The sequence below is a fragment of the Sphaerodactylus townsendi genome, linkage group LG03 (genome assembly GCF_021028975.2).
Source record: "Sphaerodactylus townsendi isolate TG3544 linkage group LG03, MPM_Stown_v2.3, whole genome shotgun sequence".
Classification (NCBI taxonomy): Eukaryota; Metazoa; Chordata; class Lepidosauria; order Squamata; family Sphaerodactylidae; genus Sphaerodactylus; species Sphaerodactylus townsendi.
This window is the reverse complement of record NC_059427.1, coordinates 132,743,480-132,879,012: the sequence shown is the minus strand read 5'-3', so window position 1 is coordinate 132,879,012 and position 135,533 is coordinate 132,743,480. Positions and strand designations below refer to the sequence as shown.

Sequence of the window (135,533 nt, the reverse complement as noted above, 5' to 3'; positions counted from 1 at the left end):
CCCAATCTTCCACATGAAGCCTGCGGAACTTGCTCAGCCCCAGGCGACCTCACAAGATGTGGGAGGGAAAGGGAAAGTAATTGTAAGCTGCTTTGAGATTCCTTACAGGAGAGAAAAGTGGGATATAAAACCCAATTTTTCTTTGTCTTCCTATTCTAAGTTGTCAATTCTGCTGCAAAAAAAGTTTAAAAGTTGCTCAGATTTTAAGAGCTAGCTTATACCATTAGGTCTGCACTGTAAAAGGTAGAAGCTAACATGGTTATTCATAACCTAATGAAAGAAATAAAAATTAGAGTGCTTCCTCAGCCAAATGGCTCATCATATTATTCTGACAAAGGAAGCTTAGACTTTACTAAAATTCAGTCAATGTTGTGTTTTATATTGAAATACTTCATGAACGTATTAAAAGTCTGCTCTGGCTCCCATTAAAGGTCTGTGTCCAGGCAAAAGAAAAAAACACCACATTTTTAATGAAACTCTCACTACAGTCAAGTTTCCCTAGAGACAGTATGTTTAATTCAAACATTTCTGAAATAACAGAAATGCCTGCCTTTGTAAAGGATGTTCATCATTTCTGAAGCTATTTCTTTAATCAGATGCGGCAGAACTCATCTACATTTAAATGAAACCTCTTTGGCATGATCAGCCGTCCATATGACTGCTTGAGGAGCTGTGGGGAAAGCTTTATTTACATAAAAACAATGCATGCCATCTCCAAAGAAAGTCAGCAGCTACTTCAAATCATAAGAACAAGCAAACACCCCCCAAAGGAAAAGTGAGAAAGATGCAACAGGTGGCAGACTGTGGGCACACACCTTAGCTATCTATATTTGTTATTTTTATATTAAAATGGGAACTCTAAACCAATCTCTCTATATGGGTTTCCTGTTTCAGATTAACACTTTCTGAAACAAATTTCAATGTCGCCAGTATCGTACTTATGAATAAATGTGCTGCCCTCCTGTCATTACCAACCCCCAAGACAGCATGCAACAATCCAGAGATCACATTCACATTCATCAGACAGGTTCCTGGTATGGCGGCGCTTCCATGCCCCCCAGCTGCCTGTGCTCACAGCTGCCCTGAGCCCTCAGTCCCTTTCCCCACCGGTTATCAGGCAGTGCACAACTAGGAGTGTTGCCACTGTGACTGCCAAAAGCACCACCACCATTTATCACCTGCACAACCTTCCCCAGCAGCACCCTGCAGTCCATGACACCAAGAACATGGGAGGCAGAGTGCTCATAGGTGGATAGGAGGAAGGCCCAGTACAAACACGTTGGCCCCAGTACACACGTATCCTCAAATAGCAATAATATTAAAATTAATAATAGCAGTTCAAAGCTTAAACTCAGCTCTACTACTAAGTGATTTTGAGCATAATTTGAGCAACAGCTTTCCCCTCAACTTTTTTTCTATGATCATCTTTGGAGTGAAAACTGAGGCCCCTTCCGCACATGCAGAATAATGCACTTTCATTGCACTTTGCAGCTGGATTTTACTGTGTGAAATAGCAAAATCCACTTGCAAACAAATGTGAAAGTGGATTGAAAGTGCATTATTCTGCATGTGCAGAAGGGGCCTCAGTAAAAAAAATAATATCTTTGAACAACTACAGTGGGGTTTGCTCTTGTTCCTAAGGAAGCACATCTATGATTAAGAAGAAAACCCAGGTGACTTCTGGGAAAGCTGAAGTCCAGAAAACTCTGAAAAGTCTGTCATCCTGTGTATCCTCACTTAGGAGCAAATCTTTATAGAAAACGATGGGACTTTGAGTAAACATTATCCAGGTTGGGTTATAAAATTGAGGTTTTCACACCATTCTGCTACCATTTGTTCACTGGATGTGTTTCAGCACAACATTTTCAAAAATAACTGAGCAGCAAATCCATGCAAGTTTGTATGTATTCCTTATTTTTCCTCCAATGGGATCTGTGAATCATAATACAGGATGATCCTGATACCAAGCATGATACCATGCAATGGTCAAAAGTCAGAGCTATAGATAAAGAAATTCCACAAATAAAATATTCTTCACTTCAGCCCTTCCCTCTCCAATAGGAAGATAATAATACGAACCTACTTTATAGGGCTGTCTGTCCCTAAAGTTGATAAGAGCCGTTTGCATAGCACGGCTCTTTTGTGCCCATCAAGCGCTTCCTGGGAAAGGTAAAGCGCGCATTCCCAGGGAGCCGATTCGCTTTACTGAAAGCGGCTCGTTGCTCCCCTCCCAGAGCGTCAGGCGCCTGAAAAAAGCTGTGCTTCAACTAAAGCGGTGATGAAGCCGAACCTTTTTTCGAGACCGAGTGCCCAAAATTGCAACCCAAAACCACTTATTTATGCATAGAAGTGCCAACATGGCGAATTCAACCTCAATACTGAGGTTTTGGTTTAGAAAAAAATGGTTTGCTCTGATGCGAAACTTTTACTTTCGGGGAGTAAGCGGTGAAGCAACCCGTATAGCGCTTGAACAGATGAATCATGACCCTAGGAGGGTTTTGCTCAGAAACAAGACTAGCTTAGGTATGGCCAATGGCGTGGGGGGCCCACTTTCCGCTCCCCACATGACAAACTCTGTGCCGTGTGCCCGCCCAGAGAGGGCTCTGAGTGCCACCTCACACAGCACCGATGCCATAAGGTTTCACCACTGCATATGAATCCCTGCTTCATTTTAGTAACCATCAAAATGGGACTCTTCCACCAAAGGTGCGATGCTCTTATCTTTGAACTGGCTATTTAGTGGCGGTACTCTATAGTTCTCAGCAAGCGTAATATGTTACAGGGGATTTCCCACCAGGGAATTTGTGCCATTGAATGTAAAAAGCGTCTCCGACTCACCGTGTCCCCATCGTCGGCCTGCTGGCCGTCAAAGCCCCGCCCACGCTGTCCTCCGACCCCTGGGTGCGGGAGGGCGGGCCGGCAATTCGAACTGTAATCCGGGTGGCTGAAGGCTGTCTAACGAAGGAAGGGCGGGGAGCATTAATGATATTGCCGTTGTCACCGCGACGGGTTGCTTTTTTATGCAAAGCATGGCGCCACAGGAAGAGTAGCATGCATTCCAGGGAGCCGATTCGCCGAAGCGCTGCTTAGCTGAGAAGCAGCAAGCGCCGACCTGGCGTTCCCCTCTCCCAGAGGCGTCGCTGGCATACTATTTCTAACTTTTAAAGGGTTGTTTTCCACTTAGCACAGCACCTGTTCCGGCCGGCCGGTCGCGGGAACAGCTTACCGCCCGAAGGGAACTATTACGCTGTTTCCTTCCCGTCCGGAAACGGTTAGGTGCCACCACGCTGTCCCCATCATTGACCTGCTGGCCGTCAAAGCCCGCCCGCTGTCCTCCAGGCCCGCTGGAGGTGTGGACGCAGAACATGGCCACGGGTGAAGCCGGCGGCCAGCAAAGGCCGACGGCGGGGACACGGGTGAGTCGGTTTTGAAGCGTGACTCCATCGCGGAGCAAGCTTCTTCTGCCGTCCTTGACCTCTCCTGAGGCTGCCGCTTGCGTCGTCTCTTGCAAGGGATCGACCTATTCACGCCTCCACGCCGGCAGAATTCTTGCCGGCGTGGAGGCCTTACAAAATAAGTGATTTCTCTGTGGGGATTTTGCTGTGTATAGGCAGCAGAATACTTGGGGGAGGGGGGCACCTTCACACAACATTGTGCTCTTTCCAAGCATGACTTGAGGGACTCACAGAGCTTTCCTCTTTAAGACAAAGCGAAGGAAAACTCTTCTATGACTTGAAAGGAAAACACTGGAGTGGTACAAGCAGAGTCTGTATGTGAAAGCTGTGCCAGCTATCAATCCAGGCAGAAACACAGAGGGGTTCCAGTATCCCCCATAACATTATTTATTTGTCTTTTATTCTGGTTCACTTTTTAACCCTTTAATCACAGCTCAGCTGTGAAAGAAAGGTGGGCAGCTGGGAGGGGCATGCAGTTAGTCACTTTGACATTTTTGCATTCTGCATGGGTGGCAACAATAGCGCAGAGGCCATCTGTGCCCTGCTTGCTGCTGTGTCTAGAGTGGGATGCTATTTCATGCTCTAGTGTAGCATTACATATGTGAAGCATTCTGAACACTCAAAAGTGGTACATACAGATGATTATGATTTTCAGGATGTTTCAGTGCAAGGAGCTTTATTCACCTCTTACTGAGGTTTCCATAAATGCTGAAGTCAACTGTTTACAGTGTGGTTCTCAACCTTCCTAATGCCGCGACCCTTTAACACAGTTCCTCATGTTGTGGTGACCCCCAACCATAACATTTATCCATTTTACAGATGGAGAACACTGATGCAGAGAGTCTTAGGAGACCCCTGTGAAAGGGTCGTTTGACCCCCAAAGGGACCCACAGGTTGAGAACAATCTGCTAGGAGGGGGTTATGCAAAATCTGACATATTTTGTGCCATCAATCTGGACAAAAGTCTCATTACTACTTTTTTGGACCCCTGCCCATTTGTCCTTCATTATTATAGCCTTTTTGTTTTTAATCGTAGCATTTTGCTTACCTTGTTGTTCACAGCCCTGGCCTTGTCACCACTGAAACTGTAACACTGGTGTCCCCTCTTCCTGTCTTGTAACTCCAATGTCACATGACTTTCTGTCACATGCTTACAGCTCAGTGGGTTCTGGGCCAAAAAAAGACCACTGCCCTAGACATCTCTTTCATTACAGCTGGGATCCAAAAATTCTGCTGAACAAGGAGTCATCGCCAGTTCCATTCTACTCTTGAAAAACTGCTCCAGAGAACTTGTGGGCAATTCAGGGCAATCTTGGAAAGGAGATGTGAGGTGGGCTGCAAAGGGGGAAGATATCAGTTGGGTGCCCTTTGCTTGCAAAGCAGGATGTTTGGATACAAGCTGCTCTCTTTAAGTGGAATGGCTGCTTCCTGGTAAGTTCTGGAGCCCCAGCCATCCACCTCAGTTTGGCATCTTAAGGCTGCTCCCTTTTTTAGAAGAACTGCATCAAATGTATCAGCAGGTGTTCAACTATATTTGTAGTATTTATGAAAAAAAAATCCCAGGATGCAATTCCAGAAGAGGAAGCACATCTTATGAAAACCACACCAATATTCATTTTGACAGATTAGCCAGGACCAAAGCAAAGGAAAATACAGCTCAACTGGCAGCATGCTAAGAAATACAAATGTGGCCATTTGCAGCACATCATGCTAGCAGCCAACTCAGCAGTTTAAAAAACACAGGTAGATGTGTTGATCCATTGGGGTGGGGTGGGGATGGGGGCTCCCAACAATGCAATGGCAAACCACCTAGCTTCTTACTTTCTTTAAAAGCTTCTTACTTTATTTAAAATAATATAAATCCAGCTGGGTTAGGGAGTTAAGGAACTGAGGGAAAAGAAGATCGATGAGTTTTGTACCCAGGATTTTAACTTAATTTCCTAACATATAACTCAAAAGTCACACATTGGCTTTTCCCTCAGTTCCTATGCATTTAAATTCTCTTGCTATGTGTTCACACTACCTATATGGACATATTTCTGGCCTAGCAAAACATTCCCTAAACATGTCGAATCTTCGCGTTATCAATCAAAGGACCCTAAGGGAACTGTGTGGGCATCAGGGAATATCTCTCACTAAAATTTGTCTTTGAGGATTGTCTTTTAACATAGTCAATTTGGACAAGTTTGATCCAGGTTCAAGCATGGACCAGGTTCAAGATTCAACAACCTCATATGTGTCACTTATGATTTAAGAGATGGTCTAATTGGTATTAGGGACAGTAGTTAGGCAACTTTCTAATGTTCTGAGATGAGCTTTGGTATTTTCAGGGGTAAAACAGAAAACCAATAAGGATTTTGCCTTAATGACAAATCGTGACCGGGCAGAGTTCTTGTCAATTTCCGTGTGCCTTTGCAGGAAGACCTTCAAAACTGGTAGAATCTAGAATTACTTGTATAGCAGATCTGGCCAAAATTTGTATGAGAGGGAAGATACCCTGAAAATGGTATTAAAATGGCTGCCGAACTGTACAGAGGGAGGGAAAAGGCATATGGTCTCTTCTTCTTTTTCAGGTTATCCTCTATCTTCTAGACAAGTGCTAAGTAAAATATCTCAGCCAGACTGCTTTTGTTAAGTCCAACTCATTTTTATTATTGCTGTTATGAAATTATTGTAATCTGGTGTTGTACACAGTTAGTGTTGTGGTGAGAAGAATCAACATTCAGGTAAGATGTGTTAAAATTTATTGAGATTTCTGTTGTGAGGCCATTTGTCCTCTTGGGTTGAGAGGAGATAGTGGAGAATTTCTGTTTTGGGGGCGTTCATCTTCTTGGGTTGAAAGGAACAACAGAGAATCTCACATTTAAAATATGAGAATTTAGTTGGGTCTTTTTGAGAGTTTATCCTCTTGGACTAAAGCATCTGTAATAAATGGGAAAGAATGAATTAATCTCATCTCACATTTTTCATTGTTGCATGAAATAAAAGTAGTTCAGTAATATTTGGATCGTGTCTGGTTCCTTTTTTAAAAACTTATTTCCATGGCATTTTTCTTCTTTTAAGAAAAGGATAAAAGATCTCTTGAAATTCAAAATTAGTCTGGGAGCTGACAGATTAACCCATCTTGCACCCCAGCAGGAAAGCTAACCAGGAAACCACACGGCGTGTTAGCAAAAGATGAGCAGGCTGTGTCCGCTTTTGACAAAATTGTCCTCTTCAGCAGCGCCTTCCTTACACACCACTTTCTAGCACACTACTGCTCTTCGATCCAGGCGGTGCAGCCACACCTTGCAGTGCGGTACCCGACCTGCAGCGGCAGCGGCAGCAAGAACAGCGGCAGCAAGAACAGCGCAGGATACAATTTTTAGTCATTCACAACGTCAAGCTCTCATATTCGTGAATCAGGTCAGAATTATAACCTTCACATTCAAATTGAAACAGAAGTCCAGTAACCCCTGCAGCCCTTTGCAGCTCCAACCAACCTCCCTCCGCCATTCTCTCGAGCGCCCTATGTAACCACTTCTGCTCCTAGGTGGCGCTGCGCTCGCCTACGCTACAACTGCTCCTGCGTACGGCAGAACGATCCCTCCCCCAGTTCCCGCCCTTTCCTTTGTCAACTGCTGAGAGAAACTGAAAGGAGGGGAGCTGTCATGCGCACTACGTACTTTCTCCACTGCCTTCTGGGGGCGGGTTTAACTGTAGTGGCTGCATTTCTCGCGCGATCTGGAAGATGGCGGCGTTCTGTGAGGAGTTCACGTTGTGTCTTTTGGCCGGTCCTGGGGGGTCCGCTCTCCCTCAGGGGCCGCTGGGCTTGGAGCCGGACGGGGACCGTGTGCTGCTCACTGACCGAAACAGGACTGTCACCCTGTACAAGGTAAAGAGGTGCTTGTGGCCCCGCTTCCCCCTCACCCCCCAGCCACACGAGGTCTTGTTCTGTGGTGCTGCTGCTGGCCCACTCGTGAAGTGAAAGCGAATGAGAAGAGCCAGATTCTTATAACGCGGGTGGGGGGAGATCCTGTACTCTGAGGAGCTTAAGTATCTTTTCTGCAATGACTTTTGTAGGCAGACCCAGTGCTGTTTTTGTCATTGCAATATATTAATCGCACGGCTTGCCGTTCTCAAATGTTTAAACAGCATTTATACAATACATTTTAAAACCAATTTAAAAAAAATCACCACCCAACAGTTAAGAAAAAACATACAATAACTAAAACAGTTGCATAAACAATATTGCCAGGGCATGATTTATAAAACAGGACAGAGAAAGGTAAGCTTTGCAGTCTCACATCTAGATTAATTATCCGCTTGACCAGTTTTCCTGCTACATTTAATTATTCCCAAACTTGCCCTTGTAAGAACGAAGAGGGCAGTCTTTTATGTGACTGACTGCTATTGCAGTATATTAACATATATTGTCAATATGTTCATAGAATCATAGAGTTGGAAGAGACCCCCAAGGGCCATCAAGTCCAACCCCCTGCAATGTAGGAACACATAATCAAAGCAATGTTAATAGTTCTCTTCACTTTTTAAACTCCATTTTCTCTACTTGTTCTCTATCCTGCCGCCATTATCAAGTAAAGCCTACCAGGCAGGGTTGTTGTGAAGTTGGAACAGAAAAGGAAAGAACCATGTATGTTATTTTGAGTTCCTCAGCAGAAGACAGTATTCAGGCTTTATTGTATCATGGTAAAACACATCATGTCATAATAGTTGATAGTTCTGCTTGTTTCTTTCCCCTTTAAGGTTTCTGACCAAAAACCCCTGGGTTGCTGGTCAGTCAAACAAGGCCAAACCATTACTTGTCCAGCTGTGTGCAATTTTGAGACAGGAGAATTTGTTCTTGTCCACGATGATAAGGTATGGAGTTGTTGTTTTAATTAATGTGACTGGTTTGCAAGAAATGCTAGATTGCATATTGTGCGCTACTTGCAACATATGTGACCTAATTGTACTAAATGTGTGAATGTATGTGATCATTTTTTTACCAAGTTTAATTAGTTTTACCAGGAATATAACGAACAGCTTTTTGTTTGTGTCCTAATCTCCTCTGTGCATTAGTCTCCAGCCATTCCAAAAAGTGATAGAAAATCTCATGATCTCAAAATCATGTGCTAGGAAGAGAAGGAGCCAGTTATTTATCAAATCTAGGACTCTGGGCAATCAGAAGCAAGAGTCATGACACCTTTGGTCTCTATGTATACTCGCTAGCTGCCGATTCTTCCAAAAGGCCGCACAAATGGGTGAGGGGCTCAAGAGGGTCTTGTGACGCAGCAGGTGAGGCTCTGTATCCCGCCTTAGGGCTGATTCCATTGGTACAAGAGCACTAATTCCATGGCTTTATCCATTTATAAGAAAGTCTGGAATAAGAAAAGTAGCTGATTTCTTCAGTATACATTTAGGAGTGAGCATGTGCCGTAATGCTGTATTTTAGACTTGTTCATGTTTTTATATACAGTATTGGTCAGGAAGCTCAGCACCATACAATCTAATGCAGCAATCATAAGTATTCTTAAACTAAACTTAACAGGATTATTTCCATATGCACAGAATTAGAATTGGACACTTGTGAAGCAATCCTAAGAACACTTTCCTAAAAGTAGGCTAACTTGAATAAACTTGAGTAAGATCCTGAGTAGACCTTCTTAGGATTGCTCTCTAAATTTTCCTTCCTACTGAAAGTGATTTTTTTCTTTTACATAAAAGTTAGTGCAAAAGGGCAAATATATGTTCTGTTGCTCACCGTCCTTGTCTGTCTTTAGCAAACTGGCAATACATTTGCTCTGATAGAGACCAAGACAGGATTTTTATTTCTTCTGTTTTACTGACATTGATTTGTTGCACTAGTGTTTGTAATTTTGACATGGGAAAACATTTTCAAATTAGGGAAACATGGCATAGATTTTTTTTAATAAAGGCATTTGTTTTTTGTGGATGTAAATCAGTAAAATTAATTTGGCTCAGAGGATTCTGGCAGCTATGTGGTTCTGTTGGTGTTATATTCTATGCAGCATATGAGCCTGCACATGTATATATACTCTGGCCAGTGATATGGGTTTTCTGAATTTAAATAAATCTATTAAATATTGAAATGTTATCAAAGCAAGACAAGTACACCATGTGCAAACCTGAATTTCCAGCCCAACATTTAGTATATCAGTGTAGTTGTTCAGGAGGATGATTTGGCTTAAAGCTTTGTTAACAGAATTGGGCGAGAATCTGGATCAGCCCATCCCTGTTTTGGAGGATTCCCAAACAGCTATACACTTGGCTGAAACAGAGAATCTAAAGTCTAGAACGAAATACATTGGAGTTAAGTATGAGATTGTACGGGAACTGGCACAAAATAGAACTATCAAACTTGTTTATGTTGAATCTGACCAAAACATTGCCGATGCATTGACTAAGCCTGTGTCAAGAGACAAATATTGTTTTCTGTTGGAACAGCTGAATGTAACCTCTGTAAATAATGTAAATACTGTCATTCCGTTTTTGGAAGGGGTGTCAGGTTCTGACAAAGTGTCAGACTAGATGAGCAGAATCTACATGACAAGTCCAACCTTGGACAAGTGCAGTGTGCAATAATAGTGCTTTGGGCAACTCTTTGAGCCGTGGGCAAACTGATAAGATGCCTGCACCTGATAGATAAATGTTTTGTATATATGTAGGAAAGAGAAAGCAAAAGAGTGTGCCTTGAAACACCTGTTGCCTGGCGGAGCACTTTTTTAGGAACCTTTAGCAGTTGACTGTGTGCTGTTCCTGGTTTGTATGCTACTGGGTGATCTACTCGAGTGAAACGCAACCGCTGGAAAAATTGTCTACACTCCTCGCGGTGTTAACACATAGAGCATAGAAACTAGCATGCTTCACATGAATCTAAACAAGCTGTGTTCAACCAAACTTTGAATGTTATTTTCAGCATATAAATTATTTCCCTTTTTTAAAATGGTACACTTTTTAAAAGGTTTTACAGGTATGGAAAGAAGATGACACTAACTTGGAAAAAGCGTTTAAAGCAACGGTAAGTGTTCATTACTATTAAACTGTAGAAGAGGACTTTTTGCCATATCACCTTGAGTAGCTGGTCTGTTAGACACTGCTTCATCTGTCTGAGTGCTTGTCATAGCTCTACCCTCTTCCTGTTCTTACCCTAAAAATCATGGGATCTTGTATCAATATGAAGTCAAGAAGATCAGTATTTTTGCTCATTCCTCTGCAAAGGGTCTACTTGTGCTTCTACATTGCTGTCACTACATTCTTTTTTAAGGCAAAAGGAAATCAGATGTTTTGTTTAGAGCCTGGTATAGTAGCAGCCAGGTTTAAGAGAGAGCCAGGACTAGAGGAAAATAATTTGTGTATAATGAAGCATAGAATCCAGCCCGGTATTTTCACTTTCAGTACTATTACCTAACCACAATTGTAATTTAAATGCTGTCCTAATCGAATTGGTGCAGAGTTTATGCAGCTATTTTATTTACTTATTTCACGTTTGTATCCTTCTCTTTTCAAAGAGGTGGAGAATTAATTGCATGAGATCTTCAATTGGTCTTCTGTCCAAATCTTGTTAGCGTCAGAATTAGAATAAAAGCACACTTATTGTGCTTTTATTAGTTCATGGAGCTGTGAGGTTGGATGGAGGAAAATATTTTTGCTGATTGTTACTAACATTTATTAGCAGGGGGTGGGGGTGATAACAGAGATCTTGGCTTTATTTCCATTTAAACTGCAATGTAGAGAACATAGAATAAGATACGAGGGGGTTTTATTGTGTTTTTGCAGTTTTCAGCAGATGTTTACTGGATACATTCAGTACCTCATGCTGAACCTCTGGTCCTGTTCAAGAATGGTACCATTAAAAGCTTGGATGTACTGCTAGCAGCACCTCAACAAGAAATTGAAAATGTTTTTTCAAATGAAGTGATTAGGTAAGTGCTATAGTTTGGACTAACTTCACAATTAAAAGATGAAGTGATAGAGGAGTCATTAATGCAGGTCACTTCAATCCTTGTACTGTTGTAGTGCTGTCTTTATTTCCTGTTCATCATGGCTAGTGAAACAAAACATTGCTTCATAGTACTTACAACCCTTAAAACCCGCAAATATTGCAAAATATAGAACTGGATCTTAACCCAAAGACAGGTAGAGAGTTCAAGGCTCTTTCCATCAGCCTGCCAGCTCCCACTTACCTTTCCTCAGGACTTATCCACTCTGTGAAAGAGGGAGGGATAATCTGTGAAATCCCAAACATTGGTCTGTTCCAATAAATTTGTACTTAAAATTGAATGTTTTATGTGTATGACTTACTGTAAGCTGCCTTGTGTGTTTTCAGATAAAAAAGACAGGATAAAAATGTTAACAAAGTTTTGATTGGATCCTACATAGGGGAAGTTGGGAGGCAGTCACAAATTCTGTTCTTCCCCGCCTGCCCTCTTCCCAGAAGCCCTTTTTAATACCTGTGTCAAGATCCCTAGGGCAGGGGTAGGGAACCTGCGGCTCTCCTGATGTTCAGGAACTACAATTCCCATCATCCCCTGTCAGCATGGCCAATTGGCCATGCTGGCAGGGGCTGATGGGAATTGTAGTTCCTGAACATCTGGAGAGCCGCAGGTTCCCTACCCCTGCCCTAGGGACACACCATCTTGCAGCACAGATGATTATACTGAGGTGGGAGAGGGAGTAAACGAAATGTTCCCTTTCTGCCACTCTTAGGCCAGTGAAATCTCTGGAGCTAATGGAAAAACTAGTAGCGGAATAATGGACTGGGGGTGTCTGATTGCTTCTTTTCCTTACGTTCCTCTATTCTACGTGACTTTTGCTCATATGGGACCCTGGATGTCTGGCATTTGCTTTTTGTGCTAGATGATGGGAAATGTATGGGGGGCAGACCTGTTTCTATGAGTACCCTGCAGTTGTACTTCATATAATCAAATGTGTCTTTGAATTGGCATTATTGCTTATACTGACATCTGAGGAGGGACTTTGAATTGATAAAATGTTTTGAGCTGTTGCTTTAAATAACATATTGAGCATTTTATTTGGCAGAATTGTACTTGTCTTCTACTAATTATCGTAAAATTGATTTTTAGGTGGAGTGAAGCTTTCACGGAAGTGGAAAAGCCTGTTGTTGTATTTATTACAGAGCAGGTGAGTGTTTTTATTTTTATTTATTTGATGTGATATCCTGCCCTCCCCGGTCAGAGGGTCAGGGTCAGGGCAACTAACACACATATTTTAAAACAATCATGTCATTTCATGCTAATAAATCAATATATTAAAATCCATATACAAAAATATACAGATGGGGATTTAACCCTACCATACATATATCAGTCGCACTCTCCCCATGATTCTGGATTTTATGGGTGAAAAAGGAGGGGGTGTAAATTCGGGGTGAAGATGTTGTAATTTGGGACCGCCATCTTCAGTTGTAGGCCCAGCAGAAAGCATCAGTTTTACAGACCCTGCAGAATTAACTGATGTTCTTTAGTGATGTCCACCAGGAGTGAGTTCCATAAAATAGGAGTCAGAGTCAAAAAGGCCCTGGCTCTGGTGGATCTTAGTTGAATGTCCTTGGGGCTGGGGACCACCAGTAGATTGCTGGAGGATGAAAGGGTCCTCCATGGATGATTTGGGGAGATACAATCCCAGGATACGATGGTACCAAACCACTCAACACCTTAAAGGTTAATATCAAAACTTTGAAAACGATCCAGAATTCAACTGAAAACCAGTGCAGCCAATAGATTACAGGTCTAACGTGCTCCCTCACTGGTATCCCAGCGAGTACTCTTGTGGCTGCGTTCCGTACCAGCTGCAATTTCTGGAGCAGCCTCAATGGTAGGCCAGCCTAGAGTGAGTTAGTAACCTGGAGGTGACCATTGCATGCATCCCTGTGGCCAGGTCTGTATGGAACAGATAGGGGGCCAACTGCCTGGCCTGACAAAGATGGAAAAAGGCTGTCCGGGCAGTCTGTGTGACGTGGGCCTCCATAGATAATGAGGGATCCAGGATCACACCCAGGCTCTTTATGGCAGAGGCAGGTGTTCAAGCCTCACCATGCAATATTGATAGTTGGAATCCACAGTCTGGCCCCCCTCATCTCAGCCACAGGACCTCCGCCTTCGATGGATTTAATGTCAGCCACCGTCTGCAAACACAGAGCCAAAGTATCGAGGGCAGTGGCCGATTGGTCCTCCTTCAACAGAAAAAAGCTGCATGTCATCAACATATAGTCCGCAGCTCTGGATCAGCTGAGACAGGGGCTACGTATAGATGTTAAATAATGTCAAGGAAAAGATTGTCCCCTGTGGCACTCCACATATCAGGGGATGTCGCTGGGATGCTGCCTCCCCCAGTGTTACCCACTGTCCTGGAAGAATGAGGTCCACCAGTTTAAGACTGTTCCCTGCACTCTGGTAACGGCAAGGTGGTGGGTCCAAAGTTCATTATCGACCATGTCAAATGCTGCAGTAAGATCTAAAAGCACCAGCAGTGCTGACCTGCCTCAGTCTAGCTGTTGATGGAGCTTGTCTATGATGGCAACTGGCACAGTCTTTGTCCCATGGCCACGGTGGAAACTGGACTGGAATGGTTCCAAGACTGATGTGTCATCCAAGAATACCTGCAGTTGGTCTGCAACCCACTCTGACATGACCTCTAGCAGTTTCAGCAGGGCCTCTACCAGCACACTTGGCAACTGGTACACCGGCAGAATGCTCACTCTTCATGGCATCCCATACCAGGCCCACACAATCTATACTGTAGATGGTTGGGATGGCGACTGACCTGAAGGAGAAACTGTCCTGGATGACCTTCCATACTTCCCCTCCCCCGGTCCTTTTTTCTTTGACTGGTGGAAGACCAAGAAACCTGGTGGGACACATTCTTTCAGGGCAACAGTTTCAACCTCCCAATTCCATATCTCAGTCACGCACGCCAGATCCATATTCTGGGCTACAAAATAACTCTTGTAGCATCATGGTCTTATTATTTATGGACCTGGCATTACACAGCACCAGTGTTGGAGAAGGGTGTACCCTCCCACACCCTCTACCATTGTCTACTCTCTCAGAGGTCAGAAGGGGGGGGGGGTGAACCTTACGGTATCTCATCCACCTTCTCTCATATGATCTCTTCCCACTACTATACTTCCCCCATTCCATGATCACTGGGTTTTAAACAGCCGTCTGACTTTGACATTGTAAGACAGTTTGCATTAAATGTTAATTGTTCAGATGATAGCAGAAGTCAATGGCCATTTGTGTGTCTTCTATGTCTCTTTGTGGAGACTGTTTAGAAGTAATTAGGAAATGGTTCTTTCTTGCAATAAGTTATGGCAAGGCCTTACTATCTGAATCTTCTATCTCACTTGCTTAAATCCATCTACAGTTAAATAAACTAAAGTTTTCTTAAGAGAGAGCAGTGATTTCTTCCACCATCACTGATGTAGCCCACTGAGTCCCTTGAATTTTTTGTTCCCGAATGGGTTGATTTTAGGGGAACTAGCAGAAATTGCTACCTGTTTTTTAAAAAGCTTCAGTGTCCTTAAATTGTGGGAATGTGGTTGTGTATGTGCTATATATAAACATATGAAGTAAGACTTTTTTTTCACGATTTCCTTGCTGATTAATGTTGTGCTGTGATTGCTTTTTCAATAAGTGCAAGTCAGATAAGCTGTCCTGTATTTACTATTACTTTTACTAATGTTGCTGTTAACCTTGGAAATATTAAATTTGATGTGTGATATTCATAACTGCTAATATCGAACTGCAGTGTCTTTTACATGTCCAGTTGTATGGAAAATGAAAAACTCTAGTTTTTATTCTCAGGATGTGAATTGCTTCATATATGTTCAACACTGTAATCCATATGTCCTTCACAAGTTTAAACTTGATCAAGCAGGCGACTCATCCCCTCCACTGAGTTTTGCAGCATATTTGAAAAACAAAATTGTCACAGTCCTGTGTTTGTGTAAGTATTGTAGTATATTTAACTGTTTAATGCACTTGAGCGTGGATGATCCTACTTTTACTCCCATGTTTTGCAATTAAGCTTTATAGTTGTGACAAACACTAATTAACTGGGCATCCAAAAATAATTCAGTTTTTTTAGTGAGTTTTGAATATCAGTCATAAAACTATTACGGGATGATGTTATCTGAGAATAGGACCAACCAGTATATCTCCTGTTGCTATAGAGTTCTTAGCTATTTAAAAACAAAGGCTGATTCCTCACCTGTCCTCTTGCATCCACCTGGCAAGTAGTGCCTTAGCCCTGACTCGGTGGGAATCTTTTGGCAGCTGAGCAGAGGCTTTGGGGAGGGGGGCCGTGACGCACTGGGTGCGCACTCCTGTGGAGGTGTGGCAGGGGCATTCTGGGGCGGGGCGGAGGATGCACTAGTTCGCTGGTTGTTTTTCCCCCTTGCTATGCCTCTGCCTCTGAGGATTGCATGAATATGCTAAGCAAGGAGTTTCCATTGAAGTGGCTGTTGGGTGTCTTGGTAGACCTATGCAGTGTAGAGAAAAGGGAAGAATGAAGCAAGGACAGGTGCCCATCTTTCTCCTGAAGGGAAACACTGTCTGTTGATCCAAATATATGTTGAAAATATTCTTTCTACCCATTCAGTAACATCATGAAATTTTTACAGATTCCAATGGATGTATCTATAAGATTCTGGTCCCACTACAACAGAGTGACTCTGAGGAACAGCATATTTTACCTAAGTCACTTCTGACTAGAATTCAACAATCTGGCACTATTTTTAAGCGTGCTTCAATTGCCATTCTTGATAAAGATCATATTGCGGTAACAGGATGTTTGGATTCCCCAGACAGAAAAGTTAATGGTAAGACAAATTGTTTCAGAGTTCAACTACTGGCCTAAAATGGCTAAATTTAATTAAGAACATAAGAACATAAGAACTAGCCTGCTGGATCAGACCAGAGTCCATCTAGTCCAGCATTCTGCTACTCGCAGTGGCCCACCAGGTGCCTTTGGGAGCTCACATGCAGGATGTGAAAGCAATGGCCTTCTGCTGCTGCTGCTGCTCCTGAGCACCAGGTCTGCTAAGGCATTTGCAATCTGAGATCAAGGAGGATCAAGATTGGTAGCCATAAATTGACTTCTCCTCCATAAATCTGTCCAAGCCCTTTTTAAAGCTATCCAGGTTAGTGGCCATCACCATCTCCTGTGGCAGCATATTCCAAACACCAATCACACGTTGCGTGAAGAAGTGTTTCCTTTTATTAGTTCTAATTCTTCCCCCCAGCATTTTCAATGAATGCCCCCTGGTTCTAGTATTGTGAGAAAGAGAGAAAAATTTCTCTCAACATTTTCTACCCCATGCATAATTTTATAGACTTCAATCATATCCCCCCTCAGACGTCCTAATTAGTTTACTCTAAGCAGGAGGGGAACATGTATTAGCTAGACTGACTTAAGCTAATGACAAAAACAAAAGATATTGGGGAAATAATGAACTTGTCAAGAATTACTTTAAGTTCTGCACCCCAGATTTTAAGTAATAGTAAGATTACTGTAAATGTGAACAATTAACGGAACAATTTTTCTCATGCTGACCAGGGTCAGCTTACAATTCCAAATGTAAATGAAATTAAAACAAAGGAAAAGAATGTGCACTAGTCTAAAACAAAAATCCCATTCAGAGATCTGGGTAAGTAGTAAGCCTGGGACCAAAGCATTCCTTGAAAGGAACTTTACAGGGTAAAAAAACCATTCAGTCATATGTAGGGATGGCTCTTGCTGCAAGTGAGATGAGGTCACAGGTGGTTCATTGCTTCTAAGGACTTCTGCTTTCTGTTAAGAGGTGCCTGCAGGATGTAGTAAGTGTTCAGTAAGGTAAGTACTGCTGTGCTGTTCAGTTTGACCCTGACTGCTGCAAGATTAGGAGAGAGACGCTCCTCACACCTGGCCTTGTTTGTGTGATGAAGTAAACATGAGCTCTTAGTCATTTAGTTGCTTTCTTGGCTTCAAGGAATATTTGATGGTGGTCAGCTAAATACCAATTGACCGTCTTTAGTGAATTGAAAGTGTACTCATTATAGACTGTAGAAAAATTAAGAGAAAGCAGAGAAAGAAAAAACATGTTGATTGCGTTCTGATAAATTTCATAAACATGCACAGTAGAGAAGAATTATGTAACTGAATGTTAATACAGAGGTTTATTGAGTCTGTTTTTGCATTCATATTACTAGCCTATGTAGCTAGTAGTTGTTAAAAACATATAGTGAATGCAGTAATTGTCGCAAGTTCATAACGTAATAACTATTCCTTTGTGTTGTTGGGTTTTTTTTATATACTGCCAAAATATTTAATACGTTTTAATTACTATCTGTGCATGGGCAAATAGCATGACTTTTGCACCTCTTATTTTCTTGTTTGTAGAATGTATTTCCTTATGGAATATGAAGTTTCAAACACTGCAGGATTCCAAAGAATTGCCACTGGGATCCACTGGACAGGTAGGCTTCCACTTTGTTTCTAGAGACATACTGAAATTTGCCATAGCTAGTTTACAATAGAAATACATATACAGATCATACAGGAGATTCAGTATTTTAAAAAAATATTTGGCCTGAAAAATAATTACCAATACTGTTGCAGGTAAGAGGATAATTTGCATTGATTTTGTGCTCACTGGATGTACTGGCTCCTCTTAGTGTTACATATTACCGTTTTCCTGTTTACAATTCTCCATCTCTTACTTTATCAGTTCAGCACTTTGATTAAAAAAAAACTCACCTGTGGTAGACCAAAAGAATGTCCAGTGTTGGACAGTCCACGCCTATACTAGTTCTCTGTTGCCTGCTTTAGGACACTGTCAGTAGTATGTATTTGTAGAGTAACATTTATTTCAGTCCTTTCTTTGCTCATTAAAATGAAGTTTCCTAGGTGCACTTGAGTTTTTATAAATTTCTGTGTTAATTAATGGTAGTGAGGATTAACTTTAAGGAGATACACTTGTTCATTGAACTATCTATAGGGCTTTTGAGGAGTAGTCTTTTTTAAAGATTATCTATGTGCTCACTTTTTATTCCTATGGGCATTCAAGTCATCTCACAATAACAATTATATAGCAGTAACATCCATTAAACATCAACTATTGCATCATAAAGAGTTAAATCATTAAAGTAGTAGATGTGCAGCCAGATGAATGGTGTTTTCATTTTACATAAAGTTAGGAAACTATGGAGGAGGATACTTCAGGCACTTAGCATGATAACCAGTGATCTTTATAAATATGTATGCGCTCACTTCTTTCAAAGAGCTATTATGACTTTCAGAATGCCTAATTCATGTCAGTGAGATAACTGAAGCTAAAGAATGAGAGAAGCTTCCTTTAAGAACTGGACAAAGTTTTGTAGCATCTTAGATTGCAGGTGAGGCTTCAGTGTGGATAAGGAACAGTTAATCAGATATCAGCTTGCTGACAGTGTATTCCATATTTTCTAGTGTTGGTGTTATGGAGACAGACTGTTTGTAATGCATGGGAAAGAATTAAAAGTAATCCTGTATAACTGTGAAACGTCATCCTTAGCTGCTGCTCTTGGGAAAATCAAGAGTACATCAACATCAGGTGAGAGCTTAACTGTGTAGTTTTAGTTCCACAGAATGGACTTAAATCTAAGAAAAGCTCTGTGTAAAACTAACAATGCAAAAGAATGTATCCTCATAGAAGGCATTTTTGTTTGACTTTTCAGTTTCAAAATAATGGTGCTGTAATATCCAGCAATAATTATTCAGTTGCTTTACAGCTCAATCCACTGGTCTCAGTCGGCTGGGAACAGTGCCGCTCAGAGTCACCACGCTGCCTGCGGAGGGTTTTCAGGCAGTGTGGGGAGGCAGCCAATGCCAGAAACTCCCCAGCCACATGAAAACCATTCATCATCCAAGATGGACTTACACCACCCTTTCAGGTGGCATAAGTTCAAGGACTACACCACAGGTGTTCCAGCTTCAAAGCCCAGTGGAAACTGATTAAAATTGGCTCTGCCCCCAGGAACACCCCAGAGTTCCCCCAGTCATGCCAGTGTCCTGGGCGCTGACACAGCTCTGTGGGTTGTGCTCTCTTCCAGGTCAGGTTCTGCCAAGATCTGCAGTGACCAGCCGCCTCCCAGTTTGTCCTCCCTGCTGGTGTAACTGCCAATTACACCAGTGGGATAGGCAAATGTGCTGGCACAGCCCCATGCCAGCTCCAAGAGCTCATTATCCCCCCCACGCACCCCACATTTCTGTATTCAGTATTTTCTTCCTGTTGATCTGTTTCCTTAAGGTGGATTCTATACAGTATATGTATAATGAGTTGCAGTTGTTATAAATAAATTTGTTTTCCCAAATTGTATGATGGTTTTGTCATTGCTTGTTCCATGAGCAAACTTAACTACATTATTCAGTGGTGGTAGATAAATTGATTTTTATAGCCAGTTGCTTTCTGTACTAGCTCCATTTAGTTAAATTTTTTTATTACTATTTAAATGAGGAGAAACTAGGAAAGTCTGGTTAGGATTAGAGGTTTTTATTGTGGTGATAAACAGAGTTTTTCCATACCAATTTATGTATCATTACACTTCTGTCATAGCTTTAATAAAGCTATGATAAGCGGTGGAGAGTTTAGGAATAGCAATAGTTTAAAAATATGGTCACCAGAACACAAAAACCAAAGCCTGAAAATTAGTCTGGATCCTAAATTTTTGGGCAGGGTTTTGGAGCCAAAGATAATTTGTCAAGGTGTGAACATTTGTGTTTTATGTACTTGGATTTTGATTTAGTCAGGGGTGAAAGATAAAGCGGATGTTAAAGCTTTATGAAATACCTCAGGTTTGAACTGAGATTTGGGTTTGACAAAGAAGTGAGGCCCCATGTATGGTGACTGTGTTGTGCAGTGATTAGAATATTTGGTCTATAAGATGGAAGACTAGAATTTAAATCTTGATTTTGCCATAAAATAATTGGGTTGCCCTGAGTCTTTCATCCTCTAAAAGATCACAGGGCTTTTATGAGGTTAAAATTGGGAATAGAGAACCATGTATTCTAGAATATAAACTCAAAAATCTTCTGGATATCTTACAATACAATTTAGCAGCGTGTTCCTGACGATGAACCAGAAAAAGTGCAGGACTCTGGGAGATATAGTCCAGACAGACTTTATTGCTAGTAATTTAAATATTTGGTAAAGACCATATTAATTGTTCATTTAATGATGACTATCTGTGTAGATTATCAGTATGTCTAGATACATAGTAAAATATCTAATCTCAGCATCACTGTACATATTGATTCTTAACTAGATCTAGGAGTATTATGGAAAATACTGCTCGCAGGCTACATAGCTTTTCCTGTGCATTATACATAGGATCCAACCCTGTTTTTATAATACGAGAAGCATGCAAATTGAACCAGGCAGGTAGTTTTCCTGAAAGAAAAGAACCTGGTTGGATGGCCTTGGTGAGTGAAAAAATTATCTCTCCCAAAGCCTGGAGATGGAATTCATGATAGTTTGCAAATCATGCTCCCTGGTATCAAATCCATAGTAAAACGTATACTTAGAGGCTGGTTGTGCTTGACTTACAATGCTCGATCTTGGAAGGGAGGCATTTTCCTCAGTGTCCCTTTATCCGCATATTAAAGCAGCCTTAGATTTACGTATGCAGATTCTGTCAGGGTAAAGTTCATTGTAACATATTTGTGCTAAATTCAGAATTCATTTTAAAGCGATTGCTCCATATTATATGTTTCTTGGTTAAAATAATGATTTAAAATCCTGGGGTTTTTGAATTTCTAAATATATTGAGATGGATCCCATAACTCCTTTTCACCAAGTAAAAAGTCTTATTTCAGATAAAGACGACTCACTTAGCAGACGTACAGTCCAACCCATTGATCTACCATTTAAAACTACACCTATCTGTCCTTCAATTTTTTAAAAAAAATTCTAGAATGTATGATTACTGCTCCTTCTTTCCAACTTTTCCTTCCTTATGTCAAGAACATAATCTTCTGGGAAAAGACTGAAAAAAATGAATTGTATCATTGTAAAAATCTTATATTGACATGTTTCTCCTCTTGGGAGGTGCATTCCCACCCCCCACCCCATTTAAAAGGAATATTTTGTTTTATATGTTTTCTTTTATTTACAGAAACAACGTCTCTGTCTGTAAACTGGAATATTCTTCAAGAAGATGGCCAATTATGTGTACAGCCAGATCAGCCTTTACCTGCCAAGGGTGCATCTAAGAGGCTTGTATGTTTCCATGCCTCTCTCTTTCTATAATGTTGTTTAATGAATATGTATTTAATATAAAGTATTTAACGTAAAGTGTACTATCACTATGTGTTCAAGCTGTGTAGCTCTGGGATTAAATCTATGTCATCTGAGAGATATAGGAGAATCCCAGCCAGGATCATTCTCCCCCATCTGCTTCCTGCTATATATCATCTATCAGCTTGGCCAAGGTCATCTCTGACCTTAAGACTGCCTGGCTGATACAAATCAATTTATTTAGAATATTCATACATTCTCCTTTCTCCTGAGGATCTCAGGACCCAACTTGGGTAATGATAGAATAGAATAATTTAATTAAAATATTAAAACACAACTAAAAGCATTAAATGCCATTCTAAAACATCTCATGCCCCCACGGGCAGGGAATTACCCCTTTGTCCAGACACTCTGTTTCATCCAAAAGTGGTTGGACCTGTCCATCCAACACTCTCTCAATTACTTTACTGGGAGGGGGGGGGGCTGTTATTAAAATTAGTTGAATTCATTGGCATCTTACTGCAAAACAGTCAGCAGGCAACCCTCCCCAAATGCAGAATTTATCATTAAGCTTATCTAATTGACCACTTGGCATGTATTAGTGTGTCCTTTGTTCTTGGCATTAGTGATCCTATTCAGTACTTGTGTAGAGAAAAGTTGCCAATTGATTTAGGCAACTTAATCTACTAGAAAAATCTCTACAACTAATTATAATCTAGTCAAGGTTATTGTTGAAAATTGGTTCACTTTGTTTGGTGGAAAGTATAGAACTTTATTTCTCTGGAAAATTCTTTCTTTGCAGTTGAGGTCAGGAAGGACCACAGGCGCAAAAACACAGCTGGAAAGCCTAACAGTGGAACAGCTTCTGTTAATTATAAAGGTAAATAGGAAAAATCCTTCGGAAAATTGAAAGGGAAATTTACTAGGAATCATTTTCCTAAGGGGGCACCTTCAGTTATTGTATTACCTATGTGGATGTGTATATTTGAATGAACAGAGGTGCTTCCCCTTGAATCTGTTGTTCAAGAGCCATAGTTTATGTAGTGTGCTAACAGTCTCTATTTCCTTCCTGGGGAAATGGCAAATTGTGTGTATTTAAGTTATGTGAGTTTTACCATTTCATATTGATTAGTATTGCAGCAGCTAGACATATTTTTATGGATAAATCTAGCACAGTTAGGTTCCCACTAAAATGCATAATTAAGCAGTATTCAGCATTACAAAGTAGATGATCTGTTCAGTTGGATCCAGTCAACTTTTCTGCTGGTTAAAAAGATACGAGGTATCCTCTTTGACCATCCAAAAAGGCTATGTTGAAAAATATGGGACTTGCATGTGACAGAAATGTTGAGTCTATGTCTTTCTTTAGGAGGTAGCCTGCAGAAGGTTGTCCCACTGGTTAACAGTTGGTGAAGATCCTTCTAGATTTCTAAACCGCTTGGGAAATATCCTCTTCTGTCAGTCAAGTAAGCATCTGTTACCTGTCATGGAAGGATCGATTAGGTCCTTCCTCAATAGGCAGTGGGGATCTTACCCAATGAACACTCTCTCTTCCCTCTACCCACAAAGAAGCAGGTTCTTGGCCGGGACAGAGTTTATTCAGAGACAGATAGCAGGGAATTACGTATGTTTTAAATTAATAGTCACTATGGCAGATCTTGGAAGGGCAGAAAGGCAGGATATGTATTCTGTAAATTCATCCTCAGAAGCAGCCCTCACACAGATTCCCAAATTGAGCCAGTGAGGCAGACAAAGGCACAGAGACTATATAGTACCTCAGGTGTCATGGATGATTGAAGGGTAAATAGCATGCTGGAGCAGGATATACCCTTCTGGATGAAGAGCTGACCCTTCTTATACCTTATCAATACCTTACCATGAACTGTATGGAGCCATTGTGCATCAGAATGACCATGCACAATTACATGTCCTGTACATATTGTAAGTGTCTTGGAGGAGATAAGACAGGCCTTCAGAAACTGTATTTCCTACTGTGCACATGATTTCTGGGCCTTGTTTTTATGCTGTCAGCTCTTCCATTGAGATAAGCCCCATACTCTCTGATGTCTGCAGCTTGTACCTCTGATAGAGAGAGCACATGCTTGTGCCTTCTGAGAGAGAAAGGCGTCTGCTGTCTTGAAAAGACAGAAAAAGAGTAAAGCTCAGATGGCTCCACTCTGGACAGTAGAAAAGGCCTGGAAAATGTGGGGTTCATTTTTATTTCAGTGTGTCCAAACACCATGTGGGATGGGGGCTGTAACATGGTGGGAAGCTGGGTGAGATTGAGTCCAGCCAGCTTTTATTTTTCAATCTTGTCAGGCCTCAGAAGCTAGGCAGGTTTGACCCGGGCAACTATCTGAATTGGAGACTCTTCCAAGGAATACCTGAGTTGTGATTCAGAGGCAGGCAATGGCAAACCACCTCTGACCGTTTCTATTTGTAACTAGTATTTAAAGCCTACTTGATTAAAAATGAGCTCATTAAGTACTTGCATTAAAATTATTAAAAGAAAGCTGCACATATCAAGTGTGAGGCCTTCATTGATGCATTCCATTTGGTGTGAAGGGAGGGAGGTGGAAATGATGGCCTTAAGATTGTAGTTTGGCTCTTATGCATCCATTCTCTTGCATCAGGGGAAGGCTGTTTATGTTAGAGGAAAGACCCTCCACCAACGTAACTACTCTATGGGATCCAGCCAAACCAGCATAATTTACATGTTCATAATTGATTTAAAACTCAGATAAATAGACTAAAATTTAATTAGGTGATAATCCTATCTTTTGATGGCACTATTGAATACTTTTTTTTTTCAGAATTCCTCTCTGGATGTAATTGAAGAGAAGCTGATGAACTTTTTGTCCAGTACTCAGATACCAGATTTCCACGTCTCTGTTGGAATCATCATATCGGCGCTCATAAACAGATGTGAAGCAGAGCCAGCATTTTATCCTGCTGATTGCCTTGTGCAACTGACCCAGATGCAAGGCCTGTCTTACAGGTGATTTCTAATCTTTCTTAACAAAATGTAAAGATCTTGCTTCAACATTTGATTAAACTGTTAATTCTGATGCTCCCAGGAACTTTTAAAAGATTTCTGTGAAAGAAAAAAAAAATAAGCCACTCACCTAAATTGATTGTTTCTTCTGTCTCAAAGCATATGTCCAGGCTTAATGACAGTTGCCTTGGAGAAAACAGATGTATGCCTGCTACAACTGTGTCTGCAGCAGTTTCCAGACATCCCTGAAGCAGTCACCTGTGCATGTCTGAGGACTTTCCTGAGGTACGTGTAATATAATTTTACCTACTCTTTAATTAATGATCATTCTCATAAGAAACACTTTCAGCTCCTTAAATATTTTCAGAGTCATTTGTAATAAAGGGGTCTTGAGAGAAGGCATGTTGTACTGAATATCTCATCACTTTGGAAAGTAGTTATCACAGGTAGAAATTATCGCATGCATTTGCTTTGCATTACTTATTTTTCTTTTGTTTCACAATTGTTGATAATACACATGGTTTCAAGTAGCACATGTCATTTCCCATGCAGGAAACTCATTCATTTTTATTTTATTTCATTTTTAAAATTTATGTTATTTATAGTCCACATTTCTCACTTGGACTCAAGGGGGAGTCCACAGAGTGAGTCAATACAAACAGGAGAGAACATTCAGTGAACAATGCGACAGGAATGAGGGTTATAAACCATCCAGAACTCCTCTTGTAGAAAGTGATAAAAGTGCTCTAAATTTCATAAAATATGTTATCACAGAGGGTCTTTTACATAAAATGGAAGTTGTGCTTGTCTGTAAGATCATCCTCTTAATTGAAATATCAATTTCAGGGTTTTCTTTTAAATGTCACATTAAACAAATATCATTTTTCCAACTGTTGAAATTTACATCCTTTTGCAGCATTAGTGATGACAGCCTTGAAGAAATGAATGTGAATATAGATTGTGTAGCCAGTTACATTGATCCCACACCCAACAGAAAGAAGCAAAACCAGTCTGAAGTGATACAGAATGGATTCAGTTCTGAACTCCTGGAGGAAAACAGCTGTGATACACAGTTAACACAGACATCTCATGCAGTGGAGCCAAGTAAATTGTGCCCTGTTGGACCACAGAAAGCCACATTACTGTATCCTTTTAACATGAATGAAACATTTTTCTCAATAAACTTAACCTTTTCCCAAAGTAAAAAATTGTTGTTTCTCAGAACCAAGTTCTGCCAATCTGATATTGTAGCTTGATTTCAAAGATTAATTTCTCCATTGGGCTGAGAATTAGAATCCTGGTTAATTACGAGACACATTTAAAAATAGTTTGACTTTTAATTATGTTGACTCCTTTATTGGCAGGATTAGGTAAAAATCTTGATATATGTTGATTCTTAACACAATTAATTTGAACCTTGTGCAGTAATGCCATTCTGCGTTCAGCATACAGTGAGACCTTTCTTTTGCCTCATTTGAAAGAACTATCAGCTGAGCAAGTAATTGTAAGTATATGGATTAAAAAATCAGTTTGTTTTTAAGTAGCTTTATTCTTGCTGTTAAAACATTTGCCATAAATATCCACTGAGCGTCATACAACTTTCTTAATATTAACATAGGAAAACTCAAATTTGGAAGCTGTGGCAGAAAAGAGACTTGGGATTATCTTTATCATCACTGCCCTTAAATGATAATGTAGATTCTTGCACTGATTTTGATGGCTGGAAAGCCTTCAGAAGCTTAACTTTTTCCTCCACCCAACATTCAGTTTTTGCAACATCCAGCCTGATGAGTAGTTCTGGTGACCTGGAGAGCTTGCACACTGTTCTGTGTCATTCAGACTGGTCCTTAATAAAAGATGTTCTTTGGACTGTGCTGAAGATAGGACATAAACACCTCATTTGAAGTTGATTTTTTCTTTGTTTCTAGTTATTTCTACAGTATTTGCAGTTCTTGTATATAAAATGCAGTGAACAAACTACTACAGACCTTCCTGGAATGTTTTGTCCAACTATAAATCAGGTGAGGAGAAAACACTTAAACTTGCTTTGTTAATCCATTCCAGTAATCAGTCTGTTTACAAATGTACCTATATGGAACTAGTTGTGTAGAGGCTTTGTTCTTCTTTTAACTGAAAGGATCCAATGTGTGCATTCTTCTGCATGTTCAGATTTCATCCCTACAAAATGGGTTGGAGGTGGTGACTTTCTTGCTTCATTAGTTCTGTGTGTCTAACTATACATGCTGCATTCTTCTGTGTGGTCTGTCCTGCATTCTGGTATATTCACATGACAGATAGTATCAGCTAACTTTCAACAGCCATGTGTGTTTAATTTTAGAATATCTTACATTTATAATTGTTGAATGCATTAGACATTTATAGCAAGAACTTAGTGTATGCTGGCTTTTTATTCTGTGCTATTGTTTTGTTTTTAAATATCTGTTCTGATGGCAATCTTAGAATTAACCACCAAACTATCATCTTTACATTGTGTTGCTCTTGATCATATGGTATTTGCAGTATCTGTAGGTTGTCTCATGAGTGCTATAGATTGTGCATGTTGATACTGCTACTTCTTATCGTAACTACTGAAATTTCCATTGTTATGATGAATGTGAGTGGGCAGGGAATATGTGAGAATCGGACATATAGAAACCTGAGGGTAATTGCATAGCATCTCTTATGCCCTTGGTGTATAGAAAACAATTGTTTTTTTATCTCCTTCCCTCTCTGGAAAGGTAGAGGGAGTATCTTTTAAAGTGTTTCAATACCATCTTTTTAGTCCGATAGGCCCACAAAACAGCTAGCAATAAATAAAGCACTATCATAAAATCATCAGGTAAAACACAAAGGGTTGGACCAAGTGATTTGTCAGTGGATGGATATAAATGTTCTCCTTGTTCACATACCTGACAGCAAAAAAGGTGATTCCTACGGTCATGGATCTGTGTAGATTAACATCCAAGCAAGTTGAAGGGAGTTGCTCTGTTTATGAGGCAGGACAAAATTGCCTCTCTTACCTTTTCTTTCAGCTTTCCAGGTGTTGAAATGGGCAGCTGAGGAGGAAGATCCATGATTACTGAATCCGTAGATTGGTGAATCCAGCCCATTAAGCCCATCCAGAAGACCTTATACTTGCACACACATGCACACACAGTGCTTGACAGAACAGCCACTATATAAAATATCAATTCATATAGTTCTCAAAAGTAGACTTGAGTACAGCAGTCTTAAATAATGGAAGAAAATACTTGGTAACAACGCTATAGAAATAATGTAGTTGGTGTCTTCTGTAAGACATTTATGCACTGTATGGTTTGTCATTTTTTCCAACTACATTTTCCAACTACATTTTTTCTTATGGACTGTTACTGACTTACTGAGTAAATCTGCCTGACGTTTAATTGAGATTTATTCAGTAAGTCAATAACAGTCCATAAGAAAAAAATATCTAATAAGCACAGTATAAATCAGTTCATTCAATATGAGGAGACATCTAGTGAGCAATATACTAGGATACTGAAATCTGAATTAGCATAGCAAATTAGACATGAATAGGGTGTGGATATAATGAAGATAAATGTTATTTACATCAGTAGAAAAAAGTCACGGAAGTATGAGAATTTCAAAATACATTTCCAGTTGAAGGCTGTGATTCTAAACTATCCAATCAGCTGCACTAAAATATAGATGTGCTGAAGATTCGGCCCACTGCTGTTTGGTTTCACTCAACAAATACTTGATGTAACACTCATTTCATTTTCAGATCATGGACTGGATGTGTCTGCTCCTAGATGCTCATTTTACAGTGGTTGTAATGCTTCCGGAAGCAAAAGGGCTGCTTTCTAGCCTGCACAAGTTTGTGAGAGCCCAAGTAAGTTTCTTTCCAGTATGTATGAGGTTTTATTGTTGTCATTGTATATGATACAAAACCCCACAATAGCAGTCATGTGGTACAGAGATTATGTTGGTATTTTTTTAAAGATGTACTTCATATGTTCTGTCAAGCAGTTCATATTGACTTGTAGTCAGTTTTGGAAAAACCGAAGTTTTGATCACTTGCTTCCTTTTTTAGATTCGTTTTTACTCTGAACTGAACAAGATTGAAGGAAGTCTGAAGGAATTACAGAAAATAAAAAACCCAAAAGATGTGGGCTTATATTCCATTGAAGTTTTAAAACTTGTTTGAACATGTCATATGTACTTCATAAAACTGTTTCCATGAATCTGTTCTACGGGTGTGTGTGTGTGTTTTTTTTGCACACAGTTTTGAGAACTCAGTTGAGGCTGCGGGATAGCTTGGTTGTTCTCCCTTATTTATGTAAATGAGAGCTTCTGTTATGGATTACTAGTAAGTCCCTGGAAATGAGTCTGGTTGCAATTTTTGCTAAAGCACGAGTACAGAAATTAATGTTCAAAGCTGTAAACAGTCTGGGACCTTCATATCTGCAGGACTGCCTCTCATCTTACATTCCCCAGAGCCCTTCATTCAGCAAGTAACAATTTAATGGTGGTCCCAGGAAGATATATGGCTGTCCTTTTCCAGCTTTGAACCCAGGCTGGTGGAATGGTCTATCAAATAAGACCTGAACCCTGTGGAACTTACTGCAATTTCACAGGGCCTGTAAGACAGAGCTGTTCCACCAGGCTTATTGTTGAAGGCCACAACAGTTCACCAACTATCTGATCCTCCCTCTCCCCTTTCCCCAACCCCTTCCCCATTTCCCTGTCATTTTCTTTCCCTCCATGTCTCCTTTTGAATTCAGTATTTGAATGTCTGGTTGGGGGGGGAGGGGTTGAGATGACTCATCCCCCCAAGTAGAATTGAATGGTGCCAAGATGCTATCAGAATTTAATGTTTATGTGGATTGTTCTAATGTTCATGTGGATGTTGTAAGCCTCCCTGAGCCTATATGGGAAAGGGTGGCCTAGAAGCTGAATAAAATAAACAAATAAACATAAGTTATATCAAAATGCTGTGATATACATGAGGCAGTGATCAAAGGAAATGTACTATTCTTTGAAACTGTTACCATTTATGGTTGCAGCACACATCAGTTCTGTAGATTTTTCTTCCAAGCTAATATAGTTCCAACTACAAACAACATGAACACAGTACAATAACAGATATGGGCTTGGATCCTATGGCTTCCCTCTGCTTACCCAACATAATCCTCTGTTGTGCAGCATTTTCCTCCAGTGCTTGATTCCTCCTGTTCATGGAAGACACAGCTTTTTGCATGATCAGAAACTACTTAGCACCAGTTCCCTACACTGCACAAAGAAAAGAAAGTAAAGAATCCAAGCCACTGTAAAAACCATCCTAAAGATTCTCAGTGGCAATCCATCTTAGAGGTAGAAATTGCAAAGCCCTAGCCTGTCTCCTGAGAAGAAAAATTGTGTGGCAGCAGACAACACATGTCCATAAGCGCTGCCCGGAGATATCTTCCATCAGGGTGAATTAGTTTTGGATGTCTGAATGCTCAAGATCGCTTAAAACAGGCTCATCACCTATTTAATCCACAAGTTATATTGTGCCAAAACACTATATATAAATAAAATGGAACCACTGAGCAGGTAATTGATATGATGAATCCAGAATAGCATCTAATACAATTAGTCCTGCATGTACTAATTTGTTTCATGAACCATCAGTGTGCCTTGGTTTGTATGTCAAATGCTTAACTCACAAAGTAATCAAGGATAGCAGGCAGGAGCTTAATATCCTAGCAGTTCGAACAGAAAACTGTTGCTAGGGGACTAATATAAGACCGGAAAAAATGACCTTTTCCTTGTCATTCATGCATTCTCACTATATCATGGGCATTAAAATACCTCAGCTTATTTGGGTAACATGCTGTGGTTCACCCCGTATGTCCCTGCACGGCCTCTCCGCTCAACGGAGGCTAATTTATTAGTGGTCCCTGGCCCCTCAATGATGCGGCTGGCCTCCACGCGGGCCAGGGCCTTTACGGCTCTGGCCCCGGCCTGGTGGAACACCCTTCCTCCGGCTGTCCGGGCCCTGCGGGACCTTAACGAGTTCCGCAGGGCCTGTAAAACGGAGTTGTTCCGCCGGGCCTTTGGAGGGACCAGCCGCTGAAATGGTGCCCCCGGATGCCCCAGTCGGCCTGTTATTTAGGCTACCATCTAATGTGGCTCGCCTCCCTCCCCTCCCCTCCTTTTCTTCTGGGAGAATTTTAATGAAATATGGGGCTGGTCGGACGCCTCCTATTATTATTACTATTAGTGTTTGTTACCGCTGTTTTAAAGATTTTAGTGACTTGTTTTACCATGTTTTTATGCTGTACACCGCCCAGAGCCCCTAGGGGATGGGGTGGTATAAAAGTTTAAAAAATAAATAAATAAAAATAAATAAGAACCAGTGCTGCCAAATGGGTGTTTGAACCACCCTACCAAGCAGTCTCTATTAGAAAAATGAGTTATGAGGGGACAACAGAAATTTCATGTGATTCCAGTTGTAGGAAGCACCCAGTTCTACAGCTTGGAAAAAGAAGTTATGGACAGGAATTGTATACCTCCCTCCCCTCACAGTTTTTTTTCATTTACTTTTTATTTCATTTATATCCCACTTTTCTCCCCAAAGTGGCCTATAAAAGCTTACCAGATTCTCCTGTCTGCCATTTTATCCTTACAGCTGTCCTGTGGTAGGTTAGGTTGAGTGTGTGTGACTGGCCCAGGGTCACCCAGCAAGCACAGCAAAGGTTCAAGTCTCACTGTGTGTTTAATACTGTGTGAGGGCAAGTTCTAGCCTAAACAGCACTAAAGTAAATGAAGATAGGGGAAAGGAGAAACCACCTAGAACTTGTATGAAGCAGATGAGCTCCTATTCCAAAGCAATAATTGAAGTTCTGAGAGAAGTGGCCAATTTCTTATTCCAAAAGGGTTCCATTGCCTTTGAAAGCTTCATGACTGAGAAGCGCGGAGGGGCCATGGCTTGGTGATAGAACATCTACTTTGAATGCAGAAGCTCCCAGGTTTAGTCCCTGGTATCTCCAATTAAAAGGATCATGTGATGTGAAAGATCTCCAGCCGAAATCCTGGAGAGCTGCTGCCCAGCAGAATAGTAATACTACTTTGATAGGCCAGTGATCTGACTCAGTATAATGCAACGTTCATGTTCTCACTGAAGCCTAGGCCAAGAATCAATTATGGTTACTGAACAACTATTCATCAAGCACATGCTCGAGGTGTGCAGCTTAGGCAAAAGAGCTGATAACCCACAGGGGGAAGAGCTACAACCATACTGCTACTTGGTGCTGCTGATATTGACTGTTGCATCACACATTATCTGCACTGCAATGGGAGCACAAAATGCTGTTGGAAGGCTGCTTGGAAGGAATACAGATATAGGAATGAGCTGCAGCCCGGCCAGGAGTCCCCAACTTTTCTGAGCCTGAGGGTACCTTTGGAATTCTGATAGTGTAGTGGGCATACCCACAGAATGGTTACCACGGGAGGCAGAACTAGTCATAAAATGGCTGCTGCAGCTTACCTACAGCCACAGTGAAGGTCTTTGTGCTGTAGTGGCTGCTATTGCTAAATTGTAATTTAAAAAAAAAAATATGCACAGCTACTGAAATCTCCAATGGTCAATCAGAAGGCTTGCTTGCCAATGACCCATTTGGTCCTTTGCAGTTTCTAAAAACTCTTGGTGTTTGTTTTCCCTAGTCTAGAGATGGTGTGTATTGTGTTCTGATAAGGTGACAAGCGTTTTCCTGTATGGCTTTCAATGTATCATCTAAACTGTGTTTGTATGCTTTACAAGGCTACACATGCTTTGTTTGCACAGCTGACACCCATAGCTAAGCACACATATATTTTGCATGCATTCTCCATTCCTCTGTGGCCATTCTCAGGAGACATGCTAGGGCTTTGCAATTTCTTTATAAAAACCAGCAATTGACATATTGCTGTAGCTTTATAACATAATAACTATTAGTACATTAGATCCTATGAATTTCCAGCTTCCATTTTTTAAAATCCACCTTTGTTATGGAAGCAGAAGGGAAAAGGCATATGTGGCAATCATCCTTAAAAGTCCTGCCTCTCCTCCAGGGCTCTTCACCAACCCTGATGATTTAGGCCTCATGCAAATCCAAATGATTGTCAGCCAATCAGAGCCCATGGAAACGCCACTGGATGGGAGCGGGTGAGGCAGCTTCAGCTTAAGAAGGGTAAAGAAAAATATTTTTCTTTTGGACAGGGATTTCATGGCTCTAGAAAGGAGTGTCAGCTTAGCCAGGCTTTTATTTGGCTCTTTAGTTAGGGTTTGGGTATCAGCTTAGGGAAGAAAGCATCCTGTTAAGAGCCCATCATTTCTATGTGGTGTATGTAGGCTGTGTGTTCAGGTGCTCTGTGAGAGAACAGAGCAGCTTTGAACCTGCTCAGGTAACCTGTCCAGAAAAAGGGAAACCAAATCTCCCTTCCAATTATTTACTTTATTTCAGAGCCAGCTTTACCTTATATATTTCAGTTATCCACATCTTTTACCTTATTAAATACTTTCTGTTAAATAAACCATTGTTGTTCATCTTCATCTATGTCTCGTTTGTCAAGTCAAAAATCTAAGAATCAGGGGTCTCTGTTTACTTCACAAATGAGTACTGCCTTGGTCTAGCTGGTTTCCAAATAAGAGACCTTTAGGAGCACATAGCTTACAGGCTACGTCTTTTTAATTTAAAGCTTGTGTCTCTATTTGTATTTGATTGTGGTTGGTTCGGGTATAAAGAATCCATAGGTGAGGCCAGAATGGGGGACCGGATCTTTTCAGTCCAGAAGGCAATTGCCTCGAGAGTCCTCCCCCCTTCCCCAATTCTCCCAATTGTCACTGCAGCATATCTCCACAGAAAAGGGCAAGGGAGTTCTTTTTAAATGAGAGCTGGGAATACAGATTATTTAGTATAATGATCTATCTACATCATTTTAGTCGTATGTGAACTACTGGTTTTTTAAAATGACTTCCAGTTAGGGGAATTGGCAGTTATGCTGGTGGCGAAGGGCTGCAGTAAGGAAAATGATGCTATCATGGTGGCTCTTGCAAAAATTTGCACCCGTTGTATAGATGCTCCCCCTGAAAAGCCCACTGCAGTATGGATGCCAAACCAGAACAAAATAACTGCATGGAACACTCTTTCCTCACTAGTGTGGCAGTTAAATTGGGCCTACAGACAGACCCACATCCAAGCTATAGAGCTCCATGCAGGAGTGCTGCTGATGTTCTCCATTGGAGTTATGTGGTCATGACTGAGCAGTGGCAGGCATTCCATTTCTCCCTGGACATCAGGGGGAGTTCATGATAGGTTTTTTCCCAATTATTATACTTGAGGGGTGCATAGGATCAGGACTAATCTGGTTGTCTGATGTGCTGCTCCATTTTTTGGTTAGTGGTCACTCTAAAATTTCTAGTTTCACCATTTAAGGAGTTGTTTCCAATCTAATAATTATTTGGCAGGTGTAAACTCAACAATGGGGCTAAACAGTTAATATTTTTCTTTAAAATAGTAGAAACAAAAGGAAAGGAATTGTAGATTCTTTCAGAACTTTTTGGTGACCTGGTATACATGTTATTTTTACAACTGAATAATTGTAAAAAATATCCAGAGTGGGCACTGACCTCTAGAAACTTGGGGCAGTTTTAGAGAACTTGTGGGTTTTGTTTAAATGAAGTGTCCCAAATTATAGGCTTGAACTTTGTTTCTAACTTGAGGTTTACAGCTGCTGCCTTTCTAACAGAGCAAGAGTCATGGTAAACTGACTTTTATGCAAGAAGTTTGGGTGTGGGAGAGAAGAACCATAGCAAGAAGGCTATAATCTTATAGAATCTGCCATATTTACAAAAAGTTTTTGTCACATTTTTGTCTGTAAAAGAATGGCACAATGATACCATATGTCTATACTCCTTCCTCTAAAAGATAAAAGTGCAGTCAGTAATGTTGTGGCGGAAGAGAAAGCAACATGCTTCCACAGTAGAAAATAGTCCCAAATGTAAGAGCATAAGTAAATTAAATAATCTCCAAAGCCATTTTGAAGGTCTGCAGTTTTTCCTTTGAAGCTTGAGAGGAGAGCAGAGAGGTGATGCAGCTGAAGAAAAATGGCAGTTTCCTTTGCCTGCATCCTTTGACTTTAATCAGCTTGCTAGATGGTCAGCTTGGAAACTGTGTTTCTCAAGATTTAAATTTGCTACTAAACTGAATGAAGAGGCAGGAGAGGTCCAGGTACACTCCTTAATTTATGCTATGGGACTCCAAGCAGAGCAGATTTACAACTCTACCTTTGCAGCAGAAGGAGGTAAGGCCGACAGACAGGTCTGCAGTTTTTCTGACCTAGTCCTGGAAAAATTTGAAGATTATTTTATGCCTAAATGCAACTTTATACATATGAGAGCTGTTTTCACCAGCAAAAACAGTTGCCTGCTGAATCTGCAGAAACTTACATAAGGTGGCCGCACAAAAAAGCAGAAGTGTGTGGTATTAGCAAAAGAGAAAATATCAGAGACAAATTAGTTGTGGGTATTCTAGATGCAAATCTGTCTCAAAAGCTTCAACTTAAAAGTGACCTTACTTTGGAAGTTGCAATTCAACTAACCAGGAACTCCAAACTGGTTAGAGCACAGGTCCAAGACCATAGTCCTCCAAAGAGACTTCAAGTTTTTAGTGAGCCAGTTAACCAACTGTATTGCAAGTCAAGCCAGATCCCTAAGTGTGCACTTGGGGGGGGGGGGGGAGCATGCACAGAGAACAAAGTGTCCTGCAAAAGTAGCAGAGTGCTACAAGTGTACATGAATGGGACATGAATGGGACATTTGGCTAGTGTCTGCTGCATTCAGGATGTAAGAGAGGTTGCATCTAAAGAGAGTACCTTTTTGGAACTAGTCAGCTGTTCCAGACCCATAACTGACCCATGAGTGGTTTTTTTGCAAATGTTTGGTTTGACTTTAAAATTCAAAATTAATAGTGGTGCTGACTTGAATGTGATTTCAGAGTCTGTTGACAGAAACTTCAAGAACCTTCCTCATATTTACCAAACCTCTCCATATTCTCAAACCTATGGAAAAACAAGTTGAGTTACAAGGATTATTTCCAGGCTCAAACCCAATTTCAAGGAAAAGCTACAGCTCCAAAGGCCACATGATCAAAACCTGATCCAATAACCTCCTAAGCAAAGGTACAACTGTTGCATCTAGATGATTTTCCCTTAGGATCTCAACAGGAATTGTGGACTTTACAAAATATCTTCTATCAAAATAAAGCTAAAAGACAACACTACAGCTTGTGCCATCAGCACTGCTAGATCCATATCAGTACCTCTACTTTCAAAAGTGAAAGCTGAACTGAGTAGAATGGTTTGTTGTGGAGTGATTGAACCAATCACAAAGACTACATTTTGGTGTGCTGTGATGGTGTCTGAAGCTAAAAAAGATGGTTCAGTGTATATCTGTGTTGACTTAAATCAACTGAACAAAGCTGTCAAGTGTGAACACTTTATCTTTCCAACCATAGACAACATCATTCCAAAATTAGCCAGTGCTCATATATTTTCAGTGCTGGATGCTGCGAGTGGATTTTGGCATATTTGCTTGGAACCAGAAAGTGCAAAAGTAACAACTTTTGTTAGTCCTTTTCATCAATATATATTTTACAGGTTGCCATTTGGAATTTTCAGTGCTCCAGAGTTATTCCAGAGAGAGATGATTCTCCTGTTACAGCACCTAGAAGGCTTGCCTATTTACATGGATGACATTTTGGTCTATGGCCATAAAGAAGAGCACAATGTTCAACTAATCCAAGTCCTTCACACCTTACAGAAGTCAGGTCTACAGTCGAACAAAGCCAAATCTCTCCTACACCAGAAGTCTCTCACCTATCTAGGACATCACATCAATGAACATGGTGTTAAACCTGACTTGAAGAAAATCCTAGACATGGATCCTCCCACTAACACTACAGAACTTACATACTTTTTAGGCAGGTTCTTGCCAAAATTGGATGAAGTCCTTTGTCTTTTGAGTGACCTGATATAGCCTGGCATTGGGGTGACATCAAGTCATTGCAAAAATAAAAGTACAGTTAACCAGTGCACCTGTTTTAGCATATTATTATTTCAATCTTCCTACTGTTGTCTGTGCTGATGCAAGCAGCTATGGCTTTGGTGGAATACTCCTTCAAGAGTGTGATGGTGAAATGAAACCAGTTGCATTTTGTTCTAGAACTCTCACTGATGCAGAAACTCAGTATGCTCAGATAGAAAAGGAATGTTTAGCAGTAGTTTGGACTTGTGAATGTTTTTCCAAATACTTATTTGGTTTGTCTTCTTTCCAACCCTTCACTGACCACAACCCCCTAGTACCTTTGATAAACAGCAGAGATTTAGATAAAGTTCCAATGAGATGTCACAGATTCCTTTTATGTCTGATGAGATTTAATCCTTCAGCAGATTACCATAGAAGAAAAACTCCAGTCATTTCTGCATGGACAAAATGACACTTCATAGAAAGACAGTTATGCAGTAACCTGGAAAAAAATTACAAGATTTACAAAGATAGTCCAAACAAAGATGGTCCCTTTCTGCACAGCAAATTCTGAGTGGGTTGCAGCCGGGATAAGTGAACTCCGCATAGCCCCAGGCCATTTGCATGGCTGGCTGTCCAATGGACAGTCAGTGCATTGGCTGGGGTGTGCACCTTCGTACGGAGGCATGTCTTTTATTTTTAAACCTACCTTCCACCAATGTGCAGCTACACAGACAGGCACACAGGCTCCCACAGAGCCTTACTGGATCCAGAAGTACCTGCATGGCTCCATAGATGGGAACTGGGAGGTACAAAAAACCCCAAGTGCAGCTGCATAACGCACCTCGCAGCCATGGCCGTTTGCTCGGCTACAGCTGCAAGGTGCGTTAAAACAAAAGAATTGCACATATTGCAATTCTTTAAAACCCAGGTTGGGGGAGGGGGGAAACCTGGAGCAGACTCGCTTTAGGAGTGGAATCCATGTGAAGTTCCCCCTAACCTGGGTTTTATCCCACCCTTAACCCATGTTTATTGGCCCGTACGGAAAGGGCCTAAGATTATCCTGGCTAGGAAAAATTGCTAGCATTATGTCGTAAACAGGCCCTCAGGAACCAGGGATAGTCCACACACAGGTTTTAGCAGGTTCAGATGTTAATGTGCACAGAGCAAGGAATCCAGACAAGATAAGAAATAAAAATAATAACCTGAAAACTAAAACACAATATTGCTGCCACAAGCTAGCTCATCTGCAGCCTCTCTTTTATAGCCAGCCTCTCATTCCCTTGTGCAATAACCTCTTGCAGCTGGGTTAGTCTGGCTCCTGAAAAGACTCTGTATCTACTCTAGCTTGCTCCATAGCTCTAACCTGCTGCGTCTCTTTTGTTGCAAGCTAGCACGCAGCCTCCTCCTATGTTGCTCCTGGGGCTCTGGTGACGGGGTGGGCGGGTGAGGGAGCTGTCACGGTCCCCTCTGGCTCTGTATCAAGGGGCTGAAGAGTCTCAAAGCTAAGCTCTTGCTGGAGAATCTCAGACCTTGGACCTGGCTGTGGATGCTCTGAATGATCTGCCTGGTCCTGCAGGAACTTCTGGGTGCTCAGTCTCTGCATCTACAGGAAGTGCCTGAGAATCTGGAACCAACACTGTCCCCTCTTCTCTATCTGAGTCTTCCTCTCAGGGATTCCCATTCAGACCAGGATGAGCCCTAACACATTAAAATGAATGTTTTGCCAAGGATGAATTTTTGGTTACAAATGCAGCCAATTTATATATAAGAAAAAACTTTAAATAAATGGCAAACTCAAATTAATAAATTATTTAGAGATGGAATTACGTATAAATTATAAGAGACAGGAAAATAGGAAATTTAGCTGTGCCTAATATTAAACTATACTACCAAGCTGCAGAACTTGTATGGACTTCTGGTTGGATTAAAAACCCAGATTAAAGAATTATAAAATCAGAAACAGCAAATTTAAATCAGGAATTTATTGAGGAAAAAAATCAGAGTTGATTAGAGTTGATTTGAAAAAACTCCCATCATCCCATGTAATAAGCAAAGGATTTTTTGGAATCTGGAAAAAAACAGCACAGGACTCAGTTCTTCACTCTCACCTTTAAAATCTCCCATGGAAGCATATAACGACAGAGAGATAAGAAATAATGATAATGCACTCAATAAAGAAATGATCAATATGCAAGGGAAAATTAAGTCATGGCAAGAGATAAATGACAAAGGAAAGATAATACAACGGCTGACATACTTTCGATTAACATTAAGACTCAATAGGGAATTAAAATCAAAAGGAGGAATAAAATGACAGAATTTGAAAAAGATTATATCACAAAAACATCTGTTGGGAAGGATCTATAAGATCCTGCTTAAATAAAAAACAGAAATGGAGCAAGTGAAAGTCTTCATGGTAAAATGGATGCAAAACTTACAAGATGAAATATCTTTCTAACAATTGGAAGTGTTATGGTCCAGAAATATCAAATTTACTACCTGTCAAACATTTAAAAGCAAACTGGTATGAGATGTTTTACATATGGTATGAAAGATATGGTGAAGATGAGTGAAAACAGCAACCGTCTTTTGCTGGAAATGTCAGGAAGAAGATGGATTGTTCTTTCATATGGGGTGGACTTGAAAAAAGTTAAGAAGTACTCAGTGGAAGTACATGCAAAAATATCGAAGAATTTATTTTTGCTGTCAAGACAATGTTATTGGGTATCCTTCCTGAGAATTTTCAAAATAAATTTAATGAACTATGTTTGTACTTGCTAATGGCTGCCAGAGTAATAGTAGCAACCAGCTGGAAAACCAAAAGAAGTTCAAATACAGAAATTTGGGAGGATAAGAGTATACTACAATGGCTAAATAAACTAATCTTGTAAACAGTTACTCAAAATAATTAAAACAATAATAATATTAATTGAGATCAAAATTAGAGGAACTGATTGAATAGGTTGATGTGTTACTAGATGAAATAAGGATAGAAGGTTCTCTTTTAAAATTGTATCATGTTTATATTTTAAGATCCATCCTGTTGTTGTATTGTTTGTATCTGGCTAGTTATTTTTCTATTTTCTATTCTATGTATGTACATGGATAAAATTAATTTTAAAATATTTTAAAAGACATTTTTTCCTGCACAGTGTTTGGTTTTGAAAATCTGGTGATACCACCCATACTTACATTTGCTTACATGTGTTCTTTATGTAAGGTTTGTAGTCAGTGTGAAAGTTGGAGGAGTAAATTGAATGGTTTGTAGATCTATGAGGGGGTCACATTGCTCAGTAACAAGAACCCTGAGCATGTCTATACAATATTCAGATAACACCATTATAGCTTCAGATAACACTAGTAAGCCATCCTTAACTTAGTCTTACCTCAGTAGTTGGATGCCATGGGGGCGGGATCAGGATAAAGAATTAAGTCATCTCAGTAGTACCATAACAGGGCACTATTAAGTTCCATAGCCAAATGAGGAGCTTCTTATTCATCTGTTTCTAAACTTTAGAAGAATATAGTGATAACACAATTGTCCTGTGCTGAGGTTCTGGTTGCTCATTCAGCTGTGAACTTATAACATGCCTGAGGGGGTATCTCTCTCCCTGTCTGGGGTAAATTGAGGTTAGGGGGAAAAAAGGTTGCTGCTCCCAGCTTAAAGAATTGTGTGTGAATGTGTGGGGGGTGATCAAAGTTTTTTCTCCAATCTTAGCAAGGTTTTTGTTCCTCCAAAGCAGAAAGAATCCTTGAAAGCTTAGAGCAACCTTGTGTAGGGGAATTAGGTTGGGGGTGCAAAGTTCATCCTGTGTATATCCAACCCCCAATGCTCAAGATATTAGTAGATGGCATTTAAAAGCTTGATCCAAATAATTTTCTTCCCCTTTCCTACTTGCTTCTGACCTTTTCACCCACCACCTTTAACTGCCCACAGTCTTCAGTTTTCCTTCCCCCTGTCATCTTCTCCCGGGAAAAACTCTGCTGTGCCATCCACCAGGCAAAGCTGAGCCCAGCAACATAGTGGACAACTGACAAGGACTTGTGAGAGGCATTTCACTTTCCTGTGCGCCCTCTCCTCACTCTGTTTTCTCCTCTCCTCCTCCAGTGGCAGCCCCTATATCCTTACCATTCCCTGTTTCCTTTTGTCTTTCCATCCCATCCACCTACCCACCTTTTATCTGCCTCATATATTCAGTTACATTTATTATTTACTTATTTTAACCCTGCCTTTCTGCACAATCAGGACTCCAAGCATTTCACATCATTGCTCCATTTTGCCCTTGCAATATCCATGTGACGTAAATTAGGCTAAGCGTGTGACTGGCCCAAGGACATTGAATGTGCTTCCACAATAGAGAGCAAATTCCAATCTTGGTCTCCCTGTACATACTCTATACAGTACATACACTGATTTTCTTGGAGGGGAGGGCTGTGGTTGAATAGTAGCAAGCAGCTGTGTCGCATAGAGTAGATCAAGTCCTGTGGTATCAAGTCACATAGTGATTAATGGTGGGGCTGTTACCGATGAGTCTTCCCACAAAGGCCAAAACAGCCCTGAAAAGAATCCTGCTCCCTCCCCACTGCCTTTTACTGACAGAAACCAAGGCTTGCAGGCTGGCAATACTGTTGTAGTTGACTAAATGACTACAACAGCCAATTATTTCTTAAAGCTACAGCTGCTAATTCTATTATCTTTGGAGAGTTTTAACTTGACTTTTGTTTTAGATTTCAGATTTTTCTTCAAACTTGGGGCTTTTCTTCAAGTGTGTAGAAAGATCTGTCCTCTGTGTCCCTGTCCCCAGTCTCATGATTTAAGTACCCACAGAAGGGGCATGTTGAGAAATATATATATCAATGATGGTAATAGTGAGCTAGAATTGAAAAGTAATAGCTTGCTTAGGGCTATGTGATGTGTTAATGATTTCATACTCTTATCTACTACATAATACAGATTCTTCAGAAAGTAAAACTACAGGCAATAATTGATTTCTTAGAGACTGAAGATTTTTATGTTACCAAGCCCCACAAACACATGAAAATATGTTCATATATCTCTTAACTTAAGACTACCTAAAGCATGTAATTGGAGACTTGGAAAATCTATATTATAATTCCAGATGTATAACGGGAAATTGTGGTTATAGTACAGGAATTTGCAGCTGGTAGAGCTAACATGTTTCACTTTGGGATACAAGGTGTATATGGCAGGCAGAAATTGTATGCCTGTGAAGGTTTCTAAATCAACTGAGTGACAAACTTGCACATGATAGAGCCCTTAACATTCTTAGTGTTGTTTTTATGTTGAAAAGAACAAAAAGTGTTATTATCTAAACAGTGCAGAGTAGAACAAAATGTTGTTCTCCTTAAGACCTTTTCCCCGTGCCTAAATAATATTATTAGTAATACAAGTATCTTTTTAAACCTTATTGGATAAATTCTTTGCCATGGGGCACATTATTTGACATAACATGGTAGAACTTTGTGAGATTGTGCAAGCAATTGTTTATATAATAACGTAATTTATTTCACACATGCATTCACAATTAAATGTCTATCACTGAAGATGCTGTTCATCATGATGTCTTAAGTGCAGTCTCTCATGGGAGTGTGACAGTGCAGGCTGGCCATAGAGATGTGACCAGAAAGCTTCTAGAAGCTTTAGAGCTCTTGAAGGGCTTTCCCACAGTTTCTCTGGAGCTGACAACCATCCAGTTTCCTGCCCAAATGGTCTTGTGAAAAGAGACAGGGAGAGCACTCCCTTCTCAGTTCACTCTTCACTGCTGTGGAGAAAAGACCTACTTTGCTGAGCACTTTCATCTCAGGATTTTTTCCCCCTTCACAATGTCTTTGTTTAAAAAGTGTTTCAAATGTGGCACAAAAGATGGCTCAGGATGATGAATGCCTCTTCTCTCTTAGGCTCATTCCACACATGCAGAATAATGCACTTTCAAACTGCTTTCAGTGCTCTTTGAAGCTGTGCGGAATGGCAAAATCCACTTGCAAACAGTTGTGAAAGTGGTTTGAAAATGCATCATTTTGCGTGTGCGGAATGGGCCTTAGTGAAACATGTCTCAGAAACATGCCCTTATTCTTGCCAGCTTTTCACTGCAAGGCCTTAGAGGCTATCCTGTGGGAAAAGTTTCTCACTTTGGCGACCAATCCCTCCACAAACTCTTCAAAAAGGACATGTACACCCTCAGGGTCTTCGGTCCCTATGATTTAATCTGGGCACTTGTCTGATGCAGCTTTACTATTCCATTGTGCACAAAGGAAGGAAAGTTCTTTTAAGGGTCAAAAGTAATACATGCAGGCATAATTTAAAAGCAAAGACATTGGTTTTCAAAATTTAAAATCTTATTAACAAATCTTCATAAATGTATATGACCAATCAATTTAAACGCATATGTTCTTTATTAGTTGGCAGTTCTAAGTCAAATGACAAACAATTAGAACATAATACATGAGCCCAGTATGCACATGAAATAGATATATATATTGCTGATTTGGGGAGGGGGTTTAAATAAATAGATACTTCACTGTACAGGGCATGAATATTCTTTGATCTTTTGGGCATGCATCTAAACAAGTTTTACCTTTTTGCAATATGGAATTTATGTATTGCATGTGATACCCTTCCTCGCTGGGGTTTTTTTTTACTTAGGGTATCATAAGGTTAGGACTGTACTTGCATTGGGACTGTATTTGTATTGTTATTGAAACTGATATGATTTTATTATGTAAATAGATTGTTGTGCTCGGAGTGCACTATGGCAGGGAAGAGCTGTATAAATTTATTAAACAAAGAAACAAAGTTCAAGAGAATATGCAGCAAGCTGAAAACAACATATTAAGACTGTAATCTTGGTGATGCGCAACTAGTTTTACATGTACAAATCTTGCAATATGCAACCAGCAAAGAAATATTTTGTACTGAGTTCCTTTAATATTCTTAACAGAAGGCGAGTATCTGAACATTCTGAAATGTGCTCCATAATTGCTTTGCATGTTTCACAGTGGGGTCTTGTTTTTGAAACCTGTTCTGAGAGTTCCTGGCTCAAATGAATCACTGTCTTCAGGAACGCACAATTAAGGCAAAAGTCTTTGGAGACATATGAAAAACTCCATGTGGGGTAGGGGATAGAACACACACACACACACACACACACACACACTTGTGTACCCCAACAACAAAGCTAACAATCAGTAGTCCCTGGTTCAAATCTCCCTTCTGTTGTAAACTACTCTGGCAAACCACACTCTCTCATCCTCATCCAACACACCACCTTTACAGTAGCAGGACTGTAACATTTATTTTAGTGGTGGGGAAAATAATACCTGTTTCACATACAGAAATGTGTATGGAGTTGCTTTAAACGCTTGGACAGGCTGTGCAAATGCAAAAATCTGTGCAAAAATCTCTGCACATACAGACTAGTATGATTACATTTTTAAAAAATGTGTTTGAATCCCTGCTTCTTGAGCTGGAAGGGGATGGGGGTTAGCTATGTTGCACAAAGGATAACTAGGGCTGGAGTGTGTTCCCAGAGGCCAGGGCCCTGTTTCGCTGCTGTGAATGTAAGGTGCTTAGGACAGTGCCTAGAGGTGATGATACCGATAGGACAGTGATGCCTGGTGCTGCACATAAAACCAGGCTCTATTCGAATTAGTATTAAAACCCCACCCCCCAGGAGCAGTTTTAATTTGCATGAATGTTAGGAAAATGATAGAATTGAGCACTAGCTTTTCATCTTCAGAACGAAAAGGATCCTGGAGGGGAAAAACGCTTTGTGGAATAAGTGTTTGTGGGAGGGGGTGGCCCTGTCGCTGCGGGTTAACAGGTGTCTGACGCCGATTGTGCGGGATGCTGCCTGAAAGGATGGCGAAGAGCCAACGGGCGCCAGGGCTGGAAGATGGCTCTCCGAAGCGGCGGCCGAGCCACAGCAACACGGGCCTCCAGCGCCCTCTAGCGGCGTTCCTCGGACCAAGCAGGCCGGTCACGTGAGGCGCTCAGGGCCTGCCGCCGCCGCCGCTTCCCCCAGTCAGAGCGGAGCGAGCCGAGGCAGAGACGAAGAAACAAGATGGCGGCCGGCGACGATCCGGAGCGGGACGCCGGCGATTCGGATTGAGCCCTCGGCCCTCGCTACTCGGCGGCGCCCCCTCCCTGGTCCAGAACTCTCACCGCGGGGCGGAGCTCCTCCGCGGCCGCCCGCCCGGAACCCGAGTGCCCTCGCTAGCCTCTCCCCACCCCTCTCCTCCCCCCCTCGGCCAGCGCCCAGCGATGCGGGGCCGGCGAGGCAGGCCGCCCAAGCACCAGCAGCCTGCGGCGGCCCCCGCGCGGGCGAGCACCCCGGCTCCACCCGCCCCACCGGGCCCCATCGGGGGGCTGAGGTCCCGGCTACGGGGCAGCAGCCGGGGCAGGTGGGCGGCCTCGGCCCAGGCGGCTGGGGCTGCGGGGCCCAGGCAGAAGGGGCTCGGCGGCGTCCAGGCCTCTGCTCCCTCCATCTCCTCCCCCAGGGGGGGCGGCAGGAGGAAGGGAGGCAGCAGCGGCAGCAGCACCCCTGGTGGGGGAGGCAGTAGTGGTCGGGGCCGGGGCAGGGCTGGAGCGGCGGCGGCGGCGGCGGCGGGGGGAGGAGGAGGCGGAGGCAGCCGGAGCAGCAGCGGCAGCCAAGGCAGGGCTGCCTCTTCCCGGCGGAGCGGCGGCAGCAGCAAAGTGGTGTACGATGATCATGAGAGTGAGGAGGAGGAGGAGGAGGACGAGAGCGCGGTGTCCGAAGAAGAGGAGGAAGGCGACCCGCAGGAGAAGCGCGACTCCGAAGAAGAGGCGGCGGCGGCGGTGCCCATGGAAGAGGACGACGACGACAACGACTCGGACTACCCCGAGGAGATGGAGGACGAGGACGATGCCAGCTATTGCACCGAGAGCAGCTTCAGGAGCCACAGCACCTACAGCAGCACCCCAGGTAAAGACGGGCAGGGTGTGTATCGTCTGGCTGCGAGTCGCAGGGGCGAGGGGCTGCGCGCCCGCTTCCCTCCGCCTGGGCAGAGGTGTGCCACCCTTGGCATCGGGAGGGAGAGAGAAAGGGATGTTTGTGGTTGTGGAGGGGAGCAAGTGGGAGCAGAGAGAGAGGGGCGAATAAATGAGGCGATGTCGACGCGCAGCAGCAGGGATGCTCGCCTCCAAGAGAAAAAAAAGGGGGGGGTGTTGCTCACAACCACGGAGAAATGAAAATGGAACAGGGTCCTCGCAGTGCAGTCCTGTGATACAGCAGGGGAGCATTCTGTCGAACTTGGAGGAAAATGATATTTAGAACAACAACAACAGAAGCAGCTTCCAACTACTTTGTTCGGAAGAATGGCTGTTAGCAGGTTGGGATTCCAGAAATAAGGGCTTGGGATGGTCATGCACAACTTTTTTTCCCCAAGCAGATCTACTTCGAGTGGAAATGGAGTTGTTACATTTTAATGAAAGTGCATTCGGTTAAACTGCTTTTTTGTGCTTTTGTAGTAATTTAAAAATCAAACAGATACCTTTTTCCTGCAACGTTTGTGTGAATTTCTTATTTTTTATTTCCAAGTTAACCACTTTTCTATAAAACACAATGTTAAAACGAGCCTTGTTTGTTGCCCATTTTGTTCCAGGGTGTTGCTGTGATTTTAAGAGTCAGAGCCTTTCTTAGTAATTTTAGGACATCTTTTGAGACAAGAAATGTAACTTAAGATCTTCAACTTTTTAGACATTGCTGTTGCTTGCCAGGTATAGGGTTTTAATTGTAGTATGATGTCTAATTTACCATTTAATAGAGAGCAAGATCTTTAATTTTAAAAATATAAACAGATTAATTTCTACTACATATTATTACATCTGATGCTGTGCTTAACTCTGCTGTGTAGATGTGAAAGCAAACATGTGGAAACTGTCATAATTAAGTGTTTAAGCAAACCGGTAAGTATCAGGATTGGGACCTAAATTTTGAGTGATTTTGGAGGAAAATAAAGTGGTGGTACACTTTCACATTTTACAGGATGTGCTTAATGTTACTGTAGCTGGGTGAAATTTACTGAAGAAGGAGCATTTCCTTGCTTGCATCATATCTTCAGAAGGCTTTTAATAGTTTTATGTGTTAACATTAATTGTGAGATTCACTGGGAAGTCTGTTATGGACTGGAGGTCATTGGCTGAGGGGAGAGTTTCATGAAGTTGAGTTTTCCTGCTAAGAGTTTCCTGCTGCTGTAATAAATTTGTATATGGAAGTAAAGCTTCTGTGGCTATAGTGCTATCCTTTCTGACTGTTTATTGTAGTTGACCTTTCATCATGCGTTTTTAAGTGCTGTTTTGTAGCACTAATAATATTTACTTGTATCTGTGTGCTTGAGTAGAATTTTATTCAGGAAGAGTCTCAGTTCAGCACCTTTAAAAAAACAAGTGTTTTGACTGTTGACTTTAGTGATGTTTTTCACTTGATTGTAATACAGTTTCAGTCCAAAATTTGCTTAGCTTATTATCATTTCTAGTGTTTTAGATCTGCAGCTTATTGGCACAACATCATTGATGGCATAAGCAACTAATAAGAGAGAACTTTCTTATATATAAAGCGATTGTGTCAGTATTGTTGTAAAGTTTATTCAAGAGCATGTCAGTATGGCTTAACTAACAGCTAGCTTTATGTTAGATTATTTTTGTGACTGATCCTTCTTTTCAACAAATGTGGTTAGGATTTTTAGTGTTTCAGTGGCCCACTAGTTGAGTGTGAATGAGTAGATATTGGTAATTCATTTCTGATTTCCCCTTCTGTTCCCTTCTTTTGGTTAATATTTTTGAGGTGTTGAAGTTCTGCGTGTTTTTGAGTGAAATAATTCATTGTCAGGAATTGAAGGATAGCAGATGTCTTCAACGATTGACTTTGGTCTCAGTTTTGATTATACTCGTAAATTGACGTGATTTACAGCGCAGTCCTGGGTTGGGGGAACTACTTGCTACAGTGTGAACTTGGCACTGGTGTAAATGCCACTTGTGCCAGTGCAGGGGCACTTATGCTGGTGCTGGGGAGCTGCGCAGGATTGCTTCTCTGGCACAGGAGCCTGTGCAAGTGTCAAAGGGTGCGTTCCCTGGGGGCAGGGACAGGTTTAGGTGCCTTCCTGAGTCCTTTTGGCTCGGGAACACCCCATTTGTTGGCACAAATGTAGGCCAGCAAAATCAGTTGTGCAGCATATTGATCTGCATATGCCACTTTCACAGGGGAAGGGGTAGTTCCTGGCCGTGGCACAGCAACCCTCTCCCTCATAACGGTATAGTTAGAAATATGCCGTATTAAAATATTTTATTTCGGTGTTAAAGGATCCAATATAGTTTCCAAGATTATTTTCTTATTGTGAGTCAAACACAGTAACTGACAATCCATATCGGTGTGCATGTAAAGCATGAGGAGAATTAATTTTGTTTAGTAAAAGTTTACATTGTTACACCGTTTACAAGGCACTGTACAAGAATGCCTTAGAATATGTGTTATGTTCCTCTAGCCATGGCATGTTGTCTGCAAGTGCTCCCCCCCCCCCCCCGCCTGCCTGCCTGCCTGCCTGCCTGCCTTTGCTTGCAAATCCACTTTCTTTCATTTTTGGTCTTAAACATGGTGAAGCACTGCATTAATATCAGCTGAGTGTTCCACCTTTGTCTGGGCTCAGGTTACCCTCAAATCCTTCTCAAATAGGTGACAGAAGCCTTGCTGATCTCTTCTGTTAGGCTATTCCAGAGACACAGGTCAGCTGCTGAGAAAATTTCAGCCCAAACCACAGCAAAGCTGTGAAGAGGAGACATAAATTTTGCTGGGAAAATTGTAGCTGCCACAAACTTGCAGTCACAGGCAGACCTGGGCAGTTATGGGAGAGCACAAGTGGTGGGATTCAGCAGGTTTGTACCACTTTGGCAGAACTGGTTGTTAAAATGGTGCTTGTAAACAGCCAGTTGTTAAATTATTTGAATCCCACCACTGGAGAGCACCAACACTTTAGCACATTGTTGGCAGTGCCCATATATATGCCCTACGTGACCGAAGCTAATCAGTGCACAGCAGCAGCAGCAGCAGCAGTAGCAACAGCATTCTTCCATGATGTCACTGTTCCCAGCCTCATGCACAAAACAGAGCAAGGGAGGGTACGAAGGTAAATACAGCATCTTCAGCTGTGATGTGAACTGGGATGCCCACTAAATGGGTCTCCTACTCTTCTGTAGATGCTGTTTCAGATCTTCTGCAAACAGACAGGCACACCCAAGGAAGGAAGGACGACCATTCTAACCATATCATTAGGCCACTTCCATAGCTCTTTTGTGAAAGAAATCTTTAGGGGAAAAACTTTTTGCATGGCGAAAAGAAAAGACTGTGATAAACAATAGAGCATCCAGCTCCACCTTCACAAAAGGCATCTCTGTCATCTCCATAGTAGCTTATTGGAGGAACGGCCACCTGTGGAAGACAGGACTTAGACTTTTGAATCCCATTAAGAGAAGAGGTGGGAATAAGGCAAAGCTCATTTTTTTGTTTCAGAGTAACCCTAACATCATTTGAAACATGTCAGATGAATTGGTTAGCTATTTCTCTTGCTCAAGCAAAATGTCCTTGCTGATTGAAAACTGTCTTTACACAATAATAACTGCTTACTATGAAGGCGTTTGCTATGGTAAAGGAGAGTTCATTTAGGTTTGATAAAGTAGTTCATATATTTCAATTTCCCCAACATTAGTTTCATTTGAGGTGGAATGTCATGGTTTCACAAATTTTACATCTTATATATATGTCGGCACCTAATAAAGTGCATAACACTGCACTGCCCCATGATCTCTTCCCTATTGAAAGTCTTCTTGCAAAGAACCAAACAAGTCACAAAGAGAGCTCTAAGTTTAGGAATGTCAGCAGACAGCAAATGGGCTTAAAGCATCTGCACATGGTTCTGATCCAGTTCCCTATCCCTCTTAGGGTTCCCACAGTATAGTATTCACCCACTGGGGTGGCTGGTGGTTACCCAGAATTATAGTTTTGTTCCCACTTTCATGTGTGCAGGACATTGTACTGACATTGTACTGACATCAGGAAGTTCTGTCCCCCTGTGTGGGCAATACTGCTAGCAATTGTTCAGGGAGGCAAGATTGTTCAGTCAATAGGCAGTAGCTCAATCAGTCAGTCCTTATTACAGTCATAGACCAGCATAAACCAGCACAAGGTAAATAAAATATAGTTAGAAGGATAAAATGTTTGTATAATATGTATCTAAAACAGTGATGGCGAGCCTTTTGGCCTTGGCATGTCAAAGATTCAGAAAATGCTAACTTGACTACCGGTATGTGACCTCCCCCCTCCAGTGAAACAATGCTTTACACATTATTTTATTTTTTTAAAAAAATACAGACCAATCATGCGTAGTGCTATGTATTATATAAAGAATAATCAAATAATTACAAAAATGACTCAAAGTGGGATAATAGTTGTTGGCGGGTCTTGGTGGACGCTGGTGTGTCACCCAAAACATTGTCGCATGTCACCTTTGACATGCATGTCATAGGTTTGCCATCACTGATCTAAGAATGTACTGGTAATAAATTGGAAACAAAAGGAAGTTTGGAAACATAAAACGATAGGATAAAAGCATATGTATTATATGCGGGAGCTGTGGCAATTCCGCAGGGCCTTCAAGACATTGCTATTCCACCACACCTTTGCATCTGACCAGCCGGATTGAGTACTATAGACCATCTATTTTGGCCTCTGGCGGGGTGGGTGAGGAGAAGATGGAAAGGTTTATTTATTTATACCATCGGTTTAATTTATAAATGTTCGCTTAGATTGTTTTTAACTGTTTAAATTGTTTTTAACTGTTTTATGGGAATGTTGTATTTATAAGTTTTATTGATTGTTGGTTGTGTTGTGACCCACCCTGAGCACTTCGGGGAATAGGCGGGCTATAAATTGAATAAATAAATGCAATAAAATAAAAGGGGAAAAACTTGAAAAACTATTAACAGGATTATAAAAACTATTAAAAAGGGAGGATATGCATAGGGGAGCAATAAAGTGGGTAAATACACAGTAGCTGTATATTGAAAGTTGGAGGGAGATGTGATAGATATTTGCACAGGTTGAACATGGAACTTTCTTCTGCTCAATTGTGTGGGATGCATCATCCTGGAATTCCCAGCTGGAAGAGTGGAGATGCCTGTTGTGTATTAATATTCTGAGGAATATACTGTAAGGATACTGAGACAAATAGTATGTTTGTTATCCTAGGCTGGTTGAGTAAACATGAAGTCGGAGTGGGGTAGCCCCTTTGCTTGCACTTTGTCATCTGACGTAAGGGTGTCATGATTGGGTTTTGTATACTACATAGGTGCGCTGTGATTGGCTGCAAAGTTAGTTGGAATCTTAGGCAGTGCCTGAAGGGGAGTTGCGCAGGGAATGTTTTTTGAGTGCTTGCAGATCTCTTCCTGTGCGTGTTCCTTTTTGCAGGAGCAGCACAACTGGAAGTGCAAGGCACTTACAAATCCATATAATTGTATCCTCAAACCAACTCTCAGTAAGACCCTTGGTGGCTTGAATTCAGAAAGCTTCTCATGTGAGCAGAAGGTTCTTCCACTTGTGCCAAAAGAGAGTTTCCTGTTTTCTACTGATTTTCCCCTTCAGCTCCAATTTCCTGTGGCCGTCCCTATGAACCTAAATGGACTCACTCACAAATCCTTAGAAATGATCTACGGAAAACATTAATTGCAACTTGGAAGCTGCCAAGCTTCTCTGTCGTCTTCACAACGACATCCATTTGTGGTTGCTAATTTTATGAAATAGTAAATCTTTAGGAAATGAAAAATTCCCACAAAAAATAAAGCATTAGAAAATCCCCCCACCCCCAGCATCTCTGTTTGCAGGGATATAGCATTGGAGAAGATCAAAGATAATATTATTCCTTTATATGCTCTATTTATATATGTGCACACAGTAGTCCCATTTCCTACAGTGAAACTAGGATTGACATTTGACCATAATAAAGGATTAATCAAATAATGGTCAGATATTTTAAAGCATTGCATTTTATTTCGAACATAAAAATATAAGTTAATCATGAAGGTTAAGTCTTACTTTAACTGTAATAAATTAATTGATAGTTATGCCCAATCAGTGAAATTAATTTAAAAAAATAGAATGATGTCGTCCATCCATGGGTTGGATCCAATAGATTAAGAAACTGAACTTTTGTGCAACTGGTGACCCACAGGATGTGTGACATGAGAAGTCTGCAGAGTGTGTTTATGGGACAGGGAATCCATAAAAATAAATTCCTTTTTGCTTGAAGAGCAAAGGTATTCTGCCAATTAGATACTCTCCCACCCACAACCCCTTGCCACTGGAAGTAGGTTGTTTTTTCTGACTCCAGTGGGGAGGGAGTGCCCACCACCCTCAGAAAGCAGGGCTAATAAGAAAGAGCAGGTTTCATTCTTTGTCAGGTTCTTAGGTTGTTTCTCCATATTCTTTTGCTTACTGCATCTGCCGTCTTTGTTCTGCAACAGAACACACCAAAATTGTGTCTTTTGTACTACTTTCACTTTCCATTTCGGTGACTCAGTGGTGGCAGCGGCCTCAGAAGCTTCCCCACTTTGCATCAGATCCTGCAGTGTCCTCTGCGGGGCAGATGGAGACAGTCCCCTGGCAGCAAGGCAAAAGGGCTCCAGAAGCTTGGGCCTCTTTTTGCCCTTTAGCAGTAGATATGCAACAGCAACCAACAAGCCTTGCAAGTGCCAAGAAGGGCAGTGGCATACATTTGCATTTTGATAGGAATACCAAAATGCAGTCTGAGGAGGCCCACAAACAGCACGGGGGGTCTCTCAGAGCAGGCAACAAGGTGGTGAGTAATCAGGAGGTGGGATCTTCCTGGAATGTTTCTAAATTAGAGGTTGGAGTGGCAGAAGCCCTCTCTGCCCCATAGAACTCTAGGCCTGGATGGAAAAAAATGTTAGTGGCCAGTGGAATCCCAGACAAAGGGAGGTTCCCCTTGGAGAGGTCCAGACAGACCCACCCACTCCCTCCCTCTTACGGTGCCTGGAAGCAACATTCTTCCCAGGCAGCACAGCCACCCAGGCCTACAAAAGCAGCCCTGAAAAGCCCAGCAGCCTCCTCATAAGCACCCTCATTGCCCTCAACTTTCAGATGAGGAGCAGTCTGCAATATGCCTTATATGGAGAGGGGGGAGTGGAATTGTCTGAAGGAGAGCCCCTTCCTGTGAAGCACTCCAAATGACTTTATCCCCTAGAAGAACTCCCCTTGCTGCTCCATAAAGCTCAAAAGCAGGGGTGTTGAACTCATTTGCTACAAGGGACAGCTATGACATAAATATGACTTGGTTGGGCTGGGACCGGGGTGGGGAGAGGGTAGCTGCCTTGGCTGCCGAGCTCACAGTAGGCTCATCAGCCCAGATCGGCAAAGGGGAGGGGTAGCTTTCCAGGACAGATTGAGAGCAGGATGAGGTTGGTGCCTGAACTGGCAAGTCTGTAACAGGCTCACCAGACCAGATTGGGAGCTGGGTGGGTGGGTTGCCTCAACTGATTTGGAAACCTGATAAGCCTTCTCAACAAACGGCATCCTTCTGCCTCTAAAGAGTTTAAGAGATTTCATCTCCCAAGGAGAGCAGTACATGATTGCAAAGGAAGAAGAATTGTATCAAGGGGACCTGATGGCTATGTTGGACTCCAGGGAGCTAGACTCAATTTTTCTGTTTCCAAGGTTCTTTACCACAGAAGAGTGGGCCCACCCCACTTTTGAAGGTTTCATGTTGGACATTCTTTTGAGCTTTATTCTTTTCTTCATAAGGTCACTTAACTAATGAAAAAGTCCCTATTGTGAACACACCTGTAGCTAGCTTGACATCAGGAGTACAGCTCTCCAAGAAGGGAAAAGGATACTTTTGGGACACTGCTGACTGCAAGAGCATTTCAGTGTGGCACCAATCCCAGAAAGCCGCCACTGGGAGGACAACTCCATAGGTTCTCCCAAGCCTGGATCCAGTCCAGATCAGTGGTGTTCAGTATGGCTGCCTGGTATGGCAAGACAAGTTCCTGATCTACCCAGTTTCCAGGTGTAGACCAGGATGCCACAAACATCAGATGCTGTTGATCATCTAATATACTGGGTCCAATAAGCCTGTGCCCCTACAGGAAAGATGCTGAGGTATTGACTCCATTTTTTAATAGTACCAAAAAGAGAGGGTATTGGAGGGCCATTTTGGATTTCAATTTTCTGATCAAGGACCTGCAGCACAGTAAATTCAAAATGGAGACCCTAAGAACCATCACTAAAATTCTACAGCCAAGGGAATATTCTCACATTAATAGATTTGTTGGAAGCATATCACCATGCCCCCATTTTTGTTTTATGGAACATCTTCAGGCTTTTATCCAAACCCACTAGGGTTAGGCTACAGTTACAATTAAAGAAAAGAAAAGAAATGAAGCAAAGTTACAGTATCTGTTAGAAACAAAATTCTGTTTGGCTATGCCTGTAGTTATAGGAGGTGGCTGGTAAGAAAGGAATTTTTTATGCCTCAGGATGTGTGTACTGTAGAGTTAGGGTACAAGCAGTTGTCATTCCTGGCCTTGCTGACAAATGACATGAAATTCTAAATGAATTCTAAATTCTAAATGAAAACCCTGACACTGGGGAATATAATCTTTTAGTAATAACTTTATCACTAAAATTCCTCAGATTATTTAATTCTAATAGATACAGTGGCCCTATACATTGTTCACCTCTACAAATACATAAATGAGAATTTGCCGTGGACTTTTCCCTCTTGATACTGAAATTTTAGAGATAAGAGCAAGACCTTCCAAATAGGGCATACTTAATCTGGAATCCAGATTAGTAAAATTCTGTGGTGCCCCGGCATTGTACTTTCTCCTTATGGTGGGATAGCTCTGTCTCGAAGTTCAATAATGGAAAGTTAGGGTTCTAAAATATAGGCAGAAAATTCATGAAGAACTGCACATTGCAGTATCACTTGGTTGTGGAGGAATATTTTAACAGTTCTTATTTCACATTTGTTGTATAATGTATGAGAAGCAATTGTAATTTCTTGGTGTCATTTGCAGTGGAAATTAAAGTTAAAGGCAAAACTGTGTGGTACGTTGAAGTTGAAATGAAATTATTGTACACAGATGTTAATTAGGGGTTTTAACAGTCTGTAATGTTTAGATTCTTGTGAAAATTGTGTATTTACAGCTAAATTCAGCAGTTATTGGAGATCACTGGAGGGAAAAAGTGGTTTACTATGCAGTTAACCCTTTTGTACAGAATGAGAAAAGATTCCAATAACTAGGTCTGTTTGGTTCCACTGGAAACCATTTGCTGCTAAACTGCTTCTGCTACCCTCCTCCATTCCCCATAGCAATCTTCTCAAGCTCTTTTTTTTTGTATCCAGAATAATTAATGCACAGTTAAGGTCTTTGTTCCTTTAAATGTGGAACAATTCACAATTATTCTAGAATGTGGAAGAATTTGGAAGATCCTACCATCATGAACATCACATATTTTGCTTATGTGGATAAATATCCTAATACGCAACACAACTAATAGTAAAGAAATGGAAAGCTTTTGTACATTCCTCATACCAATGCACCAGCTTTTTCCTATGACTTTTTCCCTTAGAATTTACACCTTTTTCCTGCTTGGGCTATATTCTAAAGTTTAACATTAGTATTTGTTTAATTAGGAAAGCAATTATGTTTCAAGCAATGATTAATTAAGATTGTTGAACCAACCACAATAGCAATTTTTGCAGGTGTTACATAAAGCAAGCAGTTTAAGAGAGAAGAATGGTCCATTATCCTGGATTGTATAGTGAAAAATATTCTGATTTTTCCAGAATGGCCAAAAAAAATAATCATCTGGCATTTGTCACTTTCATTTCCATTTTTTTAATCGCCTTGCTCTTTAGAAAAGAATTGTTTGGCTTCTTTAAGTAGCCAAATGACATTTATGAGCCTTCTTACGGCTGGTTTTCAAAATTTTACTGAAATCTGTTTATTAATTACTAGGTTAGGATATTACATTTTTTAATTTTAGGTATGAATTTTCTATTAGGAATATATAGGGAAGTGATGAAATAAACATGCTGATTTTAAAAATACATCTGTTACCTTTATCTTTCCTTTGGCATATTTACCTAATCTTGAAATACCTAAATCTTGGAGTGCTTTTTACTCGGACATGTTGCTGTGTACTCCCTTCAGCTGTCTTTGAAGGCCAATAAAGGAAGATTTCTTATGGGGGAGACACATAGAAACCATATAGACCATGTGCTTCACAAATCTCAGTATTATAAAAATATATGTACTAGTTTTATTTTGCCACTGTTTCACAGATTTCCAGGTCACACAGAACAATTTTATAGTTCCTTGGTGTTACAGATACTAATCCAGATATAACATACTGTGTTGGCAGGATTTGTACAGTAGAACTGGAAATACGCCATAGGATGGTCTGTACCATAAATCAGGCTTAATAAATGATATGGTTGTCTTAGGCCCCTTATTCATGGAATGCATACCTCAGGGCTCTTTGCTGAGCTTTCCAAAAACAATCCCCCCAAATGAAAGATCAGTTCCCTGGACCACACTCTGCTGAAGAAGGGGACCATGTCCTAGAACTGATATCCCCCCCCCCCAAAAAAAACCCCAAACCACATTCTTTCTGCTACTGTTGCTGCCAGTGTAGAGAGAGACTTGTTTCGATATTCCTTGGTATTTCAATATTCCTATATTAAATCAATCATTATTTCAATAGATCTAATATGGTACAAAAGGTTGAAGTTGAAATAATAATAAAGTTTTTAAAAGCCCTCCTGATCATCAGGGAAGGCAAAAGTAGAGTGGGGGAGGAGTGAACAAAAAACGCCTAAGCAAAGAATAACACAGGGTCATATGTTCCATCTTCCCTGCAAAGCAGGGGAAAAGGTTGCTCTCTGCCTGCTCTCACAAACAGCAGAGATTATGAGATCTGCTGCGCAGTGAGTGTGAGGAGTGGGGAAAGGCGTTCATAACAGAAGTTCTGCCCCAAAGAGAATCTCCCTTTAGTGCCGGGCAGAACACCAGTGTATAATCAACCCTTTTAGAGTATACTGTGATTTGATAGTGAGAGTCCTCTGTCTGACAATTTCATTATTCCCTTCTGGCTATCCCTTTTTTAGTTTTTGAGCTTTTTGTTTCCTTTTAACATGTTCCTATACTTTTCTGGTGTTCCATTTTTTTTATCCAGCAGATCCTTTTAGATATATCTTTATTGTTCTAATATATTTTATATTTTAATTGGCTGTATTTTATGTACCTTATGCTGGTCTGTGATTGTAAAGAAGACTGACTGTCTGTTACCTTATGTTTTAATAACAATTAATTCTTCTCTGTCTAGTTTTCACAAAGAATTTCCACAAAATTGTTAGTTTCAAATAGAATTTAAAATAAACACAGTTTTTTGGGAGTTTGGCTTGGGTGGAACCAGTGCAGAGGAGTTCTGCTTGCAACATAACAAGTGGAAGTTTGAATGTGAACTAGTGGATTTAACTATTGTTGTTTTTCATGAATGAAACCTTGCTTGTTTCTTTTGTTTACAGGGAGGAGGAGACAAAGAGTACATCGTCCACGTTCTCCAATACTGGAAGAAAAGGATATCCCTCCCCTTGACTTGCCTAAATCCTCAGAGGACTTAATGGTGCCTAGTGAGCATATAATGAATGTTATTGCCATCTATGAGGTACTGCGGAACTTTGGCACTGTTTTACGCTTGTCCCCTTTTCGTTTTGAGGACTTTTGTGCTGCTCTGGTGAGTCAGGAGCAGTGTACGCTTATGGCGGAAATGCATATAGTGCTTTTAAAAGCTGTTTTACGTGAAGAAGACACTTCAAATACTACATTTGGACCTGCTGACCTCAAAGATAGTGTAAATTCCACGTTGTATTTCATAGATGGGATGACATGGCCTGAGGTCCTGCGGGTGTATTGTGAGAGTGACAAGGAATATCATCATGTTCTTCCTTTTCAAGAGGCAGAGGACTACCCTTATGGACCTGTTGAGAATAAAATCAAAGTTCTGCAGTTTTTAGTGGATCAGTTTCTTACAACAAACATTGCACGTGAGGAATTGATGTCAGAAGGTGTAATACAATACGATGACCATTGTAGAGTTTGTCACAAACTGGGGGATTTGCTTTGCTGTGAGACTTGCTCAGCTGTGTACCACTTAGAGTGTGTGAAGCCACCTCTTGAAGAGGTACCAGAGGACGAATGGCAGTGCGAAGTTTGTGTAGCACACAAGGTGCCTGGTGTAACGGACTGTATTGCTGAAATCCAAAAAAATAAACCGTATATTCGACATGAACCTATTGGATATGACAGAAACAGACGGAAATACTGGTTCCTGAACAGGAGGATAGTTATGTAAGTAAATGTTACGGAAGCAGCATGTGTAATAGTAGTATATGCCTTTTAAACCTGATTTTTAAAAGACGTTAAGGAATGTTTTTGCTTTTCGAGTGTAGTCAAAATGTATTGTACATTTCCATGTAATATTTCCAAATTATAATTCGTTTCAGTAGGGAGAAATGTGTGTCAATAATCACAGTTGGAAAAAGCAGGTTTTCTTTGAATCACAGTCATACCAAAACAATTGAGATGAAACTATAAGGGCCCTGTAAAAACAACAAGTTTGTGCTATTTGCTTTTTGTGGGGGGATTTTTGACGTTGTTTATTTTAGTGAATGAGATTTCAATAGAATTATTTACCACCCATTTGTGTGAAGTGGGAGTTTGGTTGTCATAGTGACTATCCTTGTTGTATTCAGTATTTTTTGAAATTTTTTCCTTTCCATCTTGCACTGAACTCCTGAATGTAAACAGTTCAAATGCAGGCAATAACTTCTTGTAATTGCACCTGTCGTTATGGGGTGTTTGTATAAAACATTTGAGCTAGTGAGGAAATGCATTCCTTGTATCAGTGTTATTACAGAATCTTGAAAGTAAAAGCTTCATCTGAAAGCCATCCTCACAATCAAAGGACAATAGATGCTGTTCCCAGTTTTAATAAGATTTAACAGTAGTTCAACAGGCAGATCACTGGCCTTTTTTGGTAATTAAAATTTTAAAAGTATCTTATTTTAAGAGCACCTATTAAAACTGCAGTAATACTAATGGAAGGCACAAAGATAACCTTCGAAGTGTGGCAGTTTATGTAGTGAAAAACAACCACAGCAACAAAAAACAAGAACCAGCCACTTGACACAAGTAAAAGTCAAACCCTATGAGCCAGCATGCCAGCAGTGTACCTGCAGGTGGTATCAGATTGCCAGGGGCTGGTTCTTTCCTGTACGTAGGGTCATTAGTATATTTTTCAGTGTTAGTGATAGGAAACTTCTTGAAGCAAGTTAAATGCTTTATCAAGTGTACTCATTTTCACTTCTACACAGTTTCTGGTTTTTAGCAGCCCTTTTGTTCTTAAAGTATAAAATGAAATACAGCTGTAGTGTTGCCTTGTAGTCAGATCTTTGGTTAGAAGAAATGCAGCTCTGAATACATGGGCTTTCTGCTTTACTAGCTTTAGCCACAGTTGGCCCAGTTCAATGACTGGAATTATTTGGTGCAAGATCACAGAGTGGAGAATTTATGTAATTAGACATGACTTAGCTTAAACACAGGCAAACGAGGCTTGATGCTGTGTAAATGAGCCTCAAGTCTTGCATGCATCCTCCTAGATATCCTAGTTTTGCTTTTGGAGCCTAAGTAACAAACTGGTTTGCCGTTCCTCTCCAAACAACACTGGTGAATGGACTGATCAGGGTTTAAGATTCTGCTGTGAAAGAGAACTACGAAATGTAGTTTGCCAATAGCCAGAGATCATGAGAGGACGTGCAGAAGAAAGTGCAAGTCTGAAATTTGCAAGCTGTGGATTGACAATATTTCTGAAATATCTCAGAATGTGATTTGCCTTTCTAATGTGGTGTCTGAATTAATATCTAGAATTTGGGGACGTTGGAGTCAGGCTGGAGCATCATTGGAAATGTACTGTGCTCAAACTAGCCAGCTGTTTATTACAATAGACAGTTGGTTAAAGCTCAGGATTGGAATTCAGTGCTATAATATTACAGATTATATTTTCACAATTACAGTAATAAGGGCATAATAAAATGCAGTACTCACTTCCAGGAAAGCTACAGGAAAGTAAGCTCCTCATGCCAGTGTCACACTACATCTTGCAGCATGGTGGCAGAACCCTGCTATGCAGAGATGTAGCAGCAGACCAGAAGATAAAGCAGTTGGAGAGGGAGGCTGGATGTCATGTCAGGGAGAGTCCTGTCTATTCGATTCTGTGAGCCTTGAGGCTCCAGTATTTCTGGGACAATGGGCACAACTTGGATGTGTGCATGATGCATTGTGAGTATAATTTGTGTTCAGTGTCTTGTCGAAGGCTTTCACGGCCGGATTCAACTGGTTGTGCTGGGTTTTCTGGGCTGTGTGGCCATGGTCTGGTGGATCGTGCTCCTAACATTTCGCCTGCATCTGTGGCTGGCATCTTCAGAGGTGTATTACAGAGAGAAGTCTGTTACACACTGTGAAGATGCCAGCCACGGATGCAGGCGAAATGTTAGGAACAAGGTCCACCAGACCACGGCCACACAGCCCAGAAAACCCACCACAACCATAATTTGTGTTGTTCATATATTTGTAAGTAATGACACTTGGGTAAATTTAATTTATTTGACAGGTTATTAGACATATGGTTATTTTCTGTTTTGTTCTGTTGGTGGATTCTGTTCTGCTATTGAACAGTGATACATTTTCCAATGTTACCCTGTTTATTCCCTTCCGCCTTTGGCAAAGTTAGTGTGCGTTTTTAGGCTGTTAAAAACTTTCTAGACATCCACTGTTGTATATTCTTATCACCCAAATATTTATAGCCATTGTTTAAAAAAGAGAAGAGTCTAAAAGAATTAAAGGGTGGTGGGAGAGAGATAGTGTTTTAGCAAAAGTGCTTAAATTTAGTCAGAGTTTTTAAGGTTCTGTTTGGTTTAGGGTTTCCCGAGTATGTTGTTCTCAGTCAGAGTAGGATGGCATCTGTAACTGATGGGTTGGTCCTCCCATCAGTAGCAGAAGGCGGGGAGTAACTTAGTTCCCTCCAGTTTGCTTTTTTCTTTAATCAGAAAAGCAGCGTGTCTGCTGTGCTGTCAGGGCGAAACAATTCTCTAAACTTAACTTCCTTCTTACCAATCACTTTTCAGCCCCCCAGCTTATTTACCAAGTTTATGGTAACTTTAGTACCATGAGAACAAGGGACATTCATGTTCATCCCCATTTAGACAACCTGTTCATCAGGTTCCCCTAAAGAGATAGGACAGTGAGAAGTTTAGCCTATACAGTTCAGTCATGAATGTATCACAGCTTCATCATCAGTGTGGAAACTTGGGTGCTGTGTGGTTTCCGGGCTGTATGGCCGTGTTCTAGCAGCATTCTCTCCTGACGTTTCGCCTGCATCTGTGGCTGGCATCTTCAGAGGATCTGATGTTGGAAAAGCAATTGGAGTATATATCTGTCCAGGGTGTGTGGGGAGTGTCCAGGGTGGGTGGGGAAACCTTGTCTGTAAGTAACAAAGGCGGCAACCAGGTCAATAGTTGAGGGCATCTGAATAGAAGTATGAGTAACAATGAAGACTATAGCCTGGGAGTAACCCTGTAGATAGCAAGGTCAGTGTGGAAACTGTCACCAACTAGGTGACTCTAGCATCTAGGGTCTGTCATTAGATCAAGCAAAGGAAGGCTTTTCATTGTGCAGGACAGAAGATTAGATCAGCCCAGCAGGTAATGATCTCAAGAACATAAGATCTGGCTCAAATCCAGGTGTGTCTGACCACCTGCATAGATTCTGTTGCCTGGGTACCTGTGCATTTGAAACCCCTCAGTGGGCTGAGCTTCCCTTTCAAAGTGGCATTGCTCTCCAATTGATGGGTTACTGTGTCACCAACACATCATGGAATGGTCAGCTCTAGGTATTCCTCTACTAAGGAGCAATCCTGTTCAGATCAAGGAGATCTTCAAGATTGGCATGAATGCCAGCCTGCATGAATGGGAGGTTCAAGAGCCTGAATTCCCTTATGCAAGGGCTGTGTTCACAGGAGGGTGTGTTTCAACTGCTTGGAACTTCATCCCAAAAGCTAGAGTTCAGTACTTAAAGATTGACACAAGATTGACACTGTGATAGTGAAGGCCTGTATAAACAGACTAGGGTGGGGTGAGGTGGGATGACCAGATGCAGAGGCCCTACAGATGGAGAACTTGAACAGAGATTCAGCTGGCTCCACTCACAGGAGCGCAGACCAGCAGAGTCACCACCTACAGGCGCATTGATTAAGCTGACAGTGTTTGGAAAGGGCTCTCAAGATGATTTTCTGTAAAATCTGTAAAAATCTGCTTGAGACCTTTTCACCTCTGGAAAACTTAGCTGGCCAGGTTCTTCATCCATTTTAAGTGTACTAGAAAAATAAAATAAACCAATGCTCCTGTTGCTGGGATTCTTTACACTTTCATCAGAAGCATATGGAAACTGAGAGGTGAGCAAGCAGGCTTTGTGTGATGGCTGACTGCAAATGATAGCCCTGATTCTCGCAGCTAGTGGGCTTCTCAGCACAGAAGCCATGGATGTTTCGAATCTCTGCTGACCTGCTACGTCAGGGGCCAAGCCTGCAGGAGGTAATTCATCCTGTTGGTTTTTCACAAAACATCAATTTCAAGATCATACTATTTCATGTCGGAAAGCAGTTGCCAGATGATGTAAAAAGTGTAAGGCATCAGGTACAAATGCTACTCTTTCTCAGGTATTGTCATTCCTACAAGCTACATTAGATCAAGATCTGAGGCTCAGTAATCCAAGCAGGCATGTGGCTGCCTTGACCATTGTACTTCTTCCTGTGCAAGGTAGGGTGATATCAAGACACCCTATGTCATATATTACCTTTTAGGGCTTCTATTATGAAGTCTTCAGTGCGTCTTCATTTCTCTTCCTGAAGGTTATGTATAGTAATGTAAGTGTGGGGAAGTGGTGGTAATTCTGAAGGTGGTAACTTTGCAGGTACTTTTCTGGGAAATGTCTGTTTTGGGGGTTCTTTTCATCCAGTTGGGCTTCTGTCTGTTTCAAAAGAGAAAGTTCCAAACACATTCATTGTTTATAAGCTTTAGCAGTGTAGAATACATCTGTTAAGTGATCAGAGCCCTTGTTCATTGCCTTTCATCAATCCATAAAAAGCAGGAACATAATCCAAGGTTTAATTCACAGACAGTTATGGGAATATTTATTTTATTTTATTTTCTTCATTTGTGCCCTACCTTTCTCCCTAGTGGGGATCCAGTGCAGCGTACATCATTTTCTTCTCCATTTTATTCCTACAACACCTGTGTGGGGTAGTTGAGCTGAGCGTATGTGATTAGGCCATGGTTTCCCAGCAAACCTCTATGGCAGAATGCAGATTTGAATATGGGTCTCTAACCACTATACTACACTGGTTCTCTCACTGGAACACAATTAATTGACTTATGAAGCACAGTAGAAATAAACACCTGAGAGGGAATCATACTGTATTCAATAAAAAATGTAGCCACAATGGCAGCGTTCAAAACAATTGTTCCATGGAAGATGCAAGGTGGCTGCATGGGCTTCTGGTTTTCTCTTTGTGAGAAATTATAAATGGACGTCACCATCAGGGGTGATTCAGTTTTTGGTTATAGAGAATGTGTAGCAGGTACTGCAAAACGTTTTCTTTCTGGCAGCTAAATCCACCTGAAATCTGAATACAATGGTGAGTCAAGGAATTGTCCTCGGAGTTAAAATATAACATAAAAATTCCTACTGCATCCTCTTCCCATTGTGCTTTTTACCCGGGGGATCATTTTTCATTTTTCTTGACTGCAGGAATTAATTGGAATTTCACTCAGTTATTTTCATGGTGATGTTAGGTGGTCATTATATAAGTCAGCATGAAGTAGTGGTTAAGAGCAGTGGACTCTAATCTGGAGAACTGGGTTGGATTCCCCATTCCTCCACATGAGCAGTGGACTCTGCTCTGGTGAATCAGGTTTTCCCCCCCACTCCTACACATGAAGCCAGCTGGGTGACCTTCGACTAGTCACAGTTCTCTCAGAACTCTCTCAGCCCCACCTACCTCATACAATATCTGTTGTGGGTAGAGGAAGGGAAAGAGACAAAAGTGGGGTATAAATCCAAACTCTTCTTCTTCTTCTTTTTCTTATATCACTTTTCTCAGTTGAAGTTGTATATTTATTACAGAAGTTAATTATATCAAGTATATGAAGAAGGTAGGTCTTATTAAAGGAGTTCGTTGTATCAACAGTGTAAATCTCCAAACTGGAGGAGGGTAGCTGAAAGTTGCTCCCTGCCTCCTACATGGATCTTTTCTGCATTTCATATCCCTAGCAGTTTCATCCATTTCCAATCCTTGGAAAGACCCACATGAATGAGGGAGAATGGGAAATACATAAAGCTGGAAGTGATCCCAAAGGTCATCTAGTCCAACCCACTGTGTAGTTCAGGAAATTCACAACTACCCACCTCTGTCACCCAGTGACACCTGCTCTCTGTCCAGAATAAAGCATAAAACCTCCGGGATCCTTGGATCAATCTTGCCTGGAAGAAAATTCCTTCCTGACCCCAAAGCTGTGTTTGGCATTACCCTGGGCATATAAGTAAGGGCCCTAAGAGCTGCACACTGGCTCATCCTTTCTTGCTCTCCCTCTCACAATGTGCTTCAATTCATAGTGAGTTATAGAATCAGCATTGCTGTCAGGTGGCCTCTGCTTAAAAACCTCGAAAGAAGGAGCACCTACTACCTCCCAAGGAAGTCTGTTGCACTGAGGAACCACTCTGTCAGGAAGTACTTACTGATGTTTAGTGGAGAACTTTTTAAATTTAATTTCAACCTGTTAGTTCCGGTCTGATCTTCTGAGGCATCAGAAGACAACTTTGCTCCATCCTTGATATGACAGCTCTTTAAATATTTGAAGATGTCTATCACATCATCGGTCAATCGCCTCCAATCGGTCAAGCTAAACACATGAAGCTCACTCAAGCTTTCCTCATACTACTTGGTCTCCAACCCCCTCCTCATCTTTATTGACCCCCTTAGGACACATCCCAGTTTATCAATATGTTTCTTAAATTGTGATGTCCAAAACTGAACACAGTACTCCAAGTATTATCTGATCAGATTAGAATAAAGTGGCACTATCACTTTGTGTAATCTGGACACTATACTTCTCCCTCTGAGCGGACGACTTCTTATGGTGTTCACACCATCCAATTGGGGAGGCAGGACATGATTTTTTTCTCCTTCCTAATTGCGGTGAGACTGCCCATCTTTCCTTCGTTTTTTCCTGCCTAGTCAGGGGAGAGCAGCTCATTAGGTTGCCTGTGCTTTTCGTGGTTTTTTTCTGTATCTTTTCTACTTTCTTTTCATACTTACTACCCTTTCTAATACTTGTATAATCTACCCTGATCCAGACCTTTCTCTTTCACTTTTCATTCCCCTCCCTTCTCCCCCCCCCCAATCCCTGTGGATTTGGAGAACAGAGAACATCTCCATCCCTATCTTGATTATCTTCTTATCGCAATCTCTCCACCAATCCAAGTTGGACACCCAGAAGGTCCTGTGTTGCCTTCGGGAACATGGATTCCTGGTGAACCTCAAGAAGAGCTTCCTGAACCCAGTTCAAAGGTTGGAACTCTTGGAGGTCATCATAGACACCAGAGTGAAGAAGTTCTTACCAAGCAAAAGATTAAAAAGATCAATCAATTGTGATTATTCGGTCAAAGTGGTTCCATCATCTCTCTTGGGGCTTCTGATGGCCAACATAGATGCCAATCAATGGGGCAGGCTTCATTGCAGACCTCTACAACAACTGCTCAGACCTTACCAGGAGAAAATTTCCTGGAAGCTGAATTTCTCAAACACAGCTGAACTTGGTGGGCCAAATGTCTTGCAGGGCAAATCCTACTGCATTCAACCCCCCCATCAAAATGTTCACGGATACCAGTCTCTCTGACTGGAGAGCTGTGATCAAGGGAATACCGGTCCAGGGGCAATGTCTTCCAAGGAGACATCCCCACCCATCAACAGACTGGAGATGAGAGCCATTCATCTTGTTCTGCTGGCCTTCAGTTCCAGAATCAATCAATCCCATGTATTGGTGAGAACTGACAACATTGCCACAAAATGCCACGTAAACCACAAAGCGGGATCCAGGTCCTTGGCTTTACACAGGGTGGCTCTCAAGATACTTATGTGGGCAGAGAAGAATCTCCTCTCTATATGTGTGGACACATGCAGGGCTTGTACAACAAGTGGACTGGCTTAGTGGGACACATGTAGGGCTTGTACAACAAGTGGACTGGCTTAGCTGCCAGGACATCTAGAAAAGAGGGTGGGAACTAAAGAAGGCCCTTTTCAAATGGGTGACTTAGCAGATGGGACATCCCATCTGTTTATCAACCTGTTCATCTGTTCATCTCACCCTCCAATGCCCAATTCTTCACTTGATACTTCCATCCAACAGCCATTGCAACAGTTGCTCTAATGTCTCCTTGGCCACAGGAACTCTTGTATGCCTTTCCTCCCATGCCAGTACTACCCAATCTATTTTGCCATATCTGGAAGGAGCAAGCAGAAGTGATCGTAGTAGCTCCTTAATTGCCCCAACATCTGTGATTCTCAACCCTTCTCCAGATGTCAATGCAACCACCTCTGTGTCTTCCACTGAGCAGGGACATGTTACAACAAGGACCCATTCTGCATCCAAACCCAGATAGATTGACTTTAACTACATGGAGATTGAAAGGAGGACCTTGAGTAAAGGTGGTCTGAGTGAGGTAGTCACCAACACTATCCTAGCCTCTAGGAGGAAGTCTAAGGAATGGAATGTTAAGGAATGGAGGCGCAGAATTCTGTTCAAATTCTGCCCATAAAATGGAGATGACTGTACTGATGCCTCTTGCTGCTATCCTACCGCTCCATTGACAAAGTTTGAAGCTTTCTTCCAGTCGAAGCCACCTTCTTCCAACAGGTGGCTCTTCCTCCAATGAAAGACACACTTAAGTTGGAGGAAGACTCTTTGGATGATGGTAGATCCTGGCATGTTATAATGCCGTGGTGGCGAATTTTTGGCACTCCAGATGTTATGGACTACAATTCCCATCCGCCCCTTCCAGCATGGCCAATTGGGGCTGATGGGAATTGTAGTCCATAACATCTGGAGTGCCAAAGGTTTGCCACCACTGTTACAATGCTTCCTCCCAAGCTTTTTTGTTTTTTTAACATAAAGCTATTATAGCCCTGTTGCAGGAGATACATATACCAAATCTGCAATTCACATCTTAAATGTATGGGCAGAATTTCTATAGATTTAAAGGTGCAGACCTGTGGACCCAGAATGACATTTTTAAAGTGGCGTTATAGTAGAGCAAGGATGCTTACTATTTGAAAACGTCATGACCAAGCCCAGGGGTCTGTAACCTGCGGCTCTCCAGATGTTAATGGACTACAATTCCCATCAGCCCCTGCCAGCATGGCCATTTGGCTGTGCTGGCAGGGGCTGATGGGATTTGTAGTCCATTAACATCTGGAGAGCCGCAGGTTACAGACCCCTGACCTAGCCTATAGTATTGTTGGTTGTTGTGGGTTTTCCAGGCTGTGTGGCTGTGGTCTGATAGATCTTGTTCCTAACATTTCACCTGCATCTGTGGCTGGCATCTTCACAGTGTGTAACAGACTTCTCTCTGTAATACACCTCTGAAGATGCTAGCCACAGATGCAGGCGAAACGTTAGGAACAAGATCTAATTCAGACTGTGAACACCCACCACAACCAATTGAATCCAGCCATGAAAGCCTTCGACAATACATATAGCATTGCTGTTCTCCCTCTAATGGCATAATTGACTTCAGACAAATGAAAGGACTGTAGTATTATTAAATCTGGGTAAATCAATTGGAATCTTTTTGCAAGAACTCTTAAAAGGGGCATTAATCAATAACAGTTATACTTGAGGTAGACAAGGATACAAAAACAATATCGCTTAGGATGAGAAGAAACCATAACCTCAGTTTGGGCTTTGATTGAGGCTATCAGGTTTTTGAACAGTTCCTGTTCCACCATCTCACATTTCATATATACATTGTAATGCATCTGTTTGAGAATGGCTGCTGCTAAGTCTTTGATTTGAAAACCAGGGAGGTTTAAGTGTTTACTCACAGGTTTCTGAGGCCCGTTGCTCTTGGTTTGTTTGTTTGTTTTAGTCTTTTTCTCAAATATAGCTTTCTATGCCCAAAATACGCTGCTGATGGACATTTCCAATAAACTGTTGCATATGCAACATTGATAGGCAGTGGGAAGGGGTGAGCGGTCCTCTGATTATTGCTGATGTTGATAAATATGTTGATATGTTGATAAATATTGCTGATGTTGATAAAATATAGTTCTTTTCCATGGTCTTTTTCCTGGATGTGATTCCACCATAACATTGTTATTGCTGGTTAACTGCTTTAAATGCAGAGATTGACTGCATGCAACCTTTGGTTAACCTCCCACTGCAAACAAAACACTATTTACTTATTTACATTATTTATAGTTCACTTTTCTCAGTGAGATTCAAGGCAGATTATATAACATAAGTCAATTGGACTTAAAGGTTCACTTGGATTGTCTAGAAAGACTTTCATGGAACAGTTGAATAATAATATAAGGCAACTAGTGCAACTTCTTGGATCTGTTTGTGGAATTAAAATGTCAGATGAGGGTTGGGGCTGTGGTTCAGTGGTAGAGAATTTGCTTTCTATAAAGAAGGTCCTGATTTCAACCCACAGCATCTCCAATTAAATGAATCAGCCTGCAGGGTGATGTGAAAAACCTTGACTTGATACCCTGGATGGCAGCAACTAGTCAGAGTAGCCAATATCAATCTTAGTATACTAAGAGTGTGACTCGGTATAAGGCTATTTAATATATTCAGTATATTTGTGTATGTACCCTGGAAGCAGGTTTTGCAATGTAGTGATACTACTACATTCTATAGACAAGATACATTATGTTGGGTCTCCTGTGTCTATTTGCTTCTCTAGTTGGGGTATTTTTCTTGTACCCACAAAATTTAATGAAAACATTTAAGCCAGTGGCATTCACTCCATGTCTTATAGAGAGCCAAATCAGCAATTACCATCAACCATAATAGCTATGTTTACTTCCATTCCTAGCATGAGGCCTGGACCTTAGGATGGGCTTTCAACTTACCCATTCTTCCACTAGCAACTGTTTCAAGGTGGGAACTACCTGTCAACAGCCAAGCCCACTTTCCTGAAACTTGGCAAGTACCACAAGGGGGAACAGTGCTCAGGAGAACTGCATGTGGTTCCCAAGCCAATAAGAATCCGTGATAGCTCATGTACCAGTACAGATGCCACCATGTTGTTCACATCTCTCCTTCCCAACAAACTTTGAAATTAACATCTTCCAAAGGATAGGATCTTATCCATATACTAGATATACAAAATTGCTGAAATGTTCAAAGCTGGATGTCTTTACTACTTCTCATATTCTCCAAAAATGAAAATTGGGGGAAATTTTCAACATACGCAATACTTTTTGTACCAGATCAACATTATGTACAACTTGGTGGATTCACAGAATTGTACTGTTTGGTATATTTTTTAATTTAAAAGAAGGTATACTTCACTTTTACTCAAACTGTCATTTCCAGTGCCCAATGTTAGAAAAAAAGTAGCAAACTGCATCCTCAGGCATATAAATATAGTTGGATTTTAAAAAAATGACTGGTAAAGATGCCATTAACATTGTAGTAAAAGGAGAGTTTTTATAAATGTTTGGACTTAAAACAGTTTTGTTTCCAAAAGTCAATATTGCCCAAAAGCAAAAGAAAACGTGCAACAAACCCGTTTACCAGTGATGACTGTTAAGACTGGTATATGAAAACCACAATGTTGTTTTTCAGACTGTTTTCAGCTCTATGTGCATTACAGTATTTTGTATAACTCTTATAACTTGACAGCTAAAATACAGGAGCGTAGAAAAGTGGACACAGATCACCATTAGTGTGGCCATCCTTTCTAAATTCCTCAGGCAAATTTAATGACGAAAAGACATGATAGTTTTATACTGTTGAAGCCAATTTGCATTAAATTGTACGAGCGAGAATTGCAGGGAGTGAGGAGAAATAACTTGGCTCTTTAATTACATCATTCTCAATCTCATTGTATGCTGTTGTTTCGGCATTACTGTGCCCTGACCTGAGTAGCCCAGGCTAGCCTGATCTCATCAAATCTTGGAAGCTAAACAGGGTCAGCCCTGGTGAATGGGAGACTATCAAGGAACGCCAGGGTTGTTTAGAGAAAGGCAGTCTCTTGCCTTGAAAACCATATGGGGTTGTAATAAGTTGGCTGTGACTTGATGGCACTTTACACACATCCAATGTGTACTGTAAGAAAGTACGTATTGGGACAGAGATTAGGACATTATCCTGTTCTTTTTATTCAAATTATGTACTGCTGAGGGAAAATTGATACCAGCATTAACTGAGGGTTCCTTGCATAGTGTTTGTCTTCTTCAGTTTTGCGAATGCTCCAGAGAGTTCTATGAACAGAACAAATGCTCATACTAGCATTGCCATCCTAAACACATATCCTTCTAAGTCCGTTGATCTCAGTGGTGTAAATCTGCCTAAGAGGGCACTTTAAATGTGGTAATTAGACTCATTTCGCTAATGATTCATAATTCTAAAATGTTTACTATTGTTTAGGCAGAGTAATTGCAAAGAGTCAACAACTCAAAAAAGCAAAATGGATTCATTAGGAGATGCTACAAATTTGATATATCCACAAACTAATTAATCAGAATTACATTACTAAAAGTAAATGCCACTCTGCTGCTAATTTAGCTGAAAGTGCCCAAAAATTAAGTGGAATTTTACATTTGCAGCCCTAAAATGTGGCATACAATCTAATTTTGTTAAGTGGATTACAATAATCTGTGAATCCCAGATACGTAGGATTTTAACAAATAGATCAGATTCTGACCTAGTCCCTTTTAAATAAAATACTAGATTAATATATTATCTGTCTCCAGTTTGACCTTTCTGCTGACAAGTAATATGCATGGCGTAGAGTCCAGGATGCTGAGAATATAATAGTATTATGTGCTGATAGTTTTCTGAATTTTATGGAGCAATGATGATGTAAATTTCATTTTTAAAAATAACAATTTAAACCATTAAATTTTTATAATTCACCTTTTAGTCATTACAGTCTTAGCTACAGAGAAGGGGATTAGGAACCCTCATTCCTGTCTTGGCACTCAATAACAGACTCCCCACCTTATCACTGGTCTGGTTGTTTAGACATGTGCAGAAATATCTCAGTGATAAATGAGTCTTTATTTAGCAATTTTAACATTTAATAATTTATGCCCCTGTGGAGAAGCATGACATTTCTATTCCTACATTTATGGAATTAGTACAAGAATTAGGGCAAATCTTGGGATATTGAGATAATGACCTGCAAAACCTCCTTTCAAAATTGAACACTGCAGTGCAGATGTGATCCCTAAGAATTATAGTGCATTGTCAGACTCAATATCAGAAACATGGCTTTTCTGCTTATATAGAAAGATGGTCATCTTTACCAGAGTTCTCCTGATAAGCAGAAACAGTAAAAAAAGAGGCAAGCCTGTTTTTTTAATGTAATTAATTCATATTCATGTAATCAGTCAATTCCAATTGCCTGTTTTAGAAATGTCAGTAAATACATCATTGTGGGGAAGAGACAATCCATTTTTCTCATTAAGCAAGCACCTACAGGAGAGGGAGGTTTTAACCATCATGATCTCAGAGTCTACCAGAGAGCTTTTAAAATTACCCGTGTATGCCATAAGTTGGCTGTGACTTTACAAGACTTTCTTCCACCACATGTCACTGACAGAAGAGTCATGGCTTGGATCCAGCCAACTGCAAATGGAATACGGAACTTTTATCTTCACCCAGCAGTTCTTGCCCCCCCCCCCCAGTTGTTCCTGAGGGTTGGGAACACCTAGGAATGGTAGAGGGCTGCTGTGGGAAGGGTAAATCAACAGCAGTTGCCTCTCCACTTTTGCTTCACTTGCATATAATTAGGAGGTGGGGTTGTTTTTTTTTGTCAATTCTTATCAGCCCCATGTTCATCATCTCCTGCCAGACTCTAACCCTTCAGGAGCAACTTTGATGACGAAAGGGTGCAAGGCAGTGCAGGGGAAAAATAAAGCCAGTGATTTTACTCCAACGTATGTAGTACCACAATCCATCCTTTTGCAATCTGTGGTCAATTGGCAATTCCTAGGGACTCAATATGCACACCATTCTAACTGAACTTTATTACATTGTAATCATAGCTGACAAATAAGCACGGCTTGGACTGGAAAAATCCTAAACTGTGTTCCATGTAAGCATGGACTAATCCAAAATCTTGTATATGGGAGGTATACCATATTTATGGAAAGCTTTGGTCGCTAGATGTAGTATTCCCTAACCTAATAAGTAGGGTGTGATGACAAATTCTTAGATTTAATTGAGCTCTAGCAACATTCTAGTCATATTCCTGACATAGGTTGCATACATTCAAGTTTGGTCTTCAGGATTTGGTTCTTCTGGCTTCTTTCCTCTTGTTGGACTTCCCAGGCTCTTAGATATTCTTAGGTATTGTTCCTGCACCTATAAGAGAAGGTGACATTCTCTTTGCATATAGTGCAAATACATGTAGGGTGCAGTGCAAAACTGAAGTTAGGAAAATTATTTGCAGTGAGGAGGGGGAAAGGGGCAGATTTCCTCCCTCCTGCCTGTTCTGCTAGTAGAGCTTTTCATAAGGAAAAGCCAGGAAGCTCCCTTCCTTTCCCTATCAATCAAGACACTTACCGTATATACTCGAGTATAATACGATCTGAATATAAGCCGAGGCACCTAATTTTACCACAAAAAACTGGGAAAACTTATTGACTCGAGTATAAGTCTAGGGTGGGAAATGCAGCTACTGATAAATTTCAAAAATAAAAATAGATACCAATAAAATTACATTAATTGAGGCATCAGCAGGTTAAATGTTTTTGAATATTTCTTTCTACTGTAGGTGGGAGACATCTTAGATGGGTGTCTTCTCCACCAATAGCAAGGAGGCAGGAAGTAGTTTTAACTTTTAACGGGTCACTTCCCCTTCTTTGCCCTCGAGGCCATTTTCCTTCAGTATTTTTTTCCTGCCTAGCAGGGAGGCTGTGCTTTTAGAGGCTCTCGCACTCTCAAACGTATGTGTGTGGTTTTTGGTATGCTTGAGACCGGCACTTAACAAAAAATCCTCAGGCATTCAAAGGGGGATTAAAAAATCCTCCACAAACCTGCTCCGGAGCAGAAGTGCCTGGAGGCAAAAAAGGCGGGAACGAGAAGACCCCGCCCGATTGAAATGGCGTCGGGCTCTTTTACCCCGCCAAGAGAAGACTTCGTCGGCCCGGTCGCAGAGCGCACTAGGGCCACAAAAGGGACGAAGAAGGGCACGACGGCCGAAACGGCCCAACAGAGTAAGGCAGCGGGGCGCGCGGAGGGACCTCCGCCGCCCAAGAAGGCAAAGAAAACCACGCTGCCGGGGAGCTTGACGCCTCACAAGGGCGCGGCCGCGAGCGGCAGCTCCCAGACGAGTCTCTCCTACCCTGACAGGGATTCGGAGCACTCGTTCACCCCACCCTCGACTTCTACCGCGGAGGCGGCAGAACAAACGCTTAACCAGCAAGGGCAAGTACCGGGGCCCCGGGAAAGTGGTGGGGAGGAAAGCGAAACGGAGCTCCAAGACGCTCCAGGGGCTTCCCAGTCTGCTAACAGCGAACTGATGGCCTGGCAACAGGCGCCCCCTGCTGCATTTGCACAAATGCTGCAAGAACAAATTGAAAAAGCCTTGGATGCAAGGGAACAACGCGCCTTGGCCAACAGACCTCAATCTCAATTGCCTAGTAAAAATATGGGGCTAGCCCCGGCCCATCGATATAGGGACCCTCTTGCTCTACAAGAGGAGGAAGAGGAAGAAAGCGAGAGGGAGATACAGGAGGAAGGGGATAGGTTCTCAGATACGGAGGACCCAGTTACTGAAGCGGCTGAACAATCCCCTCAATTCTTTAAACAGGAAGATATCCAATTATTGATAAAGAAAACGGTCTCGGCCCTGGCCCTACACGACCAAGCAGACGCAGAAGAACCCCCTACCCCTGACCTGATTGACAAGCCCTCAAAGCCCATGAAAGGCTTCCCTAAGGGAGACACCAGTTACTTTCCACAAGACTCAGAAGCCCAAAAATTCTTCCCGGTACCGGAATACTTCGTGAAGCGCATTCAGCGCGAATGGCTCAACCCCACTAACCGCAAGGGGCTGCCGCCATCGTATAAAAAAGTCTACCTATTACCACAACAATTTCATGCCATGTTAAAAGTCCCCTCAGTGGAGGCCCCAGTAGCAGTCTTGCACTCTGGAGCGCTGGTGCCGAAGGAAGGGGACAGCAATATTAAGGACCCCTTAGACAGGAGATCAGAAGCTGCCCTACGCAGGTCCCATGACTGGCTGGCTGCCGCCATTAAGGCACTCACACCCGCCTCCACGGTGTCCAGAGCGGCCATGGCCTGGCTTAAAAGGATCCTAGAGATGATCCCTGCAGAAAACACAGCAATCAGAGAAGGGATTGAAAGGGTTTTCCTAGCTAATGCATTCATAGCAGACGCGACACTAGACGCGATTGCCATGGCGGCCAGAACTATGGCTTCTAACATGGTGGCCAGGCGTAACGCCTGGCTGCGCCCATGGCAGGCCGACATGCTCTCCAAAAATGCAGTAGCAGCCTACTCCTATTATGGGGAACACGTCTTTGGCAAAGAACTAGAACAGGTCTTAATTCAAACAAAAGACCAAAAGAAAGCTATGCCAAAGACAGTCAGACAGGATAGGACTTCTGCCCCACAGGGAAATCGCACCACATTCAGATCCCAGAAAACACTACCCAGGTTTAACAGGGATCACAACCGCCCCGCGTGGCACAACCAGAACTCCTTTCGTGCCAAACCAACATTCAAGCCGTTCCACAAACAGGGAAAGCCCTTTAAACCTGGTGGAAATAAACAATGACTCCCGGGATATCCCGGGAGCTGCTGTCCAACTTTCTCCAAACCTGGCAAGCAGCGCATGTCGACCACTGGACACAAGAGGTGATCGCAACGGGTTATGTAATCGAGTTTACCAGCTTCCCCCGACACCTCTTTGTCCCGTCCCCCCTCTCCGCGAACCCGGAAAAAGCCCAAAGAGCAAAAAATGCAGTACAACACCTCCTACAAATCCTGGCAGTGGAACACGTGCCCCCACAGGAGAAATGCTTAGGGACCTATTCGCACTTTTTTACAGTCCCCAAGCGCAACGGGGACTGCAGGGCAGTGCTGAACCTAAGATACGTAAATCAATTCATTCGACTCCCAAAATTCAAAATGGAATCACTCAGATCCATCGCTCTGGCCCTAAGACCAGAGGAATTCCTCACCTCCCTGGATCTCCGGGAGGCTTACCTACACATCCCCATCAATCAGGCCCACAGAAAATTTCTAAGGTTCACTGTAGGAAAAGCTCACTATCAATTCCGAACCTTGCCGTTCGGTCTGGCCACTGCCCCCAGAACGTTCTCCAAAGTTCTCATGGGGCCCATCATCCAGCTCAGGGAAGAGGGGATACACATCCACCCCTATTTAGACGACCTTCTAGTAAGATCAAAAACCAAACTACAAGGTCTGAGGGACATCGCCAGAGTACAGGAAACTTTCCAACAGTACGGCTTTCTGATAAATACGGAGAAAAGCTCACTCATCCCAAAACAGAAATTAGAGCACCTGGGAGCAATCATAGACTCCACAAAGAATGCATTGTTTATCCCACCGGAAAAGATCACAAAAATAATAAGGGCAACAGCCGCAATCCTGTCAGCGGCAAAACCAACGCTGCTTCAACTGGCAAGCCTACTGGGACTGTTTATATCGGTCATCGATCTCAACCAATGGGCAAGGCTACATGCAAGACCACTGCAACTCTTCTTAAGGCCATTTCAGCTCGACATTATCAGAAAGAGAGACAGAAAACTCCAATTGACATCGCAGGTCAGAGACAGCTTGAAGTGGTGGCTAAACAAAAACAACCTCCAGCGGGGCAGATGCTACCTACACGACAAAAGACCTCAAATCTTCACAGACTCGAGCCTATCGGGTTGGGGAGCGACACTCAATCAAAAATTCGTGCAAGGCACATGGTCCAAGCAGGAAGCGAGACTTCCAATCAACTTGTTGGAGACGCGAGCAGTGTTCCTGGCACTACAACACTTTCAGAAGGAAATAACACTGCAACACCTGATAGTGAGAACAGACAACGTCTCAACCAAAATATACCTCAACAACCAGGGAGGGTCAAAATCCCCAAGACTGCACAAGGAAGCGCTAAAGGTCCTCAACTGGGCGGAAAAACACCTCCTGTCCATAGAAGCCCAATACATCCGGGGAATTCAAAACGACAAGGCAGACTGGCTAAGCAGGCAGCAAGTCCAGGAAGGCGAATGGAGGTTAAACCCAGAGGTATTCCAATGGATCTGCCGACGCCTAGGCCAACCCAAGGTAGACCTGTTTGCCACAGCGGAAAACAAGCAGCTGCAGCTCTTCATGTGCAGATACACTCACCACAGTGCCCTGGAGGTGGACGCCATAGCGGCACCATGGCCACAGGTACTACTGTATGCGTTCCCACCGTTCCCGCTCATCACACGCCTTCTACGAAAAATAAGAACGGAAAAGGCACAAGTCATACTCATCGTGCCAAAGTGGCCCAGGAGACCGTGGTACTCCACAATCCTAGAGATGTCAGTAGAACCACCTCTCTCACTACCGACGACACCAGACCTTCTGACGCAAGGGCCTCTCTCACATCCAGACCCAGGCTGGCTCAAGCTGACCGCCTGGCGTGTGAACGGAGAAAATTGAGTCAGAGAGGCTACTCTGCAGGAGTAACTAACACCATCCTGGCAGCACGCAGACGGTCGACTATCAACATCTACAATGCCTCATGGAGAACCTTCGCCCGGTGGTGCGCGGGTAGAGACCTGGACCCTGAGGCCCCTTCCATCCGACACATATTACAGTTCCTGCAACAGGGTTTCGAGAAGGGACTCCGCTGCGCCACACTGAGAAGACAGATCTCAGCAATATCGACGGTGTGTAGATCAGTAGAAGGCAACACCATTGCGAGCCACATAGACGTGGTAAATTTCTTGAGAGGTGTGAAACTCTCCCAACCACCGGTCATACACAGGTTTCCGTCATGGCGACTCCATGCGGTGCTCACGGCTCTAACAAAACACCCCTTCGAACCCATTCAAACGATCCCCCTGCGGTGGGTGCGAATGAAAACCTTGTTTCTCCTGGCCATTACCTCGGCACGCCGGGTCTCAGAGTTGAGAGCGCTATCCATCAACACAAAATTCTGCATATTCCATCAAGATAAAGTAATACTGCGCCTGGACCCAGCTTTTGTTCCAAAAGTTCTGTCCAGATTTCACCTTCAACAGGAAATCGTGGTGCCTAACTTCATGCCTAACCCCTCGCATCCAAAAGAGAAGGAGTGGCATACCTTAGACGTCCGCCGAGCGCTCAAAGCGTTCATAATCAGGACTGAGGGCATTCGAAAATCTGAAACCCTCTTCATCAACATTGCCTTGCCAAACATAGGGGCCCCTATGTCAACCGCGGCGATAAGCACCACGCTCAAAGCTACCATCATAGAGGCTTACAAAGCGGCAGCACTTCCGATTCCACCGGGCATTACCGCACACTCTACCAGGAGTGCAGCAACTAACGCGGCATACCGCAACAGAGCCTCAGTGGAAGAGATATGTAAGGCCGCCACCTGGTCTTCGATTTCCACGTTCTCCAGACACTACAAACTGAACTCTCTAGCCGCTGCAGAGAAGGCATTCGGCCGGAGGGTGTTAGAACATATCATCGGGGATTAATGAGACCCACCCTAATTGGGGACACTGCTCGGGGAGGTCCCATCTAAGATGTCTCCCACCTACAGTAGAAGGATCCATTGAATACTTACTGTGAAGGGTCTTTCTACTGTAGGTAAGGGAGACATCTTGACCCCCCCTGGACTGAACGAATGAGTGTTTGAATTGAGAACTCGCTGAGCCTCTTAAGTTATGTTTTTTACAGTTATTAGTGTTTCAAGTTATAGAATTGGTTAAACGGTCACTTCCAGATACCAACTACTAGGTCATGAGGATACTGAAGGAAAATGGCCTCGAGGGCAAAGAAGGGGAAGTGACCCGTTAAAAGTTAAAACTACTTCCTGCCTCCTTGCTATTGGTGGAGAAGACACCCATCTAAGATGTCTCCCTTACCTACAGTAGAAAGACCCTTCACAGTAAGTATTCAATGGATCCTTCAAAGAAAAACAGTAAACTAGCTCTGTAAGTGGAAAAGAGGGTCAATAAAAACAATATGGTATCAACAATAACTTTAAAGGTATAAAAACCTTAGCTCAATCAGCAACCAAGCTAAAACACAATAGTTAAAATTCTTCAAAACTGGATTCTTCCTCATCATCTGTATGTCCAAATGTAACCCAACTTAGATTTTAAGAGGGATATTATCAGAAATGGAAAAGGAGTTCAAGTCTTTGACAGTGTGATCCCACCTTGTGACCCCTTTTCACCAGACTTACATCAAAAGAAACTTTAAATCTGTTTTCTGTTTCATAAATAGTGTGCAGTATAACAGTGAAATGAGAATTAACTTTATATGATTCAGAAATGGCCTCTGAGAGGTTTATAAAGAACTGATGGATCTCTAGATCCAGCCCTGTATCTTTTATTCTACAGTCTGCAAACACATTTGTTGTTTCTACTGCAACCGAAAATGGAGGATTTGTCACTGTACCCTGAATGCTTTCACAGGTCAGACTTGCCTGAATGATCCAACCTCTCCTTGAGATGGAGAAGTGGTACAGTCAGTAATGACCACCAAGGCTGACCCAAATTTTGGGCCTCTACATAATGCTTATGACCTTAATAGTCTGTCTTATAATTAATTACTCAATGTTGGTGTGATGTGAAAATCAGTCAGATGAGCCTATAGAAGTGCTGCTCCAGCATTCAGTCACCTTCAACAAGGAGGATGAGATGGTAGAGGGAACACAGGAGAAAAGAGAGATGAGTTCTGCCTCAGGGAGGGAGCAGTGACAGCTTAGGTCTGGCTCAGGAAAAAAAGCAGACAAAGTGAAAGATAGCTCTGCTGGGTATTATGGCAGAGCAGTTTAGAAAAGGGAGTGCTCATTTTTAGTCCAGTGTGAGAGGAGATCTCTCCTAGTAGCTAGTCAATAGAAGTCTGCTTGTGCCTGGAAGCATTGTAGAAAAGTCACATTATTCTCTGAAGTCATAACCACTTTTAATTTTTTGTGCCTAAACCAGGTTTCTACTTTGCCTACTTGGAGATCTGTGCTCCTGGTTTGATCGTTTAAAATCAGCCTGTAAATAAATCTCTCTTCTTAGTGATTTATATATTTATCCAGCGTCAGTTGATCTCAATAGTCTGCTTGTGTACCACAAAACATACCTCACAGCTGCAAACTCAAACACTCACTACCTGTAAAACACCTGGAAACTGAGGGGAAGGTTTATAGTTCAAAATGAATCTAGATCACCAAAACCTTACGAGGCTGTTTTCGTTCAGTAAAAAAAGGCTTGTCACCGTAAACAATCTTATTCTAAAAACAGATTATTTCTTCCATTAAAATGGCTGCGTTGCTTTAAAATCGAACAAAACATTGAGTAGTAAAAAAAACACCTTTAGTTTTCTTTGTGTCATTTTCTTAGGAGTGCTTAACTCCTGAGGGAAAGAAGCCACAGAACTACCGCATCCTGGTGTAGGTGATCTGCTTCTCCAATCAATGGACAGATCATAATAAACCCTTGTGTGGTTTTTTGATCTTCACCAAAATTAGTTTTGGATTGCAATATGGGATATTGTATAAGAATACCTACTTTTCATTTATGTGAGGAACATGAGAAGACAGCATTTGTGCTCTGTGGCAGCAAGTCCTGAAATGATGTAGCAAGTCTTTGTTGCGCCAATCAGTTCTGGATATCATGTTGATATTTTAGCAGTTATTCATCATAATGGCTTTTTTAGCAATTTGGTGACTAGGGTTTAGTAAACTGAAAAAGCATTCTAGTTTACAGCAAACTCTTATGAAGCTGTCATTCTTCCTGTTTATTTTGCAAAAGAACAGAGTTCTATATTGTTTATGTTTATCTTTTCTCACAAACAATTATTCTGTTACTGTCACAGAGAAGAAGATTCAGAATGTGAGAAAGATAAGAAAATTTGGTACTATAGCACAAAAGTCCAACTGGCAGAATTAATTGAATGCCTTGACAAAGATTACTGGGAAATGGATCTCTGCAAAACTCTGGAAGAAATGCGTGATGAAGTTTATCGGCATATGGATATAACAGAAGACCTTACCAATAAAGCACGAGGTAGCAACAAATCTTTCCTTGCAGCAGCAAACGGTAAGAATCTGCTTAACTAAAATCCCGAATTGCTAATTGCAGCTTTGTATTGCCAAACATGTCCTTTCTGATTTGAATTTCATTAATTCCCATCTCACCAAAGATTATTTTTTTAAAAGAAGTTGCATGACTGATACAAATAAAGAAGGCCTGGTTTTATGAATTAGACTTATGTATAGGAAGTGACTATTCCCTGAAATTTCCTTATATAGTGACTCTGACATTTGTAATACTTCAGATTTATTTGAGAAGGTTCCACTAAATTGTTACGGTGGAGAATAGACAGACAGAAGCTCAGAGTTAACCCCCCCCCCCCTACACACACACACACAGTTTTGTTGCTGTTTCTGGAAAAGCACTGGATTTGTTGCAGGCAGTTTATAAGACAGAGTAGTGCTTTGGACTTGCTTGTGTGGCTTTCCCCTCAGGGACCTCAATTTATTTTTATTTTTGTAATGTTTTATAATGCCATCTTTCCCATAGGGAACTGACTGGATAAGAACAATAAAAACAGTATAGAAATACTCTAAAAATAATAATATGCTGCTGCACAGATTTACACTGTCAAATAGACCTTGACATCTTTTTCTAAGTAGGTAGAAAGCTGCAAAGGCTAGATGTCATATGCCGCCATCATCTTAGGGATCTTAGATTACAAAAGAAAGGTGTTTCCTCAACACATGTCAGAATTTTGGTGCTACAAAAAACTATTTTCAAATTACTTAACTACCTCTCTTGGTTATAGCTGATGCCTTAACTTAAACCTTAAAACTGACTGAATTTTTTGGCAACATTTAATGAAACAATATAATTTTCATTCAGTTGAATTACAGTGCAGTATTGCTCTTAGTTTATGCACATTCAGTCATCAGTTTGCATAGTCTGTAGAAGACATTGACGGCATATCCTGGAGACTTACATATCCTATCTTCAACATTTCCAAACCCAGGCCCTATGTTTTAATTTCCAGGAAGCAGCATGGAATCCACTGGAACGGCAAAGATTAGACAGCACAGTCACAAAACCAGGAATAAGAGAGCCCAGAGATATGGCCTCACTGGCATCAAAACCTTGCAATCCACCTAATATTTGTGACCTATAGTTTGAAGACCACTGGCATAAACAATCTAAATAGCCTTGAAATGAGTGTAAATTTGTCTCAGAAATTTTGTATACAGCTGGTACATATAAAAACATTCCTGAAGCTGGTGAGAACGTCTACTGCAAAGCAAGGAATTCAGAAAGGACAAAACAAAAATAAAAGGAGCTTCTGGGCATTTGTTCTTTAGCCTCCCCCCCCCCCATCCCCCAGAAAGTTTCAGACCCTCTGAAGTGGCTTTTTGTGGCAGAGGGGCTTGCAAGTGAGGAGAAAAGAAGTCACCCCCTCCTCCTTCCTCTGTGCAGCTGGATTTTTACATCCATGCCTATCAGTTGGATAGCTTATGCCTATCAGTTGGATAGCTTATGCCCAGTTGGATAGCTTATGCCTCTTTATTAGCTGCAGTAGTAAACACAGTGGGTTGGATGCATTCAAATTCCTCTTACATGACTGGAAGGGCATTCTGCTTTTTGTGTGTGTGTGATTTTCACTGATTTCACCCTGCAGGCAGAGCTCTGCACACAATTTTCTGGATCCAATCCAAAAGGATCTTCCAAGTACTCAGAATGTGACTTACAGTCCAATCTAGATTGGGCAGGTAGGGATGGTCCCACTCTGATGCTTTCCCACCCTCTTCAAAGGAAAAGGGGAAAAACCCAACCAGTTGCCAAAAATCGCCCATAGGAGAAAATGGAGATACGCCATGAAAGATGTGGCGTATCTCCGACGCCAGCTTTATCGGTACAACGACTGGGCAGGCAGTGGAAACTGATTAAGGTTGGCGCCACGCACACTGTGGAACACGCATGTTCACGCAGCTTTCTGCACCAGTGAACCTAGAGACAGATGGCAGCTTCTGTGTTGGGCACTGCAGAGTCATGTGGTGTCCACCTGCCAGGATAAGTTGCCCCTCTGCTGGCACGTTTGCTCCTTGCACCAGCAGGATGGGCATCCACGCCGGTGCAGGGCTGGACCAGCTGCAGAGATGGGTTTGAATCCCCCTACTCTGGATTGGGCTGGTCAGCTATCGTTTTATTTATTACTTATCGTATATGATAATTTTTGTAAACATCAAGAATGTAAGATTTAGCAGCCCTATGCTGAAAGGGTACTTGGAATGTTCTCTTTAGATCTAGTCTTAACTGACAACTTGACAACTTGATTTTCAACTTATCATTAGGAAACAAGATTAAAATGCATTCAAAGCATTCACATTGTAATTTTTATTGTGAATATTACATAACAAAAACATGCATGTTAAAATGTCAATTTGTGAAATGTCACTTTCAATCAGAAATGTCTTAATGAGTCGTTACTACAGGACTGGTTACGGCATTTTGATTTGCACAGTACGTTCATGTTCTATCATTTACATTTGTTCATGGAGTGCTTTTGTTTTACAATAGCATTGTAATAGCATTAAAATATTAATTGTAATAATATTATTAATAGCATTGTAACAGCATTGTCCTATCCAGTCACTGCTTCTTTACTGTATCCCTGAGACTTCCATGGATGAAAATAAATATTCTAAAACAATCTTCATATTTTGCCTCCTCTCCCAGACTTCTCTTGTTCAGATTGTTCAGTGCGGTTTTTCTCCTACCAGTGTAGAGATAATATATGCCAATGGAATTCACCCCCTTCTTCCCCTGTTAACAGTCATTTTTAGTTGCTCTCTGAACAGTTACAAGAATTCCTACATTCTTTTTCATGAGCATAGCATTTTCCTTCAGGCTACGTCACCGGGGAACCCGCTCTTTCCTCTTCTGCATTGGCACTTGTTATAAAGATGTTATAGCCAGTTTCTTCTATTTAACAACTATTTCTTAGCTCGTGTTTTAATCTCAGCAGCTGTTCATGAGGTATCACATTCTCTAACCTGCTTTGGGCTTTGTTCTGAACATAGTTTTATTTGGGATCTTTTTGACCCTCCAGTGGTAAGCTCAGTTCTTGCACAAATTTCAGGTTTTGGGATCATTTTTAGAATTAGGCTGTCAAGTAGTCAAAACATCATCAGCGTCTATCTTTATTCTGTTTTTCCTATTTTTTTCCCTGTAGGTCTCATATGAGAGCCTTGATCATAATTGTGATTGCCATGAACTGTTTTCAAGTGAAGCTGCATTATGCAGTCAGCTACTTTTAAATTTGAATTTATTTTCACTTTACAAGATATGGGAGCTCTGATAATGTCAGTCAAGTTGTATGAAATCTTGTATTCCGTACTTGCTTGCTAGGACTCTGAGGAGAATATTTTTGGTTAAGGAATGTAGAGAATGAACTCAGCGTATGTTCTTCAACCTGCTGAGTTTGCAAGTCTGTTAAGTCGACTGGTAGTGTGAATTCACTATGAAAACGGACTTCAAACAAGACTTTTCTGGGAGCTGAAATCTTTTGTTGACATGGTGTACAGAGGTGACATTTTCATCACTGATAGTTCATTTAATATCCTGTTAGTGTCACTGTGACCAATAATTGATGTATTTTTTATATAGGCTTCAATCTTGAGGCTTTATTGCATTTGCACAGAGATAGTCTTTCACTGTGCCGTGCTTTCCTGTGGTGATCATTGAAATAGTCTGGTTTTGTTTCTAGCACTGGAGTAATGCACATTCCACAATGGACAAACAAATGTTCCGATCCATTCTTCTGTGTCCAGCATCTTTCTTTATATGCAAAGTGTTTATTCTCCTAGAAGGTACTGGAAATCCAATTTTTTGTTGTTCTCCTGTGGACAAAATGTGATCCTTCTTCTGGTGCCCTTCCAGATATCTTTTGACTTGATTGCTTTACACAGCTTGAATTTTTTAGAATAAATCCTCCATTGTTTGTTTACAATCAAGTTGCTTAATGTTTTGTAAATTAAAATGGTCTTTACAATGTCCATTGATTTGTGGGAGAAAGAACTCCTTAAAATAACATTTTGTTTATTTGTTTACTTCATCTATACCCCAGCTTTCTATCCAATGGGAACCCAAGTTAGCTTACATGATTCTTCTCTACACCATTTTATCCTCACAACAACAAACCTGTGAGCTTGGTCAGGGTGAGAGTGTAAGATTGGTCCAAAGTCACTTAGCAAGCTACAATGGCAAGATGGATATTCAAACCTGGGCCTCCCAGATCCTAGTCTGACATTCTAATCATTACACCGCATTGTCTCAATATAGGCAGGCCAGAGTAAGACTAGATGCCCCATATTATTCACTGGTGGTAATCCCTTTTGAATTTGTTATGTTTGGCAAAAGGCCGGAGTTGGTCCTTTTTATTTGGTTTGTGTTTCTTTCCAGTCAGATAGGTTTTTGGCTGCATGGTGTTCTGGAGCTTTGAATACATAGGAGTGACTAGCGACATAAACTGTGGGGTGAAGGGGGAGAGACCATCTGCCCATAGTTTACAGTACCTGCTGCCTCTCTTTGAAGAGACTTGGTGATCCTATTTTTGGGAAACTTTTATCTCCAGCCAAATTGATTTCTGGTCTTGAATCTTTAAAAACATTGCAGCAATGAAATTGAGATCAGGAGTGAGACTAACCATATCCCGTTTTAGAGAGCCCTGAATTTGTTTGCTATCAACTTCCCACTCACTTTTATTAAATCTGTTTCCATTTATACCCAGATTCATATTGGAGACATCAGTGTGTAGAATTTTTGGGAGTACTATACTCACATATTATCAAATTATTCTACATAATTGCTACTTACTGATTCATGTTCGCTAACATCTTGCTAGCATTTTATATTGGCTGTTGTTTTGAGCAAAGATGTACAGTTAATACCCACAGCTTAAAGATGGGAGGTACTATAACATAAGTACTGCCGAAATTGTACCTATACCCTTAATTGTGTACTCAGCTGCCTTATTACACAGGTCTTTATAATGGGTCAGTGGCACAGACTGATGTTCCAGGAAGGAGCGAGGAGGCAAACTCTGTTGCACCCCATAGTACTTGCTGTGTGGTCCTTCATTCTCTGCTCTTCAGCTGCTGAAGCTTGCACTGGTTGAGTTTTTCTTTTTTAATTTAGAAGAAATTCTGGATGCAATCAGGATCAGAAAAGGAGAAATTCTGGAAGACAAAAGCTCAACAGCTGATGAAATGGAAAAGGAAAAGGCCAGTATTGAGAATAAAGACAACACAGATACAGATACCAGCAAAGAGGAACTTTCAAAGGAGCAGCTTGATGTAAACAAAGATATACCACCTGAAGAAAGCTCTGAGAAAGAAAGGAAGGAAGGTAACGACAAAGAATTCAATTAATTTGTTTGTTGCAGTGCTATTCGTTCCATATGTTCTGTACTTTATTAACGTTTTGGTGTTTTAGAATAGAACTTTTTAAATTTAAGATTATGTAATAAATTAACAGAAATACAAATTAACAAATCTTTCAGATAACATTAGACTGAAATCTTTATACTCCACTTAATACATCAGTTGAGCAAAACTTTAAAAAGCTTGCCAAACTATTCCATTGAGATATATTCTTCTCTTTTTAAGAATGTCAGGTTTTTTTTACATTTCACGGGATATTATCTGACTTCCAGTATCTTGCAAAGGTAATTCTAGCAGCTGTTATCATATGAAAGATCATAGTTTGACCCCCCCCCCCCGAAATATGGGTATAGAGTTTAACACAATGACCTCAGAGATTTAGGGAAATGCATATTTAATCTACAGTTTCAGGAGCTCCGGGGCACAGAGTGGTAAGCCTCAGTAATTCAGTCAAAGTACTTCTCATGTCCTGAGTTCAGTCCCAACCAAAATCAGTTTCAAATAGCTGGCCCAAGGTTGACTCAGCCTTCCATCCTTCTGAGGTCAGTAAATTGAGTACCCAGCTTGCTGGGGGTAAAGTGTAGGTGACTGGGGAAGGCAATGGCAAACATTCCATAAACATTATCTTTTTAGTGATGGCATAGGAGACTTCCCTTTATTTTAATTCATAATTCATAATGTTTACAACTGATAACCAGTATTTTTTGGCCTGGCTGCACACCCATCACATATGCAAATTGTCTGCATTTGGTAGTTTCCCATATTAACATGTCATATGATTTTTCATACATTTTTGCTATTTTGTGTGATTTCAAGTGTCATTGATAAAGCATCTTTATTACATTTTTTTGAAATTTAGAGAAATAGAAAAATAAACTGTGTTAAAATAAATATTAATTTCAAGTCTTTTCCCCATAAGACTGAAATTATTGTTTTGAGTTGCTACTTTCTTTATATAAAATTTCACAGATATTAGAAAATAGTTGCTCTTGTTTTGTCATATAGTTACTTCAAATGTTAATAATTTTCTTATTCCTAAACCTCTGCATACACTTTTATTCAAATAGCTCTTAAGAAATCAAACCACTGTATATTGCCACTGCTTAGGTGATCATTTTCCTGAAATTTCAAGGTAGTGCAAATTAGTTAAATTTAAAATTTTGCAATTTATCAAGATCTCATTGACACCAGTTGAAAGACACCAGGTGACAATTTTTTCTTATAAATACCCTAAATCTTCAATAAACTATTAATAATCTAACTTTCATTATTGTATACTCTTTTGCTTGTATTTTTGTGTGCACATAAAAAGGTTTTCAATGACCTCTTTACATAATACTGTATAATGGCTTTTTCTGAAGTATCCTGAAATCCACGCACTCATTTTGTTATCCATATCAATCATGCAGTTTAATGATATAATTTTAAATTAGAAATACTGAAATTTCAAGGTAGTGAAAGTTTTTTCATTATTTACTGTATATTGCCATTGCAAAATGTATTTTGCAAAATGTATTTTGCTTTTTACTGCCCCATAAATATACCATAAATAGCCACTGTTTGATAGTTTATCTGAAAGAATAATTGGTAATTTAAAGATTATATAATTTTGATAATATCATCTTGCTGTGTTTATCTAATTTAGAATTGCTAAACTGAAAGTAATCCAAAGGGTGAATTTGTTTTTATTTCTGCAGTTCTTAATTTAAAATTATTGTCCAACAAGTTAGTCTTTGTTTTGCTTAATTTAATTCCCAAATATGTAATTTTGGGAGTGGTTTTGATTTTCCTGATCCAATTCTGATTTTCCTGATTCAATTCTGTCATCCATCCATCCATCCATCCATCCATCCATCCATCCATCCATCCATCCATCCATCCATCCATCCATCCATCCATCCATCCATCCATCCATCCATCCATCCATCCATCCATCCATCCATCCATCCATCCATCCATCCATCCATCCATCCATACTTCACATACACGCTACAGGGGTCAGTGCTATCAGTCACAGACCAGGAAAGGGATTTGGGCATCTTAATTGATAGTTCCATGGGAATGTCAACTCAATGCATGGCAGCTGTGAAAAAGGCAAACTCTATGCTGGGGATAATTAGGAAAGGAATTGATAATAAAACTGCAAAGATTGTCATGCCCTTATATAAAGCAGTGGTGCAACCGCACTTGGAGTACTGTGTTCAGTTCTGGTCGCCACATCTCAAAAAGGATATTGAAGACATAGAGGGCAACGAGGATGATTGAAGGATTGGAGCACCTTCCTTATGAGGAGAGGCTGCAGCGTTTGGGACTCTTTAGTTTGGAGAGGAGACATCTGAGTGGGGATATGATTGAAGTCTATAAAATTATGCATGGGGTAGAAAATGTTGACAGAGAGAAATGTTTCTTTCTTTCTCACAATACTAGAACCAGGGGGCATTCATTGAAAATGCTGGGGGGAAGAATTAGGACTAATAAAAGGAAACACTTCTTCACGCAACGTGTGATTGGTGTTTGGAATAAGCTGCCACAGAGGTGGTGATGGCCCCTAACCTGGATAGCTTTAAAAGGGGCTTGGACAGATTTATGGAGGAGAAGTCGATTTATGGCTATCAATCTTGATCCTCTTTGATCTGAGATTGCAAATGCCTTAACAGACCAGGTGCTCAGGAGCAGCAGCAGCAGAAGGCCATTGCTTTCACATCCTGCATGTGAGCTCCCAAAGGCACCTGGTGGGCCACTGCGAGTAGCAGAATGCTGGACTAGATGGACTCTGGTCTGGTCCAGCTGGCTTGTTCTTATGATCTTATCTATCATCGTCTGTCTGTCTGTCTGTCTGTCTGTCTGTCTGTCTGTCTGCTTCAATCACCTGCAGTTTTCCTTTGCTTCTTAAATATTGCTTTGATCTTTTTGTGTTCCAACTTTAATTTTGTTATTTCATCTAACCTTGCCATACAATTTTCCTTATGTTTGTTTCTAAGATAGGATGATGTACTAATGACAAGCCCTCTAAAGAAGGCCTTATCCACTTCCAATATAATGATTGGTGAACTATCATTATCACTGTTTAATTGGGAAAAAATCATGGAGTTAAAAAAATCATGGATTTGTTAATATTTTGTAATCTAGGCAGACATTTTCTCACTTCAGGATCAGCCATCCTTCTCCAGTGACATTATACACACTGTAAGCGGCTTCAGTGAACTTAACTGATACATTAGCCCTCTTGGTAAGCCAGTTTTAAGAATATCTTTACAGTTCTGTTACTTCTTTTATTGTAGAACCAGCAGACGTGGATAAAAGTAGCTCTGAAGCATCACCTATTGGAGGCAGCAACTCAAACATTTCTGTGGGAGAGACTAATGCCTCTGAAGGGAAGAACACAACAGTGTGTGAGTCAGAAATGGATGATAATGAGGCAGTGAAGAAATTGGCAGCAGAGGTCTCCAGAGATGTCTCAGGTACAGAGAGTGAAGGTTCTTAAGTGAAGGGAGGGTGAAATTTGGTAACAGTATTGGGCATCATGTATCTAACTGTAAATTTAATGGGACCAAATATTCTTCTAATTCTGCAAATCCCTACATAGTAGTTCAAGTGCAGTGAGTCTAGTTTTTCCAAGCAGCTTTTCTCACCTTCAGAGAATATGACTCCCACTGAAGAGCACCAGTTCGATATGTTTTGCTTAGTTTTACTGGACTTTCAGCATGGTGCTTTCTCGCTTCCTGGGAGGAGGTATGCAAACACCAGACACACAGGATGACGGGGATCCTACAGATAGACAACAGAATCTTTGCACATGCTTTCTTGAGAAAAATATTAATTTGTAATCTCAAACCTGCTGCTACTTAGAAAGTAGGATAGGGCTGTGTTTGGAGGAATTTACTTACATGGGGCTTTCTGAATAAATAAGAGAGCAATCCTAAAATGGTCTGCTCAGAATCCTATTTAGATTTATTCATTGGGGAAAGTGTTTATAGGATTGAACTGTTAGAGGCACTCCATATAGCTTCCCTTATTTCAGTGCCATTTTCTTTAAAATAGGGTTTGGACAATATTCTGTCTTGTGTCTCAGGAATGTTAGTGGTGATAAAACTCCCTGTAGGAAGGCAGACTTTCAGATAAGTCAGTCAAGTTGCTGACCTGCATTCACAGCCATTGCAAACTTCTGCATATCCATGAAGGGTGGAAGAAGGAAGCAGTCTGCTAGGTCCTAGTGTCTGACCATCTATGGTCAGGGGACATTTCAGTAACAGCAGGATCTGGTGACCATCTCACATTCTATCATCTAAGTTGCTCTAAATGAATTGGTTGTGGTCCACTAGATCTTCTCCCATGTGGCATAGCAGTGCTGGGGAATTACCTGATATATCTATTGACCAGTTAGAGATCATTCTTACTTGTCATAGGCAACTAGGTGAAACTATTTATGATTGCCATAAGGAAAAAAATTACCACTTATTTTGGGATATGCGTGGGAGTAGATATACTCCATTTGTCTGCGTGTAAAGTTAAATGCATACATTGTGTTTGATATGTTAAACTAACATTGGAATTTATCTTGTTCTGTTGGCATTTCAGCAGCTTCAGACCCTAATTTTATTTCCAATTTACAGTTTGAAGTGTTCTTGACCTAAAGTAGTTCTGTTTTGTAGATGAAACGACTAAGACTATTTCTAGCCTGGATGTTGGGTCATCTACTGAAGCCCTCTTGCCTGATTCTGAAAACACTAGTAGCAATGAGCTAAATTCTATGCAGAGTGAATCTATGAAGACATCTGATGAAGTGGAAAACATTGAAGTAGGATCCCAGAGCTCAGAGGAGCTAGGTAAAAATATTGCAGCCGGTTGCCAGCATATTCTGGTGTCGTCGTTAATGGCATGGTTTCTGTATAAAGAAAAATGTAGACAGATTTCCTTCTTGTGTAGTACTGGTTCAAATAAGTTTTTTTTTAATTAGGGGACAAATCTAATGGTGAAAGAAGTGACTCTCCAAGCATGGGAAGAAGTACCCCTGGCTCAACACGAATGGTCACGAGGCTGCGGAATCCAGATAGCAAGCTCAGCCAGCTGAAGAGTCAACAGGTTGCTGCTGCTGCACATGAAGCAAATAAGCTATTCAAAGAAGGCAAAGAGGTTGGGAGATCATTAAAAAAATATTTTAAACCCTCCAAATTATATTAATTACTTCAGAAGCATTCTTGCTACTAGTGACGCCAAGTGAAGAGTGCAGCCTAGAACTTTTGGTAGGACACCAAGACCAATCTCAAATGCAATAGAGTTTATTTTATTTTTTGGCCCTAGAATACAAAATTATTTGTGTTGTGGTTGCGGGTCAAGAATTTCAGTAATGCTAATTGGGAAGGGGCAATTGGCACAATCATCTATCCCCCGCCCCCCAACTGATGAAAATGCCATCTACAAGTGTTAAAAGAGCATTGGATCTAACCGCTTTTAAATATCAGTATTTACAGTTCTGAAGATAATTTTAAATCAGGAGTATAATTTTAATTTTTTTCCCCCTTTGATAAGGTCCTTGTGGTTAATTCCCAAGGGGAAATCGCTCGATTTAACACCAAAAAAGAAATAGTGATGAAAGGAAATATCAACAATTATTTCAAGCTAGGCCAAGAAGGGAAATATCGAGTCTACCACAACCAATATGCCACAAATTCATTTGCTTTGAACAAACATCAGCATCGGGAAGACCATGACAAGAGACGGCACCTCTCTCATAAATTCTGTCTGAGTCCAGCTGGGGAATTCAAATGGAATGGATCTGTTCATGGGTCAAAAGTTCTTACAATATCCACTCTGAGGCTAACAATAATTCAGTTAGAGAACAGCATCCCGTCCTCATTCCTTCACCCCAACTGGGCTTCCCACAGGTGAACTCATTTCTGTTTTTCATTTCTGTAGTATTACATATTTGCTGTAGAAACTCTTATATTTGTGTTACTTAGACCATTTTCATAACTACTGGTCCAGTGTTTTAATAATTTAAGATATTTTCAAATGCAGAAAAAACTTTAAAGGTTTCATGTTTTTGCCACTGCAGGTCTAATTGGATCAAGGCTGTTCAAATGTGTAGCAAACCTAGAGAATTTGCATTAGCTTTGGCTATATTAGAGTGTGCGATTAAACCAGTTGTCATGCTGCCAATTTGGAGGGAGTCCTTAGGGCACACCAGGTAAGGTGTAAATCACAACTTACAGCTGAAATTCAAATGATTATGTAGCTGACTGGAAGGCCTAATACTTGGCAATATATTTTCTGTGTTATTAGGCTACGTAGAATGACATCTATTGAAAGAGAAGAAAAGGAGAAGTTTAAAAAAAAGGAAAGAAAGCAGGAGGAGGAAGAAACCATGCAACAAGCAACATGGGTGAAGTATACATTTCCAATTAAACACCAGGTATGGTTCCAGCACAGTGGTCTTGTTGAAAGTTTAAACCTTTCTAGTGAATTTTTGCTGCCATTTAAGTTTAAGCATGTAGAATAGGCAATATTATCTTAGGGTAAATTGAGACAGAGAGAGATAGCTTGATTCTTATTGGACTTTTTGGTAGGAGCACACATTAAAAAATCTTTTTTTGGATTTAAATATATTGAGGTCAGAAAGTATTGGTATTTTTGATATCCCCAAATTCTAATATGGTATTTGGATTTGGGTTTTATTCAAGAATCTAAAATTATTTAGCCTTCCAGCCTATGGGGAGAGGTCTGGGGGTCTGGGAAAGCTGTTTTTTTTCAATTAGAGGCACCAAATTTGCAGCAGAGCTGCTGATGCCGGTCCACAGAAGAACCCCTAAGTTTAAGGAGGAGGAGTTATGAGTCCAATTCTGTGGGCTCCCAAAGAAGGTGCCCATCCATCCTCCATAGTTTCTGCTGGGGAAGGACTTCTCTCCAGGGCAAAAGCAAAGAGGCATTCCTCTAGCAACCACTGGTCAATGCAGCCCATGACAAGGACCAACACAGGTTTACAAGGACCAAAGCAGGACCCAGGAATCCTAGCAGAACTACAAGCCAATTGGCAACCCCAACAGAACTAATATCAAACTAGAGAATCCTAACAGAACAAAATTAAACATGGGAGTACTTTTTGCAAGCCCTGCAGAGGCAGTGTCAAAACGGAGAATCCCAGAGTTTTGTTTAAATAAAACAAAAGCAGTCTGCCAAAGCCTAACACAACAGTGTTAATCACAGTTGCAAACCCAGCAGAATCAATATACAGTTCAGTAGAACCATCTTAAGCACAAGGGAATATTTCAGCAAGCCCAGCAAAACAGTATAATGGTCTTGCTGAAAAGGGGGGTGCTTCTGCAAGGCCAGCAGAACTCAGGGCCATTCTGGCAGGGCAAGCCCATCAAAACTTATGTCAAATTAGAGAATCTCCATTTTTAGAAACACAAGGTGGAGGACACTTTTGAAAGCCCAGCAGAGCAAATTGCAATGTACAGAATTCCCAGCACAACTCAGTACCACTGTAAAATGAATAATTCAGGTCTTTGAAGCATGAATAGTTCAGGCTACAGTGACGTATAATTTAAATCACAGCATAGACTGATGCCACCAAAAAAAAGGTGGTGTAAGCAGTTGCCCTAAATAGGGCTTTTTGTGGCCAACAGGAGGTGTCCTTTGTTTTCCTGCCAGCTGCACTGCTGAATGCCTCTTTGGAGAGGGTGAGGCAGTGCCATCCCCAGCCACTGCACACACTGCCATCACCCTCTGGATCGGGCTGTGAGACTCAGAGCCACCCCATGCAGTAGCTGTTTTTCTCTTCTTTGTCAGGCTGCCTAGCTGTGTTGACTGACCGATGGGGCCAGATTCTGCTGTGTGCAGACTACTGCCAGGCAGGCTGCTTCAGCTAGCCCTGTTCACTTCTAGTAACTGTGGGGGTGCGGAGGCTGCCCTCAGACAAACCCATTTTATTTGTGGATGGTACTGTGATATGTGTAAGCTCTTCAAGTACATTTATTTCAAAATCAGTTTCCATAATGTTAACAGGTTTGGAAACAAAAAGGAGAAGAATATAGAGTAACGGGATATGGTGGATGGATCTGGATTAGTAAAACACATGTTCATAGATTTGTGCCCAGATTACCAGGAAATACTAATGTTAATTACAGGAAATCGCTACCCGGTAAGTATAAGAAATCTTTATTTCACAAATAGTTTATTGCTTTGTTCAGCTGACTACATCAATACTCATTCAACACTTTATTTTCAAATTCTTTTATAACTTATCAATCATTTAATATCCATGCAAATACTCCAGAAGATGTTATAATTCATAGTCTGATGAATTTGTATGTATGCGTTTCATTAGTTTGTGTATAATGTGCTGTCAGAAATAATCTTAATGCTGCATTTAGTATGAATTCACAAAGTAATTTAATTTTTCTTCATTGATGGGCTCAGATCCAGAAGACCATTTGTGGAATGGATCTCTTCCACCATTTATTGTAGTCCATTTGCCTCCAAAATCTGTTCCTGTGGGTTAGAGAACATCAGAAATAGCATGGGACACAGGATAGGGGGCTGCTGTAAAAGGGAAAACTTGATTTTGGTATAGTTGAAGGCTTTCATGGCCAGATTCAACTGGTTGTGGTGAGTTTTCCAGGCTGTGTGGCCGTGGACTGGTGGATCTTGTTCCTAACGTTTCGCCTGCATCTGTGGCTGGCATCTTCAGAGGTTTATCACAGTGGGAAGACTGTATCACACAGCCCGGAAAACCCACCACAATCAGTTGATTTTGGTAGTCCATAGGTTTGACAAGAAAAATGTTCTGAATCTGAATTCTGACTGTGGCATTTTTGGCGTAGAAATGACTGGATTCTTTCACTTAGACTACCACAATAGTGACTGGAAATAGCTTTTTAGTACGTCTCCTAACCAGTCACAGTACCTGAAATAATTAGTTCCTTGGGGGGGGGGGGGGATGAACAGTGCTATTACTTACTATTAAATGAAATAGCATTTTAGAAATGGTAAGAAAAATGGATGCTCAAATACACATTCTTCTGCTGCTTCTCTCAGAATTCTGAATTTTGGGTACTTGACAGTGCTGCTGGTTTACATTTTAATTTGTGGTTCCATTTCTGAGTTACTGGCATTAGGGTTAGAAGCAGTTTTATGTTAACTCCCATATGTAATTTCTTACCAGCAAAGAGTGACGATACCATCTCAGAAAAACAGTGTGAACTGGATAAAAGAAAACATCTGCCAAAACTAAAAATAGAGTCTGGCTCCTTGAAGGATAAAATAAAAAATGAACTACACAAGAAGGACCAAAACGAAATTGAAAACTTTGTGGCCACAAGGAAGGGTCAAACAAAGGAAGAAAGTGAAATGAAAGAAGAGAAAACTGAAATTGACAGCAATTTGGAAAATTCAGATCATGTGGAAGAAGGTAATAGACACTTTAACCATTTGGTGGGTGGGTGAATATTTATCTTTACTTATGTTGCTAGGGAGAATCAAAACAGTCAAGGAAAATTCTGGTATATCTAAATGTGACTAAATCTGCGAATGTTATCTAATGAAATCCTGTCCAAAGTTCCATTGAAACGAGTGGGATTAGAATTGGATAACTCTGCATAAGATTGCAGTTAATCACTTATTCCGCTGATTCTATTGAGACTTTATTCCTCTTTGTATAAATCGTTATGGATTTGATATGCATGCTAAGACTGTGTTGGAGCATCCAGTTTCTATGCAGTTTTTTAATGTGTATATAAGAAAATACATGACCATCCATGACTTAGACCAACATTTACGTACATTCATTACAAAATGGCTTTACTAATTAAAAATAATTTATTTTCAGTGAAGAAAGACCTGGATGAAAATGATAAAGATATCAAGGAGGAACCTATGGAAGTAGATGAAGCAAAAATAGATACCACTGTGAAATATGAAGAAACCACCATTAGTGCTGATTTAATCAATGTCAGTGAGGGGTTTCACTTAAGAACTTGTTATAAAAAGAAAGTAAAAACATCAAAATTAGATGGACTGCTTGAAAGGAGAGTGAAACAGTTTACGCTGGAGGAAAAACAGCGACTAGAAAGAATAAAGCTTAAAGTTAACACCAGCTCTTCAGGCTGTAAACCTCTGAGTCCACAAAAGAATGTAGATGACCCACAAATAACTAAGGCAGCAGATGAAAAACAGATGGATTTAACTTTCCAAAATGAAACCCATCTTTCAGGTACAAATCCAAGTGAGGATCCAGTTCAGGACAACTCATCATCTAGCAATCTCTGTGTTACCAAAACCAATGAATCAGTGCAATCTTTGCCATGTTTGAATAGACTATTAGAAGGGGCTACAGGTGCAGCTTCAGTTCAGTGCCCTGATACCCAAAGCTTGGTAGTGAAGGATACTAGTGAAAATAGGCCTGAACCAATGGATACTGACAAAATTCAAGGACAGAATAAGGGAGCAGAGATTGATAACTCCATCATGGAGAGTGCTAAACCAATGGAAAGCAAAGAAGCTTGTGAAGGTGGGACCTTAAAAGACATAGCAGAAGGCTCAGAAGAAAAAAATGCAACAAAAATTCAGTGTGAAAATGTTCCGTCAGTTCTTACTGAAAACATTTGCAAAGATGTTGGATCTTCAACTGTGGAAGGACATGAAACATTAAACTATGAAAAACAGGACTGTGATTCTGTAGATGCTTGCAGTTTAGAAGATCATTCTGAAGAGCAAAGAAATGATGGAAAAGAGGGTACTCAGGAAAATAACGAAGAAACATCTGAAAACAAAATTTTGTTAAATCAGAAACAAACTCTTGGGAAATTAAAGCCACTACACACCGAATTCATTTCAGAAAAGGCATATGAGGCCCAGATTCCTGACATGATTGGAGCAAATATTATTGATGAGGTAGTTAAATCTAAAATAGCTGAAACAAATGGGGAAAAGCAAGATCAGGAAAAGTTTGTCCCTCAAAGTTCCATAAACAAATGTTTTGATCAGTTAAAAAGTATTGCTGACAAAAATAATAATAAAAATGGCGAATTAGATATTGGAACTGAAAAAGAAAAATCAGCAACATTTCGCATTAATGGAAAAGATGCTGATTTTAAAGTACTGTCTAATGAGGATTGCTTAAAAAGAGAATCGATTTCACAAACTGAGAGTAATATTGATTCTATAGTCAATAATATTAATAAAAGCAATATTTCAATGAAGCCATTTTCTTCCAATGAACCTGTAAAACCATTTATGAATGGCGATATTGGTATGGAAGACACAGATGGAAAAAACGACTTGGACAGTGAATTGTGTGCACAGAATGCTATGGATTTGGATGGTGATTCTGGAGACAGTGTTTCACCTCAAGATAACACTTCCCAGAATATTGGAAAGAAGCAACATTCGCCAGAAAGATTTAGCCCTGTTGATAACACCCGCGTGCCATGTAATGAGAACAGCATACATAGCAAAACAGAAAGCACAGAAATCAACCCTCCTTGTGTCAAGAAAGCTGCCCTGTCGCCTGTAATTTCTGGTGAGGAATCCAGCTTGAGTAATGACTTCGTTGATCAGAACGGAATACAGACTTACAGCAAAGTTGAAAACATCAATGGAGAAAACACAGTAAAAGCGGTTGTCACAGAAGTGACCACCACATCCACTGTTTCTACTGAATCCAAAACTATTTATAAAATATCAGAACTGACAGCCACCAAGGATGACAAAGAAAGCATGGTGTCATCCTCTGAAAATTGTTCCATATCCACTGTAACCACGACCACCACGACCACTGTAACAAAGCTTACCAGTCCTCCTGCAGACAGTGATGGTGATATGATTTCAGTAAAGGAGCACAGTAAAACTGTGGTTACAACAAAGGTGACAGATTCTGTGACTGTTCCGGGAGGAACCTTGGTGACTTCTATGACAGTCAGCAAGGAGTATTCCACAAGAGACAGAGTGAAGCTGATGAAATTTTCCAGACCTAAAAAGACTCGTTCTGGAACAGCCTTGCCATCTTATAGGAAGTTTGTTACCAAAAGCAGTAAGAAGAGCATATTTGTTTTGCCCAATGATGACCTAAAGAAGCTGGCCAGAAAAGGAGGGATCAGAGAGGTTCCCTGTTTCAACTACACTGCAAAACCTGCTTTGGATATTTGGCCATATCCATCCCCAAGACCAACTTTTGGCATCACGTGGAGGTAGTAACTCCTTTTTTAAAAAAAATATTACTTTTGAGGGGGAGAATTTTCAGTATGTAAACTACATTGGTATAAATATTCTATTGTGAAAGCTTCACACCTGTTTAAATCTTAAGCCTGTATTATTTTCTCTCAAAAGATTGAGCTCCATTTACAGCGTTCTTTTTTCAGTTTTGTTCATGTAGGAGAACTACATACATATATACAGTAATTGGAGTAGAACTGAAGTGGGGAAAGACACACTGTCCACTGTGGGCCCTGCACAGCTAGCCGTTTCTTACACCTTCCATGGGCCCTAAGGGCTAGGTTTCAAAAGGGATGCTAAATACCTCCATTGCAAACTAGCCTAAAATGTTGCCTCATTTGTTTAGAGAGGCACTTAAAATTGTGTGGGTAAATTATTTGAGTTTCTGAAAACAGATAACCTTTTTCTAGTGTCTGCTACCTAGACACAAGACTTGACAAGTGATATTAAAAATAAGTTTATATTTGTCAAATTTGTTTTATCAGTATTCAATGAAAGTTTTCCAAAATTAATTCTTGAGTAGGAACATATCCTTTTGCAAGACAAGAATGTAAGTATTACAGCAGTCTATTAGATGCACATTATCATGTACCTTACTGTTCAGAATTATCGAGTACAAATATCTACAGTCCTCATAAGACAGCATTTTGTATAGGGTGTAGAAAAATACTATTTACTGTAGGAAAATGTAAGAATGTATGACGTGGTTATCAGTTTAAGAGGTACTCATTTATGTTCATAAAGTTGTAATTAGCAAGGTTGGACATGGAGTAATAAATGCCAGCAGGTGCCACTAGTGGCTAAGAGCAGTGGCTAAGAGCAGGTGCACTCTGATCTGGAGGAACCAGGTTTGATTCCCAGCTCTGCCGCTTGAGCTGTGGAGGCTTATCTGGTGAACTAGATTAGCCTGTACATTCCCACACACATCAGCTGGGTGACCTTGGGCTAGTCACAGCTTCTCGGAGCTCTCTCAGCCCCACCCACCTAACAGGGTGCTTGTTATGAGGGGGGAAGGGAAAGGAGATTGTAAGCCTCTTTGAGTCTCCTACAGGAGAGAAAGGGGGGATATAAATCCAAACTCCTCCTCCTCCTCCTCCTCCTCCTCCTCCTCCTCCTCCTCTTCTTCTTCTTCTTCTTCTTCTTCTTCTTCTTCTTCTTCTTCTTCTTCTTCTTCTTCTTCTTCTTCTTCTTCTTCTTCTTCTATATTACTGTAAGGAAAGTAACGGACTCCTGACATTTTGAGCTGTGTATTTTATTACAGCAGAAGTGTGCAATTTTAGACTGACTATGAATTTCTTTAGATACCGGCTTCAAACCGTAAAATCATTGGCTGGGGTGAGCCTCATGTTGCGGTTACTGTGGGCATGTCTAAGATGGGATGATATGGCTTCCAAACCCCTACCAGGTGGAGGAACAACACGTACAGGTAGTCTTTTAAAGAAATACTCATCACTTGTTTACAAGAGAACTGGTAATACTTAAATACGATGCCTTCAAAACTTGCTAACATGCTAGATGAATTTCAGTTTGTTCAAGTGGCAGTCTATTTTTATGAACCAGGTTTTTATTTATTTATTTGTTAAATTTTACCCCACCAATCCCTGAAGGGCTCTGGGCAGCAATACAGAGCATAAAACTCCAATTAAAACAACATTGAAATCCCACATAGTATAAAAACATCAATATAGTTATAGAACCTTGAAATAACAAGATGACAACTTGAAACCCTTTTAATCCGTGGGAGGCCAATAAAGGATGTTAGCCCAGATGTTAGCCGGGCTAGCCTCTAGGAAAAGCCCAGCGGAATAGCTCCATCTTACAAACCCTGTGGAAAGCACTCAAATCCCACAGGGCCCTGATCTCATGCGGGATCATATTCCACCAGGTAGGGGCCAGGACAGAATAAGCCCTTGCCCTAGTTGAGGCCAGCTGGATAGTTTTCGGGTCAGGGATTACCTGTAGGTTCTTGTCTGAGGAGCGGAGGGACCTAATTGGGCAATATGGGGAAAGGCGGGCCCTAAGGTATGTGGATCCAAGACTGCTCACGGCTTTAAAGGTCAAAAACAATACTTTGAAAATGACCTGGTACTCAATAGGGAGCCAGTGAAGGTGACAAAGGAGAGGTGTTATATGGTTCCTGCTAGAGACTCCAGCCAGGAGCCTAGCGGCCGTATGTTCAACAAGTTTTAATTTCTGGATCAGAATCAAGGGCAGGCCACCGTATAGTGAGTTACAATAATCCAATCTGGAGGTGACCATTGCATAGATTACTGTGGCCAAGTCAAAACAGGAGAGATATGGGGTCAATTGTCGAGCCTGGCAGAGATGATAAAAAGCCGTCTGGGCCTTTTTGGTGACCTGAGCCTCCAAGGAAAACCTGGAGTCCACGATCACCACCAGACTGCTAAGTGAAGTTGTCTCCGTAGCATTAAAGATAACCTTGTGATTAAAGACTGAAAATAAGTCATTATTTACCAGTAGTTAAATTTTGAATTATAGCAGTTTAGGCTATTTGAAAGTAATACTGAGGTGTTTTTGCCCTTGATTTTTAAAATTGTGAGCCAAATCTGTGTTGTCTTTTACTAAAACTCATATAACACAAGCCAAGATACTTCAGAGTAAGTGGTCCAGAATTTTGTGATGAAATGATTTAAAATATTAAACTTATAAATATATAAAAATTGAAACTGTTCTAGAAACATCAGAAACAGAAATTACAACAACTGAAATAATCAAGCGGAGAGATGTTGGACCTTACGGAATTCGATCAGAATATTGTATACGGAAAATTATTTGCCCCATTGGAGTTCCAGAGGCCCCTAAAGGTAAATTTGTTTGTAAAAGTGTCTCTGTTTGTAGACAACTGTGAACACACAGGGCGATCTTATTTTATGATAATCTCTATTAACATTTAAGCTGAAAATTTATGTTTTTCTAAAGAAACTCCTACACCGCAAAGGAAAGGTCTTCGATCAAGTGCACTGAGGCCTAAAAGGCCAGAAACTCCAAAGCAAACAGGCCCTGTGATAATTGAAACTTGGGTTGCGGAGGAGGAATTGGAACTCTGGGAAATAAAAGCATTTGCTGAAAGGTAAATTGTTTGTTATTTATTCAAGTGAATGAAGACATTTAACTGATTTCATTGGAAGAAGACTCCTTGCGCCAGAAGAAAATCCTTTCATGAACAGAACAGATTTATATAATCCAATCCAGTGTGCCCATGCAAAATATTACTGCTTTAGCATTGCTCTTTGTGGTCTTCAGCATCCAGTCTCCATACTTCCTTGCCTATGCATTATTTTTGTATCTATTCTCCTAGTTTTGGTGTTCTTCCTCAATTGATTTATTTCACTACAACCAGGCCCAGGTTTTGTAGCTTGCTGTATCATCTGTCTCCCTACTTTTAATATTTGTTCCCACTCAGCTTTCCATTCCCCATTGTCTGTGCCTCATTCGGTTCACCCCACCATGCCAACAGCAAGCTATTTGCATTTTCCCCACCTGTGTTTTATTGTGATCCACTCCAGTGTCCTGTACCCATCATTCATGTCTCTGACCCTAGTACTGATTTGTTTTTATCAAAAAACCATCGTATCTCTCAATTTTTCTAGTTTGTTTCTGTGGACAGTTCTAGCTAATTACAGTTTTTGTTCTTTGAAATTTTAAGCTCAAGCCAACTTGACTGTTGATTTTGTTTTTCACCAAAGGTGTACTGTTTGCAGACATTCTATATGTTGCATCCTGGCAAGTTAGAATGTTCTTGGAGATACCAAGATACTCTGGTGTGGGGACAGAAGGGATTTTAACAGGCAGAGTATAGATACAAAAGAAGTCATTGTGAAATTTTCTATGAGTACCTCTGTCTAAAGAATGATCTTGAGGGTAAAACTGGAAAATTTTGTTTTGCAAAGTTCCAACAATGTAGCAAATAGGTTCATGCCATATAATATTAGCAGTATTTAAAATAATTTGTTTTGTAATTTGAGTTCACAGTCTCAGTACTGATTTTCCATTTGTCTCTTCGGCAGAGTGGAGAAGGAAAAGGCACAAGCAGTTGAACAACAGGCTAAGGTTAGTGAACAGAAGAAGGCTGAGGAATTCAAGGCCCAAATGGAGGCTCAACTAAAACAACAGCGATTGGCTGCCCAGCAGGTGGGATAGCCTCTTAGTCCCGCCTGTTGAAGTTTGCATTTTTTTCATATGTATCAATCATAAAATTAGCATGGAAGTGTCTCCCTCTCCGACAGAGTAGCTTAACATTGTAATAAAAACGCCCATATTCCTAGTGGGAAACTACGCTACTGCATTAAATGTTGTCCTGTGTTGTGTTCTGCCTTATAAGGATAACTCTTTTCTTGTAGTGTTGTGCTGTTTCCAGATTGTTTGGCAAAGGTCACCAGGGTTATTACTTTTTTCCAGCAAGATGAATGTGATTTTTGGCATCCTGCCCAACTAGAGATGGAACTAGATATATTTCCATGTTGGATTGGAAATGAAATTATGATATGTGTCTAGTCTGGCTACAAATACAACCTGTTAGAAGTGATTGATGCATGCAGGCATGAGAGTTATAATTGTCCTTGTTTATTTAATCAAAAATGATATTCTTTTTCTAATGTTCTTTCACATCTCCATTTGAACACGTTAAACATTGTTCATGAATCTAAACATCCAGTAAAATGTTTAAAAGTTTCAGTTTAAAAGTCCATTCCCTAGTACTATGTAACATTTAAACCAACTTACTTTTTATCCATTACTGCATAACAATACCAAGCACTCCACCATTATTGTGGCTTAAAGTTTTGGGAAGGAATTTACACTATTTCAGATTTGCAGTCTTCATTAAATTGATATGTATAATCAGGTTAGTCTAGTAGCATTTAATATTTATAACCTCCTCTCTGCACAAAGGTGCCTGAAGTGATGTACAGTGAAATAAAATCTGCAGAAATCTTAGAAATCTTACTACTTTGTGTGATAGGTGGTTTAAAATTAATATCATCTTACATGTAAGGGTGTTACGGCCATGAAAAGAACTCAACCCCTGCTCCTCAAACCCAAAGAAAATAGTCAAAAATAAATAATGTGCAGGATCCACAGAAAATCATTGTGTGAGCAGATCCCTGATTTTCTTTCCAACAACCGCCTTTTGCATCACAACTCATGCTACTCCAGAGGGTCCTGTAATTCTCAGGAATCACTTTTTAGGGGTCACAGGGAGCCACAGCAAGAGTGAAACATAGGAACACTTACCTTGATATGTTGATTATTGCACCCAATAGTCCCCAGTGCTGTGCAGAACATTGCAGACACTGAGTAGAACTGAGAGCCGCCTGGGAGAGCTCCCCCTACCAGGCGGCCCCTTATCTACATGGCACTCAATAATAGTTAACATTTTTATAGCTCTTGGGAGTTTTCAAAGTGTCTTGTATACATTATGTTTTAATTCTAAGGTAGGTGAATATTAATATTGCCATATATCAAGCAGTGGCCTGCGGCTGATAAAGAGAATGACTTGCCTGAGGCCACCTGATATATTCGTAGCAGAGGAGAGATTTTAACTGGAGACTTTGCAATTTGTATCTCAGTCTCTTAGCCTCTACACCAGTTCTGATGTGTTTTGAATTGCAGTGGAAGCAGCTGTTTTTATCACAAAAACAGTTCTGTTTCTGTGGGCGTGTTAGTGCAAATTGGTCTCCTGATAGGAGCAAACAGTATTAGTTGGGAGTAGGCCCTTCACTGTGTTCTGAATAGCCTGCTTCTAGAATCAGGAACTGAATATGTATGATGCATATCTTAAAAATTATAATATGGTTCAGATATAGTATCAAACATGGTTTGCCACTACACGAATGAGCTTTGAAGGCGCTTCAGGCTAACTCTTGTAACCCTGCTGTCCTCTCCCATCCTACATGAACAAAATAAGTAGTTCTAAAGAATGTTGGTTAATAATCTTAGTTTACAGCAAAAGCATAAATCACAGTTTGCCAGTGTAGTTGTAACAGTAGTAGTAATCTTTATTTATGGTCAATGACCACAGTGTAGTTGTAATGCCAAACTCTGGCTTATTGGAAAGGCAGAAATAATTGACTGTTTGTCTGTGTTTGGAAGAAGTAGGGAGAGAGAGAAGGCCAGGGCTTGTGCAAACAAACCTGAAGTCCTACAAGGCTCATTCTTGTACTGGTGAATGATCGTTTGCCACCATGTCTGGACTACGCTATTGTATATAGCAAGATAATTTTAAAATGTAGCGCTTGTAGAGCCTTCTAGCATTTATATTGAACATAATTGTCACACATAAGTGCCGTTTGATGCACTGCAGTCTTATGTGTTTCTTCTGATCAAATCTCACCGTGTTCGGTGAGGCATCCTTCCAAGTAAGCGAGCGTAGGGAATGAAGGCTTGGAGTGCTTCAGCTTGCTGTGAATGAGAGGACCGGTGTTGGTGAGTGTGCTAGCGCTAGCCGTTTTTCATTTTACCTCTGTGTTCCCCTCTTCTAGAAGCGACTGGAACAGCAAAAGCAATTGCCAGTGGCGTGTGGGGCCTCTACAGCTACAATAACGAGCAGTACTTCAACAACAGTCTCTGCTCCTCAGAAAGTTGTGGTGGGCCCATTACCACGTTCTGTTCCCAGTGGAGCCAAAGTAGTGCTTGCTACTAAAGTAGGATCTCCAGCAACAGTTACATTCCAACCAAACAAGAACTTCCATCAGACTTTTGCTACCTGGGTTAAACAAGGCCAGTCTTCAACAGGTAAGTGATTGTGTTAGTAAAAAATTTACCTGTCCCCTGCTTCCCCCCCCGCCACTACCACCACCAACCCTCTCTGAGCCCACTCTTGCTCGTGTAATTAACACTACATTTTATTTTATAATATTGAGGCTGATTTATGTTGTGGGTTTTATCTCAATGGCCTGCAGGGGTGGGTGGGAGACCACTGCTAGGTTTGCAGCTGAGAATCGCTCATAAGGAGATTCTTTTTGTATGGCATGGCCCCATTGCGTGAGTCACATAGGACCTATGCAGTCATGCAGATCATTGTGGTCATCTTGCACTTGGAGTTGTGCCACTCATTCATGCAGAACCTTGGCATTACAGGCTCCAGAGCTTTTGAGGCTAGCTCCTGTTTCTTATGTTACCGGAGATTATTTTGTCAGTAACTTTATAAACATTAATCTTCTTTCCCTATCCCGTTTTCTACCATAATTCACATCTGGTTATTTAGCATTTCTTTGTAGGGATGATTTATTTAGAATATACAGAATTTTATTGAATTTGCTCTGCAGTTTTCTATAAAAGCATCATAATAGTTGCCAGCGGTGACTTCAGGTAAGAAAAGTCAAATCACGAGCATATATGTACATACATAAGTGCCATTAAGTCGCAGCCAGCCAGGGGCTTTCAAGGAAAGTGAAAAGCCCAAGGTGGTTTGCCATTGCTTTCCTCTGCAGAGTCTCCCTTAGTGGTCTCCCATCCAAGTGCCTACCTTGCTTAGCTTCTAAGATCTGACAAGATTAGGGTATACTTTACCATACCACATCCCCAAGAAGCATATAAATAATCATTTAAAAATTCACTATTTATTAGAAATGGGAAAGTGACCACCATTTCTGTTTTCTTAGCCACCAGCACAGCAGCTACATCAGCAACAACCATTTCCAGCAGTGGTCAGACTTTCCAGATTGCAAGCAGTCCAGTAACTATGGCCGGGAAAGTGCTAACAAAGCTGCCTCTGCCTGCAAACAGCAAAATAGTTGCTGTCAATGTACCAGCCACTCAGGGAGGTAGGAAATATGTTGGCAAAAATTTGCATCCCTGTTTTGACATTTTCCCAATAAAGCTATATGTTGGGTGTATTTATTTTAAAACAAGAAAGGATTCAAACTCTTAATTTCTTTAGTGGGGATTAGTTCTGAGTCTCCTGTGTAAGCGCCGGGTCTTTACTGATCCACGAGGTGGTGTCACATCGGTATCACATCACGATGTTCACTAGACAGACTATGTTTACGGGTGGTTTGCCCTTGCCCCAGTTATCTACATTTGGTACTAGCATTTGTGATGCTCTTGTGCTGACCTTTGTAATTTTGTACATGGTTACCTTTTACTTATTACAGTTGTCTTTGCAAATCTGTTGTCTTTGCAAATCTAATGGCTTAAAAGGGATACAAGATTGCACTTACCTGTAACTGTTGTTCATTGGCATCTTGAGTGCAGACACACATTCCCTTCCTCCTGTTTGGCTATGAGCTCTCTTGTTGGGCTTGCCTTTTGGATTATATTCTGAGAGTTCTTAATGGACAGGCGGGAACTAATGGAAAGGAGCTTGTGACTATTTAGGGAAAAACTGTTGTGCCTGCTCTGGAGAGGCAGCATGCCTGTGACTGTTTTAGGGAACCTAGAAAATTCTATTCCATGGCCAAATTGCACATGCACAGTCCCAGTGAGTGTTTGCACATAAGACATCAATGCACAACCATCACATGTAAGTGCAACTCTGTTTTCTTCTAAGAATTTGCTTCTAAACAGTTAAAGGATTTCATGTTGATTCAAGTTCCTTTAAACTTGCACTTCTTTGTGAAGCATTTAATCCTCACATTTGTGTGTGTGTGTGTGTGATCAAGTCACAGCTGACCTTCAACGACCCAGTTGGGTTTTCGGAGGTGGTTTCCCATTGCCTGGCCTTTACATATTCTGAGAGAGTTCTGAGAGAATTGTGACTGGCCCAAGGTTATTCAGGAGGCTTCATGTGGAGAAGTTGGGAATTGAACCTGGTTCTCCAGACTAGAGTCCACCATTCTGAACCACTACAACCCGCTGGTTCATAGCATATGTTCCTTTAAATGTTTCTACTCATAAGTGCAGCTTCATAAATGTATCTTGTTTCCAAAATCTAGCGAACACAACTTGGTCAGGTGTGATAAAATTTAAGAGAACAACCTGAAACTGTCTTGGGACCATTGAAACATAATTTCAGTAATACTTCTGCTTTTAATGGGACAACTAAACCAAGACCAGTCAATTAATCTTTATTACAGTCATAGACCAGCATATCGTAAATAAAATGAGACATATTAAAACAGTAAATATATATCTAAAAAGAAAAAAACAAAGCCTGCTAGTAAGGAAAAACTGGAAACACAAAAAAGTATGGGAACATAAAGGAAATAGGATAAAGGAATAATTACTAAAGGGGAATAAAAGCTTAGAAACGATAAAAGAACTGTAATGGGGGGTAGGCATAGTGGAATAATAAAGTTGGTAAATTGAAGGCTATAGCTATCAAACCATTTATTGCACAGGCCATTCAGCAACGTACTTCAAGTGCTAATTTTAACTTATCTGATTAGGTCCCAATATTTCTTTGCATGTGGACACCACCACCACACAAATATAGCCTGCATTCAAATGTTTACAGTACCGACATTGACGTAGTAGGTGTCTTTAAATCAATGCATTCATTCTTAATTCTTGTCCCATTAGGTGTAGTTCAAGTACAGCAGAAAGTGTTGGGTATCATTCCATCAACTGCTGGGGCAAACCAACAAACCTTTACTTCATTCCAGCCAAGGACAGCAACAGTAACTATTAGGCCAAATAATACAGGGACTGTATGTACAACTAGTGCATCGCAAGTAAGATATTTTGCTTTTTTTAAATCACAGTGATATTGGACCCACTTTAATTACTTTGGGATGACTTTAAATTTAGTAGGATTAGTAAGATTGATGCAGCTGTGCAATATAGCACTGTCTGAGGACTAGCCTCTTACTAGATTTTCTTGGGGCTGAATGATGGGTTGATTTTCTACATCATGCTTTCTTGTTAAATCACAGTGGGATAACAAGGCCCATGGATTGGACAAGGTCCCTGTCAGGGCATTATCCAAGGCCTTAGATGAAACTTATTCCCAGTGTCAGACCTGAAACTTCTAAAGCAGTAAAAAATCTTGCTCACTGTAGGGTAGCAACGGCCAGTAGCTACTCATCTATCCCTTTGGCCTGCCTAGTATATTTTTTGCTTAGATTAGTGGAAAGGGTTTTTTGATCTGATAGCATGATTTCCAAGCTGACATAACTGTAGCTTCTCTTGCTCTAGAAATTAAACCCCTGGCTACTGTGCAGCTTTCATTTATATAGTTCCCAATGGGTTTCTAATTTGAGGATTCCCCTTAAATAAAGGGGAGATTTTGGAATCCATCAGTACCTCCTTGTCTTTGAAATGTGCCCCAAACCCTTCTTATTTTCTAAGCACTTTTAGGGACTAGTGTTTGTTTTCCTTTATTCTACATTTTTGCCCTTTCTTCCTTTTAAAGCTGTTTTGTTATTTTTGCACAGCTTTAAATGCTGCAAGTATTTTGTTGTTTTCACATGACTTTCAATTCTGCAACCATTTTACTGTAAAATAGCACAAGGATGTAACATTATATAAATAATAAATAGTATATAAATATATAATATGCAAATAATAAAATTTCATGGAAAGCATCAATCACGGACAGGCAAAGTAGAAAGGGAAATGAGCTCTTTAAATAGCAGCAGCCTTTTAACTTTTGAGAACACGGTGATCGTAGATGGGTCTCATTTTGTACAAGATGAAATCTTTAGATATTTGCCCTTGTCATGCGAAAAAAAGATGAAGGTTTTCTTTGGACTTTCATAGGTAATATCTGCAACTCCTCTCCGGCCTGGAATGACAGTTATAAGGACGCCGCTTCAGCAGTCGGCTTTAGGGAAGACCATAATTCGAACACCTGTCGTGGTACAGCAAGGTATTCTCCCAGCCAGTAGGTTAATTTTGATTATAAAATTCCCAGTGTGTGAAATCCATGGTTTGTTTCTTCATTTCATAATCATTTTAGTGTCATCCTCATTGTCACCTGCATTTAAGGGGTTTGTGTTAAGTTATTGATTAAAGGGACTTAAACGCAATCAGCCCTGACAATATTAAAATCCCTGAGGATGTCTCTTTGCATCCTGGCCAATGTTGTCATGCAGTTCCATTAATTTGGGGTAATTCTACAAAATATACTAGTTTACTACTTTTAAATAAAATATAATTCACAGAGATGAAGGCATATCACTCTGCTTTAGATGCCAGTGTAAAGCATACCGTTGATGTATTATTTTTACTCAATGGGATTTGCTAGCTGAGAAAAATAATAATTAGGGCTATGTTTTAATTTGTTTCAAATAGGTGTTTTGTAGTAGGAATCCGTTTTAATATCACTAACATTGGTGCCTCTGTACAGGTCAGAGCCAGCAAGTAGTGACTCAGATCATCAGAGGGCAGCCTGTGTCAACAGCTGTATCTAGTGCTACCACAGTTTCTACAAGTCAGAAGATGGCAACAACTTCAGCGTCGCCTTCACAGCACATGCAGCCACAAGCCACACCTCCTCATCCTCCTCGTCCTCAGCAGGGTCAGGTAAAACTTACTATGGCCCAGCTCACACAGCTTACACAAGGTCAGGTAAGCAGTCTCAGTTTTGGTGCCTTTCCTAATTCAATGGTGTGCCTTTATGTGCCTATTTGAAGTTCATTTGAGAATCTAAGTAAAAAAAGAAGGTGAAATTAAAATCTTACGTTGATACTAATATTTATTTGTTCTTTTGAAGATAGTTAAAATTAAGACTGAGCCAAAGCACTATTTGGTGTCCATTCTATTGCTTAAAAAAAACCTTTTTGTCTCTGGGCTTTGTATTTAATAACTCTTGGGTTTTATAGGTGAAATTTGTAAACTCCCAAATTTCGCTGATCTGTTGTTTGAAATATGTTTATTGTTGGCTTCACTTACGAAGAGTATGTCAATAATAGTCGTTCCACAAAGAAATGCTTGTAATACTACTGTTACCTTTCACAACCTGGGACCTATATACCTGCAGAACGTTGTCTTCAATTGATATTAATTATTTTTTGTTCGTTTGTTTGTTTGTTTTTGTAGGGTGGCAGTCAGGGTTTGACTGTGGTAATTCAGGGACAGGGCCAAACAACAGGCCAGTTACAGTTGATCCCACAGGGTGTAACAGTAATACCAGGACCGGGACAACAGCTAATGCAAGCAGCTATGCCAAATGGTACAATTCAAAGATTTCTTTTCACCCCATTACCAGCAGCGGCTACTGCAGCTAGTACAACTACTACAACTGTTTCCACTTCAACATCAGGTAGCTTTTTATGTGTGTGTTGTGTGTGTGTGTTAAATAGCAAACCTGTTCAATAGAAAACACATTTCAGCTGCTCTTATTTACAACAGAAAAATGTTTTTAAGGCTTAGGAATGGTTAATGGGTTGTAGATGCCGCACTGGGTTTTTAAGCCAGAGGAGGAAAACTGCATCTGGAACTTTTCCTCTGACTTTGAATTGAAAATGTGCTTTTTGCTTCCCAGCTGCAGGAGGACAGAAGCAAACTTCCCCAGCTCAGTCACAAACACAGCCAGTGCCGGTGCTTCCACCTTCTGAGCCCCAGCCTCCAAGTCAGCTGCCAGCCCAGCCGCAAGGGCAGCCCCAGGGCATTCAAACTGCGTCTCAGCCCATAGCACAGCCTCAGCCTCCCCAATCTCCTCTCCAGTCTGACCCCCACGTTCCACCTGAAGCTCAGACTCCAGATTCGCTTCTGTGTCCAGCTATCTCTGAAGCACAGCCAGTGGCCGAGCAGCCTGCTGTAACTCCAGCTGTCATTCAAGCTCCATCTCAGAGCCACGTACAAGGGCAGCCTTTAGCTCAAGTTCAGAACCAGCCGCAGACACTTGGGCATCCACCGACTCCACCCAAAGTCCAAGCTATCCAGCCAGCTCAGGTACAGACCACCACCCAGCAGCAGGTCCAGATGCCACCACACACTGCTATACAGATTCATACTCCACAGCCCCAAATCTCTACATCAGTTCAGACTTTGCCTGTTACCCCAAACTTGAACCAAGTGACCATGCAAGCTCCATGCCCTCCACTGCAATTTCAGCCGCCCCAGACAAAGGTGATTACCGTACCCCAGCTTCAGCAGCAAGTCCAAGTATTCTCCCAGCTCCAGTCCCATGTCGTGGCTCAGATACAGGCCCAGCAAGGTGGAATGCCTCAGCAGATCAAGCTTCAGCTGCCTATTCAGATTCAGCAAGCAGGTCCAGTGCAGGCTCATCAGATCCAGAATGTGGTGACCGTCCAAGCTGCCAGCGTTCAGGAGCAACTGCAAAGGGTTCAGCAGCTCAGAGAGCAGCAGCAGAAGAAGAAACAGCAGCATATCGAAATTAAACGGGAGCACTCCCTTCAGGCTTCAAATCAAAGTGACATTATCCAGAAACAGGTAAAGTTATCTGAAGGAAACTTGAGCCTTCATCAGTCATCATTCTAGGTGGGTTATGTATTCATGAGGCCCCTTTTGGCCTATGAATTGGGTTAACCCTCAACGATATTCCTTTATTAGACCTTGGCGCCTATTCGGCTTTGTCAGTAGAGCAAGTGTTTTGAATAATTCTGTAACATAGTTTTGGGTAGCATTCGAATCATCATTTACTGCATTGCTCTTCACCTCATATTCAGATGAGAGGTGAAGAGGATTGGATCTGACTGCTCAGTCTTCTGCCTATTGTTCAGAGCAGACTTACTAGGCACTTCAGAACAGTTCTATACGTTGTTCATTTTGAGATTGTCCATGCTTAGTTAATTTTCACTTGTGTATCTAAAGTATTTTGAGGTAGTTGTACACAGGTACCACATGGTGGCATTTATAACTACATCTTAATTGTTTTGTTTGGAACTAGAGATGGAAAATTGTGGAGTACCTTGGAGTCAGGATTCAAACAGAATAGCTCAGACAAAGGGGTGTCTCCCAAGGAGTGGAGTGTGGACTGTCCCTTCTATCCTTCTCTTTCCATCTCAAAGCTCTTTGTTAGGTTGGCTGTTTCTAGAGAGTTGATGGAGCAGGACACACCCTCTTCTGCCGTTAAGCTTAGATGTCTTCTCTTAGATGTCTTGCTGAGGCCAGGCTAGGAACCCTTCTTTCTGAACTTCTTCAGAAATCTTTCCTTAGCTGCCCTCGGCTGGACTTAGGGTGAGCTTCATTCTCTCTGCAGTCAGTTTACCATCTGTCTTGCCTTCCCCTTGTCTCAGAAGCCTTCAGGCTCATAGCTGAGGGAAGCAAGAGAGCCTGTTTTCTGCCCATTAAAGAAGAGAGACTATTGCTTGACAAGTGGAGGCCACTTTCATGCTCCCAGTTGTGCCTTTAAATCTCAGCATCATTCTTGTTCTGAATTATTAGAGGGTTGCAAAAGGGCTGTTTGGTGGTGTTACCTGCTGTCTAAAGTTTTCATACTTGGCATTTGTTCTTCTGTCCTTAAGGTTGTAATGAAACACAATGCTGTGATAGAGCATTTGAAACAGAAGAAGACCTTGACCCCTGCTGAACGTGAGGAGAATCAGAGGTAAGGCAGATTTTTATCGATTAAAGATCAAATGTATTTGTTGCCTGTGTCAGTGTTTTCACATTTGATAACATTTTGCTGGTTTAGACGTTACTGCCGCTTGTTCGAGGAAATAAGAGCCCACACAGCTGATCTGTTTGTGTGTAAGAAGTTGTACTTGCAGATAAACAGCCACTATAGTGGCTGACATGGCTCAATATCTCTTATGGTAATGGCTGGGTTTGTTGGGAGGGATGCACTATGATAGGTGAGCAGGATGGGGAGGTGGTAAAAGATAAGCAACAGCAGCTATATATTCCTGGTTATATTACAGCCTGGTAATGAATATGCTGATCTTAACATTATAGTAAAAAGAATTTCTTCAGTGAATAGATGAAATCAACGTTCAGCCACTTTTACAAAACGCTTCATTTTTTTCTGCTCCTCCATATTTTGCTGCAGATTTATGTATAGACTTGATCCGCACTTCCATGTAGTATTTTTGAGTGTTCTTGGAGCTGGTAGTAAAGGAAGACTGTAGTCTGAAGACATGTAATGCAGCAATCTTGCTGAAGCTAAGCAAGTAATGAGTCTGCTGAAGTGCTTAGGTGGGAGGCTACCTGGAAGTCACATGTATACCACCTTGAATTCCACAGCAGGGGAAACAGCAGGAATTTAGTGTAATAAGCACAATTGAGAATATAAAATATTTACTAATCATTGTATGTCTATGTTTGCAGGGACGTAGGTATAGATTTTTTATGGGAGGGGGTTTGGGACAGGGCCACGCCCCCACCCACCCCTGGAGCATGGCCATGCCTCCCAAAGCCCCACCCCCTAGCCTTAGTGCTTATAAAAGCAGCTCTCTGAGGCCAGGGGCGGCAGATTCCCCTGCCCTGTCCTGCTCCCTGGCTGCCCCCCTGCCCCCCCAATGAGCGGCCACTGTAATGCTGGAATCCACCCCCAAACAGCATCACTTTCAATGGTGTTTAAACTAGGGAGCCCAGATTCTCATTTTAAATTCACCTTAAAGGGAGAATCTGGGGTCCCCAGTTAAAACAACCTTGAAAGTGATGCTGTTTTGGGGTAGATTCTCACCCACCCTGAAACAGCATCACTTTCAATGTTTAAACTGGGGACCTCAGATTCTCCCTTTCAATCCATGCCGAAGGGGGTGGTTTTAAAAGGAGAATCTGGGGGAATTTGGAGGGTGCCTGCTGTCAGGGGTGCAATTGTTAAGCTAGCAGCACCAAAATTTCAGGGTATGTTTAGGAGACCCTCCTGCTTATACCACCCAGGTTTGGTGAAGTTTGGTTCATGGGAACCAAAGTTATGGACCCTCAAATGTATAGCCCCCATCTCCTATTGGGTCCCATTGGAAACAATGTGGGATGGGGGCACCCCCTTTGGGAGTCCCTAGCTTTGGACCCCCTTGACCAAACTTCACAAAACCTGGGTGGTATCAATAGGAGACTCTCCTGATGATACCATCTAGGTTTGGAAAAGTTGGGTCATGGGAGCCAAAGTTATGGGCCCTCAAATGTGTAGCCTCCATCTCATATTAGCTCCAATTGGAAACAATGGGGGATGGGGGTACCCCCTTTGGGAGTCCATAGCTTTGGACCCCCTTGACCAAACTTCACAAAACCTGGGTGGTATCAGTAGGACTCTCCTGATGATACCACCCATGTTTGGAGAAGTTGGTTCATGGGAGCCAAAGTTATGGACCCTCAAATGTGTAGCCTCCATCTCATATTAGCTCCCATTGGAAACAATGGGGGATGGGGTATCCCCTCTGGGAGTCCATAACTTTGCACTCCCTGAACCAAACCTCACCAAAACTGAGTGATGATATCAAGAGAGTCTCCCAACAAATCCCTGAAAGTGTGGTGCTGCTAGCCTAAAACCAGCGCCCCCTGCAGGCCAAAAATAAAAAACACTAAAAATACAAAAAACCCACAAACAGGGGGGCGGAGCTTTGGACATGTAATGGGGGGGTTTGAACCCGAGGAAAAAAACCCCTTACCTACGTCCTTGTGTGTTTGTATTGTTAGCTATGCTAGAACATGTTGTGAAGTACTAAAACAACTCGGGTGAGGGTCTATGTGTGGTGGCAACAGAAGGTGCCATGGTTTACTCCAGTCTCATCAGATCTTGGAAGCTAAGCACAACAAGCACCTGGAAGGAAGACTGCCCAAAAAGGCTCTGCAGAGGAATGCAGTGGCAAATCACCTCTGCTCCTTCCTTGTCTCGAAACCACTCCCTTGTGGTCAGCTGCAACTTGACAGCACATACATACATACATGCTAATCTGATCCCTCCTTAAGATATGTTTGGATTTTTTTCCTGATATGTACTGCAGCTTTATCCCCAAGTTTGATGCCATTGTTGCCTGCCTTTAGAATTAAATGTGGTTAACATTGTCTTCCTACTTCTTGATCGCTTCTCAGTAATATCCTTTATATTTCTTCTCCAGAATGATAGTGTGCAACCAGGTAATGAAATATATTCTAGATAAGATAGATAAAGAAGAAAAACAGGCAGCTAAGAAACGAAAGCGAGAAGAGAGTGTTGAACAGAAGCGTAGTAAGCAGAACGCTACCAAACTCTCAGCTCTGCTCTTCAAACATAAGGAACAACTTAAAGCTGAAATATTGAAGAAGAGAGCACTTTTAGATAAAGACCTACAAATTGAAGTGCAGGTAAGATTTTTGTCAGTGAGTTGTGAATATTTTAGAGACTTGGTTCACTATTTTTGTAGCCTGTTGCCTTAGGTTTATTAGACAAAGGTAAGGAGCTTTTTCTGCTTCACTGTGTCTCCCTTTTCTTCTGTTATTCTGGGTTGGTGGACCAAAAGCTCTGATATCCTGTTAGTTTATATTCATATGGTTGTAATCTTAATTCGTTTGTACCAGGTGAGTCAGAATTTCATGCATACCACAAAGCATGATCGTGAATAGGGGACGGTAGATGTTTCATTTGTTTGTAAAATGGTGATCTTTTGCTCCGAAGAAGAAGAGGAGGAAGAGGAAGAAGAAGAGGAGGAGTTGGATTTATATCCTCCCCTTTCTCTCCTATAGGAGACTCAAAGGGGCTTACAAACACCTTTCCCTTCCCCCCCTCACAACAAACACCCTGTGAGGTAGGTGGGGCTGAGAGAGCTCAGAAGAACTGTGACTAGCACAAGGTCACCCAGCTGGCGTGTGTTGCACAGGCTAATCTGAATTCCCCAGATAAGCCTCCACAGCTCAGGCAGCAGAGCGGGGAATCAAACTCAGTTCCTCCAGATTAGAGTACACCTGTTCTTAACCACTACGCCACTGCTGCTCCCTTGCTGTGGTTTCGTACTGGATAATTAATATCTTTGGCTGGTTTTTGTTCCCTGGAAAAGCCTGTTAATTATCAAGAAATAAGCTAATCACCTTTTCCTTCCTTTGCTCTGAGAGTGAAAGTAATTTTAAAATTCTGTCAGTTCATTTTGGCACCTTCTATAAACATAGAATGGTGTGATTGAACTATCTTTTTTTTTGTAGTTGTAGAATTTTGGACTGGAGAGTTGGCATGGTGTTTAAGTAAAAGTGTCAGACTAAAATCTGGGAAACCCAGGCTTGAATTTCCATTCTGCCTTGGAAACTTTGCGTGATCTTGGGCCAGTCAGCCTTGATCCTGACAAGAATTTGGATGGGGACCTCCAAGGCAATGGCAGACCACCTCTGAACATCTCTTGCCTTGAGAACTCTACAGGGTTGCCATAAGTCAGCTCTGACTTGACAGCCAAAAAAAAAAGGTGTTGAATCAGGACAGGGGAGACTTGGGGTTCTGATATCCCCCAGGGAACCTTTGGCCAGCCTCTCAGACTAACTTCACTCACTGAGTTGTTGCCCTGATCTTCTTGAAGGAACAGAGGGATAAAAATGGAATTGATTGTGTTTTAGTAATAGGGATGGGGATTGGGTTAAAAATTTGTATTTGAAGAATAGCAATCTTTTTTCCCCCCTGAAACCCACTGCTTATAAAGTCTTCTGGTCTCAGGAATAATGGCTCAAGTATTGTAAAATTATATTAAATATGACAATACAGAAATAGTTATGAGTAATCTGAACACATTAATGGGTTTAACAACTCTGTTTTGAGTGGTGCAGATTATGCATTAAATTAATCCCACATTAATTTGTTATTGGTAAATGTTAATGTTATCAAGATGTGTTGTGTCTTGGAGTTCATGTTCAACTTATTCTCTTCTGTTGAAATAAGCTAATCACTTTATTTGACTTACTTCTGAAATGCCTCTGTGTTACAAGAATCACATAGTAGGGCATTCACAGCTTATGAATTCAAGCCACCCTCTGTGCTTATCAAATTGGCTGCTGCCATTTACTTTACCTAACTAGATTTCATACAAAAGTTAATGGTGTAATTAAGATGGACCTCATGGCTGACTTTTCTGCTTTGATTTTCTTAGGAAGAGCTAAAGAAGGACCTGGCTAAAATTAAGAAAGAAAAAGAAAGGGCCCAGGCAGCAGCTGCTGCAGCGGCAGCAGCCATACCTCCTCCCCCTCCACCACCGCCTCCCCCTCCTCCGCCTCCACCACATACTGCCAGTGTTGCATCTACAGCCACAGTCACCACTTCCATTTCATCCCACAAGAGAAAACGGGAGGAGGAGAAGGAGTCTTCATCTTCAAAATCTAAGAAAAAGAAAATGATTTCTACTACCTCAAAGGAATCCAAGAAGGACACAAAGCTTTACTGCATCTGCAAGACGCCCTATGATGAATCTAAGTGAGTGGTCCCATGTGACAAGTCCATATCAAGCCTTAGTTTAGCTTTAGTAAATTTAGATCCTAAGCGGGTATACTTACAGTCCTAGTCAGATCTGTTCAACAGATCTTACTCCCAGTGTTCTTAGGATTGCACTGTTAATTAATTAATTGCCTAATTTAGTTTAATCAGTTTGCCTAGTGGTGGAGGTAGCTTCAAGAAGAGGGTTTGAAAGTTCTAGATACTAAATCTTATGCAGTCCCTGAGAAAGTACGGAAAATTTAAAATATGCAGGATTCTATTTTTCAGTGCCAGTCTATTACCTTTTGTGATTCATATGTTATCCACTTGCATGTTTCCATTGTGTGACCTCTCTCACACTGCACATCTTTTATTTTGCTTTTATTCTTTCCTTTGTCTTTTTACCGCCACTTCAGAAACAAGGAATTATTGGGTAGTCTTTTCTTCCGTTAGGCTGTGTGCATTCTTGACCGATACTTTGTTGTATGTCTCAAGCATTTATTGTTATCTGCAATAGAGATTCCACTTCAGTGTGCTGCAGTACATTTTGTTTAATATTGCCAAGTTATTTCTTCATATTATTAAAAAATTGCATTTGGTTTTTCATTTAAAACCAAATATTTTGGGTATATCAAGGTACTTAACAGAATAAACTGCAGTTCGCTCTAAAAATATTTTGTTGTAATAATAATAAATATTATTATACAAGTAACTGAGGAATCTTTTTTGGCAGGATTGCTTGGTAGATTGGAAATAGCTTTTGACTTGAAGTAATTTGGACTTGGTAACCCAAGTATTAAATGTTATCTGAACATTCTTTTTGGTGAAAGTGTGCTTTATTCACAGAATTTACTTTTGGTAGAAAATCAGAATTGACAGAAATCAGAATTGACAGTTCATGTCAATACTGTGATCATAGCTGAGTGGTTTGTTCCTGCCACTAATTTCTATAGCATTCTATAGCCAATATTGGAATGTTAAAAACCTCTAATGGTTATTGTGGATTTGTGGAGGGGAGATATCTGTATCTAGTCTTCCATTTCTTGAACTGCACTTTATTGAGGGTTTTACTAATGCATGTACATTTCTGTCATTTATAATGGCGTTCTGCAGCCTTTTTGGTTGGTAATATAGTGAACATTGTTAAGAGCCTGGACTTCAGTAGATATAGGGATTAAATGGTGACTGCTGTGTTCTAGCAGCTTTTTAGTACAGACTTTAGGGTATAACGTTGTGATTCAGTCTAACTCTTCTCTGTAAGAAAATTAGATAAACTATGCAGCTTAGATAATAGATTTGAAATTAAATGTATCTCTTGGAAGTAAAGACGCCAACTTTGGGTAGATTCCCCAGACTCTCCTCCCGTACATTTTACATTTGTTTTAGATAGACTTATATGCAAGTGAATGGACAGATTACTTTTTATATATTTTTTTTAAAAAACCCAGTGATGTCAGAGATGAGAAGGTTATTTGTTCTTTAGTTCTGTATTCTCAGTTTCCAGCGAGATCAGGTAGGTCAGTGCCTTGGATCCAGTGATGTGCAAGTGGAAATATAAACAGACTTAGCACATGCAAGATTTATTTATTTTAATGAGCTTATATTCCACCCTTCTTCATCCAAAAATAAAAATTCAAAAAATGTGTCTATATATACTTCCAATAAAATCCTATTGGCTAGATATCCCCTTCACCTATCATTTCAACATTCTTATTGGTTGGATGTACCTCAGAGGGGGAGCCAACAAAATCAAACCCAACCCACCCAACTAGATGTCACAGCAAATATTTGTAAAAAAATTAATGAAGGATAGGGAAAAGCAGGGAGGCCAGCCGTGATGAATCCTTATGGATTCATAGACGTTTACACTGAAACCAAAGAAAACAGACATTGTATTGTTGCTCATATCTTGGCCTATGTGCAGCACCAAAAAAAAAGAGATGATGCATCCACCCTTTTGCAGTGTTGTAGTGGTACAAAAGCATGGATCAGACCTTTATCTGTTCTCATGATTTTTTTATATGAGGTTATCAAAACTCATTGGAAGGTTCCATATTACATTCATGTCAACATACTGCACAATAAAAAGCACAGATCCAGGATTTTGTGCTCTCTGTGTGTTTCTAATTCAACCTCTCCCCTGAACCATCATGGTTGGGGAAGGTTGGGATACAACAACGTTAGAGGGCTGAACACTCTGACTTCTAACTTTGCCATATTTCAGTCAGATGCTCATGTGAGAGGATTGAAAATGCTAATGGCCACTGGTTCATTTGAATTGGTGGAATTTTTTTCCATGGATACAGTTTTGTGAAAACCCAACGCCAACCAGTTTGGCCAACATTCATTGCTGTTCAGGATGAGCCGAATAGATTGTGTCTGATTGACACGTTTGAGCATGGTATGTTCAGCTGTGGAACATTTTTTTTAGCAAAATTTACATCATCTCTAATATAGTATAGCACTTGAGAATTGGTTGCACAAGATATTGCACAAGCAAAAATGTAAGTGGTGATACAGTAAGATTGGTCTGGAAACTGCCATCAAGTTGCAGCCAACTTCAGGTAATCCTCTTGGTTTTTCAAGGCAACAGATGAACAGAGGGAGTTTTTCATTGCCTGCCTCTGCTTATCAATTCTGGATTGCTTTGATGATCTCCCACCCAAATGCTAACCCTAATTCTTTTCCAAGATTGACGAGACCAATGGCTAGTGTAGGCCCGTGGTGGCGAACCTATGGCACTCCAGATGTTCATGAACTACAATTCCCATCAGCCCCTGCCATCATGACATGATGGGAACTGTAGTCCATGAACATCTGGAGTGCCATAGGTTCATCACCACTGGTCTAGGTCACCCAGATCAGTGCAGAAAGATTAACTTGGTGCAAAAAGCTATTGTGGTCTTTTCTTGCAGTTCTGTTGGCGCAAGAGCTCTAGCACAAGCAGAAAGTTTGCACTGGATCCAACACATTATATTTAGTTACATTAATGTCTCTTGTTGGTGGGATGTTTTTAATTTCATAAGGTGGAAGTTTGTTAATATAGTCTGTGTAAAACACTGAGAAGATGGCCTAGGGCTAAGGCATGTATGGCAAGCCTATAAGGATCATAGCAATGTTCTTATTATTTAAAACCTTAGTGGAAAGTCAGGCAGGCAAATCAGTCTTGAGTCAAATTCTATTGCCATTATTAGTCACTGACCTGGCTCAAGCATAATGACAAAATAGGCTTTGTCATCCAAACCGTGATTTAATCTTGGCTTGGAGGTCCAGAAACAAGATCTCGTTTGTGGTTTGGAGCTAATGCCAATGAGCAGCTTAGCACAGAAATGTTTCAGGTATTTAAATATGGAGGAAGGGTAAAGGGTGTGTGAGGCAAGACTAATTCCCGAGATTTATTATCATAGCAAGAGACTAAAGTTTGCTGTTGTCCAGCCTTCCCTATACCAAAAGTGTTTAGATTTTAACTGTTGGTTGGAACTGCAGTGGAGGGCAGGCAGGAAAAAGGAATAATCTGAAAATCTTGAAGAACTTGTAGCTACTTAAAGAACTTGTGGTGGAAGAAGCCTTCAGCAAGATTCCAAAGAGTCTACCAGTACTTGATGAAAATCATAGCTAGACCTTATGTTCATGACTAGCAAAACCATGTTTTTACAAAGAGAATGGATACTGTGTGTCAGTGCAACAGAGTTTGGGGTTAGAATCAACCACTCTACAGGTAGACTAATAACAATGTTAATTAAGATATTGTGCAAAAGTAAGGCAGTGAAGTGAAAGTCACCCTGAGGATATATTCCATCAGCCAGACTAATTTCTGCTTCACTCTAATTCTGCCAGTGGATCCTGTGATCCACGGATAGATTGGAGCTTGTGAAACTGAACTTTCTCATCTCCAATGCCCTCAAAATGCTGTCCATGGCATTGAAGGGACTCCCAGGACACCACAGGGGGCAGTGTTGGAAGCAACAGTGGAAGGGGGGGGGGGTTGTTAGAAATCACTATCCCGAAACCTCTCAATTGGTCTTCTGTTAGCTGAAATAAGCCACAGGATCTAACTCACAGTTTTAATAGATTTGAAAGCTTTTGGTTTTGTGAGGAGTTGAAGTCTTTTTAAAAAAAACGATGGTCTGTCACATAGTGTTGCCAGAATAGTTATTATCAAGGGAATGGTTTTCATTTTTCAGTTTAAGGTGTCACATTCCATTGTTTTCAGACAGAAGTTTACAGTTTACATCCACTTGTCCCATTTTCCTTCATGTCATGTTATACCAATATGTATTTTACACATGGCTGGTATGCATGCTCCTTTTAATGTGCCTGTAACTTCTAGTTGTATGTGTGCTTCGCTTGTTTTTAAAAACTGAGAGCTACATTTACAAATCTTAGGAACTGCCACTGTGTTTAAGTGGTTTGTCAGCTACAGTTTTGAAAATGTAGGCCTTTTTCTTTGGCCTTGTCTTTGTGCATTCACATTGGAGACATTTGCATTTTTCAGAGTTACGTACATAATGATTTACCCCTTTTTAACCCAATTGTTTACAAAATAAGTGCCAGAGAACTATGTATGCTACGTCAGTATCAAACATTAGCTTTAGAAGTATAGCAAGGTTGGGAAAGAGAATCAGAAAATTTCAGAGCAAGTTAGCAAGTGCCATGCCGTTTGAAATGACAATTACATTGTCATTTTCATTGTGAATACTTTTAGGTTCTATATTGGCTGTGATCTTTGTACTAACTGGTATCATGGAGAATGTGTTGGCATCACAGAAAAGGAGGCTAAGAAAATGGATGTGTACATCTGTAATGATTGTAAACGGGCACAAGAGGGCAGCAGTGAGGAATTGTACTGTATCTGCAGAACACCTTATGATGAGTCACAGTGAGTTCTGACAAGAACCTCTTATTGAATATTTAGGTAGCAAACTGCTCTGAGTTTGTTTCTTGAACAAAAACAATATTGTTCCACATGTTGTATCTAGTGATGTGACTTTTAAAAAGAAAGTAATCTCTGAAATGTTGCTCTGAATCATGTATGTTTAATACACATGGGAAAAGAGGCTTTATTGTTAAAACATTGTGACATTTAAAGTAGGCTAATTCACTGACCTCTTACAATAAGGTTCTGACAAAATACCATCATGGCTGGAGTTCCCAATTTATTGCATTTTATGTTGTGTTTGATTTAGATCTGAGAAGTGTTTATGATAAGATATCTGGGTGAGAAAATACTGGGTAGTATTGATGAGTTCGTTCTTTCATAAAATATTGCAGGGTTCTTTATTCCAAATTTCCACAAACACATGAAAAACAGTTAAACAGAATGGAAAGATAATGTGATCATTATAATTGCAAAATGATTTTGATTTTTTTAAACTTTGCCTTTGTTCCTTTTAGCTTCAGAATTGCTTGTGGCTGAAGATATTTTATTTGCTTGAAATTAATTGCCTTTGAGAATGGTAATACTGGCAATTTTACTTCACAATACTTTGTTTTGTTAATAAATTGATAGGTTAGTGACCATGTGTAAAATTTAAGTAACCTGTTTAAATGTAGTACAGTTGTACTTTAAACCAAATGAAGGACTTTCATGCAGAAGAAAGGATGTTAAACAGCTTTCTTTGGAATCTTACAGATTTTACATTGGCTGTGACCGATGTCAGAACTGGTATCATGGGCGCTGCGTTGGTATTTTGCAAAGTGAAGCAGATCTCATTGATGAGTATGTCTGTCCACAGTGTCAGTCAACTGAGGATGCTATGACTATACTCAGTCCTTTGACGGATAAAGATTATGAGGGGCTGAAAAGAGTCCTGCGTTCATTACAAGTAAGAATAAGCACATTTAAATTGTACTAGATGGTTACTGTGATAGAATCTAATTAGTTTATGAAGGTGAAAGTCATACCTGAGAGAGACTCCCAAATACCTCCTTGCAAAATCAGAACAGACTTCTTTACAGAGCTGCTTCCCAAAGCTTTCCAGAACTCTTGAAATTTTGGACATACGTGCAGTGCCTATCTCCTTATCAAGGCTAAATTTATTTTACTGCTTTAACAACATAAAAGTCATTATTTATAACTAAACATATAAAATTGTACTATTTGGCACATTTATAAAATTAAAAGTACAATTATATTTTTTTCCTGTAAGCAAACTTGGAAATATATTCAGTATTAGGGATAGAAAGATGCAAACTGCTTCCTTGCATATCTATTATAATTTTTTTATGCATTAGGGCCATATGAGAGATAGGAAACAATAGAAATTGAACATAGAGAACATACATTTTATAGTAAATAAAATATAGTGAAGTATGTTTGGGTGAAAAGAGTCAAAGGCGAATTCTGCATGGGCCACAAAGAGCGGTGTGCAGCTGCTAAAAATGTTGTTGTGGGGAAAGACTTTGCGTGGCTGTGGCTGCTGCCGGAGCAAAGCCGCAACGGTGTTTTCCCCCCACAACAGCGTTTTTGTGACTCACTCGTTGAGCAAATGGCATCTATACTTGAAGATACAAGCAGAGAAGGGCAGGAGAAGGGGGAATTTTAACGAAGAGAAGTCAGCTAGCTTAAAATGTTTCTGCTGGAATAAACATTTGTCCTTAAGTTGTCTCTGGGCTTTCATTTTGCTGTGACTAGCACTTCAACCTTTGAAGTGTACAGGAATTAGCCTTACATAATGTTGTAGATTAAAATCTTCATCTACGCATTCCCAGTAATATTTGTATTTAAAAGCTTTTAATTCTTCCCAAAAAGGGGAAAAATCAATACGAATGTTGTTCATCACTCTACTAAAGTTTTGATTTTTCCATTGGAAAACTTGAAAAAAGATCTCAGGGAAAAATAATGCTGTTTCTGTTATTTTTCAGGCATTTACCTTTCATACATCCTGATATAATGACAGTTTGCATATTTTAGGCTTAAGAGTGAAAGAGTTTGATTCAGTGAGTGAAATAATGCATTTTGCCACCTTTCCAAACAGGCTCACAAGATGGCGTGGCCGTTTCTGGAACCAGTAGATCCCAATGATGCCCCAGATTATTATGGTGTCATCAAAGAGCCTATGGGTAAATGTGTTCTTGGTCATCTTAGATCGCAAGCCTGTCTTAAAAATTATTTTTTGTAAAATGCCTAGTTGAAGATGCTATATAAGTTGTTGTCATTATTGTTACTTTCAAATAATAATATTCACAAAGAGTGCTTTAGAAAAATCTTCATTACATAATGTTTTGTATGTTTATTGTGAGAGAGATCTGTATGTTTTTATGATGGAAATACTCTAGTTTCGAAATGTGATAAACTCTTATTTAGCATCAGAATCCCGCTTCACAAGTAAACCTAAGCAAAGCCTGCTGGATCAAACCACTGCTCCATCGTGTTTTGCACAGCAGCCAACTGTATTCACATGGGGAAATGTTGTATGTTTACAGATCTAGAAGGGTGCAGATCTGCCATAGTCACTATAGTGTGAAACAGCCTTTGTAGAAACACGTGCCATATGTTTTCCTTGGGTCCATTGGGCTAGATCAGGGGTCTGCAACCTACATCTCTCCAGATGTTCATGGACTACAATTCCCATCAACCCTGCCACTTGGCCATGCTGGCAGGGGCTGATGGGAATTGTGGTCCATGAACATCTGGAGAGCCGTAGGTTGCAGACCCCTGGGCTAGATGGAAAAAAAGTCTTGGTTTCAAAAAGCAGTATCGGGTTTAATTAGTGCAGAGTTTTTAGAAGCAGTGTTGTTGCTTATTTCACATAGATATATTGATGTTAGTAGTTTTCACTCTGAAGGTTGCTTTGAGTATATTTTTATAGAAATTCGTATATTTTATAGGAAGCCTTTGTTCGCTAATAGTAGATTGTTTGCTGAGGAGTAGAAAGGAATGCCAAGTGAATGTTGAGGGAGACGGTATAGTTTTGAAAAAAATGATCTATTCACACTGTGTATGATTAAGAGACAAGGTTGTAAATGGTTTGTCTCTCTGTCCCCCCCCCCCCACTCCAGCTTACAACCCCTTCATTTCCTTTTTGCTTCTCACTCTTTGTGCTCACTATGCTGCTTACAAAGCTGGATCTTTTGTCACACTGTGTTCTCCCTGTGGCTGGATGTGCATGTCAGTGGCAACTAATTGACATATCTTAACAAGGTCCTGAAATGAAATAAACAAGCAAGCCGTGGAAGCCAAACGAGCTACAAATTAAGCATGTTTATATGTGCTTCTTGCTTAGAGTGATTTAAGAAAGGGAAACAAAGGCAGGATTTTAAGGATGTCAGATTCAAGTAGTCTCTAATTGGAATGCAAGAGAGCTCATTAAATTCTCCATCAAGGAATCATTACACCCTAATAAGACATAAACACACACACACAATGAGTGTTCAAAATTGTTCTTATCAGTTGGAAAGAGGGAGGTGGCAGTTTGGGGTGTGATCTTATTCTGCATGCTTTATGTTGTGATTCGTAAACTGCCTTCAACCATGAGGAAAGGCAAGACGTAAATATTTTAATAAATGAGTGATTTAGCAAAAAAAATCTTGCTTCTTGGTCCTACTCCTCTTATTCTGTTTGGCTTCTCACGCTTCCATTGTATATAACAATCTAAAGCAAGCTTTAATGAAATTGTAGTCAAGCAAGTGTTTCTGTTCCTGCATGTTTTTTTAGGGTATAAGAATTGTGTAGATTACTGAAATGTTGTTTTTGATTAATATTTCCTTATTTTGAAGACCTTTCCACCATGGAGGAAAGAATACTAAACCGTTACTACAAAAAAGTGACAGAATTTGTGGCTGACATGACCAAAATTTTTGATAACTGTCGTTACTACAATCCAAGTGACTCTCCTTTTTATCAGTGTGCAGAAGTTCTCGAATCCTTCTTTGTACAGAAACTAAAAGGATTCAAAGCAAGCAGGTAAGCTACCTTTGTCCCTAACATATATTTGTGGGGCATGTTGTGTATTTTACACTAATAGTTTTAAAGTCTGTTTTTTCTCACTTCCTTTGCCTATTAGCTAGATTTTTAAAGGAATTAAATAATTTCTGGCTTTAATTTCTGGCTGTCTGAACTTACTAAATGCATCATTGTGAAGAATCTTTTGTCAAACTCTTAGTATAGTGAGAGCAGGTTTTGATTTTCAAAGAAACTGAATATTGAAAATTGACAATCCAGTCCTATTTTGCACTTTATAGGGATGATCAGCTGAAAGTATCAGAGGGGCAGAGCAAGAGCTAAAATTGTGTACTTACAAGTTCCTGGATTTCATTTGAGAGTTAAGTGCTTGCTAAAGATTATCACATTGGATTCAGTGCAAGTTTAGTCTGTTCAGTTTTTCTTAATAGTGTCCTTGGGTTCAGCCTGGTAAAAAAGTTCCACTTCAGTTCCTGAGCAACTAGATTCACTCCTTTCCCTTTTGGGGTTTCACACAAGGGGCTCCTAATGTTGTTTCTGTCAGACTGTTCTGACTCCTTCCTGGAAAGGTTCTGCAGACTCCAAATATGAGTTGCACAAAGCCTTGGAGAAGATATCACCATATCACACCAGTAGCAGCTTCTCAGAGTAGTAGCTGTAGTCTTTTTGAAGATCAGTTTAGATTAACAGGGGCGGATTCTGTAAGGGCCAAAAACAGTAAAAACACTGTTCCAGGGGCACTGTTTGCATGGCTGCCACTTCTACATCAAGGCAGCGCCGTGTTTTTCCCCCTCACTGGGTCGGAAACACTGTTTTCCTGCCTCAATGAGTGAGGCGTCTGGGAAACAGCGTTTCCCAGTTGGAGGTGCCGCTTTTCACTGCCTCCATTTCCCCCCACGCTTACCTTCTCTCCCTTCGGAGCTCCACAGGGACGGGGAGGCAAGCCCATGCTGCCCTTTGACCCCCAGGGGGTCGGAATGCAGTTTGGGCGTGCCTCCCTGGCCCTACAGATCTCCTAAGGGAGAGAAGGTAAGTGTAAGGAAAGAAAACAGAGGCGTTTCCATGCGGAGGCGCCTCCGTGGACCGTGGCCACTCTGGGGCTGCGTGCACTTCAGCGTGCAAACGGCCCTGGGGCTCCACCGGCATCATATATGCTGGTGGGAAGCCGCTGTAGTGGCCCATGAGGAATCTGCCAGGGTAATTCTCCAGTGGAGGGAATGACAGTGCAAGGGAAAGCAGCAACTGAGGTGACACTTGGTCAGAATGTCAGTCATTCTTTTTCATCCTTTATTTTATTACCAACTTTTATTTGTGTTTGGGTGCTAGCTTCCATTACTGCTTCATTTAAACCAGACATGTTCTTTTTTTGCAGATTGTGATAACTTTAGTGTGACCTTTCTAACTGGAATCAGAACTGGATGTTTTGCTTACTTTTTCATTGTACAATGTCATTCACTGGTGGTTGTTGTTGTTTTAATTCACGTTTGCTGTTGCTCTGTAAAGTATGCTTGTGGAGGCACTCGTTTTGCTAGCAGCTGTGTTGGAAAATAAAATGAATGTTATTTCTGTTAAAGTTCAGTAGTACTCATGAAAGCTATGTAAAATCAATTATATCCTTTTTATAATAAAAGCCATTAACTTACAAAGGAGAATTTGCTAAATTCTAACAAAAATTGGTGTTTTGAATTTGCATTCTTATCAATAAGTATGCAGTCATTCAAACGCTACCCAAAGCAATGTAAATTAGCCACCTATTATACGTACCTCTTTCTCAGTGATATTATGTGACATTTCTGGGTTTGAGGATATTCCAGTTGAACATCATGTTTTTGTGCCGAATCAAAAGATCAGAGGTTGTTTCTGTATCTGTCTACAAAAGATGAACAGCAACAGCAACATGGCTGCCTTCTCAGCTGAGTTACTGGCCCTTGGCATCTGCTTAAAGCAGAGAGGTCTCTTAAATGAAGGGTGCTTAATTGTTCCCCTTTTCTGCATTCTGCAGGTCTCATAACAACAAACTGCAGTCTACAGCTTCTTAAAGTTTTCACGTGTTATCCTAACACAGACAGCAAGAATCTGGTGGTCTGATTTTTTTTTTTAACTTGGGAAGCCAGAGGTTATTAGTCAGGTTGTCCTGACAGCATCTTGATGTAAACTGCATTTTTATCAGTCACATCAGATTATATTCTTGGCTGATTTTTGTCCAAAGGACAAAAGAATGAAAATCAGCAACATCGTGTTCTTGTCAAGATCAAATTATGCTGTTGTAGCAGAGACAGGAGAACAGTTTGTTGGAGGACAAGAGAGAAAAAGCAAGAAAAAGAAGATACAGTATAATGGGGTCAAGTTCTAACTCCATGGAAATGCCACGTCCGTTCTTCAGTGAAGAAGCTGGTTTAAAGTCCATACAGGGAACTTTTGACTGTATTTATTTATTATTGCAAAAAGGACGCTTTTTTATTGCTGCCCTCATTTGTCAGCTAATTATTTTTTTTTTCTTATAAGCCCCCCTAGCCCTGGTTATATGTAACCCATTCTGTATCTTACCATGATTCCTGTAGGTAAAAGTACAAGATGACCTCTAGATGTCTTTTCTTTCTATGAAAGGAGCTGCTATGTACACATGTGCACAAACAAACTGGGAATCAACAATGAGTTTCTCATTCATGGTAGATGAAAACAATTAAGCTTGCATAAACGTTGGGCTGAAGTGGTCATGGACTACAGACATTTTTGCCTTGAATATAACAGTACAAGTTGTCATTTACTCTGCACCAGACAGATATGAGTAAAATCTATTTGAAGGTATCTTGTTTGTAAACATTTGTCAGATTCTAATTTTTTTTTCTCTTTTTGTATTAAAAAAATTTCAAAATATGGATGTATATTGAAACAAAATAAATGGAGGTCGTTGGTCTCTCCACACATGTAGGTGTCTTTTGAATGTCCGCTGACATGTTTGTGAGATTTTGGCAATTTGTTCTGAAGTAAAAAGTATCCAAGATAGGAAGGAAGGAAAAGTGGGAAGTACAGAAAAGCTCCAGGTGTGATTTTACTTATTTTTAATGAACTAAAAACTTTTTGCATTGATGAAAAAGGAAATTGTACAAGAACTTTCATTGCCCGTTGCTAAATGAAGAATAAAGAAGCAATGTGTTTCATTTGTGTCTTCTGTACTGGGAAAGACGTATAAAAATAAGAAAGGAAGATGCAGTTGATTAGAGTGTGGGGTTGTTGTTTTTTTACTGCTCACTGACCAGTTGTTTGCACTGCTGATGGCAGTAAATTGGGTACATCATAATCCAGCAGCAGTTAGATTCTGTAGCTCTATATCAATTTTGACTATAAACTTTGCACTAATTCACAGTTTTGTCCTTCAGTGATCTGGAATTTGTCTGATTATAGAAAAGCTTTCCTTGGGTTTAAGCTCACCCTGCTATGCAAGAACCTTTTCTGTTACTTTGTTAACCTCTGCTATCGACCACAATTTTCTTATAAGTACCGGCTCAGGTGTACAGATTATTTTGAGTTAATTTGGCCCAAGAAAACCTATGATTTTGTACATACCTACTGTCATTTAATCAATGTGAAATCAAAAGGAAGTTAATTGTCCATTGTGAAAAGAGCATCCATTTATGCTTCTTAGAAACTAGAGGAGGAAAAGAGTACTTGTGTTTTAGAATTTGTTGTCTTAGGACTTTTTACAAAAAGATGCTACATATTGTATGCATTATGTTTATGAAAGAAGGAAATTTTTCAATCTTAACCCTATAAATACTGTCTCTACTCAGTATTTCTGTAATATTCGTATGTACGGCTGACATTGGAAAAACCACATTGAAACAAGACATTTCCTACCAATAGGCTGTTTTTAACAAATTGTGTCAGACTGAAGAATAACTTTTGTACATAATAGGACATTTCATCTTAGATAAATAAAGTAATATCAGACATCAAATTTGGTGGAGTTACTAAAGAAACAGTAGTAGTTTAGAATGATCCGTGTAGCACTAGGCATTGCTATGCCATAAAAGAGTTCTTAGAATTTTTTCACGCCATAAATGAGTATGAAATGAGAGAAAAGTACTACTTTCAGCGCTTTCCAAGCCTCATCATTTTTCCTACTAATTTGTAATATATAAAGACTTAGCTGTATCAACTATGGTAACTTTCAGTTTTTTGAAAAGTTTTATTTATGAGCCAGTGTAATGTGTGTACATTTTAAATGCCACTTCTGTAAAAGGAATAAAGAAAATGATACTTTCCTCAGTTTTTTTAAATCAAACGATGTGCCAAATATTTGTTCCCCCCACCCTCCACTCATTATTACAAACGCAAAATGTCCTCTAATCATGTTTTAATGTGAATGTTAAAGAGCCATGAGTCCAGTTAGGTTACTTCTTAATCATAGCTCCTCAGTCAGATTGAAGGATTTGTTGTTCCATGCCAAAATAGAGTTCAAAAGTTTCCAAATACTTGTTTTGTTTTTGTGGTGGATTAATTGCTTATTAACAAATGCTCAGTTTGGAATGGTATCGAACAGCTGTAGCATGCTTATATCACTATGAAGGATATGCAACACAGAGTGAAATTTTGCAAGTGCCCTCTGATGTAAAAGCTGTGAACCTGATCCAGGGGTAACACAAGTATCCCTTGCCCAACTGGAAGGCATTTCAATTCCAGTGCAGGGGATATGCAGCTTCCATGGATGATTAAAGGCCCCGTACCACATCCCAAACTGGTCCCAAGGGTTCCCTAACTCAACCCTCTTTTCTGCGGACAGAGAGGCTGCAGCAGAAAGATGATATGGGGAAAAATTATTCCACTCGTAGAACTTGACATGCAGTCATCTGAATCTCATCTTAGGAACAGAAATATATCGTAAGATCACAACCATTTAAATATATGTATATATTTATATTTGCTGGTAGCAAAAAAAATTTATGAATTCAGAAGGGTTTTTTTGTCCCCTTTAACTAGTTTCAGTGCACTAACTTTTGATTTCACATAAGCAGCCACTCTAACTTTTATTTCATTTTAACTTTTTATTCAAAGCCAGTGTGATTCTCTCCTGATTGTTTTGCATATGTAGGGAAAGGATCAATTAAAACAGGAGCGTTCCTCGGAATTTTAACATCATTTTGTGGATTTTTTAAAAACAGTACTGTATTTCAAACGTTGAAAGGTATTTTCACTACTTTCTTTAATTTGGGGTGTGCAGGATCTCATAGTAGATTTGTGAAAACAAAACAAACCATTGTGTGTGTGGGGAGGGGGGGGGTAGCCTAGGATACTGGAGGCATCACCACACCCCACCTCTCAGAAAAGGCTTCCTTGCAGCATGGAGAGGCATGAAAAGTACAGAAGCCTTTTCCCCATTCCCCCGCCGAGAAGCATCTTTGGGCTGCAGTGGACTTGTGCCAGTCTTCTGGCATATCACTTGCAAAGGCCAGGGGACACACCCAAGCTCACACACACTATTCTGGGGGCACTGGGACATTGGTGTGGCGTTCAGTGCTTTATTCCAGTGCCAGGGCGGCAGCAGCCACCACACGCCGGCAGAATCACTCCCAAATCCACCAGAGCAATTGTGTACCAATCCCACAAGTAGATTTGCCCCCCACCCCCAGATGGGGCTCCAAGTCACTGTTAAACAATCCAATGACCTCGTAGTCATAGAATCAGTCTTACCAGTGTCACCCTTTACTTCTATTCACTCATAGAGGGATGAGGATAACTACAAATGTAACCAGGATTTTCCCTCTAGAATGGAACAAAATGAATTCAAAACGTGAAATATAAACAGTGTTATAGTATGAAATAGTTATAGTATGAAAATTCAGAGTCAGTGATGGTAAGGCAAACCTTTGAAGGAAAGTTACTGTTACTAACTTCACTAGTAGAACTATGAATCTGTAGGCTGCAAGATGGTTAATACACATTTTAAAAATCATTTTATTGTTTTTTTTACCAAGAAAACTTAACAAAAAGAAAAAAACCTGAGGTTATCCAGTCATCCTACTTGCTTAAACAACAAAGGCTTATTACTACATAAACAACATAGACTACATATAACTAATTGACTTCCCGCCCGGACCCTGCTGTCAGTTTAATCCATAACATTATTTCATTGTTTATTTAACCTCAAGCCCAACATAGGATCCTTTTCCCCCCTAAACCTTTTCTAATGTATCAACTTGCAATTTGAGGCAATTTGCAACAAAAAAAAGGGGGGGGGATCTTATCCTCCTAACTTAATTTTCCACAGTCAAAGATTTTTAGCATAAATTCTTCCCTCTCTTAATCTTATATCTGAATTTACAATCCAAACTTTATCATTCCATCTATTGAGCCTCGCTTACTCTTACATTTAAAATCTTTCATCCCAGCTGAGATAAATATTTTTATAAAAGCTCTTTTTTGCATCAACTAGCGAAGATCTCTTTGGCGCACTCCATTGACTGAAGCTAAGTATTTGCTTTTATTTATCCTCGCTGGGAAAGAAAATGTCCAATCTAAGCCATGAAAATTTTATCTGGTTTCTTCTTAAAATGTCCACCAGAAATGCATAATCTTTCATTTTCTGTAAGACTCTTAATAAAGGAATCTACTTCATCATTATGATGTCCTTGTCCTCTATCTTGACTGTTGATTTTCTCTGTATTCCCATTATCTTATCTGCCATTTCTTTAGAATAAATCACAATGTCTCTGCACAGTCCTTTCACTTTTGGATTTTTTCTGTGACTATATATTTTTTCAATCATTGACACCATTTCTTCTTCTTTTCAAACAATTGACCAGAACTGCTGCAGTTTTCTTGATGAACTCCTTTTGCTGGATTTGGATCCTCTGGTACCTTCCTTCGTCTCAAGGTCTTTAATTTGATACTCCAGTCAAAGAATGGTTTGATCATATATTTTAATCTGATTATAGAGTCCACATCTTGTTTTAAGGTTTCACTTCCTCTTTGGTCTTTTCCACCTTCCCTTCTGTTTGTGCTATTTTTTTTAATTCAGCTTCCATTTCTTTAAGAACTTTCATGAGCTCAGACATCCACTTGGCAATGTTGTTATTAACAGTGTCTTTCAGAGAGTCTATTTCTGCCCTGAGACTCCGTATACTGACAGATATGCTCTTAGGATTCATGGCCATTTTGTCTATTTCAAGGGACACAGAGCCCTTCCCAGTAGCTGCCATTGTTTACTAGATGTTGCTGTTTCCACAATTCCCCAAAGTTTTCAGTAGTTTAATGCAAGGATCAAATTCCTCCCTCTCTTTGGTTGCTGATGTATTTCAAAGATCGGTTCTTTTCCAGGTTTGTTTTGGCAACCCGCCAACTGAGAGGGGAATAAGTTCTGGAATCTTTTTTGCTTTAAGACAGCTGTCTCACTCTGGGAATATCTTTTTGTATAGCCCTATTTAAACTTTTTAAAAACAATTTCTGCATTCTGCATTTGCTTATTATTTTATGCCACTTAGGAAAATCTCCTGGTTTTTGTCAGGCTTATCAGTAGCAGGATATGGACTCCTTCCTTCAATCTTTTTATATCTTCATTCCATCGATAAGGGATACATGGCTTGGATGTTTCCTCCCGAGGAAGGTCAGTAGCTCAAGCTGGAAAAGATGGCGATACCACTAACTCCAGTGGACCACTATGATGAGTTGATACTGTGCGATCCTGCCTGGAGGAGAGCACTTCAGTAGTATATGCAGCTGCTCTGTCTCTCTCCTTCCTCCAGAGAGGCTTATGCAGCTCTTTTCAGAACTACACAATTGAGCTTTGGTGCCTGGCAAAGCTAGAGCAATGCCAGGCACAGCCACTCAGCGCCATGTTCTGTACTGGAAGAGCACAAAATGGTTAATACAATCAGAAGTGACGTACGTCTCTCCCAAAGATTACAGAGGCTGCTATGAAGAGAGAAGTTATCTTTCTGAGTCAAACAGGAAGTTAGGCAAGAAAGGGAAATGAAATGTATGCCACATTATATAACATTTGAGGCAAGTATTTTGAAAAGCTGAAGAGGCACAAGGTTATTTTTGTTGTTTTTGTTTGTTTTATAGATTTTTTGAAACCCGCTATTCTTCCCAAGAATAGAAGCACTGCATTTTTAAAATTGCCATCCCAGTTTGGAAAATGCAGAATCGACAATAGAGAAAAAGAAGTGACCCATTTTCTAAATGATAGTGCTGGGTTTTTTTAAGCCTTCTTACTTGTAAGGGGAAGGAAAGACTGTTCTTGCCAGCCTTTTATCAATACCATTTTGATCCTGATATGTATGCCTAATACTAAGAAAATCTGTATATTCCAGCATATTTTTAAAAGTAAAGGTAGTCCTTTTGTAAAGCCCAGGTCAATACTGACCCGTGGGGTGACATCGCATCACACTGTTTTTGAAAGAGAAATTGTGTACAGTTCGGTAAGCTTTCCATATGATTTCGCTGACAGTGTAGTAGCAAAGAGACTAAGCTGTGGGCTAGGAGATCTTATTCCAATGTTGAAGTCACTGGGTGGCTTGAGACAATCCTGTAGGTTGGATCTCTTGGACAAAGACACAATCCCTTATGTAAGCGATTGTTCCATTAATGCAAGAGACTCTTTTTAGACAAAGAGCTTTGCACTTGAGGAAGGCACATTTCTGTTAGCAGAATGGGTCAACATGAATATCATCTGGAAAAGAGGAATAGTCCTGATCCATCTTATGGGGCTGTTCTAGGAGTTACTATTATGTCCGAGAAAAGCTCTGAATCTAAACCACTGGGCTTTTAAAGCGCTCAAAGAACCACAAAAGGAAGAAAAAAATAAGCTGTGAATGCTTGTCTGGCAACACTTGTGTAAAGAGTTCACATGATGCTCTAACAGGTAATGCCAATAGCAGTTGAATGCGTCCATTTGAAAAAGTGGTTGCACAGTTCTAGAATTTAGATTTGCTTCTTGTGTTCAGTACTTGAAGCGTGAGATGTAAAATAATCCTTCTGTGAATATAAAGAGCAAAAAGGACAGCTGTGTAAATATAAAGATGTATTATTGCAGCCACTAGTTCAATTACGTGGAAGATGCACATAACGGAAAAATCAAAACAGGCAAAGAAGCAAATTTAATATAAATAAGAAAATTCTTTGTAAGTGGAATGCCTGCCTGGGTCAAGTAATGGAATGGGTTTGCAAACATTTGCAGTTTAATTGACATGCTCTTTAAAATTCTCATTTGTTTTCTGAGGTGCAAGGATAGCTACTCTCTAATTGCGGCGCCGTCAAAATTAGTATGTGGAGAGTGAATTGCAGATATACACAATTTGCCCATTTTGCTTGTAATGGAAGCTTTATGGGGGCTGGTAATCTGGCATCGCGGGCATTCAGACTTTAAATATAGAAAACAGCCTG

General features: G+C 40.7%; 2 protein-coding genes across 10 annotated transcripts; both read left to right on the top strand.

Annotated features, from left to right (window-relative positions):
- Nucleotides 1-7,146: 7,146 nt before the first annotated feature.
- NOL11 (nucleolar protein 11) lies at nucleotides 7,147-28,959 on the top strand. The gene is made up of 18 exons (XM_048490151.1): nucleotides 7,147-7,329; nucleotides 8,202-8,315; nucleotides 10,420-10,476; nucleotides 11,235-11,380; nucleotides 12,542-12,599; nucleotides 15,284-15,425; nucleotides 16,102-16,299; nucleotides 17,859-17,935; nucleotides 18,927-19,050; nucleotides 21,611-21,714; nucleotides 22,535-22,612; nucleotides 24,546-24,730; nucleotides 24,887-25,012; nucleotides 25,644-25,871; nucleotides 26,153-26,231; nucleotides 26,656-26,748; nucleotides 28,494-28,601; nucleotides 28,803-28,959. The coding sequence occupies exons 1-18, from the start codon at nucleotides 7,186-7,188 to the stop codon at nucleotides 28,914-28,916; spliced, it is 2,175 nt and encodes a 724-aa protein (XP_048346108.1). The 5' UTR covers nucleotides 7,147-7,185; the 3' UTR covers nucleotides 28,917-28,959.
- A 15,836-nt stretch (nucleotides 28,960-44,795) lies between these two features.
- On the top strand, nucleotides 44,796-130,434 carry BPTF (bromodomain PHD finger transcription factor). 9 transcript variants are annotated; one of them, XM_048490786.1, is made up of 32 exons: nucleotides 44,796-45,721; nucleotides 57,396-58,218; nucleotides 80,271-80,494; nucleotides 85,619-85,828; nucleotides 89,154-89,324; nucleotides 90,516-90,689; nucleotides 90,821-90,996; nucleotides 91,393-91,748; nucleotides 91,919-92,050; nucleotides 92,146-92,275; nucleotides 93,868-94,003; nucleotides 95,027-95,272; nucleotides 95,690-98,048; nucleotides 99,375-99,499; nucleotides 100,770-100,898; nucleotides 101,014-101,164; nucleotides 102,102-102,225; nucleotides 104,574-104,826; nucleotides 105,696-105,857; nucleotides 107,554-107,705; nucleotides 108,733-108,856; nucleotides 109,322-109,542; nucleotides 110,014-110,236; nucleotides 110,459-111,369; nucleotides 112,404-112,486; nucleotides 114,942-115,167; nucleotides 116,928-117,247; nucleotides 121,953-122,126; nucleotides 122,880-123,072; nucleotides 124,225-124,309; nucleotides 125,966-126,152; nucleotides 128,152-130,434. In XM_048490786.1, exons 1-32 carry the CDS (start codon nucleotides 45,040-45,042, stop codon nucleotides 128,186-128,188), a joined length of 9,699 nt encoding a protein of 3,232 aa, XP_048346743.1. In that variant the 5' UTR covers nucleotides 44,796-45,039; the 3' UTR covers nucleotides 128,189-130,434. The 9 variants fall into 9 exon arrangements, with proteins under 9 accessions (XP_048346743.1, XP_048346745.1, XP_048346747.1 ...); XM_048490788.1 differs by lacking the exon at nucleotides 128,152-130,434 and adding an exon at nucleotides 127,522-128,139 and having other exon boundaries at nucleotides 89,145-89,324; XM_048490790.1 differs by having other exon boundaries at nucleotides 44,797-45,721; nucleotides 89,145-89,324; nucleotides 102,102-102,144.
- The last annotated feature ends 5,099 nt before the right edge of the window (nucleotides 130,435-135,533 follow it).

Coding starts and splice junctions, on each gene's coding strand:
- BPTF (XM_048490785.1), top strand. CDS start 45,040: ATGCGGGGCCGGCGAGGCAGGCCGCCCAAGCACCAGCAGCCTGCGGCG. Junction 92,276..93,867: donor CATTTCCAATTAAACACCAG/GTATGGTTCCAG, acceptor TAATGTTAACAG/GTTTGGAAACAAAAAGGAGA. Junction 111,370..112,403: donor GTGACATTATCCAGAAACAG/GTAAAGTTATCT, acceptor TCTGTCCTTAAG/GTTGTAATGAAACACAATGC.
- NOL11 (XM_048490151.1), top strand. CDS start 7,186: ATGGCGGCGTTCTGTGAGGAGTTCACGTTGTGTCTTTTGGCCGGTCCT. Junction 26,749..28,493: donor TTTGTCCAACTATAAATCAG/GTGAGGAGAAAA, acceptor TTTCATTTTCAG/ATCATGGACTGGATGTGTCT. Junction 28,602..28,802: donor ACAAGTTTGTGAGAGCCCAA/GTAAGTTTCTTT, acceptor TTCCTTTTTTAG/ATTCGTTTTTACTCTGAACT.